Genomic DNA, 121,896 nt, shown 5'->3' on the forward strand with positions numbered 1-121,896 from the left:
ATATCTGCAGAGTTCATTCCCAGGATGTGACAGTACCTACTGTTCCCACCTCAGGGACGGGAGCATACAGACCGTCTGAAGGTCCCCCTTTGCCTGCTCTGGTCCTTTCTGAGCAAAACAAACAAGCTTAGCCCCACTCTCACCACTGTCTATCCATGTGACCACAATTAAGCCAAGATTTGGACCTCAGACCTGCCCAAATTTGCATTTGGGTGACAGGGAAGGAACCTCAGAAACCCAGGTCCTTTAGGAGTGAAGTACAGAGGGAGTGAGGTTATGGCTGGGGCTAATGAGCCCCAATAATGTGGAGATTAACCCCTGCTGGTGCCAGACCCTCCTCAGGGGTGCCAGTGGTCCACCCTCTAGGGCTCCCAGCTTCCCTCACCTGGGAAATGGGCATGGCAAAAGAGACAGAGAGGTGAGTGGTGGAGACATCCTGCAGCACCAAATGGGCTTTGGTTGCTCTGATGAATCCTGAGGACTTACACGACTTTGCCCCCTTCCCCCACCAGGCCTGAGCTGCCTCTTCCTTGGCAGTGCAACCTGCAGGCAGATGAGTCTTTGCTGTGGGACCCATAATACTGCTAGCAGCCAGCCGCCATAAGGTAGGGCAGGGGCACCCCAGCCGGGAGGGGTGTGGGGCAGGCTACAGTTTGAAAGGGGCCCTGGGGGCTGCCTAGCAACCATCAGACCACACAGTAGCCTTGAGGAGTGTTTGTCTCCTTTGACTGTCTACTCATAGGGAAGCAGACAGGGAAAATATACGGGAGTTGGGGTGGGGGACTAGTGTCGAAGAGTCTCTCCTTGACCAAACTTTAGTCAGTCTCCAACTGTCTTCTCAACTAGGCCCTGACTTTTGAGCTTCTGTGTTCCTCTATGCATTGTCCAATTTTAGCAAGACTCCTAAGTCTCTTTAACCAGAATGCCCCCCCATCTGATCACTCTCAATATTTGATCGAATTCCTCATCTTTTACCATCCCCTAGGTGATGTCTGATCACCCTGACTGCCTTCAGTTAGAATCCTGTTAGGTCAGTTTAGCCAGAATCCCCCCTTACCCCTGTTGCTTCCTCTTAGTAGTCTTTCATACACTGATATACCCGCCCTAAACCTGTTCCTTGATCACAAATCCTTACCCTTCCTTGTTGTATTCCAAGTTAAACCCCATCTCTTTCCCCATGGTAAACCCCATTGTAGTACTCCCCCAAATAAAGTCTGCCTTGCTGTCTTTAACAAGTGTCATGAATAATTTTTTTATGAACACTGGCATGATTGTTCCAAGACAAGGAGATGAAATTACCAAGCATAGAGTGAGGCTTTCCTCAGAAAGGGCATCATTTAGTGAAGTTTGTGTATGGTCAAATAATTTTTTAACAACTACCTGGAGTAGCATTGCTAGCCTGCTAGCTAGATGTAGCCAGCTCCCCTTGGCCTAGGATTCCCTCCACGGGCTGCCAGACTTCTAGAAAATCCAGAAGCAGGATGGGCCCTTTCTCCACGTGTACAGCTTTTTCTGTTTGAGGCTCTTTCCTGCCTTATTACACCATCATCTTGACTACAAGGTCTGCCTTGGGCACTTTCCTACCAGACATGGATCTCAGCCAAGTGATGGGAAAAAGAATAAGGGATTTGTGTCTAGAGTATATAAAGAACCCTTACAACTCAATAATAAAAAGATAACTAACCCAATTAAAACATGGGCAAAGAATTTGAATATACAGTTCTCTAAATGAGATATATGAATGGCCAAAAAGCAAATTAAAAGATGCTCAGACATCATTAGTCATCAAGGAAATGCTGCAAATCAAAATCACAATGAGATACTACTTCACATCTACTAGGATGACTAGAACAAAAAGAGTCAGATAACAAGTGTTGACGTGGAGGAGTAGAAGTAGAGAAGTAGGAACCCTCATACACTGCTGGCAGGAACATATAAAATGGTGCAGCCACTTTGAAAAATAATCTGGTGGTTCCTTAATGATTAAACATAGAGTTACCATATGACCCAGCAATCCCACTTCTAGGTATCTACCCAAAAGAAATGAAAACATATGCCCACAGAGAAACTTGTACATGAATATTTACAACAGCATTATTCACAATAACCAAAAGGTGGAAACAACCCAAATATCCATCAACAGACAAATGGATAAACAAAATATGGTATCCATACAATGGAATATTATTCAGCTATAAAAAGGAATGAAGTACTGATACATATGCTACAACATGGATGAACCTTGAAAACATTATGCTAAGTAAAGGAAGCCAGTCACAAAAGACTATATACTATATGATTCCACTCATATGAAAATTCAGAAAAGGGAAACATATAGAGACAGAAAGTAGATTAGTAGATGCTTAGGGCTGGGAGGAGGGACTGAGGAAATAGAGGGATGATAGCTAAATGGTTTCTTCTTGATGTGATGAAAATGTTTTAAAATTAACTGTGATGTTTACACATATCTGTGAATATACTAAAAACCATTGAACTGTACATACACTATATATATATATATATATATATATATATATATATATATATATATACTTTTATTATTAACCCATTAACTCCATAATATGCCAGTCACGAGCTAGTTTTCAGCAGTTACATTCCCTTGATCACGGCTGCACAATGATGTGATTAATTGAAAAACAGGGAGACCAGAGACACTGCCAGAGGTGACATCACACAGCCTATGCCATTGCAAAACAATCGTCAAATTCAGTGGCGGTTTGTAAAGCAAGTTCAGTTCTGCTCCCCTTGCCAGAGATTCTCACGTTTGTGAAAATTGGACCAACAAGTGGTGGGGCTCCATTTCCTGGTTTGAATTCTCAGTGGCTTTATCCAGAATCTCACTGGCAACTGGTTACTGTAACACCAGCCCAACCTTCTCTGCCCCCATGCTGGGCACTTCCAATTGTTAAGATAATACTGTAGGTTGCTGTCCCCTATGCTGAACTTGAGCTTCTTCAGGAAGGTTTTTTTTTCTCCATGAGATCCACTGCATTGAACATGTCAAACCCTTTCATTTTGGTGAGAACGAGGGCATTGCTCATGAGGTCTAGAAGAGGGGTCTGGGTATGAATATTGTAGAAAGAATAAGCAGCCTTTAGACTCTTGTGGGTTGGGTGGTTTATGATGGTAGACAGTTCAACACATCTGTCACCTCACCGTTTGCATCCTCCACCACAGAAGTGTCAGTGATATTCTCCTGGGGGTAGAAACAATGTTCCACCTCCTCCTGGCTCCTGACTGGCCTGTGGTGAAACTGCTTCAGGTACCAGGTGAGGAGCCGGTGCACTATTGGAATGTCCTTTTTTCCCATTGGTTGCGGCCCAGCTGTCTTGGGAATCTCTGGCAGTTGGTAGAACTTCATGGTGCGTTGCATGGTCATATTTCTGCTCAAGTAGGAGAAATTCAATCAGCTTCCGTGGGTTTAGGGACCGATGCTAGTACCTGCAGGTGCCAACAGGCTTTGGTAATACCATCCCAGCAGTGTAAACAGCTTGGATGATGCCCTCCAGGTGAACCCTCTGGGTTAGCTCATGCATCAGGACTGGAGCCACTCTCTTGGAGTGCAGCTTCTTATGGACACACAAGAAGTTGATCTCTACCATCTTCTTCTCTGTGTCATAGATATGGATGTTTGCTGGGATGGCGGTGATGAATCCAACCAGTTTCTGACTTGAGACCACTAAAACCCCACAGTGCCACTGGGAGCCAGCCAGGCGGCCGGAGAGCCCACAGAAGAAATTCTGGGGAATAATCAAATTGGAACATGTTGTCATCATCTTTCACATAATTCTCGTTCAGGAGGATGTATAGTTCTTTCAGCACACCATGGTCCCCCTGATCCAAGGCGTCCCAGGTGAAGCCCTGGGGCAGGGTGTAGGGCTCCTGGCAGATGTTGTCTTTGTCAGGCTCCACAGGACCGTGCATAGTCACAACTTCTCCCAGTTTGGGGACGGGCTGCGTGTCCCAGAACTGGTAGCTGCACTTGCTAACCTCCTCCATGGTTTTGCAGGTCCCTTGAGCCACCAAAAAAAGTTCAGTGGCCTTCTGTATTTCCTGGATCCTCTCTGCTGGCAAAGAGTTCATCTTAACAGGCTGATCCTGGGCTGAATCTGTCTCACGGCCTTTTTCTTTCTTCTTTTTTTGTTTCTTTTTCTTCTTTTTGGCTCCAGTGTCACTGGCTGGACTCAAATCAGCTCGGTTGTAGCTGTTGTCCTCCTCGTTCTTGCAATCGCTGCAGTGCTCATGGCCATTTCCATTGCATTTCTGGCTGCATTTCTGGAATGCATTGGAGGTGCCCGGGGCTTCACTGCTGTATCACTCTCGTCCGCCATCTTGAGTTGCCTGTACGTACACTTTAAATGGGTGAATTGTATGATATGTGACATGTGAATTACATCTCAAAGATTTTTTAAAAACATATCAGGGATAAAAGGAATGAGAAATAATTTAATCCAAATAAAAGAGAGCAATAGAAGGGCTTGCTTCACCTCCTACACACATGCACGCACACACTACTCATCTGTGGTACCTGGAATAGATCCTGTGGCATATATAGTAGGTGCTCAAGAAATATTTGTTGAATTAATGAATATAGTTTATATCTAAGAATGGATGTATTGGGGATGGGCAAAGGAGTAATACAATAACTGAAGGTTGTCCACTGGGGGAGAAGAATAGGGTCTAGATGGGCATGGGGTGTGGGAGAGTAGTCACTACAAGTTCTCTCTGTATATATTTTGTCAGCCTGGTAGACAACTATTGGTTGGCCAAAAAGTAAGATATTATGGAAAAACCAAACGAACTTTTTTGCCAACCCAATACTTCCCTGAAATCCAGGGAGACACATCAGTTTTTTAAAAACTTAATTAATTAATTAATTAATTTTGGCTGCATTGGGTCTTTGTTGCTGCATGCAGGCTTTCTCTAGTTGCGGCGAGAGGGGGCTACTCTTCGTTGTGGTGCGTGGGCTTCTCACTGAGGTGGCTTCTCTTATTGCGGAGCATGGGCTCTAGGCGCACGGGCTTCAGTAGTTGTGGCATGCAGGCTCAGTAGTTGTGGCTCACGGGCTCTAGAGTGCAGGTTCAGTAGCTGTGGTGCACAGGCTTAGTGGCTCCGTGGCATGTGGGATCCTCCTAGCCCAGGGATCAAACCCGTGTCCCTTGCATTGGCAGGCGGATTCTTAACCACTGTGCCACCGAGACACATCAGTTTTTAGCTGCTTCATCCTATAGACTCAGTCACCACTTCCTCTAATCAAATCCCTTTTCTTGTCAACTGCTCTATCATATTCTGCTCTTCCCATGGCCACCATTTCCCTTCTTCTCTTGCAATCCCACTACCTGGATGACTGCAATCCCACTAGGAGTAGAGCAGACTCAACATCAAAAGAGCTGTCTTATGAGGTAATGAGCTTCATGTCACAATAGGTGCTTAAGCAGAGGATGGAGACCTACTATTAGGATTCTGTAGACACCATTCCTGTATGAGATTCCATCACATACTATATAAGCATGGTCAATTTACGTAACATCACTGAATTTCCTCATCTGCATGCACACATACACTCCCTCAAACTTAATTCAGACAGTCCCTACTTCAAACAAATCCACAATAAGGAATCCTGGATTTTCAAGCAAATAACCTTTTAAAGGTACAGGAAGGGTATATATTTTTAAAATAGTCAATAATAATCCAAATAATAACCCAAAGTATGAAACACACGAGTCCATACTGATAAAAATAAATGATTGAACAAATAAATAAATAGAGGAGAAGGGAAAAAATCTTTCATACAGAATGATTCCAAATAATATATGTATTCCCTTCCTCTAGGTGGTGGAGCTTAACACCCTCCCCCTTGAGTATGAGCTGGACTTAATAACTCACTTCTAACCAGTATGTGTACAGAATAGAGATGTGTATAGAAATGGAAATGTAGTAACTTTCTGATGGAGAAATCTGGTAGACACTAACTAGAAAGGTGATGAAAGTTCACACCACCAGTGATGTCATGTGGATGTCATGCCCTCCCTGATACCATGAGATGAGAAGGGCACTTCACCTCAGTGGTGCTCTTCCTCCAAACCAGTCACCCCCAGTCTAGTTATAAGGAAGACATCAGGCAAACCCAAATTGAGGGACATTCTACAAAAATACCTGTCCAGTACTCTTCAAAACTGTCAAGGTCATGAGAACCAAGGAGAATGACAAACTGACAGACCAGAGGGGACTAAGAGGACATGATAACTAAATACAAAATGGTAGCCTGGATTGAAGCCTGGAACAGAAAAGAACATAAGTGGAAAAACTGGTATAATACAAATAAATTCTGTAGTTTAGTTTACAGTAATGTAACAATGTTGGTTTCTTAATTTTGACACAAGGGCCACAGTTATGTAACATGCTAATATAAGGGGAAACAGGGTGAATTTTTGGTACTATCTTTGCAGCTTCTATGTAAATCTAAAATTATTCTAAAATAAAGTTTATTAAAAAGAAACAAAAGGAATAGTCTCAAGATTCCTTTAACAAGATTTAAAGGATCTTAATTCAACCATCCATCCAGGATTTTTGTAGAGGGGGCAACTAGAGCATAATGGTTAAGAATTGATTGAGGGCGCGCCGCGCGCACGCGCGCGCGCGCTCGCGCCGCACAGATGGGGGCAGTTGGCCTTGACGTCAGCTCGAGCTCTCCAGGCTCGGCGGCTCCTGGTTAAGCGCCCGCCGCGCCCCGCGCCGCCGTCCACCGCCCCGCGCCGCGCGCCCGGGACCCCGCCGCGCCCCGAAACGGGCGACGTCCTGCAGCAGCAGATCATGGCCATCACCGACCGTAGCCTGGAGGAGGCGCGGGCCAGAAAGCATGCTCTGAATTGCCATGGGATGAAGCCTGCTCTCTTCATTGTGCTCTGTGAGATCAAGGAAAAGACAGGTGAGCAGAGTAAAGCTCCAGAGAGAGAAGATTGCAAGCCAGTAACCCACAGCCAGGCTCCATGTTGCCCCTCCACACCCTGTCCTGGCTCAGGGAGGAAACCCTGCACCCACAGGCCCTGAGTGGGGGCACTGTCTGTGCGTCTGCTGCTCTCACTGCATCCATGATGGCTCCTGGCCTCTGCCATCTGTCTCTTCCTGTGAGTGCAGAGTCTAGGACTCACCGTGTCCTAGGACCGCCCTGGTACCTGGCACACAGTGTACACACCTTATATTTTTGTTGAATGAAGAGCTGTTTCTAGTGACTGATACCTTTTAGGTGAAATCCTTTTTATCCTGTACACCTTATGGGAGTTCAGGAAGATTGAGTGTCTGGGGACTGACTTAGAACACAAGGCTTATCATTCATATTATCCTGAAAAGAAAGCCACCCTGCATGTAAACCTAGCGTTGGCGGACGTTCCTGGAAGCACTACCCTATGAGTTCCAAGAATTGCCTTCCCATGCCTCCTCTGGCCTGTGGGAGGCACGCAGGTGCATCTTCCAGGGTTGATATGCAGGCGCTCCACCTGTGTTCTCTGCGGTGTCTGCCTGCAGCAGTCTCTGAAGGCCAAGCATACCCTAGGAGTACACCCCCTTCCCGGATCCTTCCATTGAAACAGCAGTCCTTCTTGGTATCTGGAGGAGCTGTCCTGAGGAAAACAAATAAACCCTTTTTGGAGAGCTTTGAATGTAGCTGGGAGGACCCGACACTGGCCTAGTCCCTTTCCTGAAAACCCTGGGGCTGGGTGCATTACAGAACTCAGAATTTGGGGTTTTAGGTATTGGTGTTGACAAGCGCTGAGGCAGAGCCTGTGTTCAGTGACGTTTAGCATCAGAGCCATAACAGTCACACACGCTGGTGTGGGTCAGGTTTGCCTCCAAGTGAACTTGAGTGCCAACTTGCGTAAAAACCTTTGGATCTTGGGTTGCAGATGGGTATCCCCTTGATGAGCTGTCAGGCTCCCTGGGCACTTCATACCGAGGGGCTTATTCTGTCTTCTCTGAGCCGTGACTGTCCCCTGTGCTGGCCTCACGTGCACGTCTGTGCCTCACTTTGGTCAGTTCTGGGTTCGCTTTGTCTCTGAGGAACAAGAAGTCCCAGCTCCACCAACCGTGTTCTCAGGCCAAGGAGCCCTTGCTGTGCTGTGGGAGCACAGGCAGCTGCTGTTGGGGGAGTGGATGTAAATAACTCATCACACAAGGGAACGCCCTCCTATTTCCTCACCACTGTTCCTGGGCCTGGCCGGGAGTCAGGCATAAGTAATCCAGCAGTTTTTTACCTCTGTTTCCCTTCCTCCTCAGCCACTCAGGTCTGTAGCAATTGCAACATCATGATGGGTAGCTTCAGCCTTCTGGTTAGGGCCAATGTGTGACTTCTTCCAGAATTTGGATCCCTTTTGTGATTGGCTGGACCAGGGGCCGAGACCCCTGTGCAGTATTTCATCATGACCGTGCAGGGAGCAGATCTCCTAGAGCTGGGGGGCTTATTTTTCAGGTTGCTTGGAGTGTCCTTTCTTGGCCGCACAGTCTCAGAGTGACTCGTGAATCGAGCCTCCGATTCTGATCAATCTATCATAGCTCCTCTGCAGCTATAGACTGTGGTCCATCCCACAGGATTTGAAGTAATTAAACTCAAGTATAATTAAATAAGGTGCTTTTCAGCCACACTAGCCACATCTCAAGTGGTCAGTAGCCACATGTAGCTGGTGGCTCCCACATTAGACAGTGCAGATCTAGAACGTTCCAACATTGGAAAGTTCTATTGGACAGACAGGTGGATTAGTATAGAAAAATAGACAAATCAAGGATCATGAAAAACTAATGTCCATGATGACTAGAGAAACAAAATGTGGTCCCTAGGTACAATGGACTGTTGTTCAGCCATAAAAAGGAATGAAGTTTTATGGCACAAGCTACAACATGGATGAACCTTAAAAACTTTATGCTAACAACAAGGCCCTACTGTCAGGGAACTATATTTGATATCTTGTAATAACCTATAATGGAAAAGAATCGGAAAAAAGAATACATATATATATATATATAACCGAATCACTTTGCTGTACACCTGAAACATTGCAAATCAACTGTACTTCAATTAAAAAAAAAAACACAACTTTATGCTGAGTGAAAGAAGCCAGACACAAAAGTCCACAATAGTGTGTGGTTCCATTTATGTGAAATGTCCGGAAGAGGTAGAAAGAGATCAGCAGTTGCCAGGGGCTGGGGTGGGGGAATGGGGAGTGATTGCTAATGGGGACAGGGTCTCTTTTTGAGGTGGTGAAGAAGTTAGGTGGTGGTTGTACAACCTGGTGAATGAACTGAAAACCACTGAATTATTCACTGGAAAGGGGTGAATTGTATGTCACATGAGTTATATCTCAAAAAAGCTGTTATAAAAACCAAAAAAAAAAAAAAGAAAGGATTGAATCCCAGCTCTGCTGCTTATCAGCTGTGTGACCATGAGTAAGTGACTTAACCTCTCTGTGCCTCAGTTTACTCATCTCTGAAATGAGGATAATAATAGCACTTACCTCATAGGTCAATATGAGGTTGGTATCTGTTAATGAGTTAATATTTTAAAGTGCTTAGCACAATGCCTAGCACTAGTAAATGCTATATGTTTGGTAAATAAAATATAAAGTAATACTTAAGAAAACTTCTGTATAGGCCCTACCAGTGCAGCAGCCCATCTTATACCTCAGTGTACACCCATTGGCTTCATATAACATATCCAGAATATAATTTAGGGCTATTTATGAAAACAGTAACCTGTAGATGACATTCACAAATCCCCAAAAAGTGACCAGAGAAGCTGCTTTAGAATAACAGGCTGCCCTGGGGACTCCAGCTGCAGACTGGCAGCTAATGGTAGATGATGGTATGTCAGGAAGAAACCTACTAGACACTGGTGTGCCCAGGGAGGTATTTATATTCCTTACCCCACAGGTTCACTAGGGTTGCTTTCTTCTCCTAATGTTCTCCCCACTCACTCTCTGATTAATTAAGACCTTCTTTTCTTTAACACCCAACTTAAATCCTACCTTAGCTCTGAGGCCTCCAGGGTAGTCTTTCCTCTGAACTCCAACAATGCTAGTTGGTTCCTTCATTTGACCTGGAGAATATGCTATCTTATGCACTCTTTTCTCTCCTTATTCAGATCATAAGTACCTGAAGGGTAGGCACTGCCCTTGTGTCCCTCACAGGACAGCTTCCCCCTCCTTGGGAAGTCAGTCAATAATTAGTGTTCAAGACAGAACAGAAAGTCCACTCCTCCTTTCATTCCTCAGATACTTACTGAGGCCTGTGCTTGAGGCAGAGGATCTGGAGGATGGAAGAGTGGTCATTGTCCTCAGGAAGGCCACAATCTTGAATCAAAACTTTACACGTTAAATTCATAATACCATTAGCTTCTGGTGGGTACTGGGAAAAATGGGATGGGGGCCGGGGGAAGCAACAAAGGAGGCTTTGTTTAACCTTCTCAGTAATGTCCTTTTATACATAATTTAATTACCTGCAGAAAAAGAAAGTCTCCTGAGGGCATCAAACTGAGGCAAAGGTCCAGAGAGAGGGCAATTCTGATAGTAGACAGAGAAGCATTTGGAGTGTGGGGAAAACAGAGGACAGGGCTTGGGAGAGAAGCAGGGGAGAGAGAGGAAAATATGACCCTTCCCTTAGTCTCTCCACGTCTTCAGTAGATTCTGTTCTCCGCCTCTAATTTTTTAAAAATAAAAGCTTTGATGCAACTGGATTGCTTGTGAGAACCAGAGAAAGCACAGGTAATACAAAATGCCCTCCCAGAGTTCAGCCACAGTAGTTTTGTGTGAATAACTACCATCTCTATATAGGTACCCAGACAGGGAACAAGGCATATGGTGCCAGCCTTCCTAAGGCTCCCAGTCTAGGGATGAGACAGATAATAAATAAGCAGAAAAGTAAATACATAATTTCAAATTGTGATAACTAACAGGAAGAAGAAATATCAAGAGAAAATAATGAGCAGAGGGCCTACTTTAGATTTGGTATACAGAGGAGGCCTATCTCAGGAGGCATTACCTCAGCTGAGACCTAAAGATTAAGCTGCCAGCAGTACAAAGCCTGGGTGGGAGTTGGGGAGAGTGCTCCAGGTGAGGGGAGCAATGAGAGAGAGAAAGATTAAAAAGAAGAAGAAAGCATAAGGGGAAATATTAGTAGGAGATATTACATCCCCTGAGGCTCAGGGTAAGTGACCTGCTCAATACCACACAGCTAGCCAGCGACAAATGAGAGGATTGCTGAGCTCTATCCTGAGAGATAAAACTGAACAGAAGGCTTCTGGGGCTTCAAGGAAGCATCTAGCAAGAGACGTAGGGACAAAACAACAGGGACAGGGACTCGCAGTACTTTCTAAGATTCTGGAACTTTTGTCAATATTCCAGTTTTAGTAATTTTTGTTAACCCCTCTCTGTTTCCCTGAAGGGGCTGACAGCAAAACCTTTGAATGAAAATCATGAGTATCAAATTACTAAAAGTTTCCCGGGTGCCAGGCCATGGCCCCTTGTCTCTGGGGGCAGCAAAGAAGGGGGGACTTCAGGCCTGGATTCCACATCTCAGTCAATCCTGCGAAAGCTGAACCTCAAGACACAGAGCAAAGGCTGACAGCTCCAGAAGGAGAGAAAAGCAAGCTGAATGCCTGGGTTTGTGGAAGAATCCAAAGCAGGAGGGCTAGATGATTGGATACATGGTGGGGGATTGAAGGGATGGAGGGGGCTCAACAGTTTATCAGAAGACTCAGACAGAGGTTATCTTGCTGAAGGTCCCATAGCAAAGCCAGGAGCAGAACCCAGGTCTGACACATTCCACAGCCTTTCTATTAAATCACTTCAGATGATTTCTCCCACAACGCCTCTTTAATGTTGCTGTTAGGTTGTTTTTAGAATGATTTTTTTTTAAAAGTGTGTGTGAGTGAGAAGAGTGTGAGTGTGTGTTGAAGAGGGGCCCGATTATATGAATGTGCTTCTGCTCTTTTATTTGCACATTTCCTCTGTGTTTACCTATGACTTCGTGGGATTATTCAATAAACGCATTTCTTGCCGATGAGGGAACCTAATTCCAGAGAATTCAGGGAAATCCCTGAACCTGAAGAGAGGGGCCTGAAAAATATTGAGAATCCCCTTCTGACCAGACCGTTTGGACTCTTGGGACAGCTGAGCAAGGGTAGAGAGGAAGCGTCCAATGGTGTCCATGGGCAGCCATCCTGAGCTGTAGGCTGGGCCTCCATGACTGAGGTGTGGGAATATAAACCTGGAAGGAAAGTCAGACAGTGACAGAGGTAGAGACACCAGTCTTCCAGTGTTAGAGAAGGACGAGGCAGCTGAATGTTGAAAGAGCAAGAACAGGATAAGAGATCTGGGCAGCTTGTCATCTTTTCCTGATCCTTTCTTTCACTGTGTAGATTCCTTCAACTGCAATTGCTATCAGTTCCCAGCTTCTCAAACACAGTATAGATGTTAAGAGCAGAAACTCTGAAGTCTCCAGTAACCTTGGCAAATCACTTAACTTCTCTGAACCTGGTTTTCCCCATGTGTAAAACAGGAATAAGGATGGTACTCATCTCATAGGATTGCTAATGAGGTTAACTGGTATGGAAAGCAATTGGAACAGAGCCTGGAACACAGTGGGCCACTAGTGCACAGTATATATTATTATTTCTTACATTGAATGCAAATGTCAATGACTATTGAATTATCTATACCACTGTGTACTACTTTGAGGCCAAGTTACAGAACCACTGGCCTGGAAGGAATGCTAGAGATTATCTATTGCTCTTTTAAAATTTGAGACACGGGGAACCTAAGACCCAGGGGAGACAAGTGCATCTGAGGAAAAGGAAAAAGCTTGTGCAAAAGCAAAAGGTAAGAAAGGGAATGAAAACGGATTTAAAGTGGTTGTAAGCCAGATGAATGAGTGTGTGTATGCATGTGCTGGAGGGGTGGGGAGAAGGGAGGAAGACTGGAGGGTATATAAGGCTATAGAAGAAGCAAAGACAAGAATATGATGTGCTTTTGTGTCAAAGTCAGGAGTTTGGACTTTACCTAGACCAGTACTGTCTATTAAAAATATAATGTGAGTGGTGATCATTTTCAAATGTACAGAAATACCAAATGACTATGTTGTGTACCAGGAACTAACACAGTGCTGTAGGTCAATTATATTTCAAAAACAAGCAAGCAAACAAACTCATAGAAAAAGAGATCAGATTTGTGGTTACCAGAGGAGGGAGGTGGGAGTAGGGGGAATTGGATGAAGGTGGTCAAATGTACGAACTTTCAGTTATAAGATGAATAAGTACTAGGGATGTAATGTACAACATGATAAAGATAATTCACACTGCTGTATGTTAAGAGAGTAAATCCTAAGAGTTCTCACCACAAGGGAAATTTTTTTCTTTTATTTTGCATCTATGTGAGTTGATGGATATTCACTAAACTTATCGTGGTAATCATTTCTTGCTGTGTGTAAGTCAAATCATGCTGTACACCTTAAACTTATACAGTTCTGTATGCCAATATATCTCAATAAAACTAGAAGGAAAAAAAATAATGTGAGCCACATATGCAGTTTTAAATTGTCTGATAACCACATTAAAAAAAGAAAAAAGCAACAGACAATATCAACTTTAATATTATATTTTATTTAAACAAATATATAAAAATATTTCAACATGTAATTAATATAAACAATTATTAATGACATATTTTACATTCTTTTTTAGTACTGAATCATTGAAATCTGACATGTATTTTACATTTATAGTGCATCTCAATTTGAAGTAGCCACAGTTCAAATGCTTAAGAGCCATGGGTGACTAGTGGCTAGTGTATCTGTTAGTGCAGATCTAAGTGATGGGGAGCCACTGAAAGGTTTCAAGCTAGGGAATGCCATGGTCTGATGTGTGCTTCAGAGCAAGAACTCTGGTGATGATGGGAAGGGTGAATCATGACAGGGACTCCTCAGGATTGCTATGTATAATTGCGTGGGTTGTATGGTACAAGAAGCATGAAAGGGGGCTGAGATCTAGTCCACATTCCACTTATCATGCCAAGTACTGGCCCAACACTGCCAGCTCAGAGGAAAGTGAGCCTTTCCTTAACTGGTTAGCCCAGAGGCAATGCCTGTTTCCTAATTTTCACAAAGATGCTATATGTGCTAGCAGTAGCCCTGGGGAAATACCAGACCAGTGTTGGAGGCACAAACCTCATTCCACAACTCCAATGGATAAGAAATATCACTACTCTTTATAAATCAGAGTTAATTCCATTTTGAGCTCCCAATCCCATAAGTCTGGAGGGAAACTCAACCTAAGTTATTCTTGGGACCCCTGACTCTGAGTTGTGCCTAGGTTCTGGAATTCTATATGCACCAGCACATGGCAGTATGGCCCTCTAGTCATCAAGCCATCTGCTCACACTGGTAAATGTTGACATACACATTGACCCCTGTGCAGGGTCCTTCAGGTCCGGCAGCACTGTGATGCTTTTGTGAAAAACTTTTGCTTCTGGTCTCAACTTCCTAGATTCCCTACCTCACCACTTCTCACTAGGGCCTTCCCCATACGCTGCCCAGAAGCCAGGCCAGGCTCTGCCACTCTGGAATCCACAGAGCTCTTTCTCTCCTTCCTTTATATTGGAGAAATCTCTTTTTTACTCTGGGAAATTCCTCTTCCTTTTCTATTTATTCCAAGATGTCTTTTCTTTACTGCAGATTTTTCCCTCCCTCTGGGGCTCAAGGCTCTTGTGAACAAAAGCCAGCAAGTATTGTGGGAACTGTCAGTTTTCTGCTCTTCTACAAACCTCCTGGTGACCAAGAGGGCCAGAACCTGCTTAATGGAAGAAAATAAAAGGAGAAATATATGGGGTGAAAAAAATATATATAAGCATATTAATCTCCTAAAATATTATCCAACTATAGAGCAACAGGAACTCTCATACACCACTAGTGGAGGTATAAATTGGTACAACCTCTCTGGAAAATAATTTACCAGTATCTTTTAAAGATGAACATATGCATGTCAGAAATATAATATATAGTTATACATCAAGTATAAATGAGTGCCTATGCCACCAAAAGACGTGTATAAGAGTATTTGTAGCAGCACTATTCTTAATAGGCCCAAAGTGGAAATAACCCAAATATCCATCAATCATAAAATGTATGATTTAACATACAATGGAATATTATACAGAAGTGAGAATAAAACAACACACAACAACATGGTTGATTCTCACAAACATAATGTTGAGCTAAGGAAATTAAGCACAAGAAAATCATACAGTATGATTCTATTTATACATAAAGTTTTTAAAATGGCAGAGCCTAGCTGTGGTGTTGAGAGCCAGTATAGCGGTCACCTACAGGGTGAAGGGAAGGGGTAGTATTTGAGAGGAAGCATGAAAGAGGGCCTTTTGGATGCTGGTAATGTTCTGTTTCTTGACCAGGGTAAGTTCAGCTTGTGGTAATTTATCAATAATATATTGGGCTTAAGACATGGAAGCAACCTAAATGTCCATCAACAGATGAATGGATAAAGATGTGGTACATATATACAATGGAATGTTACTCAGCCATAAAAAAGAATGAAATAATGCCATTTGAAGCAACATTGGTGGACCTAGAGATTATCATATATTAAGTGAAGTAAGACAGAGAAGACAAATATCATATGATATCACTTATATGTGGAATCTAAAAAAAAATGATACAAATGAACTTATTTACAAAACAGAAATAGATTCACAGACATAGAAAACAAACTTATGATTACCAAAGGGGATAGCAGGGAGGGGGGGGAGATAAATCAGGAGTTTGAGATTAACATATACACACTACTATATGTAAAATAGGTAAACAATAAAGACCTACTATATAGCATAGGGAACTATAGTCAATATCTTGTAATAAACTATAATGGAAAAGGACCTGAAAAAGAATATATATATATATATATATATATATATATATATATATATATATATATATATATAACTGCTGTACATTTGAAACTAACACAACATTGTAAATTAACTATACTTCCATAAAAATGCATAAAAATAATAATATATTGGGCTTATAATTTTGTGTGTTTTTGTGTATATAGCCAATACAAAGTAGAAAGTCGAATAAAAAAATAAAAATATCAGCCTGTCACACCAATTAGCTGACTGTAGCAATAATCTAGGTAGTAAAGAATAAAGACCTGAATAATTTACGATTGTGGAAATGAGGGAGAAGCAAGGATCAATGAATTATTGGATGTGGACAGTATAGAGGGAGAGGGGTCAAAGACAATGCCTGGGATTTGGGCTTGGACAACTGTGCAAATGATGGTGTGATTGTTGAGATAGGGATCATTGGAAGAGGTAAAACTAGGTGAATGAATGGGTAATGAAATCCGGTTGGCACATGATGAGCTCATAGTGTCTCTGGGACCTTTGTGTGGAGAAGCAGTATGGCATGGGGTTTAAAAGTGAGGGTTGATTTTTGATTCTGGATATGATCGAGTAAACACACACCTCTCTTTATCACCTACTGAGCTTGACTCTAAAACTTGTACAGAAAGCATGAGCAACTCTTTAAGAACTCGGCATATATCAGCAGACAAATCAGAGAACACTAGAAATAAAAGTAACACCGAACTGGTGGTAAGTTTACCACTTTTGTTCCTCCAGCATCTCCCACCACACACTCAACACATTCTGAAAACTGGAAGTGAGCAGAGTGGTGCAAAAGGAGATCCAGGAGGAAGCCTCTAGTTCTGGATGGAGGAGCAGCAAAGGGAAATCCTAAGCCCCAGACAGAGTGCAGAAAATACACGGGTGCTTTCTTCTCCCTCCTCTTTTTTCTGTTCCCTCATGCCCCGGTCACCAGGTAGTCCCACAGCCGGGTATGGGAAACGGCAGAAGCCAAAACTCTGAAGGAGAAGACCCTTCCTCTCTCTTCAATGCACCTGCAGCCCTAAGAGGGAGAGGCGTCTCTGTCACCCCCTTCCTTGTCCCCTCCCACTTGTCCCCTCCCAGTCCCAGCGCAATCCTGGACATGGGTTCTTTCTAGCCCAGAGAACCAAACATGGAAGCCTGGGGAACGAGGAAGTACTGGAAAGATAACGAAGTATGAGGAGCTCAGGAAAGCCGCCCGATAGAGCTGTTTACTCTTGACCCCTGGGTGCTTTAAACTGCTCCTAATTAGCATAACGCAGATGGAAAACTGAACTGTTCTTCGCGAGGACCCAACTGACTACTGGTTGGAGAATGCATAGGAAAGACCTGCTAAACGGTGCACAATTTAAAAAACCCTGACATTGGAAACACAGCCTCCAGAAGGAACAAAACAAAAAATGACAACATTCTTCATAGGAGGGGGTGAGGAGTGACTATAAAGGGATAGCACCAGGGCGGTTTTGGGGGATGATGGAACTGTTCTGTATCCTAGAACTGAAAATCAAACAAAGAAAAAGTCAATTTTATTGAATAATAGTTTTAAAAATAAAATGAAAAAAAAGTGAAGGCTCTAGAGACAGGACTGCCTGGATTCAAATTCTGGGACCTTACTTACTAGCTGTGTGACCCTGAACAAGTTACCACCCCGCTGGGCTTCAGTTCCCTCATCCATTAAATAGGGACAATCACTCCTAATTTAATAAATTAGGAATCTGGGATTAACAGATCCACACCACTATATATAAAGTAGATAAACAACAGATTTACTGTACAGCACGGGGAACTATATTCAGTATCTTATAATAACCTATAACAGAAAAGGATCTGGGGGAATTCCCTGGTGGTCCAGTGGTTAGGACTCCACTCTTTCACTGCAGAGGGCCTGGGTTCAATCCCTGGTCAGGGAAGAAAAGATCTGAGATATATATATATCTTATAATATATATAATTATATAATTATAATTACATAATATATATAATATATATATAATTATATAATATTATTATATAATTATATATATAATATATATATTATATATATATATCTGAATCACTTTGCTCTACACCTGACACTAACACAATATTGTAAATCAACTATACTTCATTTTAAAAATCAAAAAAATAGGGACAATCACGGTTCTTGCCTCCTAGAGAGATGGTGGTGGTAAAGGTTCAATGAGGTAATACACGTAATGTGCTTAGAACACTGCCTGACACAGAGTATATGTTCAATAAATGCCATGACAGATCAGCATAAGGGCTTGGGGCACAGGAGACAGGTGAGAGGACTGTAGAAATTACCGGGTGAATCACTGCTGGGTGTATTTCAGTATTTGTAACCCTGGGAAGAGTAGCTGCTGTGACCTTTTACTTTTAAGCCATCCAATCTGCCCAGCCACCACACTTCTTCACTTCCCTCCTGACCTCCTTTCAGTTTTCACACACTTCCTGAGTCTCTATTTTTGGCCCTAGGCTTGCCCTTCAGTTCATTGACTGGTTATGATCTCTCCAAACTAAAGTATTCTCTAAGTTGTTCTCTACCTTGGCTGTAGATCAGAATCTCTCAGACATTCTTCAGAACTATTGGCCTGGACTAGAAAATGTCAGTGTCATAAAAGACCAGCAGAAAGGCCGGGGAACTGTTCTAGATGACAGGAGGCTAAAGGATAACTCCATGCAATAAGTGGCTTTTGGATGGGATAGAGGGGAATGTCTACAGAAGTCATTATTGGGATATTTAAGGAAAATGAGTATGAATTATATGTGGAAGAATGTCCTTGATCCTAGGACATACACACTGAGGTACTTGAATATTCTGATATCTGCAGCTAACTTTCAAATGGTTCAGCAAAATAATAATTATTGTGTTATAGAATAATAATTATACTTTCACCATTTTTAAAAATACATAAACATATATCCCCACATGTTTCACCATTTTAGTCAGTTGTGTGCTAGATAGATAGATAAAGCAAGATTGCAAAATATTAATAGTTGGTGAAACTGGATAAAGGGTATATGGGTACTCGTGCCAATCTTATAACTTTCTGTACGTTTTAATTATTTTCAAAATAAAAAGGAGTGATAGACCATCCCCTGAAGATTTTTCAAAATACACATGCCTGTGTTGCTGCCTCAAGCTAACGAACGAAGACCTTCCCTGGGCAGGACCTAGGGATCTGCATTTTAAAAGTTCGGGGCCACCCCCCTCCCCAGCAAAGAAGCACCACTGTGGAATTTCATCTCAGACACAGCTCTACCTCCTCTGGTTCTTGGTTTCCTTCAGGACCCAAACCTCGGCACTAGTTCTCTTTGGCAATGTTGCAGCTCGGCCTTCCTTTGTAAAGCAGGTGCAGCTAGGGAGTGGGAGTGGTGAGAAGATGAAGTGAGGGTGGATCTGGGGGTACTCCAACATTTATCAGATGGGCAGAGAAAAAGGATTCCATGAGAGACTGAGAAGGAGGGGCCAGGGAAGTAGGATGGAAACCCCAAGAGTATACTCAAAGGCAGATAAAGATATATGACAAATCATTCTAGGTGTGCCTGGTCTAGAAGTTGCATCAGGATGAGAAGTAAGTTGCTATATCAGTTCAGAAGTGGGCCCTTCGTTGACAGGGGAGATTTCCCTGGCAAGCCCCCTCTTCCCTCCAGCAGATAGTCTGTGCCACAGGGCTGGCTGACAGGCACCTGAAATCTCAGACAGGAGAAATCTCTTTTTCAAAAGCAAGGTTTCTGGGAGACAGATGCTATCAAACCCCAAGAGGGAGGTTAGCAGGTCAGGCTGTTTGACTTTGCTTCTGCCTCCTGCCGAGTTCTGGAAACGGATTTATATTTTCTGGGAGGTGTTGTGTGAAACCCCTTCAGGGTCAGAAAAAATACACCCATTTGTCATTTGGGGGTTGGGGGGAGCATGGAATCTGGAGTAGACTGTTCTTAGCATCTGGTGAGAGTGAGAGTGTGAAATACAGGCGGTGAGACAAAGTGCAGGCATAGGGAAGGTAAGTGAAAACCTACCACTCTCCCCTTTACCAATTGGCTCCATCACAGCTGGGGTTTTCCTGCCAGTCATCCTTTACCTCCCCCACCTGCCCTCCAAGAGATGTGCTGGCCCTGATATGGATAAATCCTTTCAACTGTCAGTAAAGTCCAGTGAGGTTGGCATTTTAAAAATGAAAAATGAAAGGGAGGAAATAACCAGAAATAAACAAAGGAAGTAAAGAACAGTTGAGCAGCACTCCCTCCAGTCTATCCATCCCACAGCAGATCGAGTGAACATTCCAGAACATAAATCTCACCCTGAAACTGCTGGGCTTCCAACCTTTCAAATGTTTTTTCATTGACCTTAGAAGTGAGTCCAAAATTGTAAACATGATGTACAAGGCCCTTTGCAATCGGACGCCAGCTAACTTTTCTAGCTTTGTCGCCCATCACCTCCCCTTCACACACTCTGCATTCCAGCTACATATGTCTCCCCACTTCCTAAACAAGCCACACTTTATTCATCTCTGAACTTTTGCACATGTATGGCCACCCACCAGCCACTTAAATCAAGCACAGTAGTTAAGAGTACAGACTCCAGAATCAGGCTGCTTGGGCTTAATCCCAGTTGTGGGCAAGTTTCTGATCTTTTTTGCTTTCATTTTTTCAGTTGCAGAGTGGGGCTACCAAGAGGGGTGCTGTGAGGATCAGATGAGAGACATGGCACAGAATCAGCACACAATCCACATTAGCTGTTGCTCAACAAACATCGGTTGGCTGGCTGCCCAGTAGGTGGGAGGTCCTTTGCAGCCATCCATCCATCCATCCATCCATCCATCCATCCATCCACCCATCCATTTATTTAGTTATTTATTTATTTAACATCTTTATTGGAGTATAATTGCTTTACAATGGTGTGTTAATTTCTGCTGTATAACAAAGTGAATCAGTTATACATATACATATGTTCCCATATCTCTTCCCTCTTGCATCTCCCTCCCACCCTCCCTATCCCACCCCTCTAGGTGGTCACAAAGCACCGAGCTGATCTCCCTGTGCTATGCGGCTGCTTCCCACTAGCTATCTATTTTACATTTGGTAGTGTATATATGTCCGTGCCACTCTCTCACTTTGTCCCAGCTTACACTTCCCCCTCCCCGTGTCCTCAAGTCCATTCTCTACGTCTGCATCTTTATTCCTGTCCTGCCCCTAGGTTCTTCATTTTTTCTCCATTTTTTCTTTAGATTCCATATATGTGTCGCATCCATTTATTACATGCTACTTCCAGTCTAGAGGAAAGGCAGACATGTAAACAGGACGTTATAATACAGCGTGATCAAAGTGAGGATGGAGCTTTGTGAGCCAGAAGGAGCAACTTGTGGGGTCCCTCCCTTCCAACCTTAGCTGGATGCACCTCAGATGACACCTCAAATTCAGTTTTTAGCCAGGCCCTGAGGCTTGAGAAAGACAGGAGAAAGTAAAGAATTTCCAACCTAGGGCTGGCATTCAGACTTTAGGCACCAGTACAACCCTACTGGCTGTTAAAATATTGAAATAACTTTCATACTCATTGACAAAGGCCCTAAGCACCCCAAGTGTTCCATAATGCCTCCTTCCCCTCTGCCTCATGCAGCCTGGATCTGGGGAACACTGAATGGACACCATCAGGGACCACCCTTATTCCCCCCAGGGCACATGCCTGCCAGCTTGTCTGGAGGTTTTTTTCACTCTGGTTCCCCTCCCCCCTAACCCCCAGGACCCACCCTCCATCAGTCGTGGCCCTGGGGACTGTGAGCAAATGTGAATTACCAGTTTATCCCCTGAGGATGCATTTTGAGCATCACCTCTACTTGAACTTGGGGGTACTCCCTGTTCCATGAGTCCCAGGAGCTGTGTCTGCTTGTTTGTTGAGATGACTGCTGCTTTGGGGGTAGCTTTTGGCCTTCTTCTGGGCCCTGGCTTATGCCTGCAGTACCCTTTGGAAATCTCTGCTTTTCCACCAACCTGGATTCCTTCCAGCCAGCCAGCCAGCCCACTCCAGAGGTTCCTGTCACCTCCTAGATGTGTCTACTCCATTCTGCACTACACCAGGACTTATCCTGACAAGTGACTTTATGGACAAGGCCCTGGTATTCTATGAAGCAGTACAGAGTGGGAGCTTTGGAGCCAGGATTATCTGGGTTTGAATACCAACTCTACCACTTCTAACTGTGCAAGTTTCTCAGCTTCTGTGGGCCTCAGTTGCCTCATCTGCAAAGTGGGACAATAAGAGTACCTACCTCATAGAGTTGTTGGGAAGATTAAAGGACAAAATAGTGGGAAGCACTTAGATGAATGTCTGGCATATAGTAAAAGTTCAGTAAATGTTAGAGATTTATTAGTTTTATTTTGCACTGAAGCTTTAATGGGCACATTTAGGTCTATTTTTAAACATTTTCACCTTGCTTGTTGCCTCTTTGCACAACACCTCCAGAGAGGTAGATATTGAAAGATATTGATTAGCATCCTGATTTTTGAGGTGAGGAAACATACTTGGCTACTATATCAAGTGATGAAGTGGTATTAAGTGGCCATGGTTAAAGACAAATTTTCTGATTCCCCATTTAATGTTATTTGTCCCCGTCAGGGAACACTGAAATAGGTGGATAGTTATTCATTCAATAAATATTTATTGAACGGCTACCATGTACCAGGCACAGTGCTGGGCACTGTGGATACAGTAGTGAACAAGACAGGCAGGTCCCTGTGCTCCTGGAGTTACCATTCTAGAGGGAAGAGATGGTCAATAGGCAAGTAAATTATGATAAAGAGGATGTATCAGTTAGTGTGATGAAAATAAAGCAGGGTCATGTAATAAAGAGTAACTGTGGCAGATAGGGTGATGAAGGAAGTTTTTTCTGAGAAAGAGACTTTTATGACAAGAAGTGGGGTGAGCTGAAAACCTTTTCCCCTTGGATACGTAGCTGGGATCTGAGAGGGAAGTTCTATAAAGGGGGAGCTCCCAAGGTCCTGCTCTGGGCCACCGCAAACAAGTGGAAGGGGCAGGAGGGAGGGCTGCAAGTTAGCGGTGGCTGAGAGCCTTAAGTCAGAAAGACTTGTTGAATTGGAGACTTTCTGGAAAGAGGCAGAGGAGCAAAGAAACTTGTGAACAGCAGAAGGGGATTTTTTTCCCCTACAGGTATTAAGTGTAAATATATTAAAAAATAAACTTTATTGATCTAATTTAGACAGAATAATGTTAGCTAATTTTAAGTGTACAGTTTGATCAGTCTTGAGAAATGTATACACCTATGTTAAATGTTTACATATCCCCTATCAAGATACATAGTTAACATTTCCACAACTCTAAAATGTTCCCTTCATGACCCTTTGGAATCAATTCTGGTCAGCTATTTTGTAGAATGTCCCTCAATTTAGGTTTATCTGGTAGTTTCTCATGATTAGACTGGGATTATGGGTTTTTGGCAAGAATGCCCTTCTGTTGACATTATATCAGGAGGTACATGATACCAAGGTGTCTTTACTGATGGTGTTAACCTTGATCACATAATTAAGGTGTTACTGGTGGGCTCATCCATTGTAAAGTTACTCTTTCCCCTTGGTAAGTAATAACTATCTTGGGGGAGATACTTTGAGACTACCCCATAAAGATTTAAATTGGCTTTATATGAAACCTATATGTTGAATTAGAAAGTGTTTTATTTTACTTAGTTTGACTAGTTAGGAGCATGGTCTATTTTTCTATTTACCTGTTTTTCTTTTTCTCATTCATGTATTATAGTTGTTTAATAAACATGGATTCTGAATTAATGGGAAGACAGTGTGATAGAATGGAAAAAGAATAGTGTTTGGCATGAGGCAAACCTGGATTTGAATTCCAACTCTCCCACTTACTGATGTATAACTTTTAAAAAAGGCCTTTAAACCTGACCCTCTAATTTCACAGCTGTAAAAAACAGCTAATAACAAACCATCTCACAAGGTTTTTAAAAGAACTAAAGCACCTGGTAGTGTCTGGCACTCAGTAAGTTCTCTGTAAATGTCATTTCTTGCCTTCCTTAATACATAGGTGTTTAATATTATTGTCACTATGGTAATTAGACTCTCCTCTTTCTGGCTGGGTGGCTCTAGGATACAGAAATTCAATCAATTCTTCCAGATTTTTTTCATGTTCTGACACCACAGAGACCTCAGTGCAGTGGAACTGCTGGACTTTTTACATGTCTCTGAGTCAGTGAGGAGAAGGCAGCTGCAATTGTTTTATAGTTGATGGCAAATTCTTACAGCTCACAAGTAAATTCTATCCTATACCTTTGCAAAGCTCATTCACTGCCTCTCATATTTGGGGATTTGATTTTCATGGACGTAAAAATATATCATTTGCAAAGGTGGCATTTTTATTTTTATTACTCCTATATTTCTACTTTTTACTTTTCTTCTTCCATTATTAGAACTATTGTAAAGTAGAATTTTAACTGGGGCAATCTTGTGTGGTTCCTGTTTTTAACCAGAATTAATCTGAGCTTTCTTTGGAAAGATATACTCTTAAGTTAAGCAAGAGAGAGAACACTGCAATACCCCTCTCCTCACCCCTGATTGTTTTTTAAGGTTTAAGTGAAACTTTGCTTTCTCTGTCTTTTGTTTCCTTGCTCCAAATTTTATTTCCCCTTTCCTAAACTTGTTTGATTTATTATTTGTTCCCTCCCGAAGTTCTCTAGGCAGGGATTTAATTCATTGTTGCTTTTTTGTACTGATGAAGGCTTTCAGGGCTATACATTCTCTAAGTACTGCCTTGGCAATCTCCCATAAAGTGGTCCTCCCATAAAATGTCTTACCAATTTTTCCTTTTACCACATGCTCCATTATGTTTTGGCCTGGCACTATTACTAATCCTCTGTATTACAATATTTGACATTTTGATACTCTGAATTAATTTTGATTTCTTAAATGGTACATTAAATCTATTGATTCTGGGAGTTTGGGATTAGCAGATGCAAACTATTATAGATATAGGATGAATAAACAAGGTCCTACTGTATAGCACAGGGAACTATACTCATTATCCTGTGATAAACCATATGGAAAAGCATATGAAAAAGTATATATGTATAACAGAGTCACTTTGCTGTACAGCAAAAATTAACACAACATTGTAAATCAACTATACTTCAATTAAGAAAAAAACTATTGATTTTGATTACCAAGCTTTTTCTGCTGCCCCCTTAAATTTTGCCCCGGAGGAAAATGTCTCTCTTGCCTCACCTCAGCCTAGGCCTGGCCCTGTGGTAACCTCCCAGATGAGTTCTGCTCACAACTTTCTTGTGAAATGGAGGCCTGATGTTCAGAAAGACTAAAATTGTCAGCGATATCAAACCAGTGACACTGCCTGCCAGGAGATAATCCTGTTTTCCTTCTCCTTCTGCTCCTGTCATCCCTTTCCTACTGTATGTGGGGCTTTCAGCTCAGCAGAAGCCCTTGTCCATTTCTAGCTGCTGGCAGTGAGCATGGCCACATTGCTAATAGGATGCCTGGGATCATTTCCCCATTTCGAGGGGTGAAAGGTCAGGGTCTCACCCTCCAGGAATAAACCCCAAGGACTGTTGAGCTCCTCCAGATCCTTGCCAGGGCCCTGTCTGGCCCAAAGCATTCCTTTCTCTGCTGGAGTCTGTCAGTTAGCTCTGGCAAAAATCAAGTTTCCTCACCCTCATCTTACCTCATCCACACAAGTTTCCCTGAGAAATTATGGAAGAGAAACTCTTAGAATCCTCAAATGTCGGAGCTGGAAGGGCCCTTAGAGACCATTTTGCCCCAATGGCCCTCATTTAACAGAACATATAACTTCCTTTGCTCTATTTCCACGTTCCAAAGAATCCCCAAGGCCACCTCATAATAAAAATCAGGAGTAAGTCAAGAGCCGAGTTAATCAAGGAAGTAAACTACTATGGGACCCAGCTGTGCTCAGGGAGGACTGAGTCATCAGAAATGCAGACCTGGTCCCGGGATTTGTTTATTAAGGATTTTCTTCAAGGACAAAGAGAAGGTTCTGTGGTAGCTTAACTCCAAAGCTTTTCATGGGGTCGGGATGCGACTAGAAAAGGTTTGATTAGCTTTAGCAGGGCTGGGGAGTTTTAAAATCCTGGCTTTGAAGGAGCCTACCTTTACTTCTATCTGACTGGTCCAGGCATTGTGGAGAAGTTGTTAAAGTTTGTCTCTATGCTTCTTACCTCCCCGAAAATGTGCCTTTCCGGGTCCCACACTCAGAGAATCTCGCTTTCAGTTTGGAAATATATCAAGGGCACTTGCAACTGTGTTAGGATGGGCTTTGAGAGGTACAACTTCAATCCCATATCTAATTTGTAACAAGATTCTCTTTGCAAAGCATCATTACATCTATTCCTCTAGTTTAACCTCTAAACAGGGGGGGTAATTTTTGTCTACATTTTACAGATAAAGGAAAAGCCTCAGAGTCTACCTAGGTGACTCTAAGGCCATGCAACTAGTAAGAGGCCAAAGCTTTAACTTTTGAGTCGAGAAGGAAGCCACATCCTGTGCTTGTTTTACTAAGCCACAAGCACCTCAAAGGTGCCAAGGTATGCCACAGCAAACTAGCTAACAGAGGACCACAGGGCTGAAACCACTGTCTTGATCTGATTTGTAATGAGTTATAGTATTGTGATAGACTTCTGAGAAGCATAGAACAAATCTAGGAATTTAGTGCTAGTCTCAAAAGAGACATTGGGATTCACATAAGGTGGCTGTGAAGAATTTACCATTCTGTAGCTTTGTTCTCTGCAAATTTTTCTCTCAGACTGCTGGAAAGCAAGGAAATCTCATCAGTTGAAGGAAATGACTTATAAGGAAGCTTTATTTTGTGTTGGGAAGGATCAGATCCCATTGTAGTTCTGGATAGTGTTTAGCCATGTGCAGTGAACACTGGGAGTGTATGTGTGTCCATGGGTAATATACTTTCTTTGGTTTGTTTTTCATCTAAGCTAGCCCATCTGCAAACTCTTAAAAGTGATCAAGAAAGCTGCATCCTTGGGATTAGAAGGGGGATTATCAAGTTAACTGTGCAATTCTGGGAGAAAGAGGGAGACCACAGGTGGCAAAACTCTAAATAGCTTGTGAACTGAGATTTGGATAAACCGGATGACTTAGGAACTTGGACATGGGTTATATCCCTGTGTCTTGGGTACTTAGAAAATAACCCAGGGTGAGATCCGGACACAAGTCCAACACTGTATCACCAGTCCTTGAAATTGGACGCATTCCCCTCCCTTGCCTCGGATATATCTGACCAAGAAAACAATGACACAATTTAAAAAAAGTTTTTTTATTCACGTTCTTGCCCAGTTTGTTGGACACCCTGTATTTGCACAGTCCAACTGCTCAGATGTATTGGAAAATACAGTCGTGCAGCGTGCAGTTCACTGGCCTGATGGTAGAGGGTGCTCCAGCTGGGATAGAATGCTGCTGGGGGTGGGGAGTAAACGGCGAGGAGGAGAAAGAATTGTTGGCTCACAGGTTAGTGAGCAGCCAGTCTAGCAGCTGTTTTCTAGCCACGTTTCCCACGGCTTCATCCAGTGGTTGTTCCTTGGTGAACTTCATGACCTCTTGAAGAAGATCTCCTACACTGTACCCCTTCTCTGCTGCTTTAGCTGAAACTTCAGGAAGCTGTGGAGAGAGCAGATAGCTTGAGTCACATGATGCTTTTGGAGCCAGGGCCCCGACAGAGAAAGTCAACTACACCCCACCACCTTCCTGCCTATGATTCTAGGATTAAAGGCTGCCACAGGTACAGGACTGGAGGCTGCTGACATGGCTTTCCTTTTTTCTGGACCCTCCACTAATGGCATAGACTAAAATGCCAAAGGTCCTTTCTTTTTGAGCTTCAAAAAACAAACTCTGGAATCAATTGTGTTCACTAATACTTCTCATCAGGTACTGGGATCCTTCAGTTAATCTGTACTGATTTCTAGGTCAAGGTTAGGGGTTGCCATTCCCCTGCCTCCCTAAAAAAAGTACATGAGATTGGAAATAGGGAGGATAATTTGGTTCAGTATTTTATTTCTCTGGAATCCATCTAATGTAGGAAACACAGCTGTGGGGTGTGTGTGTGTGTGTGTGTGCACGCACATGCATGTGTGCAAAACATAAGACTTAAAAATTGCTCCCTGATGTTTTACCAAATAGTTTGTTGAAAGGATTACTCATAAAATGAGCTAATCTCACTCTCCTCCTCTTGGAAGTACACAGGCCTTGAGGTGTCCAGAGCCCCACGTAATTAATGGTTCATCACTTTTGTGTCTTTATGAGGTGAGAGTAATTCATGAGTCACATGATAAAGAACAGACTCAAAAAAATGGACTGCTTCTTGGGCTCTAAGTACAATACCGCCTCCCTGCCCCTACCCATTCCAACCCTCTTTCTTCTTGTTCCTTGTTGCATTGCTTACCTTCTTCAGTTGTCCAGCATCATCTCCCATTAAGTAGAGCATGGGTATGTTAAACTGTGAGGCTGCAATCCACTGCAGGACAGCCTGGAGCTGCTTTCTCAAGCTACTTGTTGAGCACTGATTATTGACAATGACTTCAGGTCCAGGAGAGTCTTGATAGTTCTGTGACATCGCAGCATCGTGACTACATCTGGGGCCACCGGCCTGGTAGTTGGGGTTGTTGGTCAAGGCTGCTTGTTCTTCCAACTCAGCAAGGGCTGCCCCATTGTTGCTATACTTAGCCATGATAAGGCACAGCTTCATCACAGATTCTACCAGTTGATCTATAAATTGTCGGTTCACTTGCTTCATCCCACTGATAAAGTCAAGTTCTTGATTGTCCTGGCATTGTTCTTCCCCTTTGTCAGGCCTCTTGGACATGGAGGCTCCTTTGTCTGTCCTGGGCCCAGAACGTTTGTTCTCACCTTCACATAGATCTCCACAGTTGAAGGAGCTCTCACTAAGTAGTTTCTGAATCAGTGACAGAACGATGTTTGACATATCCAGCCTCTGGGAGTCCAGGTATTGATTCTCCTTTAGAGAGGTGGATGATCCAGGTGCTCCACGAGATTCTAGATGTTTCATTGAAAGTGCCTTGTCACTTTGGCTACCTCTGCACTTTTTGTATTGGGCACTCTGAGTCATATAGCCGGTGGTAGAACAAGGATAGTCTTTAAATGCATCTTTGCCCTTGGCCTGCTGGGTCAGATAGTATTGGATCAGCCTAAGGGCAGAGACAATCAAGTCCTTTGCCAGTGAATCCATGGAAAGGCTGATCTCTCGCTTTTCCTCCTTATTGGCGCATGCTTTGCCAGCCATCTTGCCTTGATTGCCTTGATTTTGGTTCCACATTGTCAGGCTCTCCTTGAGGGTATGTTCACTGACTTTCTCCACACTGGTCAATGACTTGCACTCCTCTGGTTTCATTTTGCCTTTGCCCTTCCCCTTCATCTTGGCCTTCATAGCTGAGAATTCGAGACTTTTGTTCTTGCATTTGGGATCATGGCACCCAGGCTTCAAGGATGCATATGACGAACTCTGAGACTTAGTTTCGTTTTTTCCCCCAAGAAGAGCACAGACAAGATGCTTCAGCATGGCCTCCATGATATCAGCAGTGTTTTGTTTCCCATGGTTGAACAGATTCCTCTTGACAGTTGAGACAAAGTCTGAGTTGGCCATCAGGACCCTGGTGATATTATGTAGCTTCTTCTCGCAGGAGTCAATCAAATCGGACACAATTTCCTTGGTGTGTTTTAACAGCACCCTCCTCAGGACCACACAAGCTGGAATTGTCTTCCCAGAGCTATGAATTTTCAAGTTCTGCATGACAGAGACCATCGTGTCAGATGCCACTTGATTTGCATAAACCATGGACATTTTGCTGATCGAATCTGCAAATTCTTTGTTGTCTCTTTGGCACATCTGTTGGTCTCCACCTTTGCTCTTGTTGGATAATACACTATACAGAAACGTTTTTTGGCCACCTTCCCTACACTCCTCCCCAGTGCCCTGCCTCTCTGCAGAGGTCACTTCCACAGCATCATGGGCTATTTCTGAAGTGATTTTGCTCACAGCACTACGAGAGCTGTTTTTCCCTTTGTCCCCACTGGGTGGATAGATTGAATGATGAAGACATTTGCTTCCACCTTCCAACTTCTCCTTGATTTTCTTATGGGCCATCTGGATCACCAGAGGAGATAGTCGGTTGACATAGAAGGAAGGGTTGTCCATAGAACATTCTCCATCAGGGGAGATAACTGCCCTCTGATTGCTAGGAGATTTGGCTGGTGGGGTGGAAGGACTCTGGTTATTGGTGTTTTTGGCCGTTGTCATTTCCAGATGTTGGCCTTGAGGTCCTTTGGCCATGTAATCCATTTTCAGTTGATTGGCATAGACTCTGTAGTAGTTCCCAGTGGGCAGTTTGTGATATTTGCCCTCTGTGTCTCCTACTTTATGTCTACAGCTAGAGTATGAGGAGCTAAGTGCATGTGGGAAACACAAGGTGTACTTCTGAAGATCACTGAGTAGACAATTGAGGACACTTATAGGATTAGAAGGAGCTTGTTTGAAAAGGCACATTGATCTCTCCATCTAAAAAAAGAAGACCTATCAATAAGGCTTTGGGTAGGCTACTTCTTTCCCCTATTGTATTTAGAAGATATATCTTCTAAGTTGCACAGATTAGGGATTTGGCCTTTAGTATATGCATGGGCACATAACACACAATTATATCCATTAATACACGTTCAAGCACAAGTAGTAGCAACAAAAGCTCAGAGTAGATACATTTGTACACTTAACTATACACAAGTGTTATCAATATGTTTGTCAATTTCATCTGAGTATGTGTGCTTATTTCAATATATGTCAGTGTCTCTGTCGTGTGTGTATATGCACATCAATATATCAATTCATGAGTGTGAACATGTGTCAGTCTGTACTGTTAGTGTGTGAAAATGTGCCTGTGTGTATGTGTGTGCATATGTGTATGTCAATGCACAATGTGTGATGTCACCGTGTGTAAGCATGTGTCATAATGTGCTGACATCATACCCATTGTATATGTCAACTGTAGAGGCCAGCATGTGCATGTTAGTATGTATATTTTGTACATGTGTGTGAATGTAAAAATATGAGTGTGTATATCAGTGTGTCTCTGAATATGAAAACAGGCAAGTGTCGAGTTGAGAGAGCTGCATATGTGTTTATGATATAAATCCAATAGCATGTATCATGCAGCTATAAATGTATTTATATATGTTGAAGCATACATTCAGGTATTAGCATACATACTCATCAATATATTAATATATAATTAATGTATAATATATTAATAAATATGTATGTTAAAAATGAATATGTATAAATAGGTGATTGTATAATGACTGTGTATATCGATATATTAGGTATCAGTTTATGTTATATTTATATACTATGTCAATAATTGATGTATGTCAGTGTTGCATACACACTGGCATTTGAGTGTGTCTGTGAGTACATGAGTGGGGATATCACTGCATTTGTGTCAATATGTGTATCAGTGTACACAAGCATGTGCGTTAGTTAATGTGTCACTTTGTTAAAGTTTGTATGCGTGTGTATCAACATGAGGTATATTTATAAGTGAGTATGCCTGTACCTGAGTCTGCATGGTCTGTTTTGATCAAGGCTAGTGTGTATCAATGTGAGTGTGTGTTTATGCATAGTGTGCTTGGATGTATATATAAATGTTTATGTGTATCACATGTGGGCACATTAGTGTGTCTGACTCTGTATAACTGTATATCTTTGCATGTGTGTGTAAGTCATTGTTATGACTAGATCACTATACATAAGTTTGTTATTTCAATGCTTGTGTGTGTTTGTCAGTGTCACATGTAGCCAGGCATGTGTGTGGCCTGGCTACAAATTATTATGAATTATTTTATAAATTATTTTTTGTTAATGTATATACATGTATATATCTATGTGTATGTCACTTTGTGTAAACGTATATGTGTATATCTATACTTGTGACTGTGTATGCCCGTTTGGATATGTGTATACATATTGTGTACACATCTACTCAACACTAAGTACCATTGCCCTCTTTGCTCCATTCATTGCTTCATCACCATGAATTCCTGGAAACGTGAGGTCATAATAAGGTCCACTTTTTGAAAATGGGCTTCAGTTACAATCAAGTAGACCTGCATTGTGTGTAGTAAATATGGGCTCCTCTTTTAAAAACAAACACCAGAGATTGGTTCAGGATGGCAGAGTAGAAGGACATGCTCTCAATCTCTCTTGCGAGAACAACAGAATCACAACTAACTGCTGAACAATCATCGACAGGAAGACACTGGAACTCACCAAAAAAGATACCCCACATCCAAAGACAAAGGAGAAGCCACAATGAGATGGTAGGAGGGGCACAATCACAATAAAATCAAATCCCATAAATGCTGGGTGGGCGACTCACAAACTTGAGAAGACATACCACAGAAGTCCACCCACTGGAGTGAAGGTTCTGAGCCCCATGTCAACCTTCCGAACCTGCGGGTCCACAATGGGAGGAGGAATTCCTAGAGAATCAGACTTTGAAGGCTAGTGGGATTTCATTGCAGGACTTTGACAGGACTGGGGGAAACAGACACTCCACTCTTGGAGGGCACACACAGAGTAGTGTGCACATGGGGAACCAGGGGAAGGAGCAGTGACCCCATGGGAGACTGAACCAGACCTACCTGCTAGTGTTGGAGGGTCTCCTGCAGAGGCAGGGGGTGGCTCTGTCGCACTGTGAGGACAAGGACACTGGCAGCAAAAGTTCTGGGAAGTACTCCTTGGCGTGAGACCTCCCAGAGTCCACCATTAGCCCCATCAAAGAGCCCAGGTAGGCTCCAGTGTTGGGTCACCTCAGGCCAAACAACCAACAGGGAGGGAACTCAGCCCCACCCATCAGCATTCAAGCAGATTAGAGTATTACTGAGCTCTGCCCACCAGAGCAACAGTCAGCTCTACCAGTCCCTCCCAAAAGGAAACTTGCACAAGCCTCTTAGAAAGCCTCATCCACCAGAGGGCAGACAGCAGAAGCAAGAAGAACTACAATCCTGCAGCCTGTGGAACAAAAACCACATTCATAGAAAGAGAGACAAGATGAAAAGGCAGAGGGCTATGTACCAGATGAAGGAACAGATAAAACCCCAGAAAAACAACTAAATGAAGTGCAGATAGGCAACCTTCCAGAAAAAGAATTCAGAATAATGATAGTGAAGATGATCCAGGACCCTGGAAAAAGAATGGAGGCAAAGATCGAGAAGATGCAACAAAGGTCTAACAAACCTAGAAGAATTAAAGAACAAACAAACAGAGGTGAACAATACAATAAGTGAAATGAAAAATACACTAGAATGAATCAATAGCAGAATAACTGAAGCAAAAGAACGGATAAGTGACCTGGAAGACAGAATGGTGGAATTCACTGCTGAGGAACAGAATAAAGAAAAAAGAATGAAAAGAAATGAAGACAGCCTGAGAGACCTCTGGGACAACATTAAATGCAACAACATTCACATTATAGGGGTCCCAGAAGAAGGAGAGAGAGAGAAAGGACCCGAGAAAATATTTTGGGAAAGGAAATAGCCACCCAAGTCCAGGAAGCGCAGAGAGTCCCATACAGGATAAACCCAAGGAGAAACATACCGAGACACATAGTAATCAAATTAGCAAAGATTAAAGACAAAGAAAAATTGTTGAAAGCAGCGAGGGAAAATGACAACATACAAGGGAACTCCCATAAGGTTAACAGCTGATTTCTCAGCAGAAACTCCACAAGCCAGAAGGGAGTGGCATCATATACTTAAAGTGATGAAAGGAAAGAACATACAAGCAAGATTACTCTACCCAGCAAGGATCTCATTCAGATTCGATGGAGAAATCAAAATCTTTACAGACAAGCAAAAGCTAAGAGAATTCAGCACCACCAAACCAGCTCTACAACAAACGCTAAAGGAACTTCTCTAAGTGGGAAACACAAGAGAAGTAAAGGACTTACAAAAACAAACCCAAAACAATTAAGAAAATGGTCAGAGGAACATACATATCGATAATTACCTTAAACGTGAATGGATTAAATGCTCCAACCAAAAAACACAGGTTTGCTGAATGGATACAAAAACAAAACCCATATATATGCTGTCTGAAAGAAACCCACCTCAGACCTAGGGAGACAACAGACCTGTATGCAGAAAACTATAAGACACTGATGAAATAATTAAAGATGATACCAACAGATGGAGAGATATACCATGTTCCTGGATTGGAAGAGTCAATATTGTGAACATGACTATACAATGCAAAGCAATCTACAGATTCAGTGCAATCCCTGTCAAATTACCAATGGCATTTTTTTTACGGAACTAGAACAAAAAATCTTAAAATTTGTATGGAGACACAAAAGACCCCGAATAGCCAAAGCAGTCTTGAGGGAAAAAGGCAGAGCTGCAGGAATCAGACTCCCTGGCTTCAGACTATACTACCAAGCTACAGTAATCAAGGCAACATGGTACTGGCACAAAAACAGAAATATAGATCAATGGAACAAGATAGAAAGCCCAGAGATAAACCCACGCACCTATGGTCAACTAATCTATGACAAAGAAGGCAAGGATATACAATGGAGAAAAGACAGTTTCTTCAGTAAGTGGTGCTGGGAAAACTGGACAGCTACATGTAAAAGAATGAAATTAGAACACTCCCTAACACCATACACAAAAATAAACTAAAAATGGATTAGAGACCTAAATGTAAGACTGGACACTGTAAAACTCTTAAAGGAAAACATACGAAGAACACTCTTTGACATGAATCACCGCAAGATCTTTTTTGATCCTCCTCCTAGGGTAATGGAAATAAAAACAAAAATTAACAAAAGAGATCTAATGAAACTTCAAAGCTTTTGCACAACAAAGGAAACCATAAACAAGACGAAAAGACAACCCTCAGAATGGGAGAAAATATTTGCAAACGAATCAACAAAGGATTAATCTCCAAAGTATACAAACAGCTCATGCAGCTCAGTGTTTAAAAAACAAACAGCCCAATCAAAAAATGGGCAGAAGACCTAAATAGATATTTCTCCAAAGAAGACATACAGATGGACAAGAAGCACATGAAAAGTTGCTCAATATCACTAATTATTAGAGAAATGCAAATCAAAACTACAATGACGTATCACCTCAGACCAGTTAGAATGGGCATCATCAGAAAATCTACAAAGGACAAATGCTGGAGAGGGTGTGGAGAAAAGGGAACCCTCTTGCACTGTTGGTGGGAATATAAACTGATACAGCCACTATGGAGAACAGTATGGAGGTTCCTTAAAAAACTAAAAATAGAATTATCATATGACCCAGCAATCCCACTACTGGGCATATACTGAGAGAAAACCATAATTCAAAAAGACACATGCACCCCAAAGTTCATTGCAGCACTATTTACAATAGCCAGGTCATGGAAGCAACCTAAATGCCCATCGACAGACGAATGGATAAAGAAGATGTGGTACATATATACAATGGAATATTACTCAGCCATAAAAAGGAAAAAATTGGGTCATTTGTAGAGACGTGGATGGATCTAGAGACTGTAATACAGAGTGAAGTAAGTCAGAAAGAGAAAAACAAATATCGTGTATTAAAGCATATATGTGGAACCTAGAAAAATGGTACAGATGAACCGGTTTGCAGGGCAGAAAGTGAGACACAGATGTAGAGAACAAACATATGGACGCCAACAGGAGAAAGTGGCAGGGGATGGGGGTGGTGGTGTGATGAATTGGGAGATTGGGATTGACCTGTATACACTGATGTGTATAAAATGGATGACTAATAGGTACCTGCTGTATAAAAAAATAAATAAAATAAAATTCAAAAAAATAGAATAACAAAAAAACCCCAAACACCAGGTATATCCTTTTGTTAAGACCCCAAAATGGAGTTGGCCACCCCCAACTGAACCCAAGACTCTTTGGAGAATATTTTTTAACTGGTTTTCCCTTCCTCAGGGGCTACTCTCATCACTCCAAAGGAATCTGGGGTCAGAAATGATGTTTCTGTTTATAATATGAGCCTAGGAACACAGAACAAGAAATATTTGACTCCTTTGCACTGAAGCCAAATATCCTGTTCCAATATCAGCAACTCCAGGCTTCTAGGACTGTGAGAGTGACTTGTCATGTGCATGTACACCAGCCTGCCAGGTGTAATTTGGGATATTTACACAAAAACAAAAGGATTCCATATCTGACAGTGGTGTGCAAGTGTAATTGCGTTGAACTTTATGCTACCCAACAGCCTGGGTAATCTCTTAGACAACAGGGTAGGGCAACTACAGTTTTTGGTTGTTGTGGATTCGCTCTTCTTCATATCCTCTTTCTTCATTGTTGGACACTGGGCAATGTGGGGCACACAAGTCCATTACAAGCCAGCAAAGAACATTGCAAAGGATCTTGCTTATAAGCCCATATCTTTGTTAAGATAAGCATAGCAAGATTTTTTGCTGTAGGTACCTGAAATTAGGAGAGGGCATTCTGAGCCTCTGTGATAGTGTCATTGTAAGCTACCTGAGCATTGAACTTACTGTGACTGTGAGCTTACACCTGTGTTCTCTAGAATATCATAATATTTAAATTTTGGGCCTGTTTGACAATAGTTCTCTTACTGTCTCTGAACCAGAGTCCTCAGATTCAGCATTGGGCTCTGGGAATGAGAAAGGGTAGACTCAGAGTCTAAGTCTATACCTTAGAGGAGTCTGGCTTCTCAGTATCCTTGATCACAATAATTTCTTCTTCTTCCAGGTTCTCCAGGTTTAAGTCACCTTCTGAATTGGAAACAGCAGCATCCTATGGAATTAAAGGGCAAGATTCTTGTGAAAAGTTGCTTTTTGAGACTTCTCCAAGCTGACCGCTAGGCTACTACTTCAAAGCATGAATGTCATGTCTCCTATTATCCCCTTTCTTTCTGAAGGAAACGTAGGCTTGTAAGGCTAGCTAGTCTTTGAAGAATGAGATAAAGCTCCCTCTACAAATTACTACTCCCTCCCACTCCACTGAAGGTATTCACAAAGCCACCAGTCTCAGGAACCATATTCCATTAAACATCAACCTTTTGGACAGGGTTTCCCCCCACACACACCACTTTTCTGACATGCTATCTTCCATGCTTTCATTCTTTTAGCCCTACCAGCAACTTAAGTGGCTTATAAAATGAGATTTGTTATCAAGAATGACAGTAAATTCCAAACCACAGATCATGGGCTCATGAGAATGATGGCTTCCCACCTGAGTCCCTGTCACCTTTCCACCCTCTGCCACAACCTTTCCCTTTCCTCATGCTGAAACTGATAACCCTTCTCAGCATCCTCCCACCCATTCCAACTCTGAGGGAAGCAGAGAGTACCCACCTTAGAATCTTTATCTTCCATGTTCAGGGTGGACACATCAACAAAGCATATCTGCATCAAATTAGGATGGTGAATTTAGAAAAATTCTAGAGAAAAGGCTTTAATTTCTCTGGGAGATGATAGTAGGACCTACCTTATCGGGTTCTTGTGAGGATTGATTGAGATAGTGTGTGTAAAGCTTTTAGTAGAGCACCTAGACATAGTTAAGTACTCAATAAACAATAGACAAATGATTTTTATTAGGCAGACAGAATGTTTTGTAAATTTTTGAATTTTATTTATTTTTTTATACAGCAGATTCTTATTAGTCATCAATTTTATACACATCAGTGTATACATGTCAATCCCTATCGCCCAATTCAGCATGCCACCATCCCCACCCCCCAGTGGCTTTCCCCCCTTGGTGTCCATACATTTGTTCTCTACATCTGTGTCTCAACTTCTAGGTAGACAGAATCTTAATGTTACTATATTTCCTAAATGAGAATACCTACCTGTGAGAGAAAGAGGCCCCAAATACAACATCCACATTTCTTGAGAAAACTGAGAAGAGAGATGGCTTGCCCTACTGACACAGACGTCTTCAAAAGTGGAACTTGTATTAGAACTTGATTCCCCTGGCTCCCAGTTTGGAGCACTTTCTACTACACTAATGTTGCCAAAATGTGGTGTTTTTACTGTTGATGACATAGAAGATTTTAAGTGGTACATGGATAAACATTTCTGTGTTTAATGGGTGCTTTTTATTGTTATTCATTAGGAAAAATACATATTTTGCCCTCCTGAAGGAGTCCAGCTTTAGGGTAACTTACTGGTAGCTAGGTGACATTATTATGACTTCAGAGGTATGAGATAATAGAGGCTGGTAACTAGGCAACCACCACCCCTGGCTCCCCTCAGGCTCCCCCACCAGCCTCCCCTCCTCAGCTCCTTCACATCACATCACTCCTTATCTTGCCCCTCCCTTGAATTGTCCCTGTGTGATGTATGAGCCCATTTGTCCCCCTCAGACCTTACTGAGCTTGATTCCTTGGAGAAGTCACAGTACCACTATCCATTAGTCTATCCTGGGCCCCAGGATATCTATACCCAAATGCCAAGCCTTTCTTGGTAGGAGTCATTTTGTATATTACCACATTCTGGTCCTGATCTTGCTGTCCTGTTGGGCTGTAGAGATCTACCTTGCACATGCCCCTGTGGCTATGTAACCACTCAATATTATTATCAGACATCTGGAAAGAGAAAGAAAATAAATCTGAAAGTCTTATATATGACTTTTAGAAACTGAATCAGTTTGAATAAGAATCCCTGAAGGGGGTTCTGAAACCCATCTCTGTTTCATATAGGTTTAGGCTAGGAACTGGTGGGGTAAGCCATGGGGGAAGAACACTCTGAAATGTTTGAACCTGATGATCAAGATCATTATCTTTTAGCTCAATCCATAGTCTTCTTTAATTTAGATTCCCCACAGCAGGTATTTGGAATCATGGGAGTATCATATTGACTTGGGAAAATGCCAGTCAGGAAAAATGACAGGATGGGAAGTAAACTTAAAAGGAGGTCTAGAGACTGTGGGGTTAAATTTAGTGATTTACTTCTCCCCAACCTCATTAACTAAATCTCACCTGTATCCTCTTTTCTTTATCCACTCTTGGGTACCTTCAAATAGTCAAGCTCAATCCCCTTTAACTGGATTTTAGCTAAACCTAGTCTAACCCGAGTCTTTCTCATGACATTAAAGAAAGTGAAATTACTTACCACATAGGGCCACTAGAAAAGACTAAGGTCAATACCAGTAAAGTGAATAATTCTTTTTATTAAAACAACATATAGAAAAAGTTTCTGAATACTGGGAACACTCAGTCTAATAGCCATAAGTATACCTAAGGGACAAATGTCTGCGGGAAGACCAGACCCTGATCCCATACGACAAAGTTTATTTGAAAGAGAGAATAATCTCTGCCAACTTCCTTCAACTCCCCTGCCACCTCCCACCCCAGCCTGGAACTAAAAGTAAAAAGGAAATGGCAGAAGCCACTGACTGATTTTCCCTATGTAAGACACATTTGGGAAGATACAGTTAAGAGCTCAGTAAAATTGTTTTGGTATCTGGGGTTGAATTTGATTTATCTTTAAAATTTAACAAGAGAAACATTTTGGGCCAAGTATTAGAGGGCAGCTGAATTCCTTTCCCTTCACTTCCTTCAAAATTTAGACCCCTTTAACCTCTGGCTCCCTCCCTCCCTCCCTCCCTCCCCCTTCTTTCCACCTCTCTCCCCTTCTCTCCCTCAGACCTTCCTTCCCTCTCTCTCCCTCCCTCCATTCTCCCTCCCTCCCTCCCTCCATTCTCCCTCCTTCCCTCTCTCTCCCTCCCTTCCTCTTTCCCTCTCTCCCTCTGCCTCTCTCTTCCTGTCTCACTCTCAACATTTTAGTAACAACTATCCTCTGATGGCTAGCCTTTCACAGGATACTACTACATTTTGACACTTTACCATTCCCCTTACCCCCCTCCATCTCATTTCCCCAGCTCTTCTTGGACTCTCCCTTCAAAAATCTCTAGAAATCCCTGAAAAAGTTTTAGGAAGAGGTTTTCCACATCCTCAGAAGAGGGAGTTTCTTTTTTTCAAGAGCTAGAGATCACTAGCCTAGAGAAAAAGAGGGGGAGGCATAGAGGTCCCTCATGTGATTTGGATATAGCCTCAGTCCAAATCCTAAAAAAAACTGCAAAAAAATAAAATTTAAGAACTTATTACCTTGATAATGAAGTTATTTTAGACTTTGGCTGAAAATGTGCCACCTAGAAGGGAGATGTGCCCCTTGAGATGGAAGTGGGCAATGCCAAGTTCTTGGGCACCTGCTGCTGGCTGCCACCCCGTCAGCTGTTGGATGAGACTGAAGGAGCCAGGCTCTCCTCGCTGCTTCTGACCCTGGCACATGATAACAGGGTTTGTTGGGTCATAATGCCTGAAACAGTAGGAACCTTAGCAAAGGGGGGCAGGCTGGCAAACTCAGTAGCCCTTCTCATGAAAAGCACATCAGGCTGTCTGCTGTACATTTTTTCTGTTCTGTCTAGAAGGGTACACATATTTCGTTTACATTTTGTCCAGCTCACAACTCCTTAAGACCTTCCTTCTCATTACTCTTCAGGCTAGACTTCCAGAACAATCTAGTCATATTAGTTACCAGTGGAGGTCTGTATTTTTCATATACAGAATGACCACCAGCCTCTGTGAATAAAACAGTATTAATTTTCACATCTTAGCTTATTTCTCTTTGGGTTTCCCTCTAGATATTTAGAGTTATGTGGCAAGAGATCTTTGGATTTATGTAGAAACAGAGAAATGTTAAAGTCCTTTCTGGGTATCCTGAATAAAAATATGAAAGTAGAAAGTTTGAGGCTGCCTTAGCAGCTTCTGTAGTTTCACCTCATCATCAAGACACCCCCTTGGCTAGTCAAAAAGAAGTCAGAAGATGCCCCTACCTTTGTAGTATCAGAGTAGGCTATTTCGTAGGAACTTGGAATGATTTTTTCTTGTAAATTTGGATGCTGTGATGACCCTTCCAGTCTGACTCAAGATGTTGCTACTTTCCTCAACCCTCCAAACTATCCTAAAGACTTGACTGCCAGTTGGTACCAGAACTTCTACTTCATGACATCATTCTTTCTATAGAGAACAGTGACAGCACAAAGACAGGGGCTCTGTCCTTAGGATTCTGGGTGTCTAAGTGGTCCAGCAAGCTTTAACCTTTATCATGAGACATAATTAGCACCCCCCCAAAGTCAATCCACTTAGGTCAGGGTCAGCCTTTCAGAGACTCCTCAAGCCATGAAAAGACCTGAGCGCCACTTATTCTTTTACATTATGGTCAGTGCTAGATGGCTGGTTACAGTATTCCTTAAAGCATTATCCATTACACTTTGAGATGCGTTCAGTTTAGCCCCAGTTTGGAAACATTAGCCCATAATCAAATGCTCTCATTGTGCCCAAGTCTCATCTTGTTTTCTCCTTGTCCTTTCTTCACCTGCCTTCACGTTAACCTCGTGTGAATAACTGTATCTGAATTAAAAATCAGTTGAGATTACCACCTAAATCATAGAGTTTCATATCCTTGGTTCTACTTCCATTTCTTCTTTTATCTATTACCCTAAAATTACATGTCTTAACCCTCCTCTACAATTTTGACCTTGTCAATTCATGGCATCAGAGACAAACAGAGCTGGACCTTTGTTAAAGGTGGCAAGACCTATTTTATTCAGGCTACTGAAGTAAGGGAGAGACTTCAGATGAACAGAACTCAACTCCACTGAAACAAAAGGCTTTTTAAATACTGGGGAGTGCTAAAGGAAAAGTGCTGAGGGAAATTTTGGGGGTGGGAGGTTGATCAATGTGATCAGGGCATCTGTGTTTTCTAACTGGTACTTAACAAAGTTAGGTTCCTACCCTTTCATAGACACTGAGAGATAGGGGCCCTATCTTTCTTGATGATTACATTTCAAAGGGATGACTCCCAGGTCTCTGAGAAAGATTTTCCTGGGTTGTAGAAGATACATCTCAAAAGGAGAGAGAAAGGATTTACAATCACAAGTTTTCTAAAGTAAATGTTCTGAGAAAAGGGAGGTCAGGGGGCTATAGTAAGGTTTTGGCTGGAATAAACAGTAAATTCTTTTGGCACTTTTGAACTTTCTCAGGCAGGCATTTTAAAGAGGCTGGGGTCATCATCCTAGGGACATGGGCTTGAGGTGACAGAAGCTATGCTGGTGTTTGTTCAAGTCTCTTAATGTAGGGAGTGGATGGAATTGTGCTGAAAGTTGTAGTTCTTATAAGGCCAAGGTTGAGGCCTAGTTGAGAAGGCAGCTCAGAGGAGCCTGACTATATCAAATCATCATGTTCTACACCTTAAATATATACAATTTTTATTTAAAAATAAGTTTGGGTCAAGGAGGGAGGCTTTGTCAATGGTGATGAGTTAGAATACATAATATAGGACCTGCTTTTCCTATACCACCCATTTGTCAAGGGGAGCTTTTGATGATTAAAGAAAAAGTTGGAACTCCTGTGTCTGGCTCATGTCTGTGGAATAAGAAGCAAAGTAAGAAAATGTTTATTTATTCTTCAATCACAAGAATGTATACCCCTAAGATAAAAACAAATAGACAATAACCACCAAAAAACCAAAAACCTCTGTCTCCCAGCCCAGAAGGGAACAACTGTGATCCTGGCCTGGAAAATGTCTTACCATATCCCCTAAATGACAAAGAGAGAACTATTATGGATGATTAGAGGCCTGTCCCTTGGCACCCCAATCCTGTCATCTTGGAGGCTAACCAGGAGCAAACAAGAGCAGCATTTGAATTGGATGGGAAACCAATAATGAAATGTAAGGAGGTTTAGTCATAGGTTACAGTGTATCCACTGCCTCTTTTTCTCCTGCTGAAGCTCTCAGACTGGTCTGTACTGACTAGAGATGGGGATAGATGGGGGAGAAGGGATATCCAAAGAGTTAAAAGAAGGAATATGGGGGCTTCCCTGGTGGCGCAGTGGTCAAAAATCCACCTGCCAAAGCAGGGGACATGGGTTTGAGCCCTGGTCTGGGAAGATCCTACATGCCACGGAACAACTAAGCCTGTGCGCCACAACTACTGAGCCTGCGCTTTAGAGCCTGTGAGCCACAACTACTGAGCCCACATGCCACGACTACTGAAGCCCGCGCGCCTGGAGCCCGTGCTCCGCAACAAGAGAAGTCACCGTAATAAGTCCGTGCACCACAATGAAGAGTAGCCCCTGCTTGCTGCAACCAGAGAAAGCCCATGTGCCGCAACGAAGACCCAATGCAGCCAAAAACAAACAAACAAACAAACAGGTAAATAAATAAATAAAAAGAAGGAATATGCTATGTAAGTGTACGAGTATGTGTGAAGTAGTATGCACTTAGGTTAACCTTTAAGAGCCAAACACAGAGATGTTAAACACAGAAGCTTTGGTTATCATTTTTTCCCCTAATCATCATCTGTTTTCTAACCTTGTTTATTCTACCCGAACATCTCTTCCACACAAACTTGTGAATAATTATACAAGTCAACACTTTAAATATGCTTTCAGTTTGCATTTGGTTTGAAAGAGCTATTAAGATAATAAAAATGGGACCTGTGTCTGTAATGTAATTATTATGAATAATGGCAAAATGAAATTTAAATGAGTTGAATGATCAGCCTACATGAAATCACTTTCTGCCTGTTAGTCCCACTAAGGATCTTCCAGACTCAAATTTAGCCTACCTAATTTAGTTTATGTGATGACACAATGACCATTTGGAAAATGGGCCGTGATGCTAATGATTATCAGACATTATTTATTGTGGACCAATACAAATGGGAACTCCACTTCTTTTTCTCCTGAACTGTTTTCCAGCCATGAGAATACACAATGTCATTTAGAGTAGCTTCATGCAACCACACTAAAGTGAAAAATTAGATAGCTATTCTGAACATCTCAGCAATGGTGCTGCATAATTACTTCTGTCAAGTATTTATGTTATGACTGTACTGTGCATATCTGTCTGTCCTTTCCTATGAGTGATTGAAGCAGTGGAGGGAGAAAATAAAAGACTCTTTAAAAGCTATAAACATTCTCATTTTTTAAATTTCAGAGGGCAGCTGTTAAAGGAAAGCAGACTCAGATATGTTGGGATTTCCTTTCAGGTAGTGACTAAATTAGGCAGCTAAGGTCTGTTCTATTGCCTTGTAGAGAATGACTTACAGCTATTTTTGAGGGGTGGGCTTGGCTTGGCAGTGGCCATTTCTAGTCAGGCCCCTCCCTCTTATAATTGTGAAGTTTCCCTCCTGTGATTTCCTAGAACATTTGTTTATCATCTGTATAATTCATCTAACATTGACTAGGTCTGACCTCCTAGAGTTAATTAACTTTCCCTATTCCTGGATAACCTACATTGAAAGCCTGGAAGGCAGGTTTTCTGTCTCTTTCATTGTATCTGTCACACTACTGGGCACACAGCTGGGCTCAAGAAACAAATGATGGCTTTGAAATTTCAGGCAGGAAACAAGTCAGAAACCACATAAACATGGAATCTATAATAATGACAAAAACCTTGGTTAGCTATTTGAGGGGGCAGCCTTCTTCTTCGAGCAATAATTCTTATACTTCAGTGTGCATCAGAATCACCTGAAGGGCTTGTTAAAACAGTTGGGGAGCTCCCAGGATCAAGAGGGTAATGTACCTGAAAGGGGCATGAAAGTTCTGCGTACACTTATCCCCACCCCATACTTTGCCCTGTACATCCCTTCTTTTTGGCTGTTCCGGAGTTATAAACCAGTAAATGTAAGTAAAGTGTTAAAAAAAAACCCAAAACTAAAAATAGATAGTTGGTCCCCAACCCAGAGTTTCTAATTCTGCAGGTCTGGAATGGGGCCTGAAAATTTGTTTGGTACTGTGTTTTGTATGCATTATCTCATTTAATCCTCACACAATCTTCTGAAATGGGTACTATTTTCGATTCCAATTTTTTTTTTTTTTTTTTGGCAGTACGTGGGCCTCTCACTGCCGTGGCCCCTCCCTATGCAGAGCACAAGCTCCAGACACGCAGGCCCAGCAGCCACAGCTCACACGACCAGCCGCTCTGCGGCATATGGGATCCTCCCGAACCGGGGCACGAACCCGTGTCCCCTGCATCGGCGGCGGACGCTCAACCACCGCGCCGCCAGTGAAGCCCTCGATTCTCATTTTATGAAGGGGTAGCTGGAGCAGAGAGGCCATTTGGTTGGTGGTCTGGCACTGGCCACTACCATCACCTTGGAGGTGGGTGTCTGTGTGTGTGAGCAGAGATTAGTAGGCCTTTTCTTTCTTCTCGGGTCCGAAGACGCAGAAGAGAAATTCCTTGAGAAGAAAAGTATCGAGGTATCTACTCTGATCTTTTGGCCCCATCTGGTGGCTTCAGGTCTGACTGAACCAAGTGCTGCTACGTTATCTCCCCCTGCTGGTGAGAATGGTGTGGTCCAACCGCGAGCCTGAGAGATCGCTTTTCCTGAGGCAGCTTTTCCTGAGGCAGCTTTTCCTGAGGCGGTTTTTTCTGAAGGCGGTTATACTGAGGAGATTATTCTGAGACGGTTAGTACCCCCCCCAACCCCCAGCCCCTCTTCCGTGTGTATTTGTTTTCTTTGTTTTGTATTTTTTCCGTTTCTGATTGGTTAGGAGCTCCTATCCAATGTATAGCATTATTCGAATCCCTCTGTGGCTTGTTAAAGGTACAACATATTTTTCTAGGTATTAAAAGAGCCTTTTGCCTTATATATATAAACATATAAATATATAATTATATCCCGTGTCAGAGCTGGAGATGTTGGTGAGGCAACTTGGCTGTTAATCGGATTCTTTTTTTCCTGTCAAACCCACAAACCTGTCTCAAACGTCTGACAAAAAAAATTTAAATACTTAAATATTTAAATACTTAAATACTTAAATTATTAACTGATGACAGAGTTTTTACCCTTCCCTCCAGCTTGTATCATTATCAGCGAGTGAATGTTTTAAACAAAGACCGTGGAGGAGAGGAAGGGGATCTGGGAGCACGAAGCCTCTCAGGTTCCCTCACAGCCCTTGTAGCGGGTCCCCACCTCCCCCAACAAGCACACTTAAGGATCATTAAAATAGGATGAAGACTACCCTAGTCTTCAGCTTTGCGGTGTAGTGTGGCCCCGTGGGGCTATCTTTTTAATCAAGATGGCAATGGGGGTAATGAGTTCCTGTGGCCACTAGGAGGTCGCAGCTGCTTGGAAAACGTGTTTGCACACAGTACAAATTTCACCCCCGTACACAAGCCCACTTTGCCGAGGCGTTCCTCAAATTCAAAGGGAAATTGGTGAGTGCTTCCTGCCAGAATCACGCCCCATCCTAAAAACTGCATGTTTGTGTATATTATATTTATTGATATATTTCCTTAATGGCCCTATCATAAAGATGTGTATAGGTTCAAGGAAAGCAGTGACTGTCCAACTCTGTAGAGCACCTAACAGGACCTCGTGTACTTAGCCACTCAGTAATCAGTAATCACTTTTGGTGATGTCAGAGTGATTACGACAATAGTGATGGTGTTAAAATAATCACTCAGCAAGTGTCCTCTGAAGTCCTTCTCAGTTTTACATTCACCTTGCTTTGGGGCTTATCACACTCTGCCTTGTGTTATAGTTAATTCATTAGGAGCTTTATCTTTCCAAATACAGAAATGCTTGAGGAGAATGACTGTTTTACTCATTTTCATTTACCCTGCAAGAAATAGTACTAGGTTGGTCTGTATTAGTAAGTGCTTAAGGATATTTACATAACTGAAAATTAGTGTGTACACCTGAAACCAATATAATGTTCTATGTCAATTCTATCTCAGTAAGAAAAGAAAGACAATCATTGGTAATGGTTGTTCAAGAATTGCTATGCCCGGAACCATACAGAAGTGCCTGGCCACGGCCAAGAATACTGGATCATGTTGGTCCAAACTGCCTGGCTTATTTCAATACCTTCCTAACTGGTTCCACTGAGTTTTTCCCTTGCCACTCTTCAACAGAATATTTTTAGAAGAACAATATATTTTATTAGCTACTGTTATTTTTTATAACAGCTTTATTGAAATGTAATTCAAATACCATGTAATTCACCTAACGTGTACAATTCAATGATTTTTAGTGTACTCACAGAGTTGTGCAAACATCGTCATAATAAATTTTAGAACATTTTCATCGCCAAAAAAAATGAAACCTCATACCCTTTACCTATCACACCTCAGCTCCCCCAACCCTATACCTCGTCAGCCTTAGGCAGCCACTATTCTACTCTCTGTCTCTATAGATTTGCCTATTTTGAACATTTAATATGTGGAATCATACGATATGTGGTCTTTTGTAACTGATTTCCTTCACTTAGCATAACTTTTCCCAGTAAAGAGTTGTGACAACATGTGTGAAATGTTGTTTTGTGAAGGAAGCTCATTAGAGACTCAGTCATGCAGGCACCCTCTGCCTATAGCACATACCAAAAGTCCAGAGTCCCAGGAGGAAAACTGGTGTTCATCAGAAACCATGTTGTTTGGACAAACAGTTAAAGTACAGTGAGCTATTCTTATCAGTTAGGGTGGTGGGAACCCTCCCCAAATTCAAGTTCCCAGATCCTAGCCAAGGGCCAAACTTGCCAGCAGGATTTTCAATTGATAGCATTCTCAGGCCTGCTATGTTAACTCTTTGCTATACAGATTTTGATAGGGATTGCACTGATTCTGTAGATCAATTTGAGGAGAATTGCCATCTTAACAATATTAAATATTTCAACCAACGAACATGGGATGTCTTTACATTTATTTAGGTCTTTAATTTCTCTCAGTGATGTTTTGTGGTTTTCAGTATGCAAGTCTTTTTTTTAACATCTTTATTGGAGTATAATTGCTTTACAATGGTGTGTTAGTTTCTGCTTGATAACAAAGTGAATCAGTTATACATATACATATGTTCCCATATCTCTTCCCTCTTGTGTCTCCCTCCTTCCCACCCTCCCTATCCCACCCCTCTAGGTGGTCACAAAGCACCGAGCTGATCTCCCTGTGCTATGTGGCTGCTTCCCACTAGCTAGCGATTTTATATTTGGTAGTGTATATATGTCAATGCTACTCTCTCACTTCGTCCCAGCTTACCCTTCCCCCTCCCCATGTCCTCAAGTCCATTTTCTACTAGGTCTGCGTCTTTATGCCCCTCCTGCCGCTATGTTCTTTATAACCATTTTTTTTTAGATTCCATATATATATGTATTAGCATACGGTATTTGTTTTTCTCTTTCTGACTTACTTCACACTGTGTGACAGACTCTAGGTCCATCCACCTCACTACAAATAACTCAATTTCGTTTCTTTTTATGGCTGAGGAATATTCCATTGTATATATGTGCCACATCTTTTTTTTTAACATCTTTATTGGAGTATAATTGCTTTACAGTGGTGTGTTAGTTTCTGCTTTATAACAAAGTAAATCAGTTATACATATACATATATCCCCATATCTCTTCCCTCTTGCGTCTCCCTCCTTCCCACCCTCCCTATCCCACCCCTATAGGTGGTCACAAACCACCGAGCTGATCTCCCTGTGCTATGCGGCTGCTTCCCACTAGCTATCTATTTTCCGTTTGGTAGTGTATATATGTCCATGCCACTCTCTCACTTTGTCACAGCTTACCCTTCCCCCTCCCCGTATCTTCAAGTCCATTCTCTAGTAGGTCTGTGTCTTTATTCCCGTCTAACCCCTAGATTCTTCATGACCATTTTTTCCCCTTAGATTCCATATATGTGTTAGCATATGGTATTTGTTTTTCTCTTTCTGACTTACTTCACTCTGTATGACAGGCTCTAGGTCCATCCACCTCACTACAAATATCTCAATTTCGTTTCTTTTTATGGCTGAGTAATATTCCATTGTATATATGTGCCACATCTTCTTAATCCATTCATCTGTCGATGGGCACTTAGGTTGCTTCCATGTCCTGGCTATTGTAGATAGAGCTGCAATGAATATTTTGGTACATGACTCTTTTTGAATTATGGTTTTCTCAGGGTATATGCCCAATAGTGGGATTGCTGGGTCATATGGTAGTCCTCTTTTTAGTTTTTTAAGGAACCTCCATACTGTTCTCCGTGGTGGCTGTATCAATTTACATTCCCAGTGACAGTGCAAGAGGGTTCCCTTTTCTCCACACCTTCTCCAGCATTTATTGTTTGTAGATTTTTTGACGATGGCCATTCTGACTGGTGTGAGGTGATACCTCATTGTAGTTTTGATTTGCATTTCTCTAATGATTAGTGCTGTTGAGCATCATTTCATGTGTTTGTTGGCAACCTGCATATCTTCTTTGGAGAAATGTCTGTTTAGGTCTTCTGCCCATTTTTGATTTGGGTTGGCTTCTTTTTGATGTTGAGCTGCATGAGCTGCTTGTAAATTTTGGAGATTAATCCTTTGTCAGTTGCTTCATTTGCAAATATTTTCTCCCATTCTGAGGGTTGTCTCTTCATCTTGTTTATGGTTTCCTTTGCAGTGCAAAAGCTTTTAAGTTTCATTAGGTCCCATTAAAAAAAAATTTTTTAAAGGGCTTCAAATGCTTGGCTTTTTATTTATTTATTTATTTATGGCTGTGTTGGGTCTTCGTTTCTGAGCCAGGGCTTTCTCTAGTTGTGGCAAGCGGGGGCCACTCTTCATCGCGGTGCATGGGCCTCTCACTATCGCGGCCTCTCCTGTTGCAGAGCACAGGCTCCAGACGCGCAGGCTCAGTAGTTGTGGCTCACGGGCCTAGTTGCTCCATGGCATGTGGGATCCTCCCAGACCAGGGCTCGAACCCGTGTCCCCTGCATTATCAGGCAGATTCTCAACCACTGCGCCACCAGGGACACCCTGATTTTTGTTTTTATTTCCATTTCTCTAGGAGGTGGGTCAAAAAGGATCTTGCTGTGATTTATGTCATAGAGTGTTCTGCCTATGTTTTCCTCTAAGAGTTTTATAGTGTGTGGCCTTACACTTAGGTCTTTAATCCATTTTGAGTTTATTTTTGTGTATGGTGGTAGGGAGTGTTCTAATTTCATTGTTTTCCATGTAGCTGTCCAGTTTTCCCAGCCCCACTTATTGAAGAGGCTGTCTTTTCTCCATTGTATATTCTTGCCTCCTTTATCAAAAGTAAGGTGACCATATGTGTGTGGGCTTCTCTCTGGGATTTCTATCCTGTTCCATTGATCTATATTTCTGTTTCTGTGCCAGTATCATACTGTCTTGATTACTGTAGCTTTCTAGTATAGTCTGAAGTCAGGGAGCCTGATTCCTCCAGCTCTGTTTTTCTTTCTTAAGATTGCTTTGGCTATTCAGGGTCTTTTGTGTTTCCATACAAATTGTGTAACTTTCTGTTCTAGTTCTGTGAAAAATGCCATTGGTAGTTTGATAGGGTTTGCATTGAATCTGTAGATTGTTTTGGGTAGTATAGTCATTTTCACAGGGTTGATACTTCCAATCCAAGAACATGGTATATGTCTCCATCTGTTTGTATCATCTTTGATTTCTTTCATCAGTGTCTTATAGTTTTCTGCATACGGGTCTTTTGTCTCCTTAGGTAGGCTTTTTCCTAGGTATTTTATTCTTTTTGCTGCAATGGTAAATGGGAGTGTTTCCTTAATTTCTCTTTCAGATTTTTCATCATTAGTGTATAGGAATACAAGAGATTTCTGTGCATTAATTTTGTATCCTGCAACTTTACCAAATTCATTGATTAGCTCTAGTAGTTTTCTGGTGGCATCTTTAGGATTCTCTCTGTATAGTATCATGTCATCTGCAAACAGTGACAGCTGTACTTCTTCTTTTCCAATTTAGATTTGCATGTATCTTTTTCAGTTAATGTTTTTTTTTAAAATAGATATATACCCAGGAGTGGAATTGCTGGGTCATATGTTAGTTCTATTTTTAGTTTTTCGAGAAACCTTTATATTGTTTTCCACAGTGGCTGCACCAATTTACATTCCCACCAACAGTGTACTAGGCTTGCCTTTTCTCAACATCCTCACAAACACTCGTATGTGTTGTCTTTTTTGATGATAGCCATTCTGACAGGTGTGAGGTGGTATCTTATTGTAGTTTTGATTTATTATGCATTTCCCTGATGATTAGCAATGTTGAGCATCTTTTCATATATCTCTTGGCCATCTGCATTTCCCCTTTGGAAAAATGTCCATTCAGGTCTTCTGTCCATTTTTTAATCAGAGTGTTTGTGTTTTTGATGTTGAGTTGTATATAGCTTTTTTTAGTGCATGTTCTAGGTATTACGTTATATATATGCAACATATCACAATCTACTGGAGTTGACATTTTATCAGTTTGAGGAAGTCTAGAAACTTTTCCTCCCTTTACTCTCCTACATCTATATTATTATTTTAAACATTTCCTCTACATACATTGAGAACCATATCAGACAGTTATACATTTTGTTATAACTGTCAGACATAATTGAGAAAGCAGCATCAGAAGGAGTCTATTGTATCTATCTGTATTTTTACTCTTTCCACTGTTCTTTCTCCCTGATGTTACAAGATTCCTTCTATTACTATTTTTCCTACTTTGTAAACTTTCTATTCTTTTAAGGGGGGCATCCAAGAATGGCTTGATTTCCCCTTCACTCCTGAAGGATATTTTACTTGGATATAGAATTCTGAGCTGACAGCTCTTTTTTTTTTTTAGTACTGGGAAAATATTGTCACCTTCTTCTGGCCTGCATGGTTTCTGATAAGAAATCTATTGTCTTCAACAAAATTTTGCTCTTTTAGAAAGGTGTCATTTCTCTCTTGCTGCTTTCAAGGTTTTTGTTTTGTTTTTTCTTTAGTTTTCAGAAGTTTGATTATGATGTGTCTTTGTTTGAATTTCTTTGGGTTTACCCTGTTTGGGGTTCGCTTAGCTTCTTGAATCTGTAGGTTTATGTCTCTCTCATATTTGGAAAACTTGCCTAAGTATTTATGTAGGAAAGATTACCAGAAGTAGAACCTCTGGGTAAAGGGGTTCAAACTTTAAAAATTCACTAGAGGGCTTCCCTGGTGGCGCAGTGGTTAAGAATCTGCCTGCCAATGCAGGGGACACGGGTTCGAGCCCTGGTCCGGGAAGATCCCGTATGCCGTGGAGCAACTAAGCCCGTGTGCCACAACTACTGAGCCTGCACTCTAGATCCTGCGCGCCTAGAGCCCGTGCTCCACAACAAGAGAAGCCACTGCAATGAGAAGCCTGCGCACTGGAATGAAGAGTAGTCCCTGCTCACTGCAACTAGAGAAAGCTTGCATGCAGCAATGAAGACCCAATGCAGCCAAAAATAGAAAAAAAAGATCACTAGATATTTTCAAATAACCCTCCCAAAGTTAGTGGAAGTTTTTATTTCTGCTGGCAACAAATAAAAATGCCTGTTTACGCACCCCTTTACCAACAGAAATTATTATTAATCTATTAAACCTTTGCCAATGTCCTAAATAAAACAATGCATTGTTGTTTTAATCTACATTTATTTTTAGTGAAATTGAGCATATTTTTATGTTTATTGACCATTTGTATTTATTCTCTAATTGTTCATTTTCTTGTCAAATTTTTTGGTGGGTGGTTCTTCTTTTTCTTGCTGATCATGCAATTCTCTTTGTACATTTTGGAAATTATTCCTTTGTCATTCGTGTTGACAATGTTTTTGGTCAGTTTGTTGTTAAGTTTTTTAACCCTGTTTTTGTTTACTTGTTTTGCCAAACAAAAATTAAAAATTTTTAGCTACTAAAATTTAATGAGCCTGTTGCTATCTCTAGATTTTTGTCCTGTTTAGAAAGGTTTTTCTTTCTGCAAGGTTATAAAAATTTTTAAAATATTTTGTCTAGTATTTCCATGGTTTCATTTTCACAATTAAATCTTGGATCCATGAGAAATATATTTTCATGTAAAAGTGAGGTAGGTAATAGCAGATCTTTCCTATCAGGTTTTAATACAGGGATGTAGTGGGGAGGGGAAAGGAGAGTTCATGAGATGGTTGTATGCCTGGGTGGAGGGAAATATTGGAAAATGGTAGAGTCAAAGGGCTGTCTCCTCTTTTCTTAGTGTTCCCTCTGACTGCTACCCAAAGGAAAGGTTAAGTCCACTGGAGGTTTGAAGGTTGTGAGAAAATTTTTTTTTTAATTTTTGGAAAATTATAATTTTTACTCATTAACTTTTTTGTTTTTGTGAAGAAGTGGAAAGAAACAGGAAAAATAAAATTGCTTGTTTTGTGATTTTTGTGTTGCTGTTATTTTGGTGGATGGACCTTTTCCTCTTTTGACTAAAGAAGACTTGTTGTGACTTGTGTTAATACTATATTTCCTTTATAGTGCATCCCAGTGGGACCCTTGTCCACAGTGATGACCCTTAAAGGAAGATACTCCTTTACTTGGTTAACAAATATTAATATTTTTCATCCATCTGTCAAGGAGGCAGGTATAGGGTAGTGCTTATATGTTTGGTCTCTGGAATCAGACTGCTTGGGTTTGAACCCCAATCCAATAGCTTACTATCTGTGTGATCTTGGGCAAGTTACTAAACTTCTCTGTACTACAAGTTCCTCTTCTGCAAAACAGGGACATTAGCAACTCATTGTATTGTTGTGAGTGTCAGAACAGTGTCAAACATATTGTAAGCAATTGATAAATGTGAACTCTTCTTAATGCTAATCACTGGAGATAAGAGTACAATAGGAGTAGTCCTTGCAGTTGTGGACCTTCCATTCTTGAGTGAGGAGGTAGGTTAAAAAATTACAAATAGCAATAATTACTCTAAAAGAAACGTAAGGACCTAAATGGGAAGGAAATCTAAAAAAGAGTGGATATATGTATACATATGACTGATTCACTTTGCTGTACAGCAAGAAACTAACACAACATTGTAAAGTAACTATACTCTAATAAAAATTAAAAGAAAAAAGAAATGCAAGGGGCTGAGGTAAAATATTAGGGAGTGGGAGAAGAATCCTACTCTAGATCACATGGTCAAGGAAGGCCTCTCTGAAGAGTGGATATTTAAGGTGAGACTTAAAGCATGAGAAAAAAAAAGTAATTTAAAGAAGAGAGGGAAGAATGTTTCTGACAGTGGGAACATCATGTGCAAAGTTCCCGAGAAGAGGGATTTTCTGTATGTTCAAAGTTTGGGAAGAAGATCATTATGGCTGCAATGGAGTAAATGAGAAAGAGTGGTATGAGACAAGGTTAGTGAGATAGGCGGGACTTGTAGGCCAGGGTAAGGAGTCTGGATTTTATTTTAACTTCTGTGGGAAACCACAAAAGCAGGAGAGGGACATGATACATATTTTTTAAAAAAAAGACTGATCATACTGTATTGTATTTGCATTAGAGAAGAGCCAGATTGGAAAGGGGGAGAGCAGCTTGGAAGCTTTTGACTGTGGCCCAATCGAGAGACTACGGTTGTAGTGGAGATGGAGGGAAGTGGATGGATATAAAATATATTTTTGAGGTAGAATCAACAGGACTTGCTGAAGGATTGGATTTGGTAGGGTAAGGTGGTGGAAAAGAGTTTGAATCAAGGATGATACCCAGGTTTCTGGCTTGATTAACAGGCTTGATGTGGTACCAGTTTCTGAAATGGGGGACATTGGAGGAAGGATCAGGTTTGGTGAAGGTTGTGAATACGTTAAGTTTGAGATGTCTGTTAGACATCCAAGTGGAGATGTGGAGTAGTCAGTTGGATTTATGAGTCTGGAGTTCAGGGCCAGCTTTTAGATGCCACTTAAAGTCATGGATCTGGATGTGATAACCTAGGGATATTAAAAAGAGAAGAGGGCCTGGGATCGTGTGACTATTTTCCATTTATTGTAGAAGCTATGAGATACTAAAAGGAGAATGGACTAATAATAAGTGTAAAGATGCAGTTTAGTGGTGGAGTATCTGTTGTATATGCAGGAATTCCTAGATTTTATTCCTGGCATCTCCATTCTCTCTTTCCCTCCTCAGAAGACAGGGCAGGGCTATACACTCTTCAGGTCTTTTGCCAGTTACTCATATATATATTTTTTAGCTCCTGGAACAAAGCAGGTGCTCAATAAATATTTGTTGAATGAATGAATTAATGTAGGAATGAAATGAATGAGCATATCGGTTGTATTACCTGCTTTGCCACAATATAGCATTGTGACATCAGGCAGTTAGCAAGCTACAGTTTTGTTGTCTGTAAAACGGCAATAATAAAAGTACCTACCTTTTTGGACAGTGTTGAAAACAATTTAAAAATTTATAGCAATTAGCACAGAGCTATTGCTCAATTAATGTTAGCTACTATTAGCTCTCTGCACTTTGGAGGCTATCCATAAAATAAGGGCAATAATTTCTGCTCTGCTTCCCTCACAAAGGCACGTTTTGGCCGCGCCGCGCGGGCTTGCGGGTCTTAGTTCCCTGACCAGGGATTGAACCTGGGCCACGGCAGTGAAAGCGGCGAGTCCTAACCACTGGACCGCCAGGGAATTCCCAAAAGCTTATTAATATTAATGTTTTAATTGCTCTGAACTTCACTACATAATGCAGCGGCTCTCGCCATCCTCCAGCAGGATTATTTAAATGAAAACGAGTCTTTAAAGAGACCCAGCGCTCCCGCTTGTCAGCCCAGCCCAGTCCCACCAGGGTTACAGGAAACCACGCCCCGTTGTGAAGTCAATTAGCTGCGGAGTTCAGTTTAAAAATACCCAGCCCCGCCCCTCCTTGCTAGGCGAGCTCAAGTCTTAACTGCACGCTGATTTGCCCTTGCTGGCCAATCACCACTGCTCTGCCTCCTGGGCTGTAATTTTCAAAATTCGCTACTGGGCTGATTGGAGAGAGCACAGGGTAAGTTGAGACGGACGCCAGTTGCTGCGACGCGGAGCTCCGGTCATTTCCCGGGCCTCTCCTGGGCTAGGACTGCGTCCGTGGTCTTTACTCTTCTGCCCTCAATCTCGATATGAGGTAGGCGCCTTTGAACTTGTACTGCCCGCTTGAATGTCCGGTTGTGTCGCACGCGGGTGGGTCCTTGAGCCTCACTCCAGTCCCTTGTAACTCACTGTCTTCTTTTGCCGGGATGCATGGGATCCCTGACACGAAACCTTTGCTTTTTCCTGTCAGTCAGCAGTCTGCGGAGAGAGCCCTGTACGAGGTTGGGCAGGGAGTGTGTATTAGTGGGAGAGATGGCAAAGCAAAAAAACAAACAAAAACAACAAAAAACCAAAACCGGGTCCCAGTTTTTAAATGGAGCTACCAGCACACATGCCTGAATCAGAGTACATTTACATAACGTCTTTTCACAGGCGAAACTGTGCTCGATCAATTTCATCCACAGGACGTATTTAAGCTAGAGAATGCTACTTGAGGGATGCCTTTTGAACTACACGTTGAAGGATATGAAGGAAGATGGAAACATGTGTCCTTCCTCCCTTGTTGTCTCCACTGGCTCTCTTCTATCACCACCTTCAACCCCTCCAACTCTGGCTTTCCTCTGCTCTCTGCTGTGGACCCTCTTGGAATCTTAGAATGTCAGAAGTTGAAGGGATCCTAGAACAGTGCTTCTTAAATTTTAAAGTGCATACAGATCACCTGGGGTTATTAACTTGCACTTCCTGATTTGGTAAGGCCTACCTCGGGGACTGAGATTTTAAATTGCTAACAAGCTCCCAGGTGATGCTAATATTGCTGGTCCATTGACCATGGTTTAAATGTCGAGGAGACTCTGGTCCCACTATCTCATTTTATTAGGTGGGGGAAGGAGGCCTGGAGAGGGAAAAGGGACCTGTCCAGTGTCACTCAGCCAGCTAGGGCAGGTTTAGAACTAGACCCTAGGCATCCGTCCCAGCTCAGTGCTGCTTTCATTGACACCATGCTGCTTTCTCTCCCCAGTGTCTTGCTGTCTGTAACCTGCCTTTATATATAAAAAGAAGTCGCTACTGTTCCTGAGATTGCCTTGATCTACAGTTTTGGACTCTGAGCAATTGGGCTTCTAAACAAGCCAACTTGCCCCTGTGTGGGTTTCAGCACCAGTCCTGGGATGCCCAATGGAGTCTTCAGCACTCATCAGTGTGTATGTAGGGGAGATGGAAAGTCTGGAAAGTAGAAAGGATTTTAATTTTTTTGTCCAAGTAAGGCTAAGGGTTCTGTAGGTAGTAGAAGTTGAGAGTGTTCTGCAGAGTGTCCTTTTATGAAAGCATGCTTTTGGTGATGTCAATCCCCTCCCCCCACCTAGTGGCAGGGAAATTAGTTACTTAAGTCAGTGTCTGTGTCCCCCAAAGCAAGTGATTATTGTTCAGGATAATGAAGGTGATACATGACCATCATCTGAAAAACCTTATTCTCTCTGAGGTTTAGTCAACCTGTGATGTCATCAGCTGAAAGTTTTCTGGCCTGTTGACTCCAGTTTGATTTTTTCTTTCCGCTTGAAAGATAAAGATTTCAGAACATGAGTCTTTGGTCATCTATAAAAAATTGTATGAGGTGTGAATAATAGTGGAGTGAGTGGTTTTCATACAGTGCAGTTAAGGGTGGGTTCACTCAATTTAGCTTTATTGCTGCTTGGCTGAGTTTTGAGGGATGAGATGGAAAATAGGTTTGGATTTGGAGGAAGAGAAGGAGAATAAGACGCACCATTTATTCTGAGTACCAGGTTAAGCTTTGCACATACAAATTTACATTTGAGCCACACAATACCTCTGCAAGTAAGAGGTGGTATAGCTCTTTTGCAAATGAGGAAACTGAGGCTCTAAGATGCTAAGTTGGCTAATTTAGGAGCCCAATTGCTTCTTAAAAAAAAGTCTGTTCATTCTAACTCCTCATTACTCCTCATACTACCACACTATGGCCTTTCACTTTGGACTGTAGGCTATTTTGGAATCTTTTTTGCATACGATCAGAGAGACTGGATGGTATTTTAGGAACGAGCCCTGGAAAGAGCCGGGTGTTCTATGCTGCTTAATAATTTGTCCTGTGTAGTAAGTCACTTAACTCATCTGGGACTATAAAATGGAAAGAATGGTACTTGCCCTGCTTACCCCCACAGTTTTGTTGGGAGGATTAACTGACATAGTAAATGTGAAGGCACATACTTGTACTGACTTTTCCTTGCCGACAAAATATTTAATATTCTCCATCCAAAGCAAAGCCCAAGTTAGCCTTTCTTCTTTCTTAAACCTTCCCCTCAAACTGCAGTCTTCTCTGCAGTCTTACCAGCGTGGCCCCAGCCTAGCTTGCAGCCTCTTTCTAACTCCTCCCCAACACATTATTTATACTCCACACTCCAGGCAACCTGGATGTTCCCAAACTTGCTGTGCTCTGTGTGTTCAACCCTCCGCCTAGGCTCAGGCTTTCTTTGCCTGGAAAGCTCCCCTGTGTACTTGGGAACCTTTTTGTCGTTTAAAGTCCAGATGGAATCTCCCACAAGATTACTGACTTTCCATTGTGTTTCTAAAGTACTTTTTAATCTACCGTTTTTAAATCATTTGTCATATTTTTATGTTACTGTTAGAGCTGTGCCTGTGAATACTTCTAGGGTAAGATACATGATTTATTTGTGTTTGTATCTCCATTGCCTGAAGTATCTGGTGCATTGCCTTTAGGGTCTCTCTTATGGAAGCCTGTTCTTTGTCAAATGCAGTTGAACTTGGACACTGAAAATGGGTGGGGTTGGAAGGGCAGTTGTATTTGAGTGGGAAGGGTCTCTTGGATATCCAAGAACTGATTCCTCCTAATTATGTATTTGCTTGTAAGATACATAAGTATATCATAACTATTGGGAACTCACAAACTAAAAGAAATTTAAGGAATGTAGAATGGGATCCCACACTGAGATGGGATGAAGGTAGGACTCTCCCAAGGTCTGTAATGACTGTTAAATTTTTATGTCAAGTGATTTTCAACAAGTTAGTTCCTTCTGCTGTTATCTTTTTATTTTATTTTATTTTTTTCTGACTGGGTATCTGGAACTGGATTACAGTTTCTTGATTGAATGCAGCCTTTGAATACCCTCTGGCCTATTGTGCATACGTGTGTGTGTGTGTGTGTGTGTGTGTGTGTGTGTGTGTGCGTGCGTGCAGTGTATTCTTTTGCCTTCTCTGTAGCATCATTTTAATTGCTGTGGCCAGGACCCCATGCCATTTTTTTTTGTTTGTTTGTTTTGTGGTACGCGGGCCTCTCACTGTTGTGGCCTCTCCCATTGCGGAGCACAGGCTCTGGACGCTCAGGCTCAGCGGCCATGGCTCACGAGCCCAGCTGCTCCGCGGCATGTGGGATCTTCCTGGACTGGGGCATGAACCCGTGTCCCCTGCATCGGCAGGCAGACTCTCAACCACTGCACCACCAGGGAAGCCAAGACCCCATGCCTTTTAAAGAACATTAACCCTACCAGCGAGCCTCCATACTATATGATCTGTCATGTTCTTGATTATTTTGTATGCAAAACTGTTAATTTGTCCCCAGTGTTCCTAGGCTAAACTAGGGGGTAGGCCACAGTCCCAGTGCCCACAGGGGGTGGAAGGCACTGTACTGAGCTTTTTACATAGAGTATCTCATTTAATTTGAACAGTGCCCTGCAGAGGTATGTATACTTATCTCCATTTTACAGATGAGATAACTGAAGCCTAGGGAGTTTAAGTCACTTGCCCATGATTAAGTGTGGTAGAACCAAGATTTGAGCCCAGATCTGCCTAAATCAAAGTATGTTTTCTCCTAGGGATGCTATAGAGAGACTGGGTTTTCTCAAGGATCTCCAGAGAATTCTGATATTTCTGGTGAATGGTGTTTTAAAGAGTCCTTTTCTGATTGCAGCCCTGCCTTGGATAGATGCTGCTGAATCCATAAGAAATGCCACTGCCACTACCACCCCAACGCTCCAGATGTGAGACTAAGAAATCTCAGTCCAGCAGAATTATGCCCAGTGATCATGGCCCATCTGAAAAGGTTAGAGCAAGCTGTCCCTCCGAACAGTGTTTCAAATAAGCTCTTCCTGTGTTGGTTCAGTCCCTATCCTTATCCCTACATCTTTTGAAATATGTGTGGTTTAATCTGAGAAAGTGGGAAAGGGTGGCAGACCTTGTAGTTGGAGAAGACCAGCAAATTAGGACTTAGGGAGAAAGTGTCAACTCTTCTTTCCCGTAAATGCATGGCTAAGATGAAGGCCGTCCTCCATAACCTTCAAAAGCAACAATACTCAGTTCTCATTAGTGATCACATCTATACTCTTACTTTCTCTGAGATGCTCAAAGCACCTTGCCAGGTGGCTGCTTGGTACATCCTGGGGAGAGTATGAAGACTAGGTCAACAAATGTATTATAATGCTTCTTACAGCTATTACATTTGAAGAATGGGCCCATTTTCAGCCTGCTGTTTTAACCTTGTGGATAGTTTGTCATTCCGACCCTGCGATGTTCTATGTTCCTCATCATTCATATTTTAATCAGAATTTTACTAACCTGATGAATTGTCATTAAGAGAGTATTTCCTGGAGCAAACATCATTAGGCCAATTTATTTTCCTTGATTGTTTTTTTCTCAGCACAGATAAACACTTTCTAATCATTTTCATTTTTGTCTCACTGAAATGATTTTCTTGGAGGGGCCAAATGTGTTTTTCTTATGTAAATTTGGCAAGAAAGATTTGATACATTGATCAGATTTTTGTCCATATCAAATTTTCTGATTAGAGTTCTGCCACTGTAAGTTTTCTTTTGTGGCAGTTATTTTTCCAAATCCAACTCTCTCAAGGCACATTTTGCAAATATAAATTTTATTGAGTTCAGTTTCACCCATTGATTTTATTTGGGGCTGGTTATTTCTACCAGTAATATTAAGTAGGAATTGGATAACAGACCAACAGTTAATTTCTTAGCCAATTTGAGAGAAAATACTAATTTATTTTTTGCTAATTATTTCCACTAGGATTATTTATCATGAACTAGATAAGAGACTAATAGTTTACTTATTTCTTAGCTTAATCAATTAAAAAACAGAAGTAATTCTTCTCAGCTCTTTCAGGATTGCTCCACTGTGCTAGATTGTTCTATTGTAATATGAATCCAGTTCTCTAAATTTGTAATCACTTACTGTGTTATGTACTAACTGTCCATGATGTAAATAGAGAACAGGGAAAATAAATGGTCTGACCTCAGTGTTCTGCTTCATATTATAACAACTCTCTGACATAGGTAGGGCAGGGTTCTCAATTCATAAAGGAAATCTGATACTTAGGAGACTTTCACCAAATAAAAACTGTTATGGAACAGAAAAGCGCTACAGCGTGATTTACCTTAACCTCTAACCCCACTGAGATAGTCTTGCTCATTTGGGAGTGGGGTAAGGCACGTGTAGATAAACACTACCTAGAAAGGAAGCTCCCTTTGATCCAAAATATTCACCCTTCCTCCTTTCCCCCACCTCTCCCTTGTATACACTAAAAGGGATTAATATGGATTACCAAACTCCTTTCTTAAAAAACAGAATTTTCCCTATGAGGTTTAAAAACATATTGGACTATATACTTTTAAAATACTATTTCTGCCCGTTTACAGTTTATATAGATTTTTTAAAAACATGTTTTCTCTTATTTGATCTTCAAATGAGGTAGGTTATTATTCCAATTTTACTGATGAGGCAATTGAATCTCAGAAACTAAGTGACTTGTGCAAGGTCAATAGCTAATAAAGAGCTGATTCTGGATCAGTATCTAGGTATGTGTGTTATTGTCCTTATTGAGAATGTCTTAAATCAACTACTTAACATAAGAGACACTTAAATTTTGTTAAATTATTGAACTAATTTTCCTGGGAACGTCCATATTAAAGGAATGACTGGGAGTTGTAGGGTGGTGGGGGTGGTGATGGTTAATCTTGGCTAGTATAGCCATGAATATGAGAGGAGTAAGAGAGAAAATTAGCTTCACCAAGCTAGTTTGCTCATTCTGAGAGTTACACTGACAGTCATCTTTTCTCCTCCCAGCCTTGTCCCTATCATCAGTGATTACCTCCTTCAGGGACTCTCTAAGCAGTGGGTGCCAAAATTTCCTTTTGTTGTAGTTTATTGGGGTTTATTATAGGCGTCTGCAGTTGCTTGGAGTTTCAGCCATTCCCCCCCGAGCCCCAAAGATGATCTGAAGTCCCTGAAAAGACTGTTCACAATTGGATATACGCATTTACCTCTTTTACTTTTTTAGAGAGAGGAGAATTACCAAGCAAAGATATCTCCATCTTCACCTCAGGGACCATTCAAAAAGAGGTCAGCTTTTGAAGATCTCACCAACGTGAGTATGCTAGTCCAATCCTCTGCCATGGTATCGCATAAGGTTTAGACAACCTCTTCCTTGAGGGACCTTTCCAGTTTACCAAACTCTGACCCTCTCTAGAATGTTGAGAGCCAATTTTATTTGGAATCAATGATCCAATTTCAGAAACTGCAGTGGCTCTTCTGCTGGCACATACCATCTGGATTAATTGATGGAGCTCTCTGGAAGCAATATTAGTGATTATCAGGTATGAAATTGTAGACAAATATGAGAACTTTGGGATCTTGCATTTAGATAAAGTCCAGAGGTGGCTCAGCTGGTTGCATAGGCCTTGGAGGCAAGTATTTTGGTAGATTCATTGTAGTCTAGGGCAGTGTTTATCAATTCAAGCACTATGGGCATTTTGAACAGGAAAGTTTTTCTATTGTATACGACTGACTTCATCCAGCATTCCTAGTCCCTAGCATTAAGTTCCAGCAGCATCCCAGTCATAATGACAATCAAAAATGTCGTCTGATGTACAGAACCATTGATGACCACAGTTCCATGGTCTGGTTTTCAACTATGGAGATCTAGAAACTCAATTTTGGCTAGAATTCTTGAGTTCACTTCCAAGTTACCTCCCTTCTGGTGTTATTAAGGTGCCAGCAAAAAAAATCAAATTTACTAGTTAGAAAGTTACTAACTGAATATAGAATTGAGTCAGAGGTAATCTTCGGTCTTAGAAAATAATAATAACTGATGTCTCCTGAGTGTTTACCACATGTCAAGCGCTATTCTAAGCATTTCCCCCTGTATCCACTCACTTAATCCTCATAAAATCCTTTGAGGCAGATACTATAATTATCTCCACTTCACAGATAAAGACTTGCCCAATGTTGGTTTTGAAGTCTGTTTCATCTAGGATACAGAGAACCCTAGTGAACCCTATCCTGCCCTCTATAATAGTGTCCTTCTGTGGCTACCAGAATTCTTACATCTGCTAGATAATATTTTACCCCCTTGGGCAGGATTGGATAAGCATTGGCAAAGTTCTCCCCTTTGTATCTCTGCTCTTTAGATGCTATGTGACCACCTTTGTGCTAAAACAGTCTTTTCCCCATGCAGATTACAACATGTATGATTGTGTTACAGCTTCCTGCATAATCAGATTTACTCTAGATTGGTTGAAAGAGCTACCTCCCACACAGACCTGTAAGGTTAGATTAATTTCCTGACTTATTTAACCATGGCTCTAGAAACTTGGTTGAAATAAGGTAGCCACACAAATCAGGAGCAGATGCAGCCCATCTTAATGTAGCTTCCCTTGGCCTCCAGAGTCCCTGATGGGAGTCCAGTGACACTGTGCAAAGCAAAGTCTAACTGCATATGAAAAACTTTCCTGCCATGTCTCAGTCCTTTTTTTGTTGTGAAGTTTATATCATCATTTATAAAGAACAAACACAAATAAATTAATAGGAAACACATGCTAGGACCCTCCTGATTCTCCAACTGAATTCAACATCTGTTAGGCCACATACTTGTCCAGGGTTGGGGATGCAAGGCATCCCTGAGCAGTATCTCTGCCTCTAGCTTTTCAGAAGCTCAGAAAGCCCATTTCCCTTTTGCGTTCAAGTCCTGGTCACCTTGAATGATTTTTGGTGCTTTCCAGACAAAGTTCTATCATTACAGTGTACCTAAGCCATTCCAGGGTTGGGCATTTCTGCAGACGTCTGAGCTCATTTCTTTGAGGGTTGAGGACTCCTTTCTCTCTGAATTTTGGGGATTCCCTTTATGATGATTTGCTTCTTCCTGTCAGTATTACTTCGTTTCCATGTCCCCATATCTGTCTTCTCCTCAACGTTCACCACAGTGAGGTCCTGGCTTGCCAAAAGAGCTGATCTGTTTTAATTAGTTAGTCTGCTGTGAGTGTTCTTTTTTTCCCTCTCCTTTATCCTTTCAGCATGGGAAGGACTTTTGATTTGTTAGAGCTGGTCCAAAGCCAGTGGATGAGGAGATAAAGTCTATTTCCTAAATTATTTTTTGTCAGTAGGATTGTCATCTCTATTTTCCTATTTTTTGGTGAAAGAATTATGGGGAGACACTGGTAAAGGTCCCCTTGAGCTTAGATCTGAAAATATTAGTGCTTTGAACCTTCACATATGGCAAGTTGAAAGTTTCACCCTGGGGATTAGGGTCTCCACCTCTCTCCTGCCAAGAACGCACATCTTTTCCAATGCTGGATCTCAGCCTGACACATAAGGAGTTTGTAAAACTTTAGGTGAAATTAAAATGGAAACTGTGTCAAGCTCTTTGAAGAGCAGAAGTGGACAACAACTTGAGGGCCTAAGAAAGAATTCCCTGTTGGATTGTAGTTACTTATTATGATACGATGATACAAAGGCATAATTTTTTATACTTCATTTGGAAATAATTTCAAATTTATAAAAAGTTGCAAAAATAAAAAAACACTACAAAGAACACACATATGCTGTTTACCTAGATTCATGTATTACTAACATTTTATCCTATCTGCTTACATACATCATGGTCCTTTACCATGAAGTACTTAGGGTATTTCAGTGTATATAGAGAAAGAGTCTCTATACACTATTTCTCCTCAGAGAAATAGTCTTATATAAACACAGTGCAGTCAACAACTTTATAAATTTACATTGATATAGCGTTTTTATGTAATCTATTGTCCATATTCCAGTTTTTTTCCATTGACTTTGTAAAGTCAATGTTATAAGCATTTTTTCCCCTCCAGTAAAGGATCCAGTCTAGGGTCGTTTACTTGTCATGTCTCTAGCTTCTTTTAATCTGGAAAACTTCCATAGCCTTTCTTTGTTTTTTATGATATTTTTGAAGAATACAGTCCCACCCAACCCCCCCTTTTAAAAATAGAACATTCCTCATTTTGTGTTTGTCTCATGTTTCCATGTGATTAGATTGATGTCATGTACGCTTGGCTGGAGTACTGTATAGGTGATGTTCTGTCCTTAGAGTATCACATCTGGAGGCACACGACATCCATCTGTCCCTCATTGGTGAGGTTAATTTTGATCACCCAGTCAAGATGTTGTCTGGTTTCTCCGCTGTATAATTACTGGTTTTTTTTTCCTCTTGCAACTGCTAATCTGTGGGACACACTCTTAAGAGACTCCAAATAGCCACTCTTCATCAAAATGTCCCCTAGATTTAGCATTCATTGATGATTTTTGCCTAACACAATCTTTATGATGATTTTTCCAACTCTAGCACTTGCTCCCCATTTACCAGTCTACAAGCAGAGGCCTCCCTTCTTCCCTGTTTATTTATTATTGGTATAGACTTATGACTTCCTATTTTTTCAGTGGTTTGTTGTTCAGCATTGTATTTTATTATTTTGGTGCTCAAATTGTCCCAGATTTGGTCACTAGGGTCCCCTTTAATCTGACTACTGTGTCTTTGTGACATACTATCATCACTTTTTGAGCATTTTCTTTCCAGCATAACAGGATGTTCCAGGATGTTCTTGTACCTATTTTATTGCCATGGAGTCAACCATTTCTGTGAAGAATTCCTGTTTCTTTTAGTGGGGAATGGTATTAGAGACCAAGATCTCAGTGCTAGGTGTGCTACTGGGGTGTCTGCTTTTTCTGCCTTTTCTGCATACAGAGTTAGGAAATGTCTGCATGTATATATACATATAGATACACACATATCTGTACTTAAACATATATATATATACACATATATCTATATATACAAATACACACACTCCTGTATACTCAGATGTTATACACATATACCTATTTAAGAAGTCATGAGTCCACACAGCTCCCATTCCAAAATGTACAGGGTTCTTTCTTGTATTCCTCAATCCATGTTTATATGTTCCTTCTCTACAATGAGAACCATGGTTCCCAAGATCATCAACACATTTACTCAATACTATAATACATCTAAAAGAGTTTCAGAATTACTTCTTCCACACCACCATAATAAACACACCTACTAAAAAGAGTTCCAGATTTATTTGCAATATTCTCCACCATCCCACAAACGCATCCTGACTGAGGATGTATTTGGTGAGGGTGTATAGTCTGTGTTTACTTGGATTAGTTGTTTATTATCTTGTATTTCCTTCTGTTTTCTTTCTTTTGTCCTTCAGCGTGATTATGGTATTTATTTGGAATATAATTAGATTCAATTTGTTTCATTTTAAAGGCATAACCTTTAAGATTATTTTTACTGACATTATTCACAGTCCCATGGTCTCTTCTACTGTTTAATAGAATTAGTCATGATTAGAGTTTCTGGTGGAGCTCTCCAGAGCCCCATGTTAAATAAATATCCCCTCAGTGAGATGGGATAGATGTATCACAGGTAGTGTTGTATTAGAGGTCTATCCTGAAAAGCTAGTTGATCTTGGTATACTCAGGCAGCAAAGCCAGTTATATTGCCTTTCCCCCCCTCTGAACATCTTATGGGGTCAAAATGGAATGTGATGTTTACAAAACATCTTTTTGAGAATTTGCCAGCCAGTATGCCTGACATTGGAGATCAGAACTACATCATATGTATCTTGAAATCACTTAGGGCTGCTATTTAGCTAATATGCACCAGGACTACTGTACTGCTAGCTTCCATCATGACTAGTTGGCACCAGTACCATACTGGTTGTAAGATGTTTTGATCAATGTTCCTGGGAACACCCAAACAAGGTGTCCAGGGTGTGGATGTGTGTCAGGACCTTCCTGTGAGAACCACCTATTGGTTAATTTGAGGTTCTCTCCCTCTCTCTCTCCATTTCCTTGCTTCCTCCTCCAGACCAGCCCCCCCACCTTTATTTTTTTCTTGCAGGCTTCTCAAAGTCAACCTGCCAAGCCCAAGAAGGAAGCCAGTAATGAGCTTGTTAAAGTTGTTTCCAAGAAGATAAACAGGAGCACACCTGCTCCTCGGTGAGTATGAGGGCACTCAGATGGCATTGTTTTATATGGTAAAGGAGAGGGTGTGACATCCTTTTGACTGCCTTTTGTCCCCATTGAGAACATTTTTAGTGAGCTACAGTGGTGAGTACTACATTAACTCTGGGTACTTAGATGGACTAAATTGCTGAAGAATTATAGGCCTCATCTCACCACCCCCCCCAATCTTTCTCTCTCTCTCTCTCTCTACCCGTCTCCCTCCCTCTCCCTCCCTCCCTCCCTCTCCCTCCCTCCCTCCCCCTCCCTCCCTCCCTCCCTCCCTCCCTCTCCCTCTCCCTCTCCCTCTCCCTCTGCCTCTGCCTCTGCCTCTGTCTCTCTCTCTCTCTCTCTCTCTCTCTCTCTCTCCCTCCCTCCCTCCCTCCCTCCCTCCCTCCCTCTCTCCCTCTGTCACCCACCCACATGGTGTGTGCATATTGAAAGAGCTGTTGTCATTGAGGAATTTGACAAAAGGTCTTGTGCTCATCTTTTCTCCATTTTAGTACTTCAGTCCTTGACTGAGCTACTCTGTGGTTGAGAGTGTGGACTCAACTTAACTTTTCAGGGGATTCTCAGCAGCTGGCTGATAGCTTGCCAGTCTGCTTATCCCATTAGAACCCTTAGGGGGAGGTTTGTTCCTTGTTACTGTAGAGAAACTACTATCTCCTTAGGCCCAAAATGTGTGTTTTCTAGCTGTTATAGGGAACTGATCACAGGTTCTGCAAGTAGATAGGAGTATTCTCATCTAGGATCGGGAAAAGGATTTACTCCTAGGAAATCTTCTATTAGAAGAAGAGTTAGAAAGTGGAGTGAGACCTTTTTATATCCTCTCCTCATTCCAGTGGGAATTACTTCTTTCTGGAAGAATAGAATAGATCAGCTAGATAGCTATAACCCGGCTAAGCATGGGTTCCAAATGGTAAGGGGAAAAGTTTGGGGAACTCCAAAAAATTAACATGCCAGGTCCACAGGACACTTTGCTAATTACCCAGTAGAAAGAAATCATACCAGAAGATTAGCATTTAGCCCTACTCAGTTTCTTGCTGGAATGAAATTCCTGGGATTTGCATGTGTATTTTGACCTTAATTCCCTGTGTTATTTTGTCTTGAATTTCTTTCAGCATTCTGACTTTAGCAGGGAAATCCTCACAAAATGCCATAAACATTCTTGTCCTCATTCAGAGTTCAGTGAAATGGACCCTAATAATAGTGCTAGAGCTAATAGCTAACATCTATTGAGAGTTCACTGTAATCACACATTATTCTAAGTGGGGTTTTTTTTTGGTAACAGCTTTATTAAGATATAATTCACATACACAATTCACCCTCTTAAAATGTACAATTCAGTGTTTTTTTAGTATATTCACAGAGTTATGCAGCCGTCACCACGGTGAGTTTTAGGATGTTTTCATCAACCCCAAAAGGAACTCTACCTTTAGCTACCACCTCTCAGTCCTCCCCATCTGTAGGCAACCACTAGTCTACTTTTTCTATAGATTTATCCATACTGGACGTTTCCCAGAAATGGAATTGTACAATGTGTCATCTTTTGTATCTGGCTTCTTTCACTCAGAATGATGTTTAAGGGTTCATCCGTGTTGTAGCAGGTATCAGTACTTCATCCTCTTTTATTGTCAAATAATATTCCATTGTATGAATGTACCATATTTTGTCTATCCACTCATCAGTTGATGAACGTTTGAATTGTTTCCACCTTTTGGTTATTGTGAATAGTGCTGCTGTGAACACCTGTGTAAAGTTTTTGTTTGAACACCTGTTTCTAATTCTTTTGCATATGTAACTAGAAATGTAATTGCTGGGTCATATGGTAATTCTACGTTGAACTCATTGAGGAACGGCCAAACTGTATTCTATAGTGGTTGCACTATCTTACATTCCTACCAGCAGTGGATGAGGGTTTTGAATTTTCCACATCGTTGCCGTTTTCTGGGTTTTTTGTTTGTTTGTTGTTTTTTTAACAGCCATTCTAGTGAGAGTGGGATGGTATCTCATTGTGGTTTAGATTTGCAGTTCTCTGATGACTAATGATTTGGGAATCTTTCATGTGCTTATTGGCCACTTGCATATCTTCTTTGGAGGAATGTCTATTCAGATCCTTTGCCAATTTAAAATATTTGGTTATTGATCTTTTTATTATTGAGTTGTAAGAATTCTTTATATAGTTTACGTACAAGTCCCTGATCAGATATATGATTAGGAAGTACTTTTCTTCCATTCTGTAGGTCTTTTCATTTACTTCTTGGTGTTCCTTGAGGCATAAATGTTTTTAATTGTAATGAAATCCAATTTATTCTTTTGTTGCTTATGCTTTTGGTATCATAATCTAAGAAACCATTGCCAAATCCAAGGTTATGAACATTTACTTTTAAGATTTTTTTCTTTTTAGAGATTTAAATTTTTAGCTCTTAACTTAGATTGTTGATCCATTTTGAGTTAATTTTTCTTGTTGGTGTATGTTAGGGGTCTAACTTCATTGATTTGCGTGTATTGATAGATATCCAGTTGCCTTGGCACCATTTATTGAAAAGACTAATCTTTCTCCACTTAATTGTCTTGGCACCCTTGTTGAAAATCAGCTGACTGTAAATGTGTTTATTTCTGAACTCTCAATTTTATTCCATTGACCTACATGTCTTTCATTATGCCAGTACTATGCTATCTTGATTATTGTTGTTCTGTAGTGTGTTTTGAAATTGGGAAGTGTGATTCCTCCAACTTTGTTCTTCTTTTTCAAGATTGTTTTGGCTCTTCTGGGTTCTCTGCAATTCCGTATAAATTTTAGAATCAGCTTGTCAATTTCTACTAATAAGCCAGCTGGGATTCTTATAGAAGTTGCCTTGAACCTGTAAATCAATTTGGGGAGTATTACCATCTTAATACTAAGTCTTCCAATCCAGGAACATGGGATGTCTTTTCATTTATTTAGCTCTTTAATTTCTTTTAACATATTTTTGTACTTTTCAGAGTATAAATTTCTCACCTCTTTTATTAAATTTATTTCTAAGCATTTTATTCTTCTTGATTCTATTGTAAATGGAATTGTTTTCATAATTTCATTTTCATGTTGTTCACTGCAAGGGTATAGAAATACATGTGATTTCTGTATCTTGATCTTGAATCACAGAACTTTGCTGAACTTGTATATTAGTTCTAATAATATTTGTGTGTGGGTTCCTTAGGATTTTCTATGTATAAGACTATGTCATCTGCTAATATAAGTAGTTTTACTTCTTCCTTTCCAATCTGGATCCCTTTTATTTTATTTTCTTCCCTAATTGCCCTGGCTAGAACCTTTAGTACTGTGTTGAATAGAAGTGTTCAGAGTTGAACATCCTTACCATCCAAGAGTTGAATGACTGACTTATTCTGGTTTTCCTAGGACTTTCCCAGTTTTAACATTGAAAGTCTTGCATCCCAGGACCCCTCTCAGTCCTAGACAAACAAGGACAGTTGGTCACTCTATTGAGGAAGCCTACTCTGATCATCCCAGGCTTTAGACATCATAGACACTAAATACCTACTTTCTATACCAGTGTTTTTTAAGGGCTGGATTTGGAGAGGCAGGCAGGAGCAAGATCACCATGGCCTCATGGACCATGGCAAAGAGTTTGTACTTTATTCAAAGAACAGAGGGGTTCAGTTCTAAAGCGTCAGCAATGCTGTATTAGTTATTCACTACTACATGACAAATCCTCCACCCCCCAAAAAGAGAGTTGGACATCCTTGTGTTCTCCTTGATCTTAGGGGGAAAGCATCAGTCTTTTACAATTAGCTGTGACATTAGCTTTGGGTATTTCATAGATGTTCTTTCATAGTAAAGGAGTCTCCTTTCTAGTCCTAGTTTGTTGAGTGCTTTTATCATGAAAAGGTATTGAATTTTGTCAAATGATTTTTCTAGATCTATTGAGATGGTCATGTAGCTTTCGTTTTTTTTTTTTGTTTTTTTTTTTATTAGTTTCTGCTTTATAACAAAGTGAATCAGTCATACATATACATCTGTTCCCACATCCCCTCCCTCATGCATCTCCCTCCCTCCCACCCTCCCCATCCCACCCCTCCAGGCGGTCACAAAGCACCGAGCTGATCTCCCTGTGCTCTGCGGCTGCTTCCCACTATCTATCTACCTTACGTTTGGTAGTGTATATATGTCCATGCCTCTCTTTCCCTTTGTCACAGCTTACCCTTCCCCTTCCCCATATCCTCAAGTCCATTCTCAAGTAGGTCTGTGTCTTTATTCCCGTTTTACCCCTAGGTTCTTCATGACATTTTTTTTTTTTAAATTCCATATATATGTGTTAGCATACGGTATTTGTCTTTCTCTTTCTGACTTACTTCACTCTGTATGACAGACTCTAGGTCTATCCACCTCATTACAAATAGCTCAGTTTCGTTTCTTTTTATGGCTGAGTAATATTCCATTGTATATATGTGCCACATCTTCTTTATCCATTCATCCGATGATGGACACTTAGGTTGTTTCCAGCTCCGGGCTATTGTGAATAGAGCTGCAATGAACATTTTGGTACATGTCTCTTTTTGAATTATGGTTTTCTCAGGGTATATGCCTAGTAGTGGGATTGCTGGGTCATATGGTAGTTCTATTTTTAGTTTTTTAAGGAACCTCCATACTGTTCTCCATAGTGGCTGTACCAATTCACATTCCCACCAGCAGTGCAAGAGTGTTCCCTTTTCTCCACACCCTCTCCAGCATTTATTGTTTCTAGATTTCTTGATGATGGCCATTCTGACTGGTGTGAGATGATATCTCATTGTAGTTTTGATTTGCATTTCTCTAATGATTAATGATGTTGAGCATTCTTTCATGTGTTTGTTGGCAGTCTGTATATCTTCTTTGGAGAAATGCCTATTTAAGTCTTCTGCCCATTTTTGGATTGGGTTGTTTGTTTTTTTGCTATTGAGCTGCATGAGCTGTTTATAAATTTTGGAGATTAATCCTTTGTCAGTTGCTTCATTTGCAAATATTTTCTCCCATTCTGAGGGTTGTCTTTTGGTCTTGTTTATGGTTTCCTTTGCTGTGCAAAAACTTTGAAGTTTCATTAGGTCCCATTTGTTTATCTTTGTTTTTATTTCCATTTCTCTAGGAGGTGGGTCCAAAAGGATCTTGCTGTGATTTACGTCATAGAGTGTTCTACCTATGTTTTCCTCTAAGAGTTTGATAGTTTCTGGCCTTACATTTAGGTCTTTAATCCATTTTGAGCTTATTTTTGTGTATGGTGTTAGGGAATGATCTAATCTCATACTTTTACATGTCCCTGTCCAGTTTTCCCAGCACCACTTATTGAAGAGGCTGTCCTTTCTCCACTGTACATTCCTGCCTCCTTTATCAAAGATAAGTTGGCCATATGTGCGTGGGTTTATCTCTGGGCTTTCTATCCTGATCCACTGATCTATCTTTCTGTTTTTATGCCAGTACCACACTGTCTTAATTACTGTAGCTTTGTAGTATAGTCTGAAGTCAGGCAGCCTGATTCCTCCAGCTCCGTTTTTCGTTCTCAAGATTGCTTTGGCTATTCGGGGTCTTTTGTTTTTCCAAACAAATTTTGAAATTTTTTGTTCTACTTCTGTGAAAAATGCCAGTGGTAGTTTGATAGGGATTGCATTGAATCTGTAGATTGCTTTGGGTAGTAGAGTCATTTTCACAATATTGATTCTTCCAATCCAGGAGCATGGTATATCTCTCCATCTATTTAAATCATCTTTAATTTCTTTCATCAGTGTCTTATAATTTTCTGCATACAGGTCTTTTGTCTCCTTAGGTAGGTTTATTCCTAGATATTTTATTCTTTTTGTTGCAATGGTAAATGGGAGTGTTTTCTTGATTTCATTTTCAGATTTTTCATCATTAGTGTACAGGAATGCCAGAGATTTCTGTGCATTAATTTTGTATCCTGCTACTTTACCAAATTCATTGATTAGCTCTAGTAGTTTTTCGGTAGCATCTTTAGGATTCTCTATGTATAGTATCATGTCATCTGCAAACAGTGACAGCTTTACTTCTTCTTTTCCAATTTGGATTCCTTTTATTTCCTTTTCTTCTCTGATTGCTGTGGCTAAAACTTCCAAAACTATGTTGAATAAGAGTGGTGAGAGTGGGCAGCCTTGTCTTGTTCCTGATCTTAGTGGAAATGGTTTCAGTTTTTCACCATTGAGGACAATGTTGGCTGTGGGTTTGTCATATATGGCCTTTATTATGTTGAGGAAAGTTCCCTCTATGCCTACTTTCTGCAGGGTTTTTATCATAAATGGGTGTTGAATTTTGTCGAAAGCTTTCTCTGCATCTATTGAGATGATCATATGGTTTTTCTCCTTCAACTTGTTAATATGGTGTATCACATTGATTGATTTGCGTATATTGAAGAATCCTTGCATTCCTGGAATAAACCCCACTTGGTCATGGTGTATGATCCTTTTAATGTGCTGTTGGATTCTGTTTGCTAGTATTTTGTTGAGGATTTTTGCATCTATGTTCATCAGTGATATTGGCCTGTAGTTTTCTTTCTTTGTGACATCCTTGCCTGGTTTTGGTATCAAGGTGATGGTGGCCTCGTAGAATGAGTTTGGGAGTGTTCCTTCCTCTGATATTGTTTGGAAGAGTTTGAGAAGGACGGGTGTTAGCTCTTCTCTAAATGTTTGATAGAATTCGCCTGTGAAGCCATCTGGTCCTGGGCTTTTTTTTTTTTTTTTTTTTTTTTTTTTTTTTGTGGTACGCGGGCCTCTCACTGTTGTGGCCTCTCCCATTGCGGAGCACAGGCTCCGGACGCGCAGGCTCAGCGGCCATGGCTCACGGGCCCAGCCGCTCCGCGGCATGTGGGATCCTCCCAGACCGGGGCACGAACCCGCTTCCCCTGCATTGGCAGGCGGACTCTCAACCACTGCGCCACCAGGGAAGCCCTGGTCCTGGGCTTTTGTTTGATGGAAGATTTTTAATCACAGTTTCAATTTCAGTGCTTGTGATTGGTCTATTCATATTTTCTATTTCTTCCTGAGTCAGTCTTGGTAGGTTGTGCATTTCTAAGAATTTGTCCATTTCTTCCAGGTTGTCCATTTTATTGGCATAGAGTTGCTTATAGTAATCTCTCATGATCTTTTGTATTTCTGCAGTGTCAGTTGTTACTTCTCCTTTTTCATTTCTAATTCTACTGATTTGAGTCTTCTCCCTTCTTTTCTTGATGAGTCTGGCTAATGGTTTGTCAATTTTGTTTATCTTCTCAAAGAACCAGCTTTTAGTTTGGTTAATCTTTGCTATCATTTCCTTCATTTCTTTTTCATTTATTTCTGATCTGATCTTTATGATTTCTTTCCTTCTGCTAACTTTGGGGGTTTTTTGTTCTTCTTTCTCTAATTGCTTTAGGTGCAGGGTCAGGTTGTTTACTCGAAATGTTTCCTGTTTCTTAAGGTGGGATTGTATTGCTATAAACTTCCCCCTTAGAACTGCTTTTGCTGCGTCCCATAGGTTTTGGGTCGTCGTGTCTCCATTGTTATTTGTTTCTAAGTATTTCTTAATTTCCTCTTTGATTTCTTCAGTGATCACTTCGTTATTGAGTAGTGTATTGTTTAGCCTCCATGTGTTTGTATTTTTTACAGATCTTTTCCTGTAATTGATGTCTAGTCTCATAGCATTGTGGTCGGAAAAGATACTTGATACAATTTCAATTTTCTTAAATTTACCAAGGCTTGATTTGTGACCCAAGATATGATCTATCCTGGAGAATGTTCCATGAGCACTTGAGAAAAATGTGTATTCTGTTGTTTTTGGGTGGAATGTCCTATAAATATCAATTAAGGCCATCTTGTTTAATGTATCATTTAAAGCTTGTGTTTCCTTATTTATTTTCATTTTGGATGATCTGTCCATTGGTGAAAGTGGGGTGTTAAAGTCCCCTACTATGATTGTGTTACTGTCGATTTCCCCTTTTATGGCTGTTAGTATTTGCCTTATGTATTGAGGTGCTCCTATGTTGGGTGCATAAATATTTACAATTGTTATATCTTCTTCTTGGATCGATCCCTTTATCGTTATGTAGTGTCCTTCTTTGTCTCTTCTAATAGTCTTTATTTTAAAGTCTATTTTGTCTGATATAAGAATTGCTACTCCAGCTTTCTTTTGATTTCCATTTGCATGGAATATCTTTTTCCATCCCCTTACTTTCAATCTGTATGTGTCTCTAGGTCTGAAGTGGGTCTCTTGTAGACAGCATATATATGGGTCTTGTTTTTGTATCCATTCAGCCACTCTGTGTCTTTTGGTGGGAGCATTTAGTCCATTTACATTTAAGGTAATTATTGATATGTATGTTCCTATTCCCATTTCCTTAATGGCTTTGGGTTCGTTATTGTAGGTATAGTCCTTCTGTTGTGTTTCTTGCCTAGAGAAGTTCCTTTAGCATTTGTTGTAAAGCTGGTTTGGTGGTGCTGAACTCTCTCAACTTTTGCTTGTCTGTAAAGGTTTTAGTTTCTCCATCAAATCTGAATGAGATCCTTGCTGGGTAGAGTAATCTTGGTTGCAGGTTTCTCTCCTTCATCACTTTAATTATGTCCTGCCACTCCCTTCTGGCTTGTAGAGTTTCTGCTGAGAGATCAGCTGTTAACCTGATGGGGATTCCCTTGTGTGTTATTTGTTGTTTTTCCCTTGCCGCTTTTAATATGATTTCTTTGTGTTTAATTTTTGACAGTTTGATTAATATGTGTCTTGGCGTATTTCTTCTTGGATTTATTCTGTATGGGACTCTCTGTGCCTCCTGGACTTGATTAACTATTTCCTTTCCCATATTAGGGAAGTTTTCAACTATAATCTCTTCAAATATTTTCTCAGTCCCTTTCTTTTTCTCTTCTTCTTCTGGAACCCCTATAATTCGAATGTTGGTGCGTTTAATGTTGTCCCAGAGGTCTCTGAGACTGTCCTCTGTTCTTTTCATTCTTTTTTCTTTATTTTTCTCTGCATCAGTTATTTCCACTATTTTATCTTCCACCTCACTTATCCGTTCTTCTGCCTCAGTTATTCTGCTATTGATCCCATCTAGAGTATTTTTCATTTCATTTATTGTGTTTTTAATCGATGCTTGATTCATCTTTAGTTCTTCTAGGTCCTTGTTAACTGTTTCTTGCATATTGTCTATTCTATTTCCAAGATTTTGGATCTGGGAAATAGAATCTTGGATCAGCTTTACTATCATTATTCTGAATTCTTTTTCAGGTAGACTGCCTATTACCTCTTCATTTGTTAGGTCTGGTAGGTTTTTATCTTGCTCCTTCACCTGCTGTGTGTTTTTCTGCTTTCTCATTTTGCTTATGTTACTGTGTTTGGGGTCTCCTTTTTGCAGGCTGCAGATTCGTAGTTCCCGTTGTTTTTGGTGTCTGTCCCCCGTGGCTAAGGTTGTTTCAGTAGGTTGTGTAGGCTTCCTGGTGGGGGGGACTAATGCCTGTGTTCTGGTGGTTGAAGCTCGATCTTGTCTTTCTGGTGGACAGGTCCACGTCTGGTGGTGTGTTTTGGGGTGCCTGTGGCCTTATTATGTTTTTAGGTATCCTCTCTGCTAATGGGTGGGGTTGTGTTTCTGCCTTGCTAGTTGCTTGGCATAGGGTGACCAGCACTGTAGCTTGCTGGTCGTTGACTGAAGCTGGGTGCTGGTGTTGAGATGGAGATCCCTGGGAGATTTTCGCTGCTTGATATTATGTGGAGCTGGGAGGTCTCTTGTGGACCCGTGTCCTGAAGTTGGCTCTCCCACTTCAGAGGCACAGCACTAACTCCTGGCTGCAGCACCAAGAGCCTTTCATCCACCCGGCTCAGAATAACAGTGAGAAAAAGTAGAAAGAAATAATTAGTAGAAGAAAGAAAGAGAGATTGAAAGAAAGGAAGAAGGGAAGTAAGGAAGGAAGGAAGAAAGAAAGAAAGGAGGGAGGGAGGAAGGATGGAAAGAAAGGAAAGAAAGGAGGGAGGGAGGGAGGAATGAAAGCAAAAGGAAGAGTGAATGGAAGAAGAGAGGGAGGGAGGGAGGAAGGAAAGAAAGAAAGAAAGACAGGAGGGAGGGAGGGAGGGAGGAAGGAAAGAAAAAGAAAGTGGAAAGAAGAAGGGTGGGAGGGAGGGAGGGATGGAGGAAAGAAAAAGAAAGAAGGAAAGGAGGAGCGGAGGGAGGGAGGGAGGAAGGGAAGGGAGGAAAAAAAGAAAGAGCAGGTAAAGTACAATAGAATAAAGTATGAAATATAGTAGCGTTATTAAAATTAAAAAGTAATTATTGAAAAAAAACACGGACCGAAAGAACCCTGGGACATATGGTGGAAGCAAAGCTATACAGAGAGAATCTTACACAGAAGATTACACATACACATTCACAAAAAGAGAGCAGGGGGATAAATCAAAAATCTTGCTCTCCAAGTCCACCTCTTCGATTTGGGATAATTCGTTGTAAAAAGAGGAAAAGGGCGAAAAGTCTGAAATCTTGCTAAGTCCACCTCCTTAATTTGAGATAATTCGTTGTAAAAAGAGGGAAAAAAAAGGGGGGGAAAGTCTTAAATCTTGTCCTCAAGGTCCACTTCCTCAATTTGGGATGATTCGCTGTCCATTCCTGCACTCCACAGACGCAGGGCACATCAAATGGACCGTGGAGCTTTAATCCGCTGCCTCGGAGGCTGCACAGAGAGATTTCCCTGTCTCTGCTCTCACAGCTCCCGGGTCTCAGCCTTGGACCTGGCCCCGCCTCTGCGCGTAGGTCGCCGGAGGGCGTCCGTTCTTCGCTCAGACAGGACGGGTTTAAAGGAGCCGCTGATTCGGGGGCTCTGGCTCACTCAGGCAGAGGGGAGGGAGGGGAATGCCCTCTCCTCGCGCACCAGGCAACAAAAGGGAAAAAAGTCTCTTGCCTCTCCGGTAGCTCCAGACCCTTTCCCCGGACTCCCTCCGGGCTAGCACTAACCCCTTCAGGGTCTCTTCCTGCCGCCAGCCCCAGACCTCTCCCTGCGCTCCGACTGAAAGCCGATACCCGAGCCTCAGCTCCCAGCCCCGCCCGCCCTGGCGGCCGAGCAGACAAGTCTCTCGGGCTGGTGTGTGCCTGAGGGCACCGATCCTCTGTGCCAAAATCTCTCTGCTTTGCCCTCCACACCCCTGTTGCTGTGCTCTCCTCCGCTACTCCGAAGCTTTCCCCCTCCGCCACCTGCAGTCTCCGCCCTCGAAGGGGCTTGTAGTGTGTAGAAACCTTCCCTCCTTCACGGCTCCCTCCCACTGGTGCAGGTCCCGTCCATATCCTATTGTCTCTGTTTATTCTTTTTTTCTTTTGACCTACCCAGGTATGTGGGGAGTTTCTTGCCTTTTGGGGGGTCTGAGGTCTTCTGTCAGCGTTCAGTAGGTGTTCTGTTGGAGTTGTTCCACGTGTAGATGAATTTCTGATGTATCTGTGGGGAGGAAGGTGATCTCCGCGTCTTACTCTTCCGCCATCTTCCTCCGGCTCCCGTAGCTTTCGTTTTTATTCCATTAATATGGTGTGATAACATGAATTGATTTTCAGGTGTTAAACTAAGTTTGCATTCCTGGGATAAATCCTAGTTGGTCACAGTGTATAATCCTTTTATATACTGCTGGATTTGGTTTGCTAGTATTTTGTGGAGGATTTTTGCATCTGTGTTCATAAGATATATCAGACTTGAGTTTTCTTCTGATGTTTTTGTTTTTGGTATCAGAATAATATTGGCCTCATAGAATGACTTGGGAACTATTCTTACCTCTTCCTGAGTTCATGTAATATTGGTATTAGTTCTTCTTTAAATGTTTGGTAGAATTCATCAGTGAAGCCATCTGGGCTTAGATTTTTTCTTTGTGGGCAGTTTTTGATTATTAATTCAGTGTCTTTACTTGTTATAGCCTGTTCAGATTGTCTGTTTTTGAGTCTGTTTTGGTAGTTTGTACCTCCCTAAGAACTTGTCCATTTTGTCTAAATTATCTGATTTATTGGCATGTAATTGTTCTAACAATGATTTGTTTTAAGTGTTTTTATGCATATCAATTGCTCAAATCTTTACAATAATTCTATAGAAGAGGTAATATTATGACCCTCATTTTACAGGTGAAAAAAGTGAAGCATAGAGCATTAACTTGCCCAAGGTCACCCACCCAGTAAATGGAGGAGCCAGGGTTTGGATCCAGGCAGTCTAGATTCAGAATGCATGCTCTATCATAACTAGCCTATCTGAAGACTACTTCTAAAAGTTCTCATCAGGAGGGACCTGGAACCTATCTGGTCAGATGGAACCTTTTGAGGCACTTCCTTTTCTTTTTTTAACAATTCAGTAATTTTTAAAAAAATTATATTTATAGAGTTGTATAGCCATCAGCACCATCTAATTTTAGAACTTTTTCAGCACTCCCCCAAAGAAACTCATACCTATAGTCCCTTCTCTTTCCCAGTCCCTTTCTACCCTCCTCCCTACCCCTTCCCAGCTTCAGGCAACCACCAACCTATTTTCTGTTACGGATATACCTCTATGGATATGTCTCCTCTGGATGTTTCATATAAAAGGAATCATATAATATCTAGTCTTTTGAAGGTACTTACTCTTGTTCAGGCTGATCGTATTTACCTTTAATTCTCTCCCTTTTCTTATTCTGATTTCTAGTCATCCAGATATTTGGTCACACCAGGTTAGTCACTCTGATTGGATATGCAGTCCTATTCAAAACAAAGCTTTGCATCTGACACATGTGAACAAATGTTTATGTTGGTCTTTTTTATTATCTCCACTAGGAAAGCATCTTGTGAATAATCTAGAGTGAAAGGAATATGGTTAGATACCATGAACAATAAGTACCAGCCCAACTTTCTCTTATAAGCCTTTTATAAGCCTCTCTCTTATAATCCTCTCTCATAAGCCTTCAAACAATATTAATTTCAACCTGAATTTTATCAGATGCCTAGTGCTGATAGACAAAGACAAATAAATGCAGCTAGTGAGGGAGACATATATAAGCCAATCACTCATACAATGTGGTATTATAATAAAAGCCTTTGTATATAAATAAAGCTAATATATATGAGAAAGCATAAATAACATGGATTTCAGGGGAAATTTTTTAGAAAAGTATGGGGGCCTAGGCCATAGAAACTATACCGTGTGCTACTTAGTTGATTTACTATGGTACCCATTGATTTTTACCCTCTAGTCTCTTGGGGTTGAAGCCCTTTCCACTTCCATACATTTAGTAAGTAGAGTGACAAAACGAGATGGTAGGTGAGGATTCTAGGAACTACATTCTTCTTACCCAGACATTGTTTCCTTTACAGGTGTAATAAGCTGAAACTCTCACCAGTAGTAGTCTCAACCACCATGGTACCAAATATTATAGATAAACCGCACATTCTGGAGATATCTACCAGCTCCAAGACACCCACTACTGAGGAGTCATCTCTTTTCAAAAAGCCATTCATTTTAAAAGAGGAACCCACTACTGAGGATACAATCCTCATCAAGAGGTCATTAAAGAAGAGCACAAATCAGGGAGAGGTGTCCCTCTTAGAGAAGCCACTATCCTTGCAGGAGGAGACTGACAGTGATGTTGTAGTGCCAGTGACTTTTGGGAAGAAGCATAAAACTGAGAAGGCAGCCATCAACAAGAGTACATTATCTTTAAAGAATATGTACACACATCAGGGGAAGCAGTCCTGCACGAGGGAGGAGTTGGCCTTGCAGAACATCAGTGTTGAAGAGGATTCTTTCTTTATGGAGCCCACGAACTTTAGGAAGAAGCCTAAAACTGAGGAGGCAACCACCACCAAGGAGCTGTTATCTTTAAAGAAAAAGTGTACCACTCAGGGGAAGATGTCCTATATGAAGAAGCCACTAGTATTGCAGAAGATCACCTCTGAAGAGAAGTCACTCGCTAAGGAGCTGTTGTCTTTTAAGAGAAAACCTACCACTGAGAAGGAGTGCCTTTTCCAGGAGCCATCTGCATTGCCAAAGAAGCACACCGCTGAACAAGAACTGTCCATCTTGAAGAAATCATTGGCCTTGCAGGAGAAGATCGACACTGAAGAGGACTCCGTCTTTAAGGAACCATTGGCTTTTAAGAAACAACCTACCACAGCGGAGACAACCCTCACCACAAGGCCATTATCTTTAAAGAAGAAGTGCACTACTCAGGGGAAGATAGCCCACTTGAAGAAGCCATTAGTATTTCAGAAGACCATCTCTGGAGAGAAGGCATTCATTAAAGAGTCATTGTCCTTTAAAAAGAAGCCTACTACTAAGGAGGAGTCCCTCTTCCAGGAGCTATCTGTGTCGCAAGAGAAGCACACCACTGGTGGGGAGGTTACCCTTTTGAAGAAGCCAGGGGCATTGCAGGAGAAAAAGGATGGTGAAGATGAATTTCTTATGGAGCCAATTTCCTTGAGGAAGAAGCATACTACTAAGGAGGCAACCCTTTCCAAGAAGTCATTACCTTTAAAGAAGAAGCGTACCACTTGGGGGAAGAGGTACCGCTTGAAGAAGCCACTAGTATTACAGGAGACCACCTCTGAAGAGAAGTCACTCATTAAGGATACGTTATCCCTTAAGAAGAAGCCTACCACTAAGGAGTCCCTTTTCCAAGAGCCATCAGCATTGCAGGAGAGGCACACCACTCAGGAGGAGGTGTCCATCTTGGAGAAGCCATTGGTCTCGCAAAAGACTCCAACTGAGGAGGAGTCCCTTTTAAGGGAGCCTTTGACTTTTAACAAGAAGCGTACCATTGAGGAGGCAACCTCCTCTAATAAGCTGTTATCTTTAAAGAAGAAGTGTACCAGTCAGGGTAAGATGTCCTGTTTGACCAAGCCACTAGTATCGCAGACCATTTCTGAAGAGAAGTCACTCATTAAGGATCCATTATCCTTTAAAAAAAAGCCTACCACTGAGGCGGAGTCCCCCTTGAAGAAACCATCTGCACTGCAAGAGAAGCACACCATTCAGGGGGATGTGGCCCTCTTGAAGAAGCTATGGCCATTGCAGGAGAATATAGACAGTAAAGATGAATTTCTTATGGAGCCAGTGTCATTTAGGAAGAAACATACCACAGATGTGGCAGTCTCTACCAAGGAGTCATTATCTTTAAAGAAGAAAAAGTGTACCACTCAAATGATGATGCCTATCTTCCAAGAACAGTTGGACTTGCAGAATATGATTGGTGAAGGTGAGGACTCCTCCTTTATGGAGCCAATGTCATTTAGGAAGAAGTCTTCAACTGATGAGGCAATTCTTACCAAGACACCGGTATCTTTAAAAAAGAGGCAAATCACTCAGGGGAAGACGTTCCTCTTAAAGAAGCCACTGGTCATAGAGAAGACTACCTCTGAAGAGGAATCACTCTTTAAGGAGCCGTTGCCCTTTAAAAAAAAGTCTACAACTGAAGAGGAGTTCCTCTTCCAGGATCCATCTGTACTGAAAGAGAGACACACCACTGTGCAAGAGGTGTCCTTCTCAAAGAAGCCATTGGCCTTGCAGGAGAATATCACCACTGAAGAAGAATCATATATTAAGGAGCCACTGACCTTGGAGGAGACGTCTACCACTGAGGAGGAATTCCCCTTTCAGGAGCTATTTTTATTGCATGTTAAACCTACCAACAAAGATGAGCCCCTCTGCAGGAAGTCTTTTGCCTTGCAGAAGAAGACTGATAACAAAGAGGACTCCTTGAAGGCACTGTTGGCTTTGCAGGACAAAAGCACCACTGAAGAGGAGTTTCTTTTCAAGAAACCATTGGTTCTGAAGGAAGAGCTCTCCCCTGAGGTGGCAGTGAGCATAGAGGGGCAATTATCTTTAAAGAAGAAGCCCACTGCTCAGGGGGAGGTGTTCCTCTTGAAAAAGCAGTTGGCTTTGCAAGAAAACATCACCAGTGAAGAGGAGTCCCTTATTAAGCAGCCACAGGCCTTGCAGGAGAAGCCCAGCATTGAGAAGGAAATCATCTTGAGGGAGTCCTTGGCCTTGCAGGAGAAGCCCACGAGTGAGAAAGAGACCCTCTTTGAGGAGGCCTTGGCCTTGCAGGAGAATCCCACAATTGAGGAGGAGGCTATCCTGAAGGAGCCCTTGGCCTTGCAGGAGAAGCCCAGCAGTGAGAAAGACTTGTCTTCCAAGGAGCCATTGGCCTTGCAAAAGAATCTCACTCACAAAGAAGACACGTTTCTCAAAGATTTCATCATCCTCCAAGTTGAAACCAGCCCACATGTGTCCACCATTGCCCCCGACTCTAGAACAGGCTTGTCCAGCACTGTCACCATGTCCAGTGTGGGCAAGTTCAGTACCACAAGCCAGTCCAGTACTTGTGAATCCAGTTCCAGTGAACCTTTCTCATCTCAGGACAAGAGATCAGAGAAGGAGGTATTCTGCTTTCTTTCTTATTAAATTAGATGAAGTGTTCTTTGTTGTCCTGGAGGTGGCTGCTAGCAAAGAGATTTTTTTTGCCTTCCTAAGCAATTGGTATTAAATCAAGTTGGCCTTGTAGAATCTCTTGACTTCGTGATTAGCATAGTGATGTACCTGAGCAATTAGAAAGTATTTATTCCAGGAATACCCCCAAGGGTCTGGAATACTGTGTGTGTGTAAATATATATATGTATGTGTGTGTGTGTGTGTGTGTGTGTGTGTGTATGTATGTATGTATATATACGCCTTTCAGTAGTGGTTAGACAATTTCTTTCAGGAAATTGCCTTTCTTAGTAATTGCAATCTGCATTACATTGGACCTTAGCTAAAGATGGGTTAAGTTCACAGAGGCATCTTCCAAGGAAGATGGTCTTTAAGTTGTAAATTGGAAGGACTAAGGGATGAGATTTGGCAAGCAGGAGAAGAAAGACCCCTCTTGTAGGCAGAACAACCTGGTTAAAGGTGTAGAAGGGAGGAAAAGGCTAACAAGAAGATGAACTGGGCCAGATCAAAGCACTGAGACATAACAAGGGACCTAAGAAGACAGGTGACATAATTTGAAAGAGTAAGACAAGAATGTCTTTCTTGGAGAATCTTGAGCTTACCTGTAAAAATAGTGTCTGGTTCTTAGGGCAGAGCAGGTGTGTACAGGAGGACTAAGCATTTCTTGGTTACTCAACAGTATGAGGATTACAGGGCCAAGGGGTGCTCTGTTATGGCCCAGGACATATAAGCCTTGAGGAACCTTAGGAGAAGATGACAGTGGGAAGAAAAGAGTCATTTTTTATGTACGTGTGCTAAGCTTTTCTTGGAATCTTTCTCTTAATATGTCTTTCTGGTGATTTCCAAGCAGATGACCCCACTGGAGGATATTGACAAGGACCACAGTGATCCAGTTTTCAACTCAATATATGCTAAGGATATCTTCAGTTACATGAAGGAGAGAGAGGTGTGTAGGTGGTGAGGGTAAAGGGCAATGATTTCCAGTTCTCATTTTCTCATCACACATCCTTCAATTGCAAGTTTAAAGGGGAGGTAATAATGATGATGAAAACAATAATAGCAGCAACTGACATCTACTGGTAGCATACTATGAGTTAAGTATTGTGCTAAGGGATTTATAAACATTATCTTGTTTAATTTTCCCAATAACTTCATGATGGTAGGTATTATTATCTCCTTTTCATAGTTGGGGGAAACTGCTCAGTCAACACAAATAGTATGTGGTAGATCTGGGATATGAACTAAAGTCTAATTACCTTGGAGACCATAAGCCTACACCTCTAATTGCTGAGGAGGTAATCTCAGACACAAAAATTGTCAAGCGGGCTCTTTCTGAGTGACTGCTCTTAGGGATCTTTTCCCTTCTCTATGCAAGTTTCTGGCATCATATGTAAAACCAGACCTTTTATTCCAGCTCTCCAGCCTGGTGAAATTTTCTTTCTCCTTTGAAATCTGCCAGTCTTTTTTACCACTAATATTCATCAATTCCAAATTTTCTTCTGTCTCTCAGTGGAACAGATGGGACCAAGGTTATCTACTAACTAGAATTTTAGCAGGCCATGCATAAGAGGAAGGATGAATATCTCATCTTCTCTCTAGAGACACAGCAATAGATTAACTGACTCCAGAGCCTGTACTTTTTCTAGTATACCTTGGAGGAAGCAAGAGATAATTTTACTATACTAAAAGTGCAGGCCTTAGCTCAGCAGTATTGGTTTCACTTGAGGATCTTATGGGAGATTGGGATTGACATATATACACTAATATGTATAAAATCAATAACTAATAAGAACGTGCTGTATAAAAAATAAATAGAATTAAATTTAAAAAAAGAAATGCAGAAACCTAGCCTCACCCCAGACCTTCTAAATTAGAATGTGAATTTTAAAGATCCCCAAGTATCTTTCACATATGCATGTTAAAGTTTGAGAAGGACTCCTCTACACAGCCTGGTATTGTGCTTTAGACTGAATTGCAAAGAAGGGGCAGAATCTCTTTGGTATTCATCTATAGTCATAGGTGTATTCCTGCCCATATTCCATATTCTCCTGGACTCCTCCATATCTACCCTGACACTTAAATATCATGTGTGTCCATTTCCTAAGGATAACAGAAACTTGTCTGGAAAAGGATACTTTTATCTGCCCCTATCTGATACCAGCTGAAAATAATGATTTAGAACCCTGAGGAAATTACTTATGTTAGGTTACAATTTTTTTTCTGAGATATTAGTTGCAAATATTTTTTCCCAAGTTACGATTTTTGAACTACAAGAAGAGTTTATTTGTTAACACTTCTTTCTTCTTGCTGCCAGGAAAAGTTCATACTTAAAAAATACATGACCAGGCAGAATGATATCAACAGTGACATGAGGGCCATTCTCGTGGACTGGTTGGTGGAGGTGCAGGTAAGCCTGACAACTGCTACCTTAAGGGGCTGCTATTCTCTTTATCAATTATTCATTCAGCATTGCCGGGTCCCAAACGTAGTAAAAATTTACTGGGTCTACAGAGCTGAATAAGCCATGATTCCTGCCCTCAGGGAGCTTATGACCTAGGGGACAAGATAAGACAAGCAGGCAGATAAGAACAATACAAAGTAGAATATACTAAGTACTATAAGAATGTTATTAATAAGACACTCGGAGAACCCAGTGGAAGGAGTGAGATTTCTAGAAAAGGCAATGATGGTGTGGCAGTTTAATCATTCTCAAAATCCTGTAAAAGTATATCTTGTGATTTGGATAGGGGTTAGTGACAAAGTCTCTCAAGCTTTGGATGGGATGGGTAATAGGAAGGACATTGTAGCCCCAAACAGGGCAGATGGCTGTTTGTTGAGGGTTGGATGTTGAGAGAATATTGTTATGAATACTTAATTATCACTTTATACTAACAAAGGACAGCCCAGAATAGTACCTGGACGTAGTGGGTGTCAATAAATATTTGTTGAATGAATGGAATTGAAAGGATTGCTGTGGAGTTTGCAAGGAAATATAAGGCATAGTATATGCCCAGCAGAGTCTAACTATATAATTGGGAAGAAAATGTAATATAGTTTAATATCCTTTAAGTACCAGAGTAATGGTTCAGGCTCACTTTGGAGTGACAGACCAGGGAAATGTGGTAGACATGGTATATTTGAACATCAGCAAAGCATGAAAATGTCATCTTATGGAAATGATGCAAAATAGTAAATTAGGTAAGAGTAGAATGTGAGTAAATATTAAATAAGTAAAATTGATCACAAAGACTGCTGATCATTACCAAGCAAGAAATAGACTTCTAGTAGACTGCCAGTGGACTTTGTTCTGATCAATATTTTTATAAGTGATGTAGATGAGAACAGGGAAGATTATCTCATCAAATTCACAGATGGCATGAAACTGGGAGTAAGGATAGGAAATAAATGGATAACAGATAAAATATCTCTAGCAGCAGGAATGATGAACTGAATCTTTTTTTTAAAAAAGCTGTTATTATTTTATTGCACAAAATTCACAATTATTATAGCAAAGTAAGAAATTATAATTACTTATGATCCCATAACCTACAAACAGTGTTAACATTTGTGTGTTTATTATCCCCCGCTTTTTTTTTTTACATCTTTATTGGAGTATAATTGCTTTACATTGTTGTGTTAGTTGCTGCTGTAAAACAAAGTGAATCAGCTATATGTATACATATATCCCCATATGCCCTCCCTTTTGCATCTCCCTCCCACGCTCCCTATCCCACCCCTCTAGGTGGTCACGAAACATCGAGCTGATCTCCCTGTGTGATGCAGCTGCTTCCCACTAGTTATCTGTTTTACATTTGGTAGTGTATATATGTCAGTGCCACTCTCTCACTTCGTCTCAGCTTACCCTTCCCCCTCCCCGTGTCAAGTCCATTCTTTATGTCTGCATCTTTATTCCTGTCCTAGCCCTAGGTTCTTCAGAACCATTTTTTTTTTAAGATTCCATATATATGTGTTAGCATATGGTATTTGTTTTTCTCTTTTTGACCTTTGTAACATTTTGAGATTGACTTTTATCACTCACCATAATTCCCTTGAGATCTGTCCAAGTTGTGTGTATCAATAGTTCATTCCTTTTTATTGCTGAGTAGTATTCCATGGTATGGATGTATCAAGGTTTGTTTAACCCCTCACCCATTGAAGGTCATTTGGGTTGTTTCCAGTTTCTGAGACTGTGAAAAGAACATCTATAAACATTAATTTAAAGCGTTTTATGTGAATATAAGTTTTCATTCCTAACATCAATACCCAGGAGTGGGATTGCTGTGTCATATGATAAACGTATGTTTAACTTAATGAGAAAGTGCTACAGAGTGACTGTATCATCTTGCACTCTCACCTGCAATATATGAGAGTTCTAGCTGCTCTGCATTCCTGGTCAGCACTGGGTACTGTTTTTTTTTTTTTTTAAACTTTAGCCATATAGATGTGTAGAGGAATCTCACCATAGTTCTAATTTGCATTTGCCAATGATGTTGAACATCATACTTGTCATCTGTATATCCTCTTTGATGAAGTGTCTGTGTCTTTTGCCCAGTTTTAAATTGGGTAGTTTATTTTCTGTGTCAAGTTATGAGAGTTCTTTACATGTTCTGGATACAAATCCTTTGTTGGATGTGTGATTTACAAACATATCCTACCAGTCTGTAGTCTTTTGATTCTTTTATCTGTGTCTTTCACAGAGCAAAAATTTCTAATTTTGATAGTCCAGTTTTTCAATGTTTTCTTTATGGATTGCAATTTTTGTGTCATGTCTAAGAACTCTGCTTAAACCTAGGTCATGAATATTTTCTCCCGTATTTTATCTAAAAGTTTTATAGCTTTAACATTAAATCTATAATCCATTTTGAGTTAATTTTTGTATAAGGTATGCAGGTTTTGAAGTCAAGTTTCATTGTTTTGCATATGGATGTCTAATTGTTCTAATACCATTTGTGGAAAAATATACTTTCTCCACTAAATTGCTTTTGCACCTTTGCCAAAAATCTGTTTGCCTTATTTGTGTGGGTCTATTTCTATACTTTTTTTTAATATTCTGTTTCATTGATCTGTGTCTATCCCTTTGCCAGTATCACAGCCTTTATTTCTGTAGTTTTATAGTAAGTCTTAAAACGAGGTAACATGATGCTTCCAACTCTATTCTGTCTTTTTTTTTCAAAATTGTTTTAGCTATTCTAGTGTCTTAGCCTTTCTAGACAAATTTTAGAATCAGTTTGTCTATATCTACTAAAAAATCCTGCTGAGGGTTTGATTGGAATTGAATTACATCTTGTGCAGAAAAGAGTTAACATAACAGGCATGATGCTGCTAGCCTTAGAAAGGCCTGTTTGCAAGGTTGCCCTTTGGCTGGCATCTGGGAACTTGATTGGTAAGCAGTTCCCTACACTGCTGTAAAATTCTCCCCTAATGATAACTGTGCCTAAACTCTTTGTGCAAACAATATGGTTTATTCTGAACACCTGCTTTCCTTCTGCGAGTCTGGAATTTTGGTCCATGTTAGGCAGAGTGTTTATGTGACCAGCTCCCAGTAAAATGTTAGGCACTGAGTCATTAATGAGCTTCCCTGTTACACAACACTTTACACGTATTGTTCCATCTTATTGCTGGAGGAATTAACTTCATCCTGAGAGACTCTGCAGGAATAGGACTCTTGGAAGCTTGCTTCTGGTTTTCACCAATTTTTGCCCATGCTCCTTTTCTCTTTGCTTTGTATCTTTTGCTATAATAACTCATAGCCATGAGTGTGACTATGTGCTGAGTCCTGTGAGTCATCCTAGGAATCATTGTACCTGGGAGTGGTCTTGGGGACCCCCAATACACATCTATAGGTGAATTTGAATAGAATCAACATTTTTTTCTGTGTTGAATCTTGCAACCCATGAACCATGAATGTAGTATGTCTCTCATGTATTTAGATTTTCTTTGATTTTTTATAAAGAACCATACAGATCCTGTACATGTTTTGTTAGATTTATACCCAAATATTTTCTTTTTTTGTAGCTATTGTAAATGGTATTTAAACATTTTTTTTGGTTTCCATTTGTACGGCGCCAATATGAAATATTGATATTTGTGTGTTGACCTTGTATTCTATGATCTTGCTAAAACTCACTTATTAAATCTTAGGAGTTCTTTTTTTGGTAGATTTCTTGAAGTTATCTACATAGACAATTATGTCATTTACAAATGGAGACAGTTTGATCCATTTCTAGTCTGTATACATTTAACTTCATTTTTGTGTTTTATTGCACTGTGCAGGACTTCATTATGATGTTGATAGGATCAGTAAGAGTGGACAGCCTTGCCTTGTCCCTGATCTTCGGAATAAAGCAGTTAATCTTTCACCATTAGTATGATCTTAACTGTAGAGTTTTTGCCGCTACCTTTGATCAGGTTGAGAAATTTACTTTCCATTCTTAGTTTGGTGATATATATTTATCATGACAATGTTAAATTTGTCAAATGCTTTTTTCCTGCATCTATTGATTTATTTTTTTGGCTTTAGCCTATTGATGTGGTGGATTATATTGATTTTTAAATATTGAAGCAGGCTCATATTCCTGGGATAAACTCCACTTGGTTCTGGCGTATTATTCTTATATATTGCAAATCTTATATGCTAATATTTTGTTGAGGATTTTTGCATCTGTGTTTATGATGGATGTTGGTCTGTAGTGTTCTTTTTGTTTTGTTTTTTGTTTTTGTGGTACGTGGGCCTCTCACTGTTGTGGCCTCTCCCGCTGTGGAGCACAGGCTCCGGACGCGCACGGGCCCAGCCGCTCCGTGGCATGTGGGACCCTCCCAGACCGGGGCACGAGCCCGTGTCCCCTGCATCGGCAGGCGGACTCTCAACCACTGCGCCACCAGGGAAGCCCTGTAGTGTTCTTTTTAAAAATATTTTTGTACTGTCTTTTTCTGGTTCTTTAGTTCTTTCTGGAAGAACTAAAGAGCAAACAATGATGAACAACAAAATAAATGAAATTAAAAATTCTCTAGAAGGGATCAATAGCAGAATAACTGAGGCAGAAGAACGGATAAGTGACCTGGAAGATAAAATAGAGGAAATAACTACAGCAGAGCAGAATAAAGAAAAAAGAATGAAAAGAATTGAGGACAATCTCAGAGACCTCTGGGACAACATTAAATGCACCAACATTTGAATTATAGGGGTCCCAGAAGAAGAAGAGAAAAAAGAAAGGGACGGAGAAAATATTTGAAGAGATTATAGTTGAAAACTTCCCTAACATGGGAAAAGAAATAGTCAATCATGTCTACGAAGTGCAGAGAATCCCATACAGGATAAATCCAAGCAGAGACATGCCAAGACACATATTAATAAAACTATCAAAAATTATATACAAAATAAAAATATTAAAAGCAGCAAGGGAAGAGCAAAAAATAATATACAAGGGAATCCCCATAAGGTTAACAGTTGATCTTTCAGCAGAAACTCTGCAAGCCAGAAGGGAGTGGCAGGACACATTTAAAGTGATGAAAGGGAAAAACCTACAACCAAGATTACTCTACCCAGCAAGGATTTCATTCAGATTCGACAGAGAAATTAACACCTTTACAGACAAGCAAAAGCTAAGAGAATTCAGCACCACCAAACCAGCTTTACAACAAATACTAAAGGAACTTCTCTAGGCAGGACACAGAAGAGAAGGAGAAGACCTACAAGAACAAACCTGAAACAATTAAGAAAACAGTAATAGGAACATACATATTGATAACTACCTTAAAGGTAAATGGATTAAATGCTCCCACCAAAAGACATAGACTGCTGGAATGCATACAAAAGCAAGATCCCTATATAGGCTGTCTACAAGAGACCCACTTCAGACCTAGGGAGAGATACACACTGAAAGTGAGGGGATGGAAAAAGATATTCCATGCAAATGGAAATCAAAAGAAAGCTGGAGTAGCAATTCTCATATCAGACAAAATAGACTTTATTATTATTTTTTTCATTTATTTTTTATTTTTATTTTTCTTCACTTGACTCTTATGGCAAGTATTTTTTTTATTAGTTTCTGCTTTATAACAAAGTGAGTCAGTCATACATATACATCTGTTCCCACATCCCTTCCCTCTTGCGTCTCCCTCCCTCCCACCCTCCCTATCCCACCCCTCCAGGCGGTCACAAAGCACCGAACTGATCTCCCTGTGCTATGCGGCTGCTTCCCACTAGCTATCTACCTTACGTTTGGTAGTGTATGTATGTCCATGCCTCTTTCCCGTTTGTCACAGCTTACCCTTCCCCCTCCCCATATCCTCAAGTCCATTCTCTAGTAGGTCTGTGTCTTTATTCCTGTCTTACCCCTGGGTCCTACATGACATTTTTTTCTTAAATTCCATATATATGTGTGAGCATACTGTATTTGTCTTTCTCTTTCTGACCTACTTCACTGTGTATGACAGACTCTAGGTCCATCCACCTCACTACAAATAACTCAACTTCGTTTCTTTTTATGGCTGAGTAATATTCCATTGTATATATGTACCACATCTTCTTTATCCATTCATCCGATGATGGACACTTAGGTTGTTTCCATCTCCTGGCTATTGTAAATAGTGCTGCAATGAACATTTTGGTACATGACTCTTTGAATTATGGTTTTTTCAGGGTGTATGCCCAGTAGTGGAATCGCTGGGTCATATGGTAGTTCTATTTGTAGTTTTTAAAGGAACCTCCATACTGTTCTCCATAGTGGCTGTACCAATTCACATTTCCACCAGCAGTGCAAGAGTGTTCCCTTTTTTCCACACCCTTTCCAGCATTTATTGTTTCTAGATTTTTTGACGATGGCCATTCTGACTGGTGTAAGATCATATCTCATTGTAGTTTTGATTCGCACTTCTCCAACGATCAGTGATGTTGAGCATTCTTTCATGTGTTTGTTGGCAGTCTGTATATCTTCTTTGGATAAATGTCTATTTAGGTCTTCAGCCCATTTTTGGATTGGGTTGTTTGTTTTTTTGATATTGAGCTGCATGAGCTGCTTGTAAATTTTGGAAATTAATCCTTTGTCAGTTGCTTCATTTGCAAATATTTTCTCCCATTCTGAGGGTTCTCTTTTGGTCTTGTTTATGGTTTCCTTTGCTGTGCAAAAGCCTTTAAGTTTCACTAGGTCCCATTTCTTTTTTTTGTTTGTTTTTATTTCCATTTCTCTAGGAGGTGGGTCAAATAAGATCTTGCTGTGATTTATGCCATAGAGTGTTCTGCCTATGTTTTCCTCTATGAGTTTGATGGTGTCTGGCCTTACATTTAGGTATTTAATCCATTTTGAGTTTATTTTTGTGTATGGTGTTAGGGAGTGTTCTAATTTCATACTTTTACATGTCCCTGTCCAGTTTTCCCAGCACCATTTATTGAAGAGGCTGTCTTTTCTCCACTGTGTATTCTTGCCTCCTTTATCAAAGATAATGTGACCTTATGTACGTGGGTTTATCTCTGGGCTTTCTGTCCTGTTGCATTGATCTATATTTCTGTTTTTGTGCCAGTACCATACTGTCTTGATTACTGTAGCTTTGTAGTATAGTCTGAAGTCAGGGAGCTGATTCCTCCAGCTCCATTTTTCATTCTCAAGATTGCTTTGGCTATTCAGGGTCTTTTGTGTTTCCATACAAATTGTGAAATTTTTTTGTTGTAGTTCTGTGAAAAATACCAGTGGTAGTTTGATAGGGTTTGCATTAAATCTGTAGATTGCTTTGGGTAGTAGAGTCATTTTCACAATGTTGATTCTTCCAATCCAAGGACATAGTATATCTATCCATCTATTTGTATCATCTTTAATTTCTTTCATCAGTGCCTTATAATTTTCTGCATACAGGTCTTTTGTCTCCTTAGGTAGGTATATTCCTAGCTATTTTATTCTTTTTGTTGCAGTGGTAAATGGGAATGTTTTCATAATATCACTTTCAGATTTTTCATCATTAGTGTATAGGAATGCCAGAGACTTCTGTGCATTAATTTTGTGTCCTGCTACTTTACCAAATTCCTTGATTAGCTCTAGTAGTTTTCTGGTAGCATCTTTAGGATTCTCTATGTATAGTATCATGTCGTCTGCAAACAGTGACAGCTTTAATTTCTTCTTTTCCACTTTGGATTCCTTTTATTTCCTTTTCTTCTCTGATTGCTGTGGCTAAAACTTCCAAAAATATGTTGAATAAGAGTGGGGAGAGTGGGCAACCTTGTCTGCTTCCTGATATTACTGGAAATGGTTTCAGTTTTTCACCATTGAAGGTGATGTTATCTGTGGGTTTGTCATATATGGCCTTTATTATGTTGAGGAAAGTTCCCTCTTTGCCTAGTTTCTGCAGGGTTTTTATCATAAATGGGTGTTGAATTTTGTCGAAAGCTTTCTCTGCATCTATTGAGATGATCATATGGTTTTTCTCCTTCAATTTGTTAATATGGTGTATCACGTTGATTGATTTGCGTATATTGAAGAATCCTTGCATTCCTGGAATAAACCCCACTTGATCATGGTGTATGATCCTTTTAATGTGCTGTTGGATTCTGTTTGCTAGTATTTTGTTGAGGATTTTTGCATCTATGTTCATCAGTGATATTGGTCTGTAGTTTTATTTCTCTGTGACATCTTTCTCTTGTTTTGGTATCAGGGTGATGGTGGCCTCGTAGAATGAGTTTGGGAGTGTTCCTCCCTCTGCTATATCTTGGAAGAATTTGAGAAGGATAGGAGTTAGCTCTTCTCTAAATATTTGATAGAATTCGCTTGTGAAGCTATCTGGTCCTGGGCTTTTGTTTGATGGAAGATTTTTAATCATAGTTTCAATTCCAGTGCTTGTGTTTGGTCTGTTCATATTTTCTATTTCTTCCTTGTTTAATCTCAGCAGGTTTTGCATTTGTATTTGTCCATTTCTTCCAGGTTGTCCATTTTATTGGTATAGAGTTGCTTGTAGTTATCTCTCATGATCTTTTTTATTTCTGCAGTGTCAGTTGTTACTTCTCCTTTTTCATTTCTAATTCTATTGATTTGAGTCTTCTCCCTTTTTTCCTTGATGAGTCCGCCTAATGGTTTATCCATTTTGTTTATCTTCTCAAAGAACCATGTTTTAGTTTTATTGATCTTTGCTTTCATTTCTTTCATTTCTTTTTCATTTACTTCTTATCTGATCTTTATGATTTCTTTCCTTCTGCTAACTTTGGGGGGTTTTTTGTTATTCTTTCTCTAATTGCTTTAGGTGTAAGGTTAGGTTGTTTATTTGAGATGTTTCTTGTTTCTTGAGGTAGGATTGCATTGCTATATACTTCCCTCTTAGGACTGCTTTTGCTGCATCCCATAGGTTTTGGGTCATCGTGTTCTCATTGTCATTTGTTTCTAGGTTTTTTTTTTTATTTCCTCTTTGATTTCTTCAGTGATCACTTGGTTATTAAGTAGTGTATTGTTTAGCCTCCATGTGTTTGTATTTTTTACAGATCTTTTCCTATAATTGATATCTAATCTCATAGTGTTGTGGTCGGAGAAGTTCGTTGATACAATTTCAATTTTCTTAAATTTACCAAGGCTTGACTTGTGACCCAAGATATGATCTCTCCTGTAGAATGTTCCATGAGCACTTGAGAAGAATGTGTAGTCTGTTGTTTTTGGATGGAATGTCCTATAAATATCAGTTAAGTCCGTCTTGTTTAACGTATCATTTAAAGCTTTTGTTTCCTTATTTATTTTCATTTTGGGTGATCTGTCCATTGGTGAAAGTGGGGTGTTGAAGTCCCCTACTATGATTGTGTTACTGTCAATTTCCCCTTTTATGGCTGTTAGCAGTTGCCTTATATATTGAGGTGCTCCTATGTTGGGTGCATATATATTTATAATTGTTATATCTTCTTCTTGATTTGATCCCTTGATGATTATGCAGTGTCCTTCCTTGTCTCTTGTAACATTCTTTATTTTAAAGTCTGTTTTATCTGATATGAGTATAGCTACTGCAGGTTTCTTTTGATTTCCATTTGCATGGAATATCTTTTTCCACCCCCTCACTTTCAGTCTGTATGTGTCCCTAGGTCTGAAGTGGGTCTCTTGTAGACAGCATATATATGGGTCTTTTTTTTTTGTGTCCATTCAGCAAGCCTGTGTCTTTTGGTTGGAGCATTTAATCCATTCACGTTTAAGGTAGTTATCGATATGTATGTTCCTATTACCATTTTGTTAATTGTTTTGGGTTTTTTTTGGTAGGTCCTTTACTTCTCTTGTGTTTCCCACTTAGATAAGTTCCTTTAGCATTTGTTGTAGAGCTGGTTTGGTGGTGCTGAATTGTCTGAGCTTTTGCTTGTCTGTAAAGCTTTTGATTTCTCCATCGAATCTGAATGAGCTCCTTGCCAGGTATTGTAATCTTGGTTGTAGGTTCTTCTCTTGCATTACTTTAAGTATATCATGCCACTCCCTTTTGGCTTGTAGAGTTTCTCCCGAGAAATTAGCTGTTAACCTTATGGGAGTTCCCTTGTATGTTATTTGTTGTTTTTCCCTTGCTGCTTTCAGTAATTTTTCTTTGCCTTTAATTTTTGCCAGTTTGATTAATATGTGTCTTGGCGTGTTTCTCCTTGGGTTTATCCTGTATGGGACTTGCTGTGCTTACTGGACTTGGATGGCTATTTCCTTTCCCATGTTAGGGAAGTTTTTGACTATAATCTCTTCAAATATTTTTTCCAGTCCTTTCTCTGTCTCTTCTCCTTCTGGGACCCCTATAATGCGAATGTTGTTGGGTTTAATTTTGTCCCAGATGTCTCTTAAGCTGTCTTCATTTCTTTTCATTCTTTTTTCTTAAGTCTGTTCTGCAGCAGTGAATTCCACCATTCTGTCTTCCAGGTCACTTATCCGTTCTTCTGCCTCAGTTATTCTGCTATTGATTCCTTCTAGTGTTGTTTTCATTTCAGTTATCATATTGTTTATCTCTGTTTGTTTGTTCTTTAATTCTTCTAGGTCTTTGTTAAACATTTCTTGCATGTTCTTGGTCTTTGCCTCCAGTCTTTTTCCAAAGTCCTCGATCATCTTCACTATCATTATTCTGAATTCTTTTTCTGGAAGGTTGCCTATCTCCCCTTCATTTAGTTGTTTTTCTGGGGTTTTATCTTTTTCCTTCATCTGGTACATAGCCCTCTGCCTTTTCATCTTGTCTCTGTTTCTGTGGATGTGGTTTTTCTTCCCCAGGCTGCTGGACTGTAGTTCTTCTTGCTTCTACTGTCTGCCCTCTGGCGGATGAGTCTTCTTTTCTAATATAAGCATTTAATGCTATAATTTTCTCCCTAAGCACTGCTTTAACAACTTTAATTATTTAGAAGTGCATTGTTTAATTTCTAACTGTTTGGAGATTTCACTATTATTTTTGTTATTGATTTCTAGTTTAATTCCACTGTGGTCAAAGAAAACACTTTGTATGATTTTAATTCTTCAAAAAAATTTTAGGTTTATTCACTCAGGATATTGTCTGTCTTGGTGACATGTTCACTTGAGAAGAATGTGTATTCTGCTGCTGTTGGATGGAGTGAGTGTTCTATAAAATGTCAGATTCAGTTGGTTCATGTTGTTAATTTCATTATTATTTTTGCTCATTTTCTGTGCACTAATTCTGTTACTGAGAGAAGTGTACTGAAGTTTTCAACTATAATTATAAATTTTTCTATTTCTCTTTTCAATTTTGGCATTTTTTTGCTGTGTGTATTTTGAAAATCTGTTGTTAGGAGCATATACATTTAGGATTGTCATGTCTTCTTCATATTGCTTTGTGTCTTGCTTTTTTTCTCATGTAACAATGCTCTTGTAATTGCAAATATCTTTCCAGTTAAATTGACATATTTGTACCTCAGTTTTGTCAACTGTATAGTATTCTGTTCTTCAACTGTCATTATTTACCCACCCTCCTATTAATGGACATTTAGCTTATTTCCAAATTTTGCTCTTAGAATAATAATCCTGTTGTGAACATGCATACATTTGCATTGGTCATAATTGTACTCATGTTCTTCTGGAATAAATTACTAGAAATAGAAATATTAGATCAAAACAATGCATATTTAAAATTTTTGTGTGGATAGCTGTGCTTCTGAAGTGTCATGCCCATTTGTACTTTTACCATAACTGAATGAAAGTGATTCTTATAATCTTACCAACATAGCATGTTATATTTTTTGCTTTCTGTTACATGAAAGTTTTTAATGTATTATTTTGGTTTGATGTACAGGAACATTGGCATTTTAAGTAGTCAGGTCTATCAGTTATTTCTTTTATGATTTTAAGATTTGTTTCTTCCTTAGAAAAGCCTTCTTTAGTCATAATTATATAAATATTTCTCTGAATTTTTTCTAGAACATTTATAGTTTCATGTTCACATTTAAATCTTTATCTGGAATTTATTTTGGTGTCAGCATTTATACACCTTTCCCCAACGATTACCCAGTTATTCTAATACCATTTATTGTTTTTCATTATCCACTGGTTTGAAATGACATCTTTAATTACATATACTTGGATTTGTTTATGGTCTTTTCTATTCTTTGGTATGTTTGTCTATTCTAACATCAGTAGTATGCCATTTTTATTATTATAACTTTTAATACATTTATTACCTCTTTACTAATCTTTTACAAAATATTCATGGTTGTTCTTACACATTAATTGTTCCAGGTGAGATATAGAATAATTTTGTCAAGTTTTCAAAAATAGCCTGTTGGGATTAATTCAGGGAGAATTCACAGATTTCACAATATTGAACTTTCCAAGCCAGTTATGTTGTGTCTATTTCCTTAGCAGGCCTTCTTTTACAGTTTTCAGTTTTAAGAGATTCTCTTCATATCAGTCTCACTGACTTAAAAATGTTTTTCTTGGGTATTGATGGATTTTTTAAAATGTTATGAGTGTTGTCCTTTTTCCTTTAATTTTAAAATCTATTGCTAGTATATTAGGAAAGCAGTTTATTTTTTCTGTATTTATTTTTTATTCATCTACTTTGTTGAATTTAGTCATGGTTTATTTAATGTACTCTTGGATTTAGTGTGCTTATACTTAGAGTTTTGCTTCTATAATCACAAATAAGATTATAAGTTTTTGGTGAAAAGGATGCTGTCTTTATTAAGTTTTGGTACCAAGATTACTCTAGCTTATTAATTAATTAATAAGGGAAATTAATTAGGGAGATTTTCCTATTGTATTAAGTTTAACAGAAAAGTTCTTTTCCTTGAAGAACTTGCCCATGAACCCATTGAGGCATGATGCCTTTTGTGTGTCATTCTTTGATAAATTTTCTAATAACTTTGATGGTTATTGGCCTACTAAGGTTTTATTACTCTTCTTGAGTCATTTTTGTAGTTTATATTTTCCTTAAAAATCATCCATTTCATGGATATTTGCACAGTTATTATTATAGATTGTACATGGTATTCTTTTATAATCCTTTGTAATTATTTCTTTTCTCATTCAAAATGTTGTGTGTGATGTGTTGTCTCTCTCCCATGTGTTTGCATGCATGTATACACTCTTTTCCTCAATTTTCCTGATAAAAGATTCATTCAGTCCTCTGGTCAAAGAACCAGGTCATGGGTAAATGTATAACTTTTTCTTTTTAATAAAATTCATTAACATCTTCTTTCATTTTTAAAATTTTATTCTTATTTTATTGAGGTTTATTTTGTTGTTTTCCCCTAGCTTCTTAAAATAGATGCTTAGTCTATGTTAATTTTTTCTGACTTCATAATAAAAGCTCCAAAAGTATACATTTTCTTCTAAGTAACAGTTCTGACTACATCCCATTAGTTTTGAAAGATAGTGTTGTAGCTATCTTTTTTTCCCCTCAATAATCTGCAATTACAATTTTTATTTTCCCTTTGACCCAGGTTTTGTTTCTTTCTTTAGGAATAATGCTTCCATTTTTTTCAGATGCCTTGCTTTTCCATAGTTCATTTGGTTTACCCTTTTATTGCCCATTTCTAGATTTATTGTATTGCCTATTGAGAATGTGACCTGAATGATAATTTCTGCTTTTCTTAGGTTAATGAGATTTTCTTCACAGCTTCAGATATAATGGGTTTTTGTAAAGAATTCACTGATATTTGAAGAAAATATGTATCCTCTTTAAGGTACAAAAATCATTATATCAATTAATTTTGGCTTAATTATTATATAATTTATACACTAATTTATTTTTTCTGCTTAACTTATCAAATCTAAGAGCAATGTGGTAACCACCCATAATCATTGTTTAGTTAATTTCTCCTGGCATTTCTTCACCCCCTCTATCTCACCTTAACCACTCTGTCCCATACAGTTTTTTTAAACTACAAAATTAATACATGTTTATAATATGTGTGTATGTATTCACATATATTTGTGTGTGTGTATGTACAAAACAACAACCTTAAAAAATATTTATTTATTTATTTGGCTGTGCTGGGTCTTAGTTGTGGCACATGGGATCTAGTTCCCTGACCAGAGATCAAACCTGGGCCCCCTGCAATGGGAGCACGGAGTTCAGCCACTGGACCACCAGGGAAGTCCCATAACTATAGTTTAGAGTGTATCTTTCCAGATCTTTTTTGTGTGTCTTATCACTTTTATTAAGTTTTTGACTATCCTTTCTTTAAAAGTCTTAAATTATATGAATAATACATGAATGCATATACATATATGATATATGCACATATAAAAATACAGCTTTTTACTGAGTGTGGGTTTTTTAGTATTTTTTGTTGTATGAATAAGTCATGCTGTACACATTGCTCTGCAACTTGTCTTCTCTTAAGAATAAGTCTTAGTAATCTTCCCATATAAGTATAGATCTACCTCATTGTTTTAAACTGCTACATAATAGTCTACCATATGGATATAGTTGTTACTTAGTTAACCAACCCCTTTGGTGGACCTGATCTATTAATTGACCCTCAAGAAAGATGAGATAATCAGCATACTTTTAGTTTATTTCTTCTTCTATTTTTAGTCAAAATAATCTAGATTTTTAAATCCAGATTATTATTGTTTAATATATTACCTTCCCTATAAATAATTATTTTTTACACATCTAGATGTATGTCTGTTTTCCTTAAATTTATCTGGTATATTGTGGGTCCTTGTAGTCTAAAGGTTCAGTCTTTCTTTGGCTCAGAGAAAATTTTATTATTTATTATTTCTCTTCTACCTTTTCTCTCATTTTGATTGTGTGTGTGTGTGTGTGTATCTCCAGAATCTATTCTCCTTGGGTCTCAAGTTTTCATTCATTATCTTCAACTTTCTTTTACCTCTCAGTTCTGGGAGAATTTCTTAAGGTGGCCTTTGAATCATTGATTTGGTTTTCGTCATAATCTAATATACTGTTCACTGCCTCTATTGCATTTTATTAAAGGAACTGCTTTTTCATTAGAAATCAGTCTTTCTAGATCCTGGAGTGTTCTCTTTTCATAGATTCAGTGTCCTCTTAGACCTTGTTGACAGTATACTTTTAAAAAGTTTATTCTAGTTCTTTGGAGTGAAAAGGTTTCATATGTAGACACTTGCTCTGGTTCCTCAGAGCATTTCTCCTTGAAAAATTACTTGTTCTTTTTCATATATCTGGTAAATTTTCTCTGTTTATTCATCTTTGTAGAAGATGGTCTTTGAGTGTTTGAATTTGGGATGAATTTTGTCATATTTACCTCCTAGTTCAAGATTAAGAGTAATCTTTACATTTCTATAGTTTTGATTGATTTATCACTTCCTTTTTGTTTTTTCTTATCCATTTCCAGGTATGGAAAAGAGTTGTTTTTGAATAATTGGATGGATATGCTAGCCAAAGGCAGTCTTGAGGGAGAGAACCTTGCTACTATGCTAAAGGCTTCTTGTCCTCATTTGGTGTAGCTGCTTGGAATTACCCAGAGCACTGCCACTCTTTTCTAACTGGCACAAAGTTAGGCTCCTCATGTGGAGCCTGATGCTGAGGGGTCAAAAAACCCATATCATGTGAAGAATAGTTAGAGGAAGTCAAGTTATTTGGTCTAGAATGAAAATGGATAGGAAACATAATAACTGTCTTCAATAGCTGAGGGGCTGTCACAAGCAGGATTAGACTTGTTCCATATAGTCCCAAATGGTAGAATTATGTTAGAAGAGTGTTGTCTCACATTCAAGGAAGGAGGATTGCTGTAACTGACACAGCTGCTCATTTAAATATTTGTTGACTCCAAATTTCAGCCATTCATTCAGATATTACCTACACTTTTTGATGTTACCATTTGCTAATAGTGTGCTGCATGGTTGGCCAGGTACCTATGTGAGGTGCTGTACGGAGGCTATACAAGCACTGGCTTTGTCATTTGCTCACAAAGGCACCATCCTCAGAGAACTGCTGCTTTCCATTCTTACACATTTTTTTCTGTAATTATTTGACCTCAATTTTTTGATACTTAGAGGTGATAGTCATTACTCTTTATCTGCATGAACTCTCACCATTTCTTTCTTATGACATTCCTTTGGAAAATGTAGTAGGCAGAATAAAATGTCTGCATCCTGATCCCCAGAACCCGTGAATATGTTACCTTATATGGCAGTGGAAAATTAGACTATGGAATTAAGATTATAATCAGCTGAATTTAAGATAGGGTGATTATCCAGGATTATCCAAGTGGGCCCAATTATAATCACAAGGGTCCTTAAGTGTGGAAGAGGGAGGCAGAGAGTTATGCAATGTGAGAAAGACTCGGCTGGGTATTGCAGGCTTTGAAGATGGAAGGGACCACAAACGAAGGAATGTGGGCAGCTTCTGGAGGCTTAGAAAAGGATTTTCTACTAGACCCTTCAGAAAGAAACACAGCCCTGCTAACACTTTGATTTTTTTTAGCCTAGCGAGTCCCAAGGACTTATGACCTCCAGATCTGTAAGGTAATGAATCTGTGTTGTTTTAAGCCACTAAGTGTGTGGTAATTTATTACAGAAGCAATAGGAAACTAATAAAGCCAGATTTCTGAGAAGATCCAAGGCCATATCCCAGGAACAATAAGAGTAGCCTCATGGTATCTCTGTTATTCAGAAATGTAATATATCAGTTGCTGAACCAATGTATTCAACCATCTTCTGATAATCATTTGTCCATCCAATTATACATCCATTTGTCCATCCAATTATACATCAATTTCTCCAGTGCTTTTTATGGACTTACTTTTTGTTCATCTAGGCTCCAGTCAATAAGAGTAGCCAATACAAAAGGAGGCCCAATGAAGTAAGTGAAGCTTAGAGTGAGGTTGATTTCTACTCAGTAGAAGGAAGAATTTTCTGTTAAAACCATTCAAAGAGAAATCAGGTTGTATTTGGAGGTTCTGTGGCAGGAACTGAATATTTGGTGGAGATGTTAAAGAGGGGATTCATGCATTGGACTGTTACCAAGTCCAAGCTCATTCTGCTTGCTGCAAAACAGGCCAATAAATTGGGAGATGAGGGAATAGCGACCTTTATTTGGGAGGCTGGGAGTCCAAGAAGACAGCGAACTAGTGTCCTCGAGAACCATCTTGTTGGGGTCTGGATGCTATTTTTTTTTATAGGACAAAGAGGGCACAGGTGAGCAGGTAAAGTAAAAGGCCATAAACTGTTGCAAATATTTCCTGGTTTCCACCAGATTCTGGAAGGGGGTGTGTTAGTTTCTTATTTCTGGCAGCCATTCATAGCTGGGCTGGGTCAGGATGTTTCCTTTGAGCTGAACAAAGGTATTTTAGTTTAACATTCAGGCCTGGGGGTGGGGGCAGGATTACCAGAGATGGGCCATTAAGTATACCTTAAGCTATAGGCAACACCCCTTTAGTGATTAACTTGTAGCAAAAGCAATAGAATACAAAGGTTAAAGTAAAAGAAACAGCCGCAGAGCACAGGGAGATCAGCTCGGTGCTTTGTGACCGCCTGGAGGGGTGGGATGGGGAGGGTGGGAGGGAGGGAGATGCATGAGGGAAGGGATGTGGGAACAGATGTATATGTATGACTGATTCACTTTGTTATAAAGCAGAAACTAATAAAAAAAAACTAAAATAAAAACAGATCTAACATGGAGTCAGATTTGTTATTCCCTATTACAAGGCTAGTATTGATTTTATTACTTTTGAATCCTAAGTACCTAAGGTGTTGTGAGGAAGAAGCATCACTGAGGATTGTGTAGGACCACTGTGTACAGTGCAAATTGTGCCTATGCACAGCTTCCAGCCAAGGTAAAAGCAAGCAGTGGAATCCAGCTCATACACTTACTTGCCAAGCTGTGCATTCTGACTGTGGGGCTGCTATGCACTGAAGCAAGGGCACCTTTTGCTACTTTATATAAAAGTATTGTCTACTTGATAACACGTGTGCCTGCAGGGCTGCATTCACCCAAAGAGACACCTTTTTTCTAATTTGCACAAAGATGCCATATGGGCCAGTGCTAACTCTGGGACTAGGGCTATAGGAGATGGTTTCTTGGAGTTGGAGAAGGCAAGAACAAGGATAAATAAGAGAAAGAAGAAAAGGAGGGTTATACTGCTAATGATTTAATCTCATTCTGGCTTCTTTAGTCCCTCAGCTCACTTACAAATGGTGCTATTGGTACTTGCTCCCAATCCATATAATCTAATAGCATATCTAGTTGGGAAGAGAAACTGATGAGTGAATAAACTGATAAAAAGTCTCTATTTTAGAGCTAAATAAACATCTCTTTTGGGAGTTCATTGTATGAGGTAGTGTGCTGGTCTCAGCATATCAATAACTAATGCTGTGGCTGGACTACACCTTGTGGCTCTTATGATAGCAAGACGCCCTGCAGCAATAACTATCAGGAAACTGAAAAAATACAGGTTTATTACTTACAGAACCTGGAAATTACACAGCACAGCTGGGGCCACATGGTGAGGTTGAGGTTGGAGGGAGGGAGAGAGACACACAGAAAGAGAGAGCACACACATGAGCATGCAGGCCAGGGGGTTCTGCTTTTACTGGGTCAAGGGGTGGGGGCCTAGAGTTTCCAGAGCTCACTCTTTATTCATTAATTTAAAACATAGGAGCAGGAATTTAAAGCCTGGGAAGAGAAAAAAATCAGTGCAAATGGTCACTTATCAAAACCAACCAAGATCTCTAAAACAAAGAAGCCTCAGTGGGAGGTGGCCTGACTCTTTATCTAGTCTTGGGGCTGGCACTGTGTTCATTGGAGATAGCCATCCTTGAAGCGGATGCCTCTTTTTCTTTTCTTTTTTTTAACGTCTTTATTGGAGTATAATTGCTTTACATTCTTAGTTGCTGCTGTATAACAAAGTGAATCAGCTATACATATACATATATCACCATATCCCCTCCCAGTTGCATATCCTTCCCACATTCCCTATCCCAACCCTCTAGGTGGTCACAAAGCACCGAGCTGATCTCCCTGTGCTATGTGGTTGCTTCCTACTAGCTAGTTATTTTACATTTGGTAGTGTATATATGTATATATGGCAATGCCACTCTTTCACTTCGTCCCAGCTTACCCTTCCACCTCCCCGTGTACTCAGGTCTATTCTCTACGTCTGCATCTTTATTCCTGTCTTGCCCCTAGGTTCTTCAGAACCCTTTTTTTTTTTTTAGATTCCATATATATATGTTAACATATGGTATTTGTTTATCTTTTTCTGACTTACTTCACTCTGTATGACAGACTCTGGGTCCATCCACCTCATTACAAATAACTCCATTTCTTTTTATGGCTGAGTAATATTCCATTGTATATATGTGCCACATCTTCTTTATCCATTCATCTGTTGATGGACACTTAGGTTTCTTCCATGTTGTGGCTATTGTAAATAGAGCTGCAGTGAACATTGTGGTACATGACTCTTTTTGAATTATGGTTTTCTCAGGGTATTTGCCCAGTAGTGGGATTGCTGGGTTGTATGGCAGTTCAATTTTTAGTTTTTTAAGGAATCTCCATACTGTTCTCCATAGTGGCTGTATCAGTATATATTCTCACTAACAGTGCAAGAGGGTACACTTTCCTCCACACCCATTCCAGCATTTATTGTTTGTAGATTTTTTGATGATGGCCATTCTGACTGGAGTGAGGGGATACCTCATTGTGGTTTTGATTTGCATTTCTCTAATGATTAGGGATGTTGAGCATCCTTTCATGTGTTTGTTGGCAATCTGTATATCTTCTTTGAAGAAATGTCTATATAGGTCTTCTGCCCATTTTTGGATTGGGTTGTTTGTTTTTTTGATATTGATCTGCATGAGCTGCTTGTATATTTTAGAGATTAATCCTTTATCAGTTGCTTCGTTTGCAAATATTTTCTCTCATTCTGAGGGTTGTCTTTTTGTCTTGTTTATGGTTTCCTTTGCTGTGCAAAAGCTTTGAAGTTTCATTAGGTCCCATTTGTTTATTTTTGTTTTTATTTCCATTTCTCTAGGGGTTGGGTCAAAAAGGACCTCACTGTGATTTATGTCATAGAGTGTTCTGCCTATATTTTCCTCTAAGAGTTTTATAGTGTCTGGCCTCACATTTAGGTCCTTAATCCATTTTGAGTTTATTTTTGTGTATGGTGTTGAGGTGTGTTCTGATTTTGTTCTTTTACATGCAGTTGTCCAGTTTTCCCAGCACCACTTACTGAAGAGGCTGTCTTTTCTCCATTGTATATTCTTGCCTCCTTTATCAAAGATAAGGTGACCATATGTGGATGGGTTTATCTCTGGGCTTTCTGTCCTGTTCCACTGATCTATATTTCTGTTTTTGTGTCACTACCATACTGTCTTGATTACTGTAGCTTTGTAGTATAGTCTGAAGTCAGGGAGCCTGATTCCTCCAGCTCCGTTTTTCTTTCTCAAGATTGCTTTGGCTATTTGGGGTCTTTTGTGTTTCCATACAAATTGTAAATTTTTTTGTTCTAGTTCTGTGAAAAATGCTATTGGTAATTTGACAGGGATTGCATTGAATCTGTAGATTGCTTTGGGTAGTGTACTCATGTTCACAATATTGATTCTTCCAATCCAAGAATATGGTGTATCTCTCCATCTATTTGTATCATCTTTAATTTCTTTCATCAGTGTCTTATAGTTTTCTGCATAAAGGCCTTTTGTCTCCTGAGGTACGTTTATTCCTAGGTATTTTATTCTTTTTGTTGCAGTGGTAAATGACACTGTTTCCTTAATTTCTCGTTTCAGATTTTTCGTCGTTAGTGTATAGGAATGCAAGAGATTTCTGTGCATTAATTTTTTATCCTGTTACTTTACCAAATTCATTGATTAGCCCTAGTAATTTTCTGGTAGCATCTTTAGGATTCTCTCAGTATAGTATCATGTCATCTGCAAACAGTGACATTTTTACTTCTTTTCCAATTTGGATTCCTTTTATTCCTTTTTCTTCTCTGTTTGCTGTGGCTAAAACTTCCAGAGCTGTGTTGAATAATAGTGGTGAGAGAGGGTAACGTTGTCTTGTTGCTGATCTTAGTGGAAATGGTTTCAGTTTTTCACCATTGAGAATGATGTTGGCTGTGGGTTTGTCATATATGGCCTTTGTTGAGGCAAGTTCTCTTTATGCCTAATTTCTGGAGAGTTGTTATCATAAATGGGTGTTGAATTTTGTCAAAAGGTTTTCTGCATCTATTGAGAATGTCGTATGGTTTCTATCCTTCAGTTTGTTAATATGGTGTATCACATTGATTGATTTGCATATATTGAAGAATCCTTGCATTCCTGGGGTAAACACAACACCACTTAATCATGGTGTATGATAGTTTTAATGTGCTGCTGGATTCTGTTTACTAGTATTTTGTTGAGGATTTTTGCATCTATGTTCATTAGTGCTATTGCCCTGTAATTTTCTGTTTTTTTTGACATCTTTGTCTGGTTTTGGTGTCAAGGTGATGGTGGCCTTGTAGAATGAGTTTGGGAGTGTTCCTCCTTCTGCTATATTTTGGAAGAGTTTGATAAGGTTAGGTGTTAGCTTTTCTCTAAATGTTTGATAGAATTCGCCTGTGAAGCCATCTGGTCCTGGGCTTTTGTTTGTTGGAAGATTTTTATCACAGTCTCAATTTCAGTGCTTGTGATTGGTCTGTTTATAGTTTCTATTTCTTCCTGGTTCAGCCTTGTTAGGTTGTGCTTTTCTAAGAATTTGTCCATTTCTTCTAGGTTGTCCATTTTATTGGCATATAGTTGCTTGTAGTAATCTCTCATGATCCTTTGTATTTCTGCAATGTCAGTTATTACTTCCCCTTTTTCATTTCTAGTTCTATTGATTTGAGTCTCTTCCCTTTTTTCCTTGGTGAGTCTGGCTAATGGTTTATCAATTTTGTTTATCTTCTCAAAGAACCAGCTTTTAGTCTTATTGATTTTTGCTATCATTTCCTTCATTTCTTTTTATTTATTTCTGACCTGATCTTTATGGTTTCTTTCCTTCTGCTAACTTTGGGGTTTTTTTGTTCTTATTTCTTGAATTGCTTTAGGTGTAAGATTAGGTTGTTTATTTGAGATGTTTCTTGTTTCTTGAGGTAGGACTGTATTGCTGTAAGCTTCCCTCTTAGAACTGCTTTTGCTGCATCCCATAGGTTTTGGGCTGTCGTGGTCTCATTGACATTTGTTTCTAGGTATTTTTTGATTTCCTCTTTGATTTCTTCAGTGATCTCTTGGTTATTTAGTAATGTATTGTTTAGCTTCCACGTGTTTGTATTTTTTCCAGTTTTTTTCCTGTAATTCATATCTAGTCTCATAGCATTGTTGTTGGAAAAGATACTTGATATGATTTCAGTTTTCTTAAATTTACCAGGGCTTGATTTGTGACCCAAGATATGATCTATCCTGAAGAATGTTCCATGAGCACTTGAGGAAAAAGTGTATTCTGTTGTTTTTGGATGGAATGTCCTATAAATATCAATTAAGTCCATCTTGTTCAATGTATCATTTAAAGCTTGTGTTTCCTTATTTATTTTCATTTTGCATCATCTGTCCATTGGTGAAAGTGGGGTGTTAAAGTCCCCTACTATGATTATGTTACTGTAGATTTCCCCTTTTATGGCTGTTAGCAGTTGGCTTATGTTTTCAGGTGCTCCTATATTGGGTGCATAAATATTTACAATTTTTATATTTTTTTCTTGGATTGATCCCTTGATCATTATGTAGTGTCCTTCTTTGTCTCTTGTAACAGTCTTTATTTTAAAGTCTATTTTGTCTGATATGAGAATTGCTACTCCAGCTTTCTTTTGACTTCCATTTACATGGAATATCTTTTTCCATCCCCTCACTTTCAGTCTGTATGTGTCCCTAGGTCTGAAATGGGTCTCTTGTAGACAGCCTATATAGGGATCTTGTTTTTGTATCCATTCCGCCAGTCTATGTCTTTTGGTGGGAGCATTTAATCCATTTACCTTTAAGGTAATTATCGATATGTATATTCCTATTACCATTTTCTTAGTTGTTTTTGGTTTGTTATTGTAGGTCTTCTCCTTCTCTTCTGTGTCCTGCCTAGATAAGTTCCTTTAGCATTTGTTGTAAATCTTATTTGGTGGTGCTGAATTCTCTTAACTTTTGCTTGTCTGTAAAGGTTTTAATTTCTCTGTTGAACCTGAATGAGATCATTGCTGGGTAGAATAATCTTCGTTGTAGGCTTTCCCCTTTCATCACTTTAAATATGTCCTGCCACTCCCTTCTGTCTTGCAGAGTTTCTGCTGAAAGATCAGCTGTTAACCTTATCGGGATTCCCTTGTATGTTGTTTGTTGCTTTCCCTGCTTCTTTTAATATTTTTTCTTTGTATTTAATTTTTTATACTTTGTTTAATATGTGTCTTGGCGTGTTTCTCCTTGGATTTATCCTGTATGGGACTCTGTTTGCTTCCTGGACGTGATTGACTATTTCCTTTCCCATATTAGGGAAGTTTTCAACTGTAATCTCTTTAAGTATTTTCTCTGTCCCTTTCTTTTTCTCTTCTTCTTCTGGGACCCCTATAATTCAAATGTTGGTGCGTTTAATGTTGTCCCATAGGTCTCTGAGACTGTCCTAAGTTCTTCTCATTCTTTTTTCTTTATTCTGCTCTGCTGTAGTTATTTCCACTATTTTATCTTCCAGGTCACTTATCCATTCTTGTGTCTCAATCAATTCTGCTATTGATTCCTTCTAGAGAATTTTTAATTTCTTTTATTGTGTTGTTCATCATTTTTTGTTTGCTCTTTAGTTCTTCTAGGTCCTTGTTAAACGTTTCTTGTATTTTCTCCATTCTGTTTCCAAGATTGTTCATCTTTGCTATCATTATCCTGAATTCTTTTTCAGGTAGACTGCCTATTTCCTCTTCATTCCCAAAGTCCACCACCTCAAGTTTGGGTGATTCGTTGTCTATTCAGGTGTTCCAGAAATGCAGGGTACATCAAGTTGATTGTGGAGGTTTAATCTGCTGCTTCTGAGGCTGCAAGGAGAAAGTTCCTTTTCTCTTCTTTGTTTGCACAGCTCCTCGTGCTCAGATTTGGATTTGGCCCTTCCTCTGCATGTAGGTTGCCCTCTGGTGTTGACAGGAGGGGGTTAAAGGAGAACTACCATACGACCCAGCAATCCCACTACTGGTCATATACCCTGAGAAAACCATAATTCAAAAAGAGTCATGTACCAAAATGTTCATTGCAGCTCTCTTTACAATAGCCAGGACATGGAAGCAACCTATGTCCATCATCTGATGAATGGATAAAGAAGATGTGGCACATATATACAATGGAATATTACTCAGCCATAAAAAGAAACCCAACTGAGTTATTTGTAGTGAGGTGTATAGACCTAGAGTCTGTCATACAGAGTGAAGTAAGTCAGAAAGAGAAAGACAAATACCGTATGCTAACACATATATATGAAATTTAAGAAAAAAACAGTCATGAAGAACCTACGGGTAAGATGGGAATAAAGACACAGACCTACTAGAGAATGGACTTGAGGATATGGGGAGGGGGAAGGGTAAGCTGTGACAAAGTGAGAGAGTGGCATGGACGTATATACACTACCAAATGTAAAATAGATAGCTAGTGGGAAGCAGCCATGTGGCACAGGGAGATCAGCTCAGTGCTTTGTGACCACCTAGAGGGGTGGGATAGGGAGGGTGGGAGGGAGGGAGATGCAAGAGGGAAGAGATATGGAAACATATGTATATGTATAAATGATTCACTTTGTTATAAAGCAGAAACTAACACACCATTGTAAAGCAATTATACTCCAATAAAGATGTTAAAAAAAAAAAAAGGAGTGGCTGATTAGCGGGCTCTGCCTCACTCAGGCCGGGGGAGGAAGGTGTATAGAAGGCGGGGTGAGCCTGTGGAGGCAGAGGCCCGAGTGACGTTGCAACAGCCTGAGGCGTGCTTTTTGTTCTCCTGGGGAAGTTGTCCCTGGATCACAGGACCCTGGCAGTGGTGGGCTGCACAGGCTCCTTGGAGTGGAGCTGTGGATAGTGACCTGTGCTTGCACACAGGAGTTTTGGTGGCTGCAGCAGCAGCATTAGCATTTCATGCCCATCTCTGTTGTCTGCGGTGGTAGCCTGCGGTTTGTGCCCATCTCTGAAGCTCTCTTAAGCGGTGTTCTGAATCTCCTCTCCTCGTGCACCCTGAAACAATGGTCTCTTGCCTCTTAGGCAGTTCCAGACTTTTTCCCAGACTCCCTCCCTGTTAGCTGTGGCGCACTAGCCCCATTCAGGCTGTGTTCTCTCAGCCAAGCCCAGTCCTCTCCCTGGGATCTGACCTCCAACACCGGAGCCTCAGCTCCTAGCCCCCACCCACCCCGGCGGGTGAGTAGAGAAGCATGTCAGGCTGGTGAGTGCTGGATGGCACCAGTCCTCTGTGCGGGAATCTCTCCGCTTTGCCCTCTGCACCCCTGTTGCTGCACTCTCCTCTGTGGCTCCGAAGTGTCCCCCCCACCCACCCACACCCCGTCTCTGCCAGTGAAGGGGCTTCCTAGTGTGTGCAGACTTTTCCTCCTTCACAGCTCCCTCCCAGAGATGCAGGTCCCGTCCCTATTCTACTGTCTTTGTTCTTTCTTTTTTCTGTTGCCCTACCCAGGTACGTGGGGGAGTTTCTTGCCTTTTCGGAAGTCTGAGGTCTTCTGCCAGCATTCAGTAGCTGTTCTGTAGGAGTTGTTCCACATGTAGATGTATTTTTGATATATTTGTGGGGAGGAAGGTTATCTCCACGTCTTACTCCTCTGCCATCTTGAAGATGTCTCACTATTATCTGGATGCCTCTTTGAAGTGGATGCTTTGGCAATCAAAGCTTAAGTCAGCCACTTGCATTACAAAACGTCAACCTTCAGGGTTTACACTACAAAGTAGCAAATGGGGAAAGCAAGAATCTAAGTTTTGGAGATGAAAGAGAGAGGGTGTGTTCACTCAAGGTGCTCATAGAGAAGGCAGAGCATCTCCCTCTGATGTAAGATTGGTCATTTACCCAAATGTGTAGGGATAGATAATGCCAGGGTCCTCAAAGGCACTAGATATATAGGCCCCTAACTGAATGAGTTCTTGCATTCATAGCAGAGTTTCAGCTAGCCAGGCCTGGTAGCACCACTGTCCTCAATACCACAGACCAGGTAGTTACACCTATCTGGATGTGCCTTGGGAGTTGGACAATATGTGGATTCCTGCCCTGTTTGTGTGTTCCTCCAGATGACCTTTGAGATGAGTCATGAGACCCTGTACTTGGCAGTGAAGCTGGTAGATCACTACCTTATGGAGGTAATATGCAAGAGGGACAAGCTACAACTCCTTGGTTCCACTGCTTTTCTGATTGCAGCAAAATTTGAGGTGAGCCTGAGTCCATAGGACCTGGAGGAAACTAAACAATCGGTTTCTATCCAAGCCAGATATATATGTATGTATGTATGTATGTGCATTTACATATGTATGTATATGTATATGCATGCATATGTATAATGTGTGTGTATATGTATTATATACATATATATACACATGTGTGTACATTCACATATGTGTATTTGTGTGGGTATACAATTATATACATGCACACAAATAAGTTTTCCTACTGATTTTTTGTCTTCCTAAGCAGGGAAACTGGTGTTGGGTGCAAATGGAGGTGTATTTGTTTCCTGGCGTCAACAAAATTCTCCCTTTTCCTCTTTGAAGATGTGTGTAGGTGGGCATATTCCTTGTTAAATGGATTGTTCTTTTTAAAGCTTCTTTCTGGACCATAATTCTCTGTCCCCACCCCATTTTCTTCTTCCAGAAACTCCACCTCCGTCTAGTGGAGTCTTGAATTGCACATATAAGGAAGCATTTCCAAATCTAGGTGCTGGAGACATTTAAGAGAAAATGGCCTGGTGTAGATGGTAGTGAGTCCAAGTAAATTAGTTATTTTTGAAGTAGCAGTATAAAAGCATGTAGCTGGCCTTTCCTTCATAACCGTATCCATCTAACTACTTTATCTGAGTCTTTCTTCTTCCTTAGATGCTAAATGATCTTGTGCTACTCTCATTTTTCCTTCAGATAGGCTAATAGTATAAAACCTTAGGGTTTAGAAACAGAGAAGTAGCAACTTTTATGAGTACAAAAACCTTTAGAACTGTGGATTCGTCTTTGTGTTTCCTACTCAGCTCTATCCCTAACTAGCTTTCTGCTTCCCTTCTTCATTTTCTCCTTTACTCACTAGCTCCTACCTCGATCAGTACCTCCCTCTCTAACTCCACCCCTCCTTTGCTCCTTACTTGCCTCCCTCTCTCACCACTTCCAGCCCTCACTCCACTTCCGGCCCTCACTGCACTTCCACCCTCTCTTCACTCCTGCCCTCTCTCCACTTCCACCCTCGCTCCACTTCTGCCCTTACTCGGTAGCTCCCTTCCTCCCTCTAGCCTTCTTTCAATCCCTTCCTTGATCCCTCAATCCCTGTTTTGTACACTCGCTCACTCCATGCTGGGCCCCTCCCTCCATCCCACCCACCCACTCTCTGTTGCTCTTTCTAACCCTCCTTTTCTCTATCCTTCTCTCGCTCACTCCTTCCCCTCCTCACTTGATCCCTCCTTCCATGACCCTCTCCCTTCCACCCAGGTTCTATCCCTCACTCCTCCATGCCTTCCCACCCACCTACCCACCCCATCGTGCCTTCCCTCCTACTCCACCCTCCTCTCTTCCACCCTCCCTCCCTTCCTGTCCCTTTCCTTTGTTCACTCTCTTCTCTCCTTCCCTAGCTAATGCTCTTCCCTCTGTCACTCCCTCTCTCCCTTCCTCCTCCTTCCCTCTCCTCCCTGTTGCTTCTCTAGTGTGTGCTCCCCTCCCTCCTCCTTTGCTTCCTCTTCCCCTCCTCCCTCACCCTTCCTTTTCTGCTGGTTCCTTCTCTTCCCTCCCTGCTTGCTCCTTCCCTCCGTATCTCCCATCCTTGCTCCATGGTACTCTGGCACCGTGACTCCCCCCACCTTAACTTCCTCCCACCCTCCCTCCCTGTCTCCTTCCTTTTTCCTCCTTCTCTCTCTTCTTCCTTCCTCCCTCCCTCCCTCTCTCATTTTCCCCACTTCCCTCTCTGGCTCACTTCCTTCCCTACTCTCTTGCTCCCTGGTTCCCTTGCTCCCCCTCACTCCCTGCTCCCTCTCTGCTCAGCTCCCTCTCATTCACTTCCCTGGTCACTCCCTCCCACCCACTCATGCTTGTTCCCTTCTACCCTCTTTCCCTCCCTGGCTCCTTTTCTCCTTGGTCCTCTCCCTCCTTCCCATCCTCCCTCCCTCCTTCCTGCCCTTGCTCCCTAGCCTCCTCCTTCCCTTTCTTCCTCTTTCCCTTCCTCCTCCCTCACTCTCTCCCTTGTTCCCTGCTTCGCTCTCTAGCTCATTTCCTTCCCTGCTCACTGGCTTCCTGGTTCATTCCCTTGCTCCCCTTCCTTTCTCTTTTTACGTCTCTCCCTCTCTCCTCCTCCTTCCACCTACCTAGGGATGTCCTTGTGGCTTAATTAAGTGCTCCCTGTCTCAGCCTCAAGGGGGTTAAAAAAGAAGCTGGGGGTTCCTGGACAATGAAGAGCAGGAGGGAGAAGGAGTGTGCAAGGTGCTCTCGTTAGCAAATTTTGGAACCAGGAGCACCCCTCTTCTGGTTATCAGGACAGGACCTCCACTAAGTTTTTTGGAGCAGGGGTGTCTTCCCCTCACAGGATTGAGAAGTACAGAAAGACTTTTGCAAGGGGAGGTATGGAGATGATATGAGAAGAGAAGAAAGGAAGGAGCCACTGGTGAGTAGAGCAGTGGAAGGGAGAGTTTCTTGTCCTGGTCTTGTCACTAGGTTGCTGTGTGACCTTGAGCAAGTCACTTCCTCTCTCTGGGCCTCAGTTTCCCTGTCTGCAAACCCAGAGTGTTGGTCCAGTTTGTGATCTGAAAATCAAGGTGTGAGAAGAAGGCTGGAGTGGGCAGTGAGGTGCAGCTAGAGAAAAGATTCAGGGGTCTTCCTGCCTCCTAGTTCTTTCCCCAAAACAAAGGTTCAACCTGCAGAGGACAGGACATGGAAAGGTACCCCAGATTGTGGAGGGGGGGGTGTTCTTCTCACCCTTGGCTTAGCTTGGACCTTCCCAGTCTAGCCCTCTTGCACATCTCCCATCCCTTGGTCTTCAGTCTCTGCTTAGGTTCCCTCTGTGCCTATCTCTCTCTGTCTCTCACTGCCTATTACCCCAGCAGTGCCCCCTCCCAAACATCCTTATTCATTCCTTAAACAAGAAAACAAAGTGAGGGCTTATTTTCCATCTCTAGCTCCCTTCCTGTGGTCTCCTTCCCTCTGTTGCCCCCAGAGTAGGCCTTAGATTTCCCATTTCTGGCTCTCAGTCATTAGAAGAGAGATCAGTGCTTCCAGTCCCTGTGCCATATTATGCCGCTTCCAGTGCTATAAGAATCTACCCCAAGAGGCCCTATCCTCTCTCCTCCTATCTCTCTGATTTTGTTTTTCAGATGTACTACTCAAAAACCAGAAGCTGGCTCTCAGAGCTACCCTGAAGGTTCATGCCAGGGAATGTTATTACCTCCTATCCTTCACCCCTCTCCTCCCCTGCCTTTCATCTCCAAGCAGAGAGGAGTGGGCTGTCTTTGCCTGGTTGTGACTTCCTCTCCTCTCCACCCATAGGAGACCTGCCCACCTTGTGTGGATGACTTCCTGTACATCTGTGACGATATTTATAAGCGAGATGAGATGCTCGCCATGGAAATCAGCATCCTAAAAACCCTCAGATATGATATCAACATTCCCATCGCCTATCATTTTCTGCGCAGATATGCTAAGGTAAGACAGGGGAGGTACATCTTCATTTTCCCACTGCTGGGTTTGTCCCCTCCATTCCCAGAGTGGCTGCTTGAGTCATAGGAAAAGGGAAAGGGACAACTGGGGACAGGGGAATTTCTTCTTCAGTCCACCCTCCTAGATTGGCAGTCTTTATGGAGTGTGGGGGGAAGAAAATTGCAGATTTCCATGGTATGCCTATAAAGTTTTGAGGTGAGGGCCGAGTAGGGGAGGGGAAGAAGATTCTTTGATCAGGAAGGGACACTTGGGAAGTTTAGGGGAGATGCTGTCAAAGTTCTCTTCCTTCACCTGAATATTGGTTACAGGGGAAGTCACTTTGTATTATACAAGTGTGTCTTGTTGTAGGATTTGTGTGTGTGTGTGTGTGTGTGTGTGTATACACACACACACACATATATTCAAACAAGAAAAGAGAAGGAGTTCTTTTGGAGCATGGAATACCTCCTAGTCTGGAGCCCAGTGAAAAGTCAACAGTTGGAGGCCTTCAGCTCTTCAAAGGATGACATGTACAGAAAGGGGAGGTGGAGGGTACCACAATCACACTTGATAATTTGGTTTAAAACCCTGAAAATGGCAAATACCATTGCCAATTTCATAATCCCCCCTCCTAAAGATTCTGTGCTTTGGGGGCAGGGTCCTTAGTGTGAGTCATGGTGGCAAAAGAGGTACATTGTTCAGGCAGAGAGCCATTTAGGCCCAAGGTGGGATAACTGGAGTGAGTGAGTGCAGGGGGTTTTCTGCTTGGTGCCAGTGTTCTGAATTGATTGCTGAGCCAGTCTTCTTCCTGCCTTTAGTGTGTCCATGCCAACATGAAGACACTGACCTTGTCCCGCTTCATCTGTGAAATGACCCTGCAGGAATACGACTATGTCCAGGAGAGGGCTTCCAAGCTAGCTGCTGGCTCCTTCCTCCTGGCCCTCTACATGAAGAAGCTCGGACACTTGGTAAACACTTGTGGGAGGTGGGGAAGAAGGAGTAGGGATTTTTAAAAACATATTTATTTATTTATTTAATTTTTGGCCGCATCGGGTCTCAGTTGCAGCATGTGGGCTCTTCATTGCAGCACGCGGGCTTCTCTTTAGTTGTGGCACATGGGCTCCAGAGTGTGTGGGCTCAGTAGTTGCGGTGCATGGGCTTAGTTGCCCTGCGGCATGTGGGATCTTAGTTCCCTGCCCAGGGATCGAACCCCCGTCCCCTGCATTGGAAGGCAGATTCTTAACCAGTGGACCACCAGGAAAGTCCCAGGGATAGGGATTTAAAAGCACAGGGTCAGCTCAGGAGGAAGGTGTAAACTACGGCTGTGGGAAACTCTGTGACAAAACTACTACATACCTGCCGTTATGAATCCTTTAACATCTTGACATCTTAAGGGCCTGGCTGCCTAAAGCGTTTCTAGAGCCATGGTTTTAAAGTATTTTATTTCACTTTTCTTCATCACAGTACCCTTTCTTCCAAAGACAGCTTACCTGAAAGCCCAGTATCACAAAACAGACTAATGTGAAATTATTCTGATTGCAGCAGGGGGTGGGGTGGACCCACTTCTTGCCTGACCCCATTCCACCCCTGCTCCTTGCAGTCCCCTCAGCAAGGTTGGCCCCCCAAGGGAGCTCATTGGAACAGGATTTGGAAAGCACTGACCCAGAGAACAGAGTAGTGAAAGCAACTGTCCATGTGTATAACAGGGGACTCAGAGATATACTATTGTGCTCTTCTCTGAGGAGGAAGGCCCCCACAGCCTCCTTACCCAATACAAATAAAATGCATATTTGATGCTTTCTCAATTTTATAAAAAATTGTGAATAAAAGCAACTTTAGAAAACTATGAATTTTTATTGACGTGTAACATGCAACCCAATAGAAAGAGTATGCTTGCAAATGAGCATACTCTTCCCAACCACTCCTAAGCCCCTGCGGCCTAGAAGTTCTAGCACCACTACTGATGGAGAAACCTCTGTGTGCTGAGGAAGAACCCTATAAACAGTTGTGTGAACTTGGACAAGGCACTGAAATTTCTTGGGACAGAGAAAGCATTAAGTAAATGGCAGGGATGACGATGAGAAAGAATACGTAATAATAATGGCTAGCATTTATTGAGTGCTTAGACAGTGAACTAAACACTCTGTCTATTAACTCAATCTTCACAACAACCCTATGAGATCAGCACTATTATCCCTATTGTACAGATAAGAAATAACTTCCCGTGTTTGGTTAATGAGAGGCAGAGCTAGGCTTTGGGAACTAGGAGTCTGTTCAAAGAATATACCTACTCTATAATCAGAATGGATGTGGCGGTAGCCCCGGAGCCATGATCTTGGAGGCCCCATGCTGACCCAGGCTTTTACCCTTGGATCCTGGGGAAGGCTGGTAGGTCCTGAGGGAGGACAGTTGAGAGGCTCAGGGCAGCAAACTGCTTGCCAACCAGTATAAAAATATTTCAGTGTTTTAACACTTGGCATGGCTGTACCAGTGAGTATCAGCTAAGTGTCAGCCCTGATCTGAACCCAGGTAGTCTGGCTCCACAGTCCTCTACACTATATATATATACTGCTATAGATGAGAAAGGCTTCACAGAGGAGGTGACTTTTGAGTTGGGTCTTGAGAGATGAGTAGGAACCTTGAGAAGAGACATTCTAGGCAGAGGGAACAATAATTGAAAAGATGTGAAGGCAATAAGAAAACAGTGTGATGTATTCAGGGCAGAATAAGACATTTCCTATGGATAGAGCAGAGGATGTATGAGTAGGGAATGGTGAGAGGTGAGACCAGAATGGTAGAGTGTGGTCAGATTGTGAGAGGCCTTTGATGCCATGCTGAAAGATCCATTTTACACTATGGCACTGCAAGTTTTTAAGGCAGGGGAGTGACATCTTCCTGTTTGTATGTTTTGGAAGCAGTACTAGTATATAGCAGTACAGAAGGTATGTTAGATGAGAGAGCGTATGTGAACGTATCAACACCAGTGAGTGGGCTTTTATAATAATCAATGTGAAGCGTTGGGGCAGTGAACAGTTGAACAATTGAACAATGTGAACAATTGGGGCAGTGACAGTAGGGCTGTTAATCTTAATTAACACACCCAATATGATGTGTTATCCCATGTGTTACTCCCTTGCTCAGCATGCCAATGACTGCCCTTTGCCTGTGGCAGTGGTTTCCAAAGAGTATTCAGTAGAGCCCTGGGATTCCTGCAGAAGTATCTCAGGGGCCATGTAAAAGGTAAAGGGATCCAAATTGGTGGGCTTCTTAGTTCCCGCCCCCAATTCCAGGTAAGATATTTGGGCTTCCACGTAAGATATTTGGGAAAACATGATTTCAGGGAAAATAATTTAAGACATTTTAAGAAAACCACTGCTTCACAGAATAATGAATTTTCTTTTCTCTACTTGTGGAACTCCCACTAGACTTTCAGTGCCTATTGAAGATGTGCCCTCCTCTGCAAAGCTTTTTGTGACTTTCCCAGCCAAAATTCGTGGGTCCTGCAGCTCTGTTGCTCCAGTGTCCATGCTCCCTTCCATTGTAGCACTTCCCACACATTTTGTAATTCTCTGTGTGCATGTCTGTCTCCCTCACTAGACTACAGACTCCTCAAGGGCAGGAGCCTTAGTCAACTCTTAGTCATCTTTGTATTCCCAGCATCCTGTATGGGGCTTGGTAATATCCTAGCTAGCATTGTTTGGGTATGTGCTAGACTCTGTTCCGTGTGCTTTATGTCTGTTAACTCATTTAAGCCTATTATGTAATTACTGTAATCGTCCCTATTTGGCAGATTTGGAAACTGAGGCACCTAGAGGTTAAGTAACTGGCTCAAGGCCATGCTGTTAATGGAGCTGGAATTTGAACCCAGGTAGTTTGCCTCCAGAACCTTTGCTCTTAAACACTCTGCTATATTCCTTTTGCCACATGATAGGCATCCTTAAAGTTGACTGAGAAAATGAATGCATGAAATGATAGCTGTTTGAGCCAGAGAGGAGGAACAGCCTTAAGTTCCTGTTGGCTGTTTAGTTGGGACCTCAAGTTTGTTCTGAGGTTTGCCTGGTCATTGGCTCTTAACCTGAGAGTAAGTAACAAAGTCAGTCCTGTTCCTTAAATTCTTTGGTGGATTTCAGTTTAAATACCTATGGCTAGGGCTAATATCCAGCTGGTGCATATGGATATAGCCATACCACTAGCCTGCAGCTGGAACATAGTTTTCTAGGCAGTACCCTATAATTATTGGTCGGTGTCTGTGCTCTATGAGTCTTTGAATTGTTTGACTTTCTTCCCTGCCTGTACTATGGATAGGAAGTTTGGATTTGGGTATTGGAGACAGGAAGTGTCTGCTTCCTGTTGTAAAAGTCACTGTCCATGTTGCTTCTTCCAGGCTCCTACCCTGGAGTATTACAGTGGCTACAAGACCTCTGATCTTCACCCCTTGGTCAGGCAGCTGAACGTCCTGCTGACTTTGTGTTTGGGCAATAGGCTCAAGACTGTGCAATCCAAGTATTCCCACCGGTAAGTACCAAGCTCCAGTTGAGGTTGGGTTTGCGCTCAGTCATGGGGAGGCCCAGACTAACCTCATTTAAGGGAAAAGAAAGATTCAGGTACTTTTTACCTTAATTTATGCTCCAGAGTTAAAGCAAGATAGGAAACCAAGGGCTTATGTCCCACTTATTCCATGGAGCCTGCTTGCTTTGGGCTATTTTACACTGAGCAGACCCCTCTTCCTTTTGCAGGGTCTTCTTTGAAGTCACCCAAATCCCACCCTTGGACATGTTGAAACTGGAGGAGATTTTGAACTGCTGCTAATTCTGAAGCTGAGGGTCTGGTACTCTGGCAGCAGCCACCGGGGCCAGGCAGGCGTGTAAATAAGCTGTATTTATTCTGTCCTTGAATTTGTCTTTTCATCACTTTTCTTAATTTTTACTGTTTATCTTTTCCCAAACTGATAATGTTGTAAATGTTTGTGTTTTTTTATGAAAGAGAAGAAATTATTGTTGTATTTGATTAGAAATTTAATAAAAATTAATGGTTGTTGTTAAAATGGCTCACTTCCCTTCTTATTGCTCAGGAGCCCCACACGTAGCCCTGTTTCTTTCCTGCCTAGTAAAGGCTGTGCCTCAGGGTCTAGCTTATCCAATTTCCCTCGCTGTTTGGAGACTTTCTCTTCACAGGAAGAGGAATTGAGCTAGGTGTGAACTGATGAATGAGTCTGTAGAAGGAGGATCCTGGTGGTGGGAGGGGTAGTCCAAAGAGACCCCACTACCCGACAGGCCTCAGTGTTCAGATCTGGGGCAGCTGGAAGCGTGGGCCAATACCCTTTGGTCCCCATTTCAGGTTGCCAGCTTTCCTTGCTTCTTCCTAGATGATGAAAAGGTAGGGATAAGGATTGTCACTGAAATGTACCCCTACTTTTGTAGTAAGGTGGCTTTCTAGAGTCTAAATTTGAAAAAAAACTTTGGTGCACTGAAGTCTCTTTTGGTCCTTCAGTCAAGAGGAGAAATTTCCACCTGTGAAATCAGCAAGATGTCCCATGAATGTAAGCATCAACCAGTTGCTCAATCCTTCATTCATAAAGCTTTAAGGAGGTTCTACTCTCTCTTTCTCCCCTATCTTTGGGGTAATGTGTACTGGTACAGGTACTTCAGTTGTTAACAGAGGACTTGAACATCTTCTGTGCCGGTTGATGAAGAGCCACTGCCTCAATCTTGCCTCTAGGACCTCTGGGACCTCCCCACAATCTAGCAACTGAATCAAGTAATGTCTGTCATAGCAGGAGACCTCCAAGACTCTGTTCTACTACTGTGGCTGGCAACTGTTGTGATTGCTCTGTGGCCGATTGTTATCACTTGTCAAATATTTTGAAAATTAGTCCTGGAGGTGGATATCTGGTAGAGGGGGCAGTCATTGAAGACTCCCCAATTCTGACCCAAGAATCCCCATGCTAGTCTGGTCATATCTCCTTTTCTGAAGGTTTGGACACAGGAGGGAGAGCATGCCATGCCCTTAGATGTCTTAGTGCTTTCTTTTTTAAAAAAACTTTTTATTTTTTTGTTTCCTCAAATTTTATTTTTTAAAAACTTTTATTGGAGTATAGTTGATTTACAATGTTGTGTTAGTTTCAGCAAAGTGATTCAGTTATACATATACATATATGTATATGTTCTTTTTCAGATTCTTTACCCATATAGG

At 40.8% G+C, this 121,896-nt stretch overlaps 2 protein-coding genes across 2 annotated transcripts; one reads left to right on the top strand and one right to left on the bottom strand.

Annotated features, from left to right (window-relative positions):
- Window positions 1-27,461: 27,461 nt before the first annotated feature.
- AKAP4 (A-kinase anchoring protein 4) lies at window positions 27,462-39,303 on the bottom strand (the record flags this gene model as incomplete). Its single annotated transcript, XM_079727252.1, has 6 exons — window positions 39,136-39,303; window positions 38,511-38,609; window positions 37,378-37,428; window positions 36,716-36,817; window positions 28,399-30,528; window positions 27,462-27,617 (listed from the first exon to the last, which is right to left on the bottom strand). Exons 2-6 carry the CDS (start codon window positions 38,607-38,609, stop codon window positions 27,462-27,464), a joined length of 2,538 nt encoding a protein of 845 aa, XP_079583378.1. The 5' UTR covers window positions 39,136-39,303.
- A 20,463-nt stretch (window positions 39,304-59,766) lies between these two features.
- Window positions 59,767-120,566, top strand: CCNB3 (cyclin B3; the record flags this gene model as incomplete). Its single annotated transcript, XM_079727923.1, is given in 12 exon segments — window positions 59,767-59,862; window positions 62,110-62,196; window positions 67,006-67,098; window positions 67,100-67,131; window positions 80,411-83,474; window positions 84,373-84,468; window positions 85,837-85,929; window positions 112,120-112,257; window positions 115,555-115,710; window positions 116,523-116,672; window positions 120,089-120,219; window positions 120,441-120,566. Coding segments are annotated over 12 exon segments (4,209 nt in total). The 3' UTR covers window positions 120,514-120,566.
- Between the last annotated feature and the right edge of the window lie 1,330 nt (window positions 120,567-121,896).

The sequence above is a fragment of the Hyperoodon ampullatus genome, assembly GCF_949752795.1.
Source record: "Hyperoodon ampullatus genome assembly, chromosome: X".
Lineage (NCBI taxonomy): Eukaryota > Metazoa > Chordata > Mammalia > Artiodactyla > Ziphiidae > Hyperoodon > Hyperoodon ampullatus.